The following is a 122,377-nucleotide window of genomic DNA, read 5'->3' on the forward strand; positions in this document are numbered from 1 at the left end:
TAATACGAATAAATAGTACCATAGTATAAAGTATCTGAATCGTCATGCCTTACATAAGATTTTATGTTTAATAATTTATTTAAAATTATAAAATTTGAATCATCGGATATACCAATATTGAAATAAAACAAATATTGATAAATTAAAATAATCAAGTCTTAATTAATTTGACCTACCTCTACGACCAGATTATCGGACTTATATCTTGATTCGAGGTCCTACTTTCGTTGACAATATCTCTATAAATTTTTAGACTATTTGCGATTTATCAATGGTGATAGAACTTAAAACTATTCTTATTACACTGAGTAAAATTTAAAAAATAAAAAAAAGTGAATCTCGAACATTTGCCATCGGCTCTTTACGGATAGTCAAGAATATTACGTTCTTAGGAGGATTTTCCTATCTAAAGCTCTTGACTTTTCGATGTACGAATAATCAATAAGCAAGAAAAAAATATTTAAAATGTTTAGAATATGTTATTGATTCGAGATCCGCAGCCAAAGCTTAGGTCATTCTTATTATTTCCGTATTGGTTCAACGTTCAAAGCAAGCTTGCTTGGTGCTGAGCTGCGCCCAACGAGATAATTCGATAACGAAGGTATTCGGACATCCGTTAGAAAGTAACTCGATTCGTACAAAAGACTGTCATATTATGCTATATCACATTGAAAAATTCTTCTAACTTAATGAATCGTAGAAACGGGATGTTAAGATTAGTTTAGGTGCCAACAACGAAAACGAAGCTTAAGGCAATTAAGCTTAACGATAATTTGTGATGTTATTTTTGTTTCACTATTACCAAAACTTCAAGTCGTATGTATTATAAAAATGAAATACGGTTAGAATACCGGAAGTTGTATCAGCTGGTCAAGTATTTTCAAACATAAAGCAGAAAAGTAAAGATAGTCTGGTCAAGCGGTAAAAGCTAAGCAGATAAAAAAATATGCAAGCGAGTGCAGGGAGAAGGAAGGCAAGGCTCGCGCGAACGTTGACTCCGTTAGTGGCGGCGGAGCGCGAATGCGCGATCAACAAGTAGTCGCGGCACTGTCTGCGCGTGCTTGCGATGGTGGGGACTGGGCTGCAGGGCCGGCTATAAGTACGGCATGTGCCCAGTCTTGGGTCTCTGTCACAGGACAGCTTTGTAGGATCGACCTGACGTACAGCGAGGTTGCATTGTACAAATGTGATAACGGAGTCGAGAAGCGCAACGCTCTCTCGCCGCAATTGCCGGAAGAAGAAAACAAGCTTCGGTCGGCCAATCCGATTTATCCTGGAATGCCCCCGATTCGATGTGTCCCAGATAGGTCAACCGGAAAAGCAGCGAGCGAGCAATTTCAAAGGGCGCTCCGTGCTCGCTGCAGCCAAGCAGCTAGGTGGAGGGGAACGACGTAGCGCGTTGACGGTGCTGGCGTTCCCACTTTCTCTTCGCGGCGCGTCGGCAGAGAGAGATATATATATATATATATATATATATATATATAGAGAGAGAGAGAGAGAGAGAGAGAGAGAGAGAGAGAGAGAGCGCGCGCGAGCGAGGCACCCGTTATCGCGGCGGCTGTCTGCTAGTTGGCCGAGGGGAGCTCGACCGCGAGCAGCACGAGTATCGGCAGCGAAGTCGACGATCGTGGCGTTGCCGGCCGTGTTGTCGAGCTTGCGGCTACGGCCTCGTCGCGGTTACCTTCCGCGATCGAGCCGAGGATGAAGCGGCTAACGCGCGACGACTCGTCGCGACAGAGCCGAGGCATCGGGACGACGACGACGACTGTTGCCGCCGCCGCCGCAGGCGATATCGTCGAGGGTGCTTGAAAGTGGACGAGTCGGTCTGGCGCGAGGGACGCGCGAACCGGTCGCTGTCTGCGGTGCCGAGTTTCCGAATCTATAGCGTAGGAAGATGGAAATAGAAGGCATGGCGGTGACGCAGAAACCCCGCTGCTTAATGGGCCGCAGGCATCGCTCGGCCCGGTCTACGCGCCGCTGCTGGCCAAGACTCTTCAAGAGCGTGGTCGCCGCGGCATTGTTACTTCCAGCGATTGCGCTCGCGACAGCTGTCGGTGAGCAGTCGATATTGCATTATTCTCCTCGTTCTTAGCTTCTTAGTAGGTAATGTTGTGAACTTCAGTTCTCGGACCTCTTTTGTCTACTTGGAGCTAGATCCTATGCCGCTTGTGCTCGTACGCTAACCGAGTTGCGCGTGAAAGCTTACGCGTAAGATAGCTGCAGTGATGTTAGAGAGAGAGAGAGAGAGAGAGAGCTGTTGAGCTTTTGAACTTCAAAACTAATTTGCATTGTTGAATTTGTAGACTTGTACTATTTGTATCGAGCCTTTGAAAATTGAGTCGAATCGGCTACTTACACCTGTTTTACCCGTTGCGTTAATATTTCGATTTACCCATAGAATCGCACAATATATAAAAAGCTCACCAAGCTTCACAGCATGTCTATTGCGAACGAGATATAATTAACTGTTGGAACATTTGGCGTAGCCTGGTAACTGTTAACGAACTCGCTGTAAACAATGCCAGAGCTCGATGCGAAAAAGTTTCAATTGGGAGCGTGACTGAAAAAACTGAAAACTTGTCAGCCGTAAATTTTCCAGAGGAGACTGAGTATAGGGACGAGCACATGCGTGTATAGATATCCCCTACAGATCGACCGTGCAGATAGGAAGTTGATTGAACTATGTCACCGGGGCTACACAGTGCACATGACTGTGCGCATAGTTCATTCAATAAAGTCAATTTATCATTTATTGATCTTTTCTATTATATCAGCCAATAAAGTCAATTTATCATTTATTGATCTTTTTTATTATATAGAATATATCGCGGTAAAACTGTATGGAGTTGGTATGAGTTAGTTATGAGTTATAAGCTCATAAATAAATGTTTAATGTGTTTATGTACGAAGTAGAGAATAAGTGACACAAATAATGTTGCTGGTTATATTAAATAATTAATCAGAAATTAGATTCTTTTCTCTTCTTTTCTCTCTTTCTCTCTCTCTCTCTCTCTCTCTCTCTCCTCGTAATCGCAGATATCATCAACCATAAGCATTACCTTGGTAACTCGGAATCGGCTATTCCAGTAGACTCAAGGCACAAAAATCGTCCGGGCTCGCGTCGCCGCCGCTGCTCCGTTCATTCTCCCTCCCGTGCAGTCGTTAACGAGATCACACGCTCTCGCTCTTTTCTGGCCGAAAAAGAAAAGCGGCAGGCGCAGCAATTTGCGCACCGAGGCTTTGTTCGCTGCGGAAGCAACATTAGCTGCTATAAAGAAAAAAAAAATGAACGACAAAAAGAAAGACGCTCACCCTGCCCTCGCAAAGATTGTAGCAGCGCGCATCATGGCCAGTCGCAGTCCTCGTTGGCTCCTTGCGCCTCGTTCAAATCCAGCGCTCGTCGCGCACGCGACGCAACAGCCGCATTCGGCCTGCAGCGTTGCAAAATAAGCAGCGCGCCAGCGAAGAGATCGGCCACTTGTTGTGCGTCCGTGCAAGCGGCTACTTTGGCACGCGCAAGCTCGACCTCTTCGCGTGTACACGTACATACGCCTGCACCTGTCCCACGCCTATTACGTTGCGAACTCTGGCAAAGAGGCGCTCGGAGAGGAGCCACAGCTGCAACATTCCCGGATGTGCCATGCCAATTGCACTTTTCCGGGCCAAGTTTCTCGTCGCGGCCTAATGGACGCGTGAAAATTTGAAGAGCTACTGGTACTGGCTCACGGACGCGGCGAAGGCCTCGTAAAAACTGGCATGAGTTACTTAGTCGGAGCGATTTGGCAGGAATCGGGTCGTAGCGTGGTTTTGGAATAGCTGCACCCGACGTAATATACACTCTCGCGAAGCGAGACGCTTGGAAAAAAGCCCTGCTCCCGTGACGATATTCAACGTTTCCGTTGCCTCGATCTAATAACGATTCGATTTAATCTCGCACGCATTCGAAGTTCACGAGATGTTTTTAATTTTGAAACGAGCTGACGCTAGTCGGTTGTGAGCGCGCGATGTTATCTTTATGGCGAGAGAATGCTCGAATCAGTAAGGAGCGCCTGCAGTTTACAAATATCCGAAACACGAAAGCGTGATACGGCGTGCGAGTGCCCGTAGTAGTGGTTCTGCAGTTTCGGTCAGACATTCTGTGCTGCAGCAACAAGCTTACTTGCGTATATCTTTAGTTACAAAAGATATAGCGTTATTGTGAGTGTCGACTTGAGAAACCGTAAAACTAACTAGATCCAACGTTATACTTCTCTTTTATTCAATTTCTTTTCGTGTATCTTGTTTGTTTATGATATTTTTTATTATTGCCGATTAACAATGGCAAATTGCACTTTTGATAGCGGCATTTATTTTTAATGAAGATTGTGAAAAAAACATTCCATTTGTTCGTACTACTCGATCGATGACTCATGTCAGTTTGAAAATTAAATAAATTCAATTTTGTAAAATAATTTATCATACCGTCTCGGTTAGATTTTATCTTATTAGAATAAGGACGTGGTTCGATATTCGATCGAAATACAGGAATTTCTGCTACTTGGTAAAATCTATGAGCCGACGCGCAACAGCAAGTGCACTTAGCATACTTGACTTCGTTACCTTGCGCCAGCTAATCAACGCCATTGCTCACTATATTATACAAAGCTCCGCAGACGGTTCAACGATTGTGCCGAAAGAACATATTTTTTTAATGCTGCTAAATTAATTTGGTTATATTTTAAACAGTGACAAATATTACATCTCCGTCATTTCAATCCGTCAATCAGCGTTCACGGGATAAAATCATCTCGAGCAACTTAATTATCAGTGTCTATGCTTAAAACGTAAAGCTCTAGCCGTTGTTCCTTTGCTTCAACGCGAAGAAAAAAAAACTCTTTACTTCCCTCCCTCCCTTGAAATTAACATCTCATTCGTATTTTAGACTTGATAGGAAATTGTGATATGGGAAAGGTGTCAAATTAAAGAAACACTTAGGAGCCAAATGATATATAATTTTGGCTCCAAGGAAGAAAGCCTGTTGCCAGGCAAAACTCCCTCGATCGGAAACTAAATTGAAATTACAAATAATAATGTGCGATGTTGTGGTGTATGTGTGTGTGTAAGTCGTTGGTTGCCCGTCTGATTGAGTAGGCTGCGAAGCAGCGGTTGATCAATTGATTGTGATTGTATAAGCTGCGAAGCAGCGGTTGAGTAATTGAATTTTTTGTTGTATGAACTGCGAAGCAGCGGTTGAATGCGTGATGTTACGAGTGCACGTCACGTCAGAACATCGAAAATAGAATTAATTGGAATGTGGGGAATGATGATAAGGAAAGAATTGAAAAAGAAGAGCAAGATTTGTGAGATGAAAGGATGCGTGTCGCGACCGCGCACACGAAGGACTCGCGAACAGGAACTCTTTGTGCGATAATATTGAACCACTATTGATTGAAATTCTAATTCTCTCGCGAGCGATTAGTACGTCCGGCAACATTCGATGCTGAATCTGAACTAACACCTTTTTTGTTCCTTCGACACGCGACCTCTTGTGAGAAAAGCAGAGAAAGCAGAGAGCGAGAAGGAAAGAGAGAGAGAGTCATAGGAGAGATTAAAGATCAGATAAGAGCTTGGTTTGAAATGACGTGGCGCGCTAGCTCATAATACTGATTGGCATGATAGTGTTATTAAGGAATAACGATACGTTTGAAAATGAGTTGAAATTTAGTCGGTTTCGACTAAACAATCAGTAATTGAATTGCGAATCGTCGGTCGACTCAGCCGGCGCGCACCGTTAACACGTTTCTATTGTCGACGCGTCAACATGCAGAACGCTATAGCGCGAAGACGCCCCTTTAGCGTTACGTAACGTGAGAATGTCGTCGTGGATGTAAAAGCCATCTTTTGCGCTACTCTTTGTACGCCAGCTGTGTGTTCCCTCGTACGTGCGCGGATGTGCATCAGTCGGTCTTATCGTAGGTTTGGCTCGACTCTGAGAGCGCACACGAGTTGCCGGCTTCCGTGCCACTTTTCTAGCTCTCGACGATTCGACGATTTGCCCTCGAGAAAGTGAACCGCGGCGGTCGCTGCTCGCGATAAACGTACATAGGAACCACCTAAGGAGAAGCCCTCGCAAGTCGAGTCCGAATAAGTATGCCCCGAGATTACAGACTACAAAAGCGAGCGGCCGAGCCAAATGTCAGGCTGCGGTTCCAAAATGCCATACTCCATTCCTGCACAATTCCATTTATAAATCCGACGATTCTCTGTGCGTTTCGGGCAATGCGTGGTACTTGCCGAGCCCCTCGGCAACGAAAGCGAGAGCGGGGAGGTCAGAGCGATGGTCGATCTGCGCACACACAGACACCCGCAGTTCTGCGCGACACGCAAGCAAGAACTTGGAAGGTAACAAACCTATATCGCGTCCGCGACGCACCTCCTCTGTGAGCGTGCAAGCTCGGTCTTCTCAATAGCTCCGATTCCAACGCAGAGTTTGTTTCGTTCTTCCATACGCCATCAGGCCAAAGCACACGGGCTGTTATTAGCTTGTTTCGCGGCTCCGCCAGCACGCGCTCACGCATCCATATATCGAATATATTAATAGTAATATCAATACCATGTCAGTTTCCGATTTATTTCAGCTCGTTTCGATTCACTATTATTAGCGTTTAATTAGCCAACAAAATCCCTATCATGTTACTCATACCCAACTCCAAATCATACTAGTTCGCAGATCGACTAAATATAAAAGATATTTTGCGGCTTCGTTCGTTTTAGATTTTGAAAGTACACCTTGTGACCTACAAAGAGAACAAAATGAGAAAGGCTCAGCTATTTTTGGTATCGATTGTATTTATACTAGACACCACTGAATTCAATTTAATTAAATACATTTCTTTCGCTTTGGCGGAAGAGGATACTAGCCGTGACTTGGCATTTGTAACTGATAGACCGGAGGAGCTTTCTTGCAAGCTGCGTGTATCGGGCTAGCGTGCAAGATAAAAAGTGAATCATTGAAAAAGCGTGAAAATCGGTTTAATTAAATTGCCGACTTGATCGCCGCGCGGCGTTCGTTATTTCGAGTTCGCACGAGAATGCCGCGCAAAATTGGCATCGACCGAAGAACAAAGGAGAAAAAAGAACCGACAGCGCTTCGAGAATAAAGCGAGGCGAAAGCGAGGAAAAGAGTGGAAAATAAAGTTTGGCGATTAATAGGTGGAACTGCAACGTCGTCACGATAAGCGACGCAGTCGAGGCACTATCGTCGCATACGTGGAAAGGGGAGCGGCGGGCCAGCTATCCTCGCGGGCGTGGATGTGTAACGGGAGGGAAAGGAGCGCGTGCACGCGCGTTCACGTGCAAATGCCGACTCAAAGGTCGCGCGAGCTGCTTTCTCGTGGCAAAGAGGGCAGCATGCAAATTGCACGCAGCGACGGCACGGCTAATGAGGCTTCTCTTTAATGCTGTCCGACGCGGCGCCCTTTCAGGTGATTACATCATGGTCTGCCCGAGCGCCCGTCCGGCCGAGTTTTTCAAAGGGCAAATCGTCGCGAGTTAGTTGTCACGGCACATCTCTCCCGGCCTGGCGTTGCACCTTCTCCTCTTGTTATTCCGGAGTCGCTCGGAGTATTGACTTCGCCGTAGCTCTCTTTCGACGAGTCAAACGCGGCGGTACGTGGCGTGAGCTCCTGGTGGTAAAGCCGAATGACAAAAACGAGAAGCGTAACGTTAACGATTCGCGTGGATACGAAGCGAACGAGCTAACCATCGGAGTGTCGAGCGTTTATTTGGCTGTTGCCCGCTTGCGATCTTTATCGGAATTTACCGCCGGTGAGAGCAACGCATGGTTGACCTGCGGACACCACCCATCGACAAAGAGAGAGAGAGAGAGAGAGAGAGAGAGAGAGAGAGAGCGAGTGGGGAGGGGAACCTTTTTTTTGCCAGCCGCTCTGAGAGCGATATTATTTTACGGCTTCGGGAATTCGAAACGTTAACGAAATATCGAATTGTATTTTCATGAGCATCCCGTTAATAATTCAGCAGCCGCATGAACAATGAGTAAATCGAGAATTAGCGAGAGCAAAACAATACGTCACTTTCAGGCTTCTCATAAATGATGCCCACTGCTGTCGAGCTCGCGCATCAGGCGTTTGTAGCCGAGTGCCCAAGTTCGGCGCGCACAGTAATTTCATAATTTACATATAAATAGAGAGCCGCGCTGCATTGACGCGCTGTTATTTTATATTGATATATGATATCGAGGGAGGAAGCGCGTGGAAATGAGGGACCGAACGGAAAAGCACGGCAGAACTCTGGCGGAAGAGAGATTGAACGTGGATAAGAGTGGAGGCTGGCCAGCATTCCTTTCTCAGGCGCTGAGCGCAGCGGAGGAAGAAGCGAGACTCGAGGCAGCCGCGCCAGTAGTACAAGCGCGCGCGCGTCAGACAGCAACGCTTGCGGGCTATATAATAACAGAGCCACATAAATATCCGGCGCACGCGACATTGGATCCGAGTAATACGTTTTGCCAGCGTTTTCGTGCAGCTTTATCTCGCTTGCGCTGCAGGTTATATATAGCTGCAGGCCACGTGTACACACACACACACATACACATATAGTAGCGCGCGCGTATTTCCAGCGTTATTCCTTATTTTTTTAGACGTCTTCGAAGCTCTTTCGTTCTATATCTGCTTCCCCTCAATGTGTTAATTATTGCCGGTGAGAAGAGTAAGATATTTCTCTCTTTTCATTCATTAGTGACCTGGCTAATAAAAATAAAAACTATATGTCTCGAAATTAATAACTTTTCCTATAACCGATGAAGAAACAATCGTCTGCCTATCAAATTAGTTATAGAAGATGATTATTAGGGATCAAAGCTTTTTTTCTCGTGCGAACCCATAGTTTTTTTTTTTTAGTTAATTTAGGTTGATAATACGAAGCTTTTTCAGCTAGCGCGAACTATGCAACTGTGCAAGTGATATGTTTGTGTTCTGCATTTAAGCTTCGTTCTTTGACGAGGATGGAAAGAAAAAAATGGACGTAAAGCATGCAACAGAGATAAATGGAGAGAGAGAGAGAGAGAGAGAGATTAGATTAAACCATTTTTTTTATTTAGCCATGGGGTATAACCCCGTAGGCTTCAAGAAAAATAAAGTGCAATTACAGTAATAAAACAATAAGACAGTAAAATAACAATAATAATAAGCAATAACAAACATTAATAGACCGAAAATACGCAATAATAATAAAACAATAAAACACGTTAGATAACATACGCTATACATTGGCATTATAACGAGACACATAACAGGATAAAACGCAATAAGAAAGGCAATAAGAAATGACGGAGTGTGAGACAATAATATCACACTGATAAAATAATATAAATAACAATACAAAACTGGAGATACACAGGTCGCTGAGTACAGAGAAAGAAAATAAGTCGCATAAAAGAAAGAGGGAAGAGAGTCGTGTGAGCAAAAAGAATAGGTGGGCCTCAAAAAAGAAATGACCTCAAGGAGGCAGATAAATCTAGTTGGTAACAACAATTAATGCGAGTCATGTGACAACTACGTTGGAAGGATAGAGGGAGGAGAAGAGGGATAAGAAGAAATAAGATCTAGACAGAAGACGGAGGAAGATTCAATACTCCAGGATTTATGAGTTAAAGGGAGGGAAATTATAGGAGAGATAGGAACCAGGTGTCTGCAGGTAATTTGGACTGTCAGTGAAGGCTGAGACGTTGAAAGGAAGGGATACTGTGGGTAATTTTCGAAGGGATGAGAGATTTGTTAAAGATTCGGACGTGACCCTCTGGATGAAGTGCTGATGTTCCAGGACCGTAAAGAGGGAGAACAGCCATGACTTAAGCTCCTTATATCTGGAAATGTCAAAGTCAGTTATGGATAATTGATTTAGCAGGTACATGGAACGAACTGTAAAAGAGAGGTTCCAAGTCGAAGTACGTGGAGCCGGATATGAGAAAGCTGAAGGTGGATTACGAGAGGAACGTTTTATATAAAGACAGTTTGGAGATTGGAAATAGGTAGTAAGGTATGAGGGATGAGAAAGACAAACTGTTTTGTATGCAAGAAGGATTAGTGAAATATTTCTGTGAGATTCAAGGGAGAGCTATCCAAGACGTAATCTATGAAAGGTGACGTGGGATTCAATGTCGGAAGATGGGATGAAAGGGATGTAACCAGTAGCAAAACGGACGCAAGCATTGTGAGCAACTTGTAGAGCAAGCCGCCTGGTTTTATCCAGGTTGTGGAAAGCAATAGAAGCATAAGTGAAGTGAGGGAAGATGAGGGATTTGATTAGATAGGATCGGGTGGAAATCGAAAGGGACTTCCTGTAAAACTTAAGTGAATTTAGATTCCTGTAGATCTTTTTGAGCGTATTGTTGATGTGAGTTTTCCACTGTAATGATAAGGAGATCGTGAGTCCAAGGCTTTTTACGGATGAGGAAAATGGAATGATGATATTATTGATGGAGATTTGGGGGAGGGAGTCAAGATGTAAGGAGGATAAGTAAAGCTCACTGCCGATAACAATGACACGGGTCTTGGAAACATTTAGTTGGAGACCATTTGAGGTAGCCCAGTCCGCGACTGCCTGGGCGTCAAGTTGAACTTTGGTGAGGGCTGGAGTAATTTCAGAGGAAGAGCAATGGTGATAAATTTGGGTGTCGTCAGCATATATCATATGCTGACAGAAATGCAGTACCTTGGGAAGATCATTAATAAAAATGGAAAATAGAAGGGGTCCAAGAACGCTGCCCTGGGGCACTCCTGAGCAGACACGCAGCCAGTCAGACAATGAGCCCGCCCGATCAACCACAGCCTGGGAACGACCCGACAGATAGCTGAAAAATCAGCGAAGAGCTGAGTCAGCCAGGTTACAGGCCCGCAGCTTCCGGACAAGCAGGTCATGAGGAATACTGTCAAACGCTTTGGAGAAATCAAACAAGACAAGGATCGTGAGCTGACGCATCTCAACAGCACGTCTGACATCCTCCAACAGACCAATCAGAGCGGTCTCAGTTGAGTGCCCCCTGCGAAATCCAGCCTGTCTTGTGTCAAAGAAATTGCTGGCCTCCAGATAATTCAAGAGTTGCTTGTGAAGTAAGCGCTCCAGGACCTTAGAGGACTCGCAAAGCTGAGCTATCGGCCGTGTATCAGAGGGAGACTGGGGTGATTTAGTTTTTGAGAGAGGGCAGATGATAGTGCGTTTCCAGGCTGAGGGAAAGACTGAAGTGAGGATGGATTGGTTTATTATAAGTGTGAGGAAGGGAGCTAGAGAACCAAGACCAAGTTTTAGCATTCGGGAGGAGAGGCCATCGTTTCCTTTGCCTTTGGAGCGAAGGGCAAGGACCTCAAACTCAACTTCACGCTGGGAGACAGTAGAGAAGGTGAAGGATTGTGGAAAATGAGCGGGAATCGGTTCGAATATAGGAGCATTAATTATGTCATCGAAAGCTTGTTTAGTTAAAGCAGGGTGACGAGAGGCAACTGAAACGTAGTAAACGTTTAGAATGTCAGGGGAAAAGAGGAGTAGTGGGGAAGGAAGAGGATTGGAAGCTACCCCCATGTCCCGGAGGGCTCCCCATTTGTGTGTGATAGACTTTGCATTGTGGATAGTGTCATGAATGAAGGAATTCTTTGCAGTGTCTAGGGAATTTGAGATTTGGTTACGAAGTAACCGGTATTGGGAAAGTACTTCAATAGAACCTGTCTTTTTGTAGCGAAGGAAAAGATGATCACGTGTGCGCATCCTGGATCGTAGCTCCCCAGAGACCCAGGGCTTTTTCATGGATGGGATAGTGATCTTGCGAGGTGGGGCAAGCTGATCAAAAGCAGCAAGTACATTAAGAGTAAAGACAGATTCAAGCTGATCAAGTGAGTGTGAGAGGTCCGGTGAAGGTCCGGAGAAGAAAACTGAGAGATTAGTGTCAATTATCAAATTAAGGGCTGAGGGATCAATGTGTTGGAGAGGACGGAAGGAAAAAGTTTTCATGGTATTTTTTATGTATGTAGCTGAGATTGAGACAGCGATTAAGTCATGATAAGGAACAAAGGGTGAATTAGATTGAGCAAACTGTAAGATGTTAGTTGAGTAGTTGGTGATAAATAAATCAAGGGTTGTGTGTGTGATTTCCCCAGTGGTTGAGATAGGATGATGTGTAGGTGCAGTAGAAACAACCCTTAAGGCAAGAGAGTCCAGGTGATCACGAAAAGCACGAACATGTGGAAGATCAGAGGTGAGATCACAGTTGAAATCACCTGTGATTAGGATATCGTTGTAATAAGGAAGAAAAGTAGAGATGGAGTCAAAGAAGAAAGTGGGGATGGAGGCTGAGGGACGACGATAAACTACGGCAAAAAGTAACCTGTTACGTCGATTCTGTTGAATGTCGGCAATTATAAATTCGGGAGTATTATCGTAAACGGGATCTGACTCGGCTAGTATTTTGACCATCAATGGGTTCCGCGCATAAAAACCAACACCTCCACCCTCCTTGCCCACACGATCATGTCGTACAAAATTGTAATCCGGAAGAGCAAGGTGAGCATCTGATACAAATTCGCTGAGTTTGGTTTCGGAAATAGCTATTAAGTCATAAGGGACAGTCTGGACTTCAGCCTCAAGGAGAGAGAAATGAGAGGGTACATTTAATCCGTTAATATTGACGTGTGCAGCAGTGAAAGATAAGTTTGACTCATCTAAGTTGTTGGATTTCAGTGTATGTCAGATTTGGTTGGTATTGATTTGATGGGGCGAAGAGGGTAAGGGGGACAATCGTCTGTGAGTATGAGGATGCTGCGTGGGTGGCCTCACGGCAGACGGTGTCACGCGTTGGAGCGGCACAAGCCCGCGTAAGTCAGCCTCAGTTATAATGGGGATCAGCTCGGAGCGCTGAGTCTGCCTGCAGAACACTCTCAGATTACGGACCACTGGCCAGGCATAACCAAGCTCAGCACTAACCTTTCTCGCCTTTGTGAGAAGTTCGAAAACCGGCTTCGGCCATATTGGACGAACGTAGACTCTCGTCGGTCCACCGGTACCAAAGATGGACTGGGCGGTGTGCTCATTTAACTTCGGCGAGAAACGCAGAATCCTGTCCCTGATTGATGGAGAGTCCACAAGAAAAGCGAATGAGCGAGTAGACCGACGAGCAGCGCCGGGAAGTGATAAAGAGCTTTGGGAAGTGGCAGAAGAATGGCTCCAATCACGCGTATGTATGATTTGCGGCAAATTGTGCATCCCGCCAAAACCGAGCGCAACAAGCAGTGAAGTTGCTGCTTGGAAGAGTGTGCCTTTATAGTCAGAGGGCAGACCGTGGACGAGAAGTTCCGGCTCATCTGTTACTGCAAAGTGAGCGTCCCTGACCTGGTGCTCCATGCGCAATTGAGACCACAAATCACGCATCTCTTGGTGTCTGCTGGCATTTAGTTGGGCCTCTTGTTTGAACCACTCAGGTGCATCCGCCATGGTAGTGGAGCGATCTACGCCTAGATGTGAGATTGAGTGCGACGACGATTGAAGATGGTACTGATTCGCAGCGAAAACGTTGGTTGCAGGAACGGAGGACTCAGGTGACGAATGAAGAGGCGCAGTACAGAGGTGTTTTGTTACCGACGACAATAACGGCTGAGTAGGCGAGGCTAGGCGTTTCTTGGCCCGGACGAGTATCGATGGAGAGTGTCCGGTAGGCGTGGCGAATAACGCAGCTGTATTGGCGATCGGTAATTGGTTGGAAGGTGACGAGTCAGCACAACATATAAATTCAGTAGTTTTAGATATCGGCCTAGAGTTTGGGGATATACAGTTAAGGTGGTAAAGTGAATTGCAGGAGCCGCACAAAAGAGATCTGTCGAGTCATCGTAATGGAAGATAACACTTAGCGCAGTCTCTAATTGACATTAAGAAAACGTAAGGGATTACAGGCTTAAGGATTAGAGGATTAAGAGGGAGTCGAACTACGTTAAACTCAACAAGTAAATAAACTGGAGAGGAAAGAGCGAATTAACGTAGTCGAAATGGTCAAGATAGTATTAATGTGATACATAGAAAATTTGGCGCGAACAAGAATAAACGAGTTTCGCAACTCCTACCCGCAGTTACATGAAATGCAAGATATTTTGAATTTCGCGGGAAAATTGGAAAATTTAGCGGGAATATTAATTAGCGGAGGAACTGAACATAAAAGGCGCTCGGAATTATGAGTACTTAAAATAGGTCGCTTAACAATAAATTGGCAGATGGCTAACAGAAACAAACAAATCACTCAATCGAAGAGGCAACGATGACGGATACAGGAGAAATTGATGAAGGGCACAGCCGGATAACGGAGCGATAATTATTAAATTAAATTTTTGATGTTTCTCTCTCACTAAAGCGGTGCGTAGGCGATGACAATGTGTTCTTTAGTAGCCGATGTTGCAGGAATCCGAGGTGCAGGAATAATCTATGTGGTGCGAAATGATGCCAGATGATACCAGTGGCTGCTGAAGTCTCACGTACATTCAGATTGAGATGGAACAGGTTATGTGACGACTGTAGATTGAGGTAATGTGTAATTCCAGGGCAAATTATGCACTAACTATCTCAAGCCTAGCTGCCCCTTGGACTACACATCACCAGAGAGAGAGAGAGAGAGAGAGAGAGAGAGAGAGAGAGAGAGAGAGAGAGAGAAAGCAAAGCGATTCTGCAGGCGCAAAAGAAAGTTCAGTTAGCCAAGTGTCGCACAGCGACTGTCTACAGTCACGCGCGTGGTTTTCTCCTCACACAGTCTGCGCCCAACGAGCATGCATGTACGCGTGGTGCGACTTGCACGATTGTAGCTCCCAGTTGACTTCCTTTGCATAGGCTTGCACTGCTCTCCACCCCTTCCGCCACCGTATGCTAGCTAGGTGTTCGGCACCGTTGTCGAAAACGTACGGCACAGAATATAAGCGGCACGTGCGCTGCCTGGGCGCAGCAGCCAAATTGTTCGTTCGATCGGGCCACTCGCCGTACATTGATACTTACGTGTAGCTGCCTCAGCACTACTGCACATACGTGTTTGATTAACATTGCTGCGTTCCCTTCCCTTTCGCTCTTGCTCTCACGCACGGGGACGCACAATCGAATTAGCCCCTCCCCGTTCGCATTGTTAGATACGTTCCCGCGGCCCTCTTGTGATCTTTCAATCGGGCCCGTGAATTATTGATTGCGTGGCTCTTTCTCTCTCGTGGGGTATATCTGTGTGAAAGGAACACACCTGGCAACATACAGCTGTCGGCCAGTCAATTATTAAACGCGCGGTTATTATTGATGCATCTTTTGCTGCTACTTGAATATGGATAGCTGGAATGACAGGGAAACTTATCCGGCGCTCCTCAACTCTTGAATTATATAAATGTTCGCTGTATCACGGGACTGACCGCTGGGATACGAGTCACGACGATGTTTTCTTTTCTTTTTTTTTCAACCGTATGTAAATTGTATTGGCCCATTTTTTGCTAGTTTCCTTCCAGTGTGCAGGCGCACGACGAGAGCTAGCCCAATTAACACTGGTTGGCGCATTTGAGAGGCTCTTTTTCCTCTCTCCTTCGCACAGATCAACTCGACAAAGGACAAGGCCAGCGGCTCTGTAATTATCCAGCCCACGGCGCGCGAGCGAAGGCCTGTCATCGGGCGTTCATACTGCTAGTAAGAGAGGGAGAGAGGAGGGGGAGGGGTAAAGACAGACAACTCTTCGTCGTCGCGGTTAATCGGAACAGAGAGCAAATGAGGCTTAATGTTTTTCTCAAATACATGCAGAGGACCAAAGCCGAGTCTAATTACAAACGCGAGTTTGCTCTAAACGCGGCTGGCTGCATCGGAAATGCAGGCTTTCTTTTTACATCGGATTCGGAATGGCCGCGAGGTTAGATTTGTCGATAGGAGCAGACACCGGCGCGACAATCAGCGCAGCGTCAAGGGTGTCGAATCGCACGGAGGATAAAGCGTTGATTACGCGCCGGTTTACCGGACGTTGATTGTTTCGACGGTCCAGCGCGGCTATCGACGAGCTGCAGCTCCGCGAACGGTATCGCCATATCGAGTGCCACTGCGGCTGACAAGTCGATCGCCGATTTCAGATGAATCTTTCTCTCGGCCTCGATCGAAAACACTCATAAATCCAGTTCTATTTACGCTAATCCAGCATTGCTGCCGATCACGTAACGGCGGCGCTATAAGTGAATAAATACACGAGTTGGTAGCTATTTAGGCCGAGTCGACAAATTAGCGCCACTTTGATAATACTTGTTAGGAAATTGCTCGATACGGCCTGCGACGGCGAGGACGACATGAATCTGTGGACGGTGGATAGTCGCATCGCAGTTGGTCGTAATTACGATTGTTGCAGAGGCTTCGTTCAAGAGAGGACCGATTACGTGACTTGTTCGCGTTATTATCTCTGCGTATACTTTTTTATGGATCGAATGCCTTTAAACGGATTAAATTTCCAGCGCAAATGGAACTTTTTAATCGCAATTCACTGTCATTGATTGGCTTCTTGTTATGGCAAGTTAATCCAGTTTGAGGCTGATCCCGTAGTGTAATGGAGGCAAAAACAAGCTGATAACCGCGATCTAGATCGATGCGAGTCACACCGCCGTGGTCGCGGTTTCAGAGGGGAAACGCGTTATCGAGTTATCTTTGCCGGGTGCAAAATAACGTGATTTTTTCGTTGCAGCCGACGTACCGAAAGTGCGACACTCGAGGCATTTGGACTCAAAGACGTCGTCACGGACGGACCTGGAAGTGCTGGTAAGCGAGCTATCCCACAAACAATTAACGACGACGGTTCCCGCGCTTGGGTAGTCGCAGGCCATCAAAACGTAGCTAGTTTCTCTTGAATCCTCAATACGCCGAGTGAGCATTCTCATTTTGCGCTGCTCACACATTTTTTTCGTCCGCGCGAGGCAGCAGCTAACCGCATTATAGAGCTCGAGAGAGGCAAATTGTAGCGGCGAGTCGTAGACGAACTGAAAGAAGAAGCAAATCATCCGTCGTGCGCTTCATTTTTACCGTCTATTTGCAGAAGCTTCTGCAGCAGCGGAACAGCGATAATCATAATCACAAGCCGGTCTTTGCCAAGTGCTCGGACTACGCGCCCATTGTGAAAGAAGAGGAGTTGCCTGGCACGCCGGTTATTCAAGTGCAAGCCGAGGACCGGGATCCCCTCGAGGAGGGAGGTAAAGTATATGCGCAGCTTCCTCACTTATCGGATTTTTTTCCTTTTTTACCTTTCAATTTTCCTCGCATTGTTAATAAAATTTACTTGGAGACTCGATCCCTTCGTCAAATTGTTCTGGACGATCGCAATTTCGCAACATCCAAGTTTTACTGCACCAATAAATGTGTAAAGCTGTTCAAATATTTTAAGAATTTAATCGGTTATTTGGTTTACCTTCGCAAACGGAAAGAACCAAAGAAAGGCAGACGGATGCGGTTGATGTAAGAACTTTATTGATTGTGAGGTTGGCGGAATACACTTGTAGATGACAGAGAAAAGATATATGTATTTACATATATATATATATATATATATATATATATATATATATATATATATACAGACCACTCTTTGTACTCAATCGTGGAGAGAACCGGCAATGCTCCGACCAACACGAGATCATAGGCTCGACTCGCCCCTAGCATACATGCCGTATCCAAAAGAACACATATAATGGTGGCGCTGCTGTCGCTCTCCCTGATTGCCAACTTATACATTAGACAAATGTACTTATAATCTTTTTTTTTTTTTCTTAACTCCTAAATATATGTTTCCCTTTTACCTCTGTGATAGTCATGCATACAGACTGTTTTAATAAAATATATCAGTGAATGATTTGATCCAGCGATATTATTGATTAGTATAAGTTCGATTAAATACATAAGTGAATTACGATGGCGCAACGATATTATTGATTGAGTGAAATTTTGATTTTGAGATGTTCACTCTATTCTTTACTAAATCTAGTTTTTTATTGATTAAAATTCAATGGATTATTAAAATTTTTGTGAAGTAAAATTATAAATAGTACTTTTAACATTTTATTTCTAAAGTGGATTCATACGGAAGATGAAAAGAAGGAATAAAAAATTAGATAGATGCAACTATAGAAATACAAGTAATAAAGGCGATCTAGATAAGCTGGCGTTGTGCGTTGATTGTAGGAATGATCACATATAGCTTCGTGACAGCTAACGGAAAGAAACTCAAGTTCGACATTGACAATCAGACGGGACTAATAAGGACGACTCACGCTCACGACCGCGACGAACCTGCTCGCGAGAAGGAGGTTTACTTGACGGTTCTTGCCACCGACAATGGTCGACCACAATTCGACGACGTCTGCACCTTCAAGGTCACCATCGAGGACATCAACGACAATGCGCCCGTCTTCGACAAAGTCGTGAGTGCGCTGTATATTTACTTTTGTACGCCTCTCAAGCGTACAATTTCGTTCAACTGTTCTGCTAACTTATCAGCGTTTTTCCTCGCTCACGTGTGCATCTATCGTTCTTTCAAGCCAACTTTATAATCGATGGAAAATCTAAAAATGGACAACAAGTTGACTTCTAAGCTTTATTTTCTTTTTCTTCTCGAGTCATTTGGATCAGAGATTTGAGTGCACGATAGCCGGCGAGTGAGAGAAAGGTGGAGCACCGAGGTCGCAATACTAACATGTCTGTCTTTTTTCGATTTTGCTTGGATTGTTTGCCTTCTCCGTATAGGACTTCTGGGGACCAGGGCCGAAGGTTGGTCTGCCGAATTTCTCGGTGTCCATGCACGCGAACACGCACTAATGCAAATGTACGCACGAGCACGCACTCACACATCTGTCATGTCTTGCGAATACTAAGACGACGCGCGTCGCGTGCCTCGACATCCGCACGAACGATACGCGTGACTTTCCGTATGCTCCACTTTGACATTACTTTCTTGCATACGCTGCTGCTCGCAAATCTGTGTCTCCTTGTTTTCTTTATACCCTCATCCAACCTCGATACTTGCGCCGCTTTACATATACCAACCAATATACTCGAACATACTATTGTATATGTATGCTACACGCGCACACCTCGCGAATAAACTCACGAATAAACGTACCCGACGCGAGCGCTCGTCTCGTTATTTATCTATATTTCGTTTGTACCTTCGCCAGCCTCCGCGTAAAGCGACCACCTCCGCGGCTACGGATTGCACTTCCGCGAAACGACCCGTAAATTGCCTCGATTACATTACATCGCTGCGCGACATCGATCTTCTCATTTTGCCGGCAACATTTTTCTTTTTCAAGTCGTAACTATCCTTTCTCGCAAGAGGACCCGAATGAACGCGATGCGAATCAGAGCAATCACATCTCGATGGATATTGTCCGAGTGTGACGCACGAAGTTGCGGGGTCGTCGAACTTTTGCTGATTTTCCAAAACAGTAACTAAGTTTTTCATTTCAATTTTAAAGCACTCTTCCACACGGCTGTCTCCACTAAAAATGCAAAAAACTTATTGATTGAATCTCCAGCGATTACCAGTTGTGGGGGCTAGCTTTGCAAAATATATCCTCAAAATTTTCAATTGTAATCGAGAAAAATCATTGAACGAATTCGATTGATCAAATTGACAAAACGAACGTCGAGTTGACGTGGTTGATCGGCCGAGTTGATCAGTTCAGTGAGTTACGCGTGGACATCGGATATAGTTCAAATATGCATGCATATATGTAGATTAGAATCCGGCGCGTGGTGTACAATAAGGAAATCGATGGCACGGTATACGGTGTCAGCGTGGCGCATTTAACACCACACGGCATTACGCATGATTGTTTCGGCAATAAATCGCAGCCATTATTTTCAGCTCGGACAGTTGAAATGTTTTTGTAGATGCGCTAGATGCTGAATGATGATGTCGATCAATCCCGAAATATTAAAGGCTAAATAGCCGTGCGCCGGCGCCGGACTGCAGTTTCTCATGATTGACGTTGTCCGATGTTTGATGTTCGAATAATGTAGTTGGGGTTATAAAGCTGTAATGCGCTTGGTACTCGCTCCCATGGCGTGCATGCAATCAGAGCGCCCTTTTACATTAATTTACGTCGGCGATGAGCCCTCCCTCCGGCACCATATCTACTTACATCTTGTATATGTATTTACACATATACACGAATACAACAATAGCTAACTGCGTGTACGATAGGCAGTGGCTAAGCGGCAACAGGTGTTTATTATTGTACGAGGAATAACTTAGATTTATGCAAGGAACAAAAATTTGATCGATTGCAGCCGTGAATATAAGTCCAAGTAAAGCTGCGAGCTGCCGATAAGATCAATCATGAATAATACGTGGGTGTTAAATTCACAATCGATCGCCTCATAAACAGCTTGTCGCATCTAGTATATAGTCCATATTTGATCGGCGCGTTTTGCCACGATTGCTTCGCAGTTCTACAAGGAGTCGGTGCCGCAGGATCTGTCGGTCGACAGGGAGGTGATGAGGGTCTCTGCCACAGACATAGACAACGGGCCGAACTCCAAGGTCCAATACAGCATTTTGCCCAAGCGCCCCGAGGACAGCGTCTACTTCAGGGTCGACGTCAACACCGGCGTTATCTTTTTGAATCATAGCATAGACGTAAGTTAGCCCTGACGAGCGCGACGCGCGATAGAGCGAACGAGCTTGCGAGCTCGCGGATGGTTCAGTCGTTGACGGACAAGCTTGCGCAGAAAACTCCGGGCTACTGGTTCAGCATGACGGCGACAGCGAGGGACCAGGGCGACGAGCCCAATCAGAGCGTCATAAACATTGAGATTCGCGTGGTGGAGTCGCACAAGAGGGCTCCCACCTTGACCTACAGCCCCGACGACGTGATCAGGCTGCCCGAGAACTTCAGCAACTACGAGGCGGGCATCGTGCGACTAGAGGCCGTCTCTAACGTCGACGACAGTCTCGATTACTTCCTCTTCGAGCTCGTCACTGGCAGGACCGAGCAAACCAACAAGGACAACACCTTCAGGCTAGTGTCCAACAGGAACACCGCCGAGATCAAGCTCGCCAAGTCGCTCGACTACGAGAGCAACAACGAGTACTCGCTGATCGTACGCGTGCAGAATAAGTACCAGCTGGCAGCTGAGACGATGATTTACGTCGAGGTGCTCGACGTCAACGACAATATCCCCGGCTTTCGCGAAATGAAGAAGGGCAGCGTGCTGGAGAACGAGCCGCCCGGTACACCGGTTATGCAGGTTCGAGCGATCGACGCCGACGGCACTTCCGCTCACAACCAGGTGAGCTTTCGATCCGATTAGTATTGAATTATTTCAGTTTGATGGCAAACTCCAACCGTGGATGCCCCATTTAGAGAATGACTTTTCTGGCTTAAGAACGAGCCTTTTTTCATGAAAGAAATTTTATACCGGAGAAAATCAGCTGAAATTCACGCGTTGTGTTCGCAGGTAACTTATGCGCTTGGCAACTACGACAAGTTGTTCGCGATCGACCGTTACACGGGCAACATCACCACTCTGGTGAAATTCGATCGCGAGTCCGACAACACGTATACCATCAAAGTGATCGCGACGGACAATTCGCCGAGTGCCCTTTACAAGACGGGCGAGCATAATAGAGGCGAGCAGAATTTCCGCATCGAGATCGCCGATAAGAACGACAATCCGCCGCACTTCAGTCAGCGCGAGTACACGGCCAACGCCGTACCCGAGGACGCCAACGTCAACGCCCTCGTGACGGAAGTAAAGGCGCTGGATGCCGACACGGCCAGTTCCATCATCTACAGCATTCTCTTTGGCAACGACGACGATAGTTTCATGATTGAGAATACCACCGGCAGGATTCGCGTCAATCAGCGTCTCGACTACGAAAAGATTACTCAGTACAAGTTGACCGTCAGAGCCTTCGACGGGGTTTTCGACGACACGACCACTGTGCGCATTTTCATTGAGAATGTCAACGATAATCAGCCTGTTTTTGAAATCTATGACAGAAATCCGATCATCGAAGAGGAGAAGTCCTACAAAGGTAAATCCTTAGTACATTAAATTTGCCAACATTTAATTCAAACCCAAGTTTTTTTTTACTGTCTTTGTCACTGTACTTCAACAGGTTGCCTTACTACAATCACCGCTTACGACGCGGATATCAAGGATAGACAAGCCGATTAGCACATTGTCTATTCGATATTGAGGCCGGAACATAAGTCGCTAATTCACATCGACAAAGATGGCTGTATGATATTAAAGAAACCTTTAGATCATGACTCACTACACGGTTATCCAGTTTGGTCGGTAAGAATTTAAAAACAAATTTTAAATAAATAAAATTACAAATTGTTTCAATATACGCATTGGCTATAAAATAAAAGTATTCAATATAACTTTAGCGCTGCATTATTTTTTAAAACGTAAAAACAATAATTGTTAAATATATAAACTTTCGATAATTTTGAAATATGTAGCTTTTTTTAATTATGAGTTTTCTTTGATTCGCTATTTCTGCAGATATCTGTAATCGCGCAGGATGAAGATGGCGGACCCAACTCTCTTCGTAATGCGGATTCGATAAATATTACTCTGACGGATATCAACGACAATGCGCCTTTCCTTGACATGCCAAATGTAGTTTGGCGCGAAAATCAACGCCCGGGTAACATAACTCAGCTTCGTGCGCGAGATTATGATTCCGATGAAAACGGTCCACCTTTTACATACAGAATCGACGTCTCGGCCGATTATGAGATTCTCAGAAGCTTTGAAATTCTCGGCAATGATTTGTGGGCAAAAGTAGAATTCGACCGAGAAGAACGTAAGAGCTACAATATACCGGTGGCTATAATTGATCATGGCACGCCGAGCCTTACTGGCATTTCATTACTAACAGTAATTATTGGCGATGAGAATGATAATCCAATGCAGAATGGCTCTAGCTCTATTTTTGTTTACAATTATAATGGGGAGTCGCCGGTGGTCGATATCGGTAGGGTCTACGTCAACGATCCCGATGACTGGGATTTCGAAGACAAAACTTTTTCGTGGCGCGACAATCGTCCTGAGGACGGCTTTTTGCTGGAATCGGCCACGGGACTAATTACTTTACTTCCTGATATTAAACGCGGAACCTTTTTACTCAAATTCACCGTTACCGAAGAAAGTAAGTAGCTCTAAAAATAGATCTACCACGTGGGCTTTAAGTACTCGTGACAACGAACTAACATCTAAAATGAAATTCCAGGTTTTAAGATAAGAAGACACCAAGTTGAAGCAACGGTTAAGGTAATCGTTAAAGAAATCCCTAAGGAAGCAGTGGTCAAGTCGGGTTCTATTCGTTTTCTTGAAATCACTGCCGAAGATCTGGTTGCACCGTCCAGCCTAGGAATTAGTAAAAAGGACCTACTTCAGAAGCAGCTTTCGACCATATTCAATACGTCTGTAGAAAATGTCGACGTTTTCACGATCCTACACTCGCCTTACCAAAACGATTCCGTCCTCGATGTGCGCTTTGCCGTTCACGGCAGTACTTACTACGCTGCCGAGAAGCTCAATACAATTGTTTCCGATCATACCCAAGAGATTGCCGATCGCGTGGGTGCTCAAGTTTTGCTGATCAATATTGACGAGTGTCTATTCGAGAAGGTACGTGTCGTTTCAAAGCTCTCTACGAAGGCTCCTTCTTCTTGGCGGGCGGAGAGAAACTTGGGCTCATACATAAACGTCAACTCGAATGACTACAGGTCCACTGCAATAGCTCGTGCAGAAGTTACTTGAACATAAGTTCGACGCCGTACGTTGTTCACACGAATACAAGCTCGTTCGTGGGCGTGGAAGCCGTAGTGGATCCGCAATGCATCTGCCACGTGGACGAGCCAATCGACAGACTGAACGGCAGCACGTCCCTCGACACGAGATGCGAGTACCCACCGGGATTTGAGGGGCCGAGATGCGAATTATCGATCGAGTTTCAGGGGGACGGTTGGGCCATCATGCCTCCACCGGGACAAGCCTGCAACGAGTCCTACTTGAGTGGGTTATTTTGTATCCGGTTTTCTATTTGTTCTGCTCGTTAGCTCGTTCGGCAAATGTCACGAGCTGTTATTTAATTTTTCCTTCATTTGATTTCCAGGCCTTGAAATAACATCGTATGCCAAAGATGGCTTAATCTTCTATTTCGGCCCGATGATCTATTCTCAAAAGTTAGGTGTTCAAGATTTTATGTCGTTAGAATTACAAAATGGAAATCCTGTGCTGTACATGAATTATGGCCAAGGTACCGTGATGCTTGATAGATCCAAGTCTAGCGGCGAGAATAACGAAGTTAGCGGTAACCAAGTATTCATCGCTGATGGGAAACCTCATAAAATAGACATTTGGTGGTCTAAAACTGTAAGTCGTTAAAATGATAGATGATCGTTGAGTTCGATAATTCTTATTCGAATTATATCTTGAAAACTCGCTAAATATTTAAGAATATTGAAATGAAAATTGACGGCTACGTGCAATCGAGCTGTACGAGATCGGAGGCACCCCTCGGCACGCTGGAAATTCTCAATGTGAATAGTCCAGTACAAGTAGGAGGCGCTCAGAAAAATTTGTTTGATTTAGGACAAAAATTCAGATGGCAACATGTACCAACTATGAAAGGATTTGTTGGATGTATTCGAAACATGACAATCAACGGAAATGTATGTTTCAATGATGTAATTATAACCACAGTGCTGTTCTGCAATAAAGCTAATCGTTCTGAATGATTTCTTGTACAGACCTATAATCTTGGTATGACAGCGCTGTCGCACAACGCGAATCCAGGATGTAGTATCGGCATGGCGAAAGATGTTCTGTTTGGAATAAACTTGAATTTATGGGTGGCTATTTTCGTTTGCCTCGCTATATTGCTGATTTTATTGTTGGCGGTTGTCGTTCATAGACGTAAGACGGGCGATTTGTACAAAGATATAGACGACATTAGGGAGAACATTATCAATTACGAAGATGAAGGTGGTGGCGAGGTCGATACTAGCTATGATCTCAACGTACTTCGAACAATGTATGATCGACCGAACGATATAAAGGTCGATCGGGCCTTTCTCCGAGAAAGAGGTAACTTTTCAGTCGCACAATTTTTTTATTATTCCTGAAATTTATTTAATATGACAATGAAATTTATGTTTGCAGAAACGGACCAAGTGCCAGGCACATGTGGATTTCTCGATAACAAAAACGAGTATTACAATAAAAATTCGAGTAGATATCCTTTCGACGACGTCAGATATTATGCTTACGAGGGCGAAGGCCATTCTGAGGGTTCGCTTTCCTCTCTAGCTTCTTGTACAGACGATGGTGATCTCAAATTTAATTACTTGTTTAATTTTGGTTCGAGATTCCGTAAGCTCGCTGATATGTATGCTGACGTAGCTACAGATAAAGAAAACGAAAGTACTGTCGACCGTGAAATAGAAAGTTGGCGTTGAATTATTATACAACAACTAGTGAAACTGTAGTACTTTATTTTTTAATTTTGTTTTTTGTAGTTGTTAATATGCGGGTTCGTTAAATTTGTCTTTTACTTTACATTGAATATTAAACGAAGATTTTCGTCTTAATAATGTTCAATCATATTATTTACTTAAAAAGAAAAATATTGTGACGGAATTGCACTTATAGTTTGTTGTTGCTAGACAATACGATAAATTAGATACATTTAATGAATAATATGGAAATTGTGATGAACAGTATATTGATAACAGGGTGAATTTATGTAACTACTAGCGCAATTAACTAATAACTAGTCATCCCGTTCGTATTATAAAAGCAGTATTATATTCAGCACGTAGTAATTATGTACGTTATGCGCATTCTCAATGAGGAGAAGCTCGAAGCTGCGAATCGCGATAAACTTCATCAAGTTCACGGATGTATTTACTTTTTGACAGTGTCATGACGATTGGCAACGTGCGTAAAATCTTGATCGACATCTCTCTGTTTGAGAGAAATATACGAGAATGAAAGTTTGGAGGACGTAGCCTGGTGCTAATTATCCTAAATCTTAAGCCAACTATATTGTAAATATTCTAACCGGTATAAATAAGAAACTGTTGATTAAGAAAATGATAACCATACTTTTTTCGAATAAACATCAATCATAACAAAATTAAAAAGAAATAGAGATATCAGTAAGAAATGTTACAGTGTGAAATGGCCAAAATAAAACATTTCTTGCGCAAACTGAATTTGATGAAATTTGTCTTCTTTACCTGTAAAAAATGTTTTGAAATTAAATGTTACGTATTCAATGATTTCGCTAGAATGATTTAGATTGTCACCGGGAATAATAAATAATAATAGCTTTTGTATGGTGTTTATAAGAATTTGTAATTATATTTAAATTATGTTTTGCACAAAGATTTATAATTTTTTTGTATGAATTAAAAGCGTGAAGATTTATACATAATTATGTAGAGTCGATAGCTTGACTAGATTAGTTTTTTGTATTCAAAGATCAACATACACATATTTTTCAGTTGGCAAAGAATACATGTTATTTAATTTTAAAGTTATTGAAATAATATAGACGAAAAGATTTTCCTTATTACTCGTTTCTAAGAAAACGATTCGCCGAAGGCAGTGTTTTTATAATGAAACTTTTATAAAATGTTATTTATCGTGCATATCTCATAAATATGTTTTTTAAACGTTTCAATTTTATTGAATATTTTATGCATCATATTTATAAATCAATATGTGCAAAAAAAGTAGTGAATTTTATTCAAAAAAATATATATTTAAATAAACAAAAATCGACTGCTACAGCATGGTTTCATTCTTAATTTTGTTATTATCAAGAATGACGATAAAAAATGCATTATGATTGAAAAGTATAGCATTATTCTCAAAATAAATTCGAGCTAATATTTCTGTTTTGAAGGTCCTTAAATGTAATGTAATTAATTTATTAACGAAGATACTTTCCAATTGATACTAGTAATCATAATGCGTTTGATAAGTATTTTTTACTTAATCTGATTAAAGTTATAAGTATCGTTTATTAAGTATTTTGCGTTTATACATTTTAATTTGAAGATCTTTGTATTATAAATTCTTGATCTCCAGAATAGAATTCCAAAATTACTAACCACTTACTGTACACATATTATATATAACGAATCTTTATAGATATATGTGAAAAACATTATATTCAATGTAAAGTTAAAATGTAATAACAGGTAGTTTTATAAACGAGGATTGTAAGAGTAAAACGTACCAAAGTTGATCCTGTAACATTTTTATCGAGCATGAGAGATTGCAATACGACAAAAATAATATTCAATTTAAGATTAAAAGTTAAAACAATGAAATTTTATTCTACAATGGTATCCTAAAAATAATTTTATCACTGTAGCGTGATGAATTTCGAAAACTACCGTTTTATTTTCTTTTCTACAAGAGCGGGAATCATTGCACAAAATTATTTTTGATCAGCGAATCAATTAAAGATCATTGTTCAAGCCTAAGCCATAAGATTTCATCGATTTACGATTGTAATCATTGCTTGATCATTTTAGTTTGAAAACTCGTTGAAAAATAAAGTAAATGAATAAGTAGGAAGCGTAAACTATGAAACACAAGAAATGAAACACAATTTTTGTAAGCCGAGGAGACGTGTAATGGAGTTAAATAAAATGATTCAGATATAGTAAAACTAAGGGAATAAATGTGAAAGTGGATGACAATTTGTTTGTTTCAATGTACATGTATAGGAATATTCCATAATTATATAAATGGCATAAGCCAACGAATACGTGATAATTGAATGATATAATATAAGTCCGATCGTTCGTACCACGAACACCCATTCCCATCATCGATCCACTATTAATTTATGTTAAGCTCCATGTATTTTGACTTTTTTACCATTATTAGAAATATAGGAAAAATTTCTATCTATTCTAGATGGTTAAGGTTCATAAATTATTAATCCTTTTCCTGCTCCTCGACGTTATTATTATAGAAGTTGGAACAGCCACAATGGGTATTTCGATCATTTAATAAACGTTCCAGGTTTCTCTCGTGAAGTTCTTGCATACATTAATTTTCAATAAAGTTAACATTTACTACAGCAGTGTATGTATATGTCACGCGGCGGTGAAAATATTTACGCGGGTGCGGGCACAACGAGTGAGTCCACGCGAAGTCGGACTGTTGACGAGGATGCGACGACTTACGTGACTAAATCGACGCGCATCGCAAACAAAAAGCCATTTGCTGAAAAGCTTCTCGAGTCGGTGACTACGGCGCGGCACAAGTCTCGTCTCATGTGCAAATAGCTTTGATTAGTTGTCCTCCGTGGCTTCTTCGCCTAATAGAAAAAAAAAACTCAACAGCAAGAAAAGAAAATCAAACGTTCGAAAGGAGCTCTTTTCCTCGTCTCCTTTTGAGAAAATGAAAAAGAAGCCCCGACGCCGACGTCCGGTCTCGTTTTCCGTCTTCCCTAGCTGGCATTAATGACTTGTGAAACGTCGCCCGGCGACTCGTGGCGCAAGCTTGGTGAATAAACTTCCCCCGTGACGGTTCAGTTGGCCCGCACGTCCATTCGTCACTGGCGACGCTCTTCTCCGACGCTTGCGACTTGCTTTGAATTTCTCGGATTGCTTTACCAGCAGCCTAATTCCAAGTAGACAGACCGTGTAATATTTCGTCGAGAATTCATTTGCACGCTGATTAAATGACCCGACTGTATGCCGATTGAGTTAAATTCGATGTGCGGCTTTTTAACTTTGCGCCGAAAATTCGAGGAAATCGAATTTACATAGATATTGCGTGACTGTGTACTTTTTAATCAAAGTAAAAATGCAAAAAAAGTCGAAAAAGAGATGTAAAATATCGTAGCTGAAATGAATAAAACGCATTTGTTTCTTCGAACGGCATAGATTTTGAAAGCTGGCCTCACGCGATTATAGACAATGTTGATTTTTCTTGTATGCAGTCAAGCCGATAGAATGTTTTCGGCTTTGAAAAAGAGAGCGTACTAGCGAACGCATCATTCCATAAAAAAGGCATTCGGTGCAATATTAATGAAAATTTAATTCAATTATTAACGAATTCATTTAGTATTATTAATATTAATGAATTAAAACTGTTGGATATTATGTGAAATTGGGCATGATGGTGATAGATCCATTTGAAAATTGAAATTGCAGTTTTAAAGTATTAATAGCTTGGGTATTTCGGTTATCAAAGCGCTTATCCACGCAAGAAATGCCAACTAAACTAGATTAAAATTCGTAATTAAGAGAGCCGAAAATTATTTACGAATCCAATACGTAAATGGGATATCTATCGGATGCTCAAATACGTATAAGGCGGAATCAAGCGAAACGTTCGTCGATCGCGTCAATGAAGTTTCCTTCGCAATTAGCATGCTATTGAATTGGTTGCGCTGTACAATCGCAGGAAAACGTTTGATGAGCGCGCGTCGTAATTGCTGATCGACATTTATTTTTGTTATTTTTATTCTCGCTCGCTGAAAGGGATGCTGCCAAGAGACAGCGATATACGGAGCCGGTGAAACCCCTTCGGGCGATTTGCGTCAACACAGTGCACCCGCACATGCGTGCCAAGTGAACGTCCACAAGCGCACGGGGGTTGAAAGTCATCGGCGGTGGGGCGTCGACAACCGATATAAAACTCGGAGTTGCCAGCGGTCGTCCTCGACAAATCATCGTGGAAGCTCAATTCGTCGAAAGCTCGGTGGGAAGGACAGCTCGCTCTCGTTCGACTCTCGACTGCAGGCTCACTGACTTTGCTTTAGCAGAGCCACTTTCACTCGTAGTTCTGCAGCGCATAGGCATCGCCTTTGTCTGCAGATCGCAGCTTTGCATTTGACTTGATTCGAGTGAAAGTTTGTGCCGACAGTGTGTCATAGCGATTTGAGAAGAAGAGCCGCAGACAGTGCGACAAACATGTGAGTTGGTCGGGAGCTTGGCATTTGGGCAACTGCATGAAAAATTCGATGTGCGAAATGATCGGTCGGTTGTAAGGATTGTCGATGTATTTCACTGCCTCGTTCAGGCACCGACTGCAGTGACGAGTATGCCTCGGACACTACTGGGTTTAGTTTGAATGAGCTTGTGTGTCGTAGGCAGCTGCGACTGAGCGTCCTGGCGTTGAGCCTCTGCTTGTGCTTGGCCTTGATGGTGCAAACCGAGGCTCAGCTCAACTTTTCTACCGGTTGGGGCAAGAGGAACCGAGCGCCGCAAGTCGCCAATCAAGAAACCGTCGTCGAATCTCAAGATCGTCACCCCTTCAGGCTTCAGCAGCCTGACCTCGATCTCCTCCTGCGCTACTACCGCAAACTCAAGCAGGTCAGTTTCGACTCAACCGTCTCACCTTCACGTCGATTCGATTTCTATCCAAATACTTCCTCGCCCTTTTTTCCAACTTGCCAGCTATACGAACTGCACTTGGCTCTCAAAATATATAATTAAGCTTAATTCTTCTCTACGGGTGTATGGAACATACTGTTAGCTGAGAAGCTAAAGTGGGAGGCTATTTTACAATTACTTTCCAAGTACTGATTCGACGAATTTTTGACATTCCATCGATCCACACAATTATTATAAATGTGTAATCAAACACACCGCTCAACTGCCGTTGTATGCATTACTGCTGTTCATCAGGTTGATCAACTTTTCCTAAACTTTTCCACAGTTAAAGTTAGTTTTTACGAGAAACTGGTTTTATCTTTAATGAATAGTTGAATTAAATACCGGCTCAGGATATATCATCAGGAAATTGCAAATAATTCGGGAATAGCGACTGGAATTGTATCGCGCGGATAGTGCGATATGAATAACGCTAGCTGCTACATTTTGCGGTTTATTTAAAACGTAATTAATCAATTAACTTATTTGTTTGCTATTGATATTGTACTAGACGAGGCAAATTCAATTAAACATTCGTACACCAGAGTACATTTTGTTATACAATAGTTTTATTGATTTAATGTTTATATTTCCATAGACTTACTCTAATAATTACGAACTTTCTATTTTTTAGATTGAAGCCCAGCGACGTGCAAACTCTGCATAGCTATTGGTTGCGAAGAGAGAAGGATCCATTTTAGTTCGAAAAAAGAAACATTATTATTTATAATCTATATTTCAACAAATTAATTTTAATAAAGTTGTAACTTTGTTCTCAATGGTAAAATCTATACAAACATCCCTACAATATCCTACAGCTTATATCGTACAGATTGTATCGTATGTATACTCAGTTTAGACGGCATTTAGGGCTCCACAATACATTTCTGTAGGTATAGAAAATTTGTCGTGATTTTGCTTCAATTACTTCAAGTTAACTATATACAGTGGATATTTGAAACAATTACTGTAAATATTCACATCTCGGTCATGACTAATCAATTTTGAATTTTCTGAGCAGCCGGTTCTTTCAAAAAAATAAAAAAACCTAGAGAATTTCTTAATTGTTACTTTCGTATTATGAGCATACCTATATTTTAATTTATATAAAAAATAAGCATTACTGACAAATGAAAATTATTATTGGTTGTTTTTTTAATTTAAAAAAATCTGCTATACAAAATACAACCCTTCAAGATTGATTACTCGTAAACTATAGGCCATTTATCGATAAAGAATTGTTTGAAGTATCAATTGTTTAATGTTTAGACGAATCAAAGGACCTGCTAAAAATTTTTTCAAGTGGCTGTATGTCTATGAAAATGTACAAGGAGACTTTGATTAAAAATTTACTTGTCTTAAGTAATCACGATTAAATATGATTGCAACTTTATATTTAATGCATTATAAATGCAGTTTACAATTACTTCCGAAATGTAATTTTTCGATTTTTATAACTAGTTTTATCATTGGTTTAAATTTTCGTAAGATTTTGCAACTTTAATCAATTAAAAACATTTTCATAACTTTAAATGTATTTTTTCATTACGCGAATATTCTGTCAAAAATTCCGTAAATGATCATTTTGCTACTGAAAGATTTCATATTTCAAAGAACACATTTTTACATCGATTTATATATATATATATTATATAATATTAAAAAAGATGTGATTTATACGATGTGTCCTAAAAAAACGACATCTGTTCTTTAGTAATGGTACTTTCTCTATAGTAACATGTATAGATGTATGTAACTGTGCATATGCATGTACGACCTTGTGTGTGAGCAAGTTTATAGGAAGACATTGATAGTTTTCACGCATGTAGCCAATGTGAGGTTCAAAATCGCACTTTTTTTACAAAAGAAAATGAAAAAAAATTAATTTATTTGAAAATCTGTGACAATATTAAAAGTATTAGTTTTTCTAATAAATTAGCGCTATTGTCAATTTGTTCTGATGATTGAATAACCAATACTAAATCTTAACCTAAAAATCATAATTAAGATCATTTGAACTAATTTTTTATAAGTATTTATTTTAGTGTTTGCAAAGACTGCATGTTCAAGCTGAATTTATTTATTACTATCAAATATTTAGAACGACGTAACATTGGCATTCTCCTTAATTACATGAGTTATGTATTTCGCGCCCAATTGAAAAGAAAAGTCTTTTGAAAAATTCAAAATGTATTCACGTTATGTATCAGGAATTTTATTAAAACGTTATAATGCGAATATAAATTGTGAATTTTTGAAAAATCTGAATTTTTTCTCTCCATACTATAAATTGCATGGTAGGTTTAAATACTGTGGTCAAAAAATGAGTGTATGGTTGAGGGAGCAAAGTATTCAAGTTGTTAAAGCTTGTACAAAACAATTTGAGTTTATAGCAGCTCAAAGAATCAGAAGAAGTATACAAATATTTCATCTTTACACAAGAATTTGGGACGAAGTAGCTTTACGAGAATTCATCAGACAATGGAGACGCAGAGCTTCAAAGAATACCAAAGACTTTTTGATTGGTGCTATTGGTGTTACAATGTTCAATTGGGAAACAGAAAAAATACCTGATCAAGAAATGTACAGGTAAAGATAAAAATAAAATTTTACTTGCATAAAATTAAATGAAGTTGCTTTATTTTTACTACTTTTTCATTGAATTTATTAATATTAAGTTACAGTAGAGAAATAGAAAGTATACACAAACTCCGTAATTTAACAGTACTCTGTCCAAAATGTAATTTAAGATTAGTTGTTGACATTAATCAACCAAGTATTCAATATTGTCAATGTACTAAACCACAACGTGCCATTGAGAGAGCTCAACAAGAAGGTAAATTTGCGTGTATTATTTTAAAATTCAATAATTGACAAATATCTCATGATGTTGTTGCCTCATATTTTTTCAGGTATAGAATGGGAACCTTTCTTAGAACGTAATGATATGTTAATGTGGCGAAGGATGGAAAAAGACAATGGAGGATTATATGCTTATAAAATACATGCAACTTATGATGATGTTTCTGCTGAAGATTTTTTGCAAGTCCAAATAGATATTGATTATCGTAAAAAATGGGATGATACTGCTAAACAACTAGAAATCATAGATACAGAACCATCAACCAATGAACCTATCGAAGGTTGCAGTGATATAATTTACTGGGAAATGATTTGGCCAGTATGTTTTTTTTTAATTTAATAGTGTATAATATTTTGTCACATCCTAACACAAACATTGTCTAATTATATTCTAGAGAATGTTTGCAAATAGAGACTATGTGTATCAACGAAGGTGGATGTATGATAAAAATACTGGCATGATCATAATTGTTAGCAAAGGCATGGATCATCCAAATGCTCCAAATAGACCAGATACATATAGGTATTTATAGGTCATGAAATTTACTTTCCACTAAACTTTAAATTACATTCGATACATTCATATCAACTTTCAGGGTGAAAAAGTATTGGTCTTACATGGTTATAAAACCTCTTAAAAGTTTCCATGAACCAGGCATTGAATTTGGATTAACATATTTTGATGACCCAGGTGTTAATATGCCATCAGCCTTGACATCCTGGGTTGCAATGTCAGGTAATAAATTAGTGAAAAAAGCAAATATAGATTTTAATCAAGAACAGAATTTATGAACATATACTAATGTTTCATTTTTGTCAATCAAGGTTTACCAGATTATTTATGTAAAATGAGGCAAGCTTCAAAAGATTATAAAAGTTATAAAACATTGATACAAGAATCTGAAAAATCAGTGTCAACACCATTTATAATTATAAGTAAAGAATTTAGTTCAAATGAAAATGCTGATAGTATTGATGAAAATAAAAGCAAAGAAAGACAGATAGAGAACAATGAAAAAGTTTCAAGTTCTACAGGGATAACAAATACAAAAGACTCTGAAGATGACCCCTCAGAAAAAATTGTTATTCAAGTAGATGAGCTAGCAGATGATAGTGTAGAAGAAAAGAAAGAAGACAGTAATGAGGGTGATCCTCTTCAAGACGTAGAGTCAGGATTTTTAGATTACATTTATTTAGCTAAGTTATTTGCATAACAGAAATTCCGATAAAAAATATCTAAAAAGGATAAAAAAAGAGGTTCAAATAATGTGCAATAACAATTCATAGCAAATTTTATTTTAACAAACAGTAATCTATCGTCGGTGGTGCATAAATTATCATTATAAAAAAGTTAATATACTCTGTGATATTGACTGTGTACAGATTTTGCTGCATAACTTTTAAATTAATTTTATGTATATATTAAACTTTGATTTTTTTTGCAAAAAGCAGATATAATTAATTGCCGCATCTACCCGAAACTGATAGCATTTTTAATATTTTTAATTCTTTGCCAATTGTATTTAAAGTTCAATCAAGTGAAAAGGTCTTGATAGGTGTATATATTCTTGTATAATAGAAAATGCTTTGTTTAATAAAATGCACTCATTGGAATAAAACGTCTTATATTTATAAAATTTATAAATATTTTGACCAATTTGATTTTAAAGTAAATAAAATCTATTAATAAAATTATTCAGTCTATTTCAATGTGTAACTGAATTACATAATAATCACTCACGTAGTTTATATATGAACAAAAAACTCTTGAAATTAAAGAAATATATTGCTGATTTTAAAGCAATTTTTGAGGAAAAATTAATCTTCCCTAACAATTTATAGTTGATAAAACGGAATCTGCTGTATCTGAAAAATGAAATGTTACCTCAACTGGTAAAGCTTTAGGAGTAGAAACAAATCCACGGCAGTCTTCATCATGGCATTTTTGATACATAATTTTATTGATAAGGTCAACAATATAATATATATTGTTACTTTTATGCCATCTACCAATGTTGTCACAATATCTGCAGGAAATTTATTGATTTAATTTTGGCGGATGAAAAATATTTTTGCATATATCGCATCTTACCTATTTCCTATAATTTCAAAAATTATCAGCTGTCTTGTTTCCATATATTTTGTATCTCGAATTTTCCCTGGTTGAACAAATTCAGCAATATATTTATTCAGAGCTGGGTACGGTGATTTTGGATATTCTTTACACATGAAGGACTGCTTTAATCTTGCTTCTGCATTTTGGGAATAAGACTGGATTTGTGCTTTTTTATTCTCATCAAATGTTAATAACATTAACTTCTTTTTCTTTGGTAAATATGAAATTAAGGAATTGATAAATATGTTCATATCTTTATTTTTGACTGTATTATTCCAAACATATTCGCAATCAGAAGCATGAAGTAAGTGAGAATTTTTTCCCCATTTTGTTGCCTTGTAGATTCTAAAATGTCTATTTTTTGTATAGACGTTAATATCTATAAATAATTTCTTTCCCTTATTTGTTTCAACAAATAATTCTGTTAAATTGGATTTGTCAAATTTACTCAGAATATCATGTTCTGTACTTTCACAAGATACAAAATTTATTATATCTGTGCAAATGGATTTTACTAAGTAGCCTACTTGAAAATTATTTTCAAACGCTACTTCTTTAGTATGGAAAATTAAATGCTTACTAAATTTTCCGACTCTTGAAGAATCTAAGTTGATTACTTCATTCCTACTACAAGGATATTTCCAATACTTTTTTATATATTCACACGTCAAGTCTATAACTGTTTGAGTCATCCTAATTCCATTATTATCTTTGTTCATTTCAGTGTTAAATTCGAGATCATAATAGAGAAAACATGGAGAATTTTCTGGGATCACCTGTTTTAATAGAAAATTTTATAATGAATTTTTTATATTATGAAGCATTTTAGATTCATATAAACTAGTTAATTATTTATTATGTAATTAAATTTAAATACCTCATAAAAAACTCTTCTCTCTGGGGGGCAATGTTCAAGATCATTCCAAAAATCTTCGGGATATGTAACAATGAAACGTCTTCTCTCATTCTCATCTTGAAAGACAAAGCAACAAAGAATATCTGGTCCTTGTGAATATTCAGCTGCATCAGCAAGTGCATCAGATTGTTTCCAAAATTCTTTCTTGTAAGGAAGTGGTTCAAAAATTGTTCTATGTCTGTCTTCGTATTCAACAGGTCTTCTATGTTTTGCTTTTTCAATTTTCTTTTCAATACCATTATAAACATTAATTAGAGAATTGCCGTAAAACTTGGTAGACGTTATTGGATCGTTCATTTTTTATTAACCTTAAAATAATAACAAGTGGTTATAAAAAAAATAACTAATACTCTTGCGAATAGCGGATGTATCTTATAATGTCATGTCAGAGTATTAAAATTGAAATAAATCAGTTTCACACATTGTACTAACTATATTAGCAAACTATGTAGTAAGTGAAAGAAAAGTATTAGAGTGACAATCGCAACTATATTATAGAGACTGTGTTTAACTGTCTCTGGTGCTTATACTTTGATGTTTAGTATACCCGCCTAAACCTCTACCTAAAAACTTGTCTCGACACGAATTGAAAGCGCGTTAGCCATGCATGTGCTGCCGGTAGATTGTTATCTATTATCTTCATTATCTCGAAGGAAACGAAGCAAAGGGTCGCTATTTATATTTTGAGCCTTGATAAACCTAGTGTTGTTAGGTATCATTTGACCTTACCATTTGAAAATTTGACCTTTTTAACTAAAATATTCTTTAGAAAGTTTTATGGTTGGAGTATAACTTGTGTTGCTTACATTGACTTGAAAATTTTGTCTCAGCGAAAAATGGAATTATCTCGTGAATCTTTTCGTGCGATGATTTTTTACGACTTTTGACGTGAATTATCAAGACAGAAGTACATCGATCAACTTACTTCGATCTACCTTACTTCGATCTACTTTTGGCGATGAAGCTCTATCCTTTGTCTCTGTGAAACACTGGTAAAACGAGTTTCATCGTCGCCACTGTTCTTTCAACGACGGAAATCGTGCGAACTTCTAAAATCCGTTGTATGTACCTGAAAATATTAATGTGCGCGAACTGATTGCAAGATCGTGATGTGACTTATTGTGAGTTGAGGCATCCTTGGTCATTAGTATGGCGGGCATTAATAAGATATTGTATGAACATTTTGCTGTAAAAAAAGGTTTGTTTGCGTTGGATCCCGCATAATTTGACAAAATCTCAAAAAGATGTTCGTGTCAATTGATGCAAAGAAATTCTTAAGAAATACAATCGCGGTGCATCAAAGGCTATGTATAACGTCTACACAGGTATCGAATCTTGGATTTATGCGTATGAACCTGAAACAAAATAGCAATCCACTGTATGGATTTTCCAAGACAAGGAAAATCCGATAAAAGTGGTTCATACGCGAAGCACTTCGAAGCAAATGATCGCCTGTTCCTTTGGAATAACTTGACGTGTGGCAATTATGTCATTAGAGCATTGTAAAACGGTGAATTCTAAATGATATACAATCATTTGTTTGCCAGAATGTTATATGAAATACGAAAATATAGGCGCCAACGACGTATCATTCTTTACTATGACAATGCAAGCTCTCACATTTCGGCTCAAACAAATGCCTATTTGACCGATCAAAATGTCGAGGTGAATTAATGGGTTATCCTTCGTACAGTCCTGATTTAGCACCAAATGACTTCGTTTTATTTTTAAAGTCATGCATTTGTTGATACATTTAAAAATTATGTTTTGGAGGTACCTCTAATGACATAATCAAAGTGAAAAAGTGTTACGAAAGTTGGTTCAAGCGCATTCGAAAGAGTATTTACCATCATAGAGAATACTTCGAAAAACAATAAAGCTAGTTTCGACGATAAATTACTGTTTTCATTATTAGGCTCAAAATATAAATAGCAACCCTCGTACAGCTAATATAAGAGCCTTGTCTTCTCTATAAGGTTCTTTATAAGACATAACCGTAGACTAGAGGATGAAGCATCTGATGACCGTCGCTATATACTCATGGTGATAGTGTCTGGTATGTTATCGACTTGACAAAAGTAAGGCGCTAAATTACAAACGATATTTATCGATTATATAAAATATTGCATAAAATGTAAACTTGTTTAAATGTATAAATCATCCAAAATTTGTTTTCCAGCCGAAAATTCAAAATTTGTTGATAGGAAAACTTGTTTATGGATGAGCTCGACAGTTAGGGGCTCGATATTTGAAAGAATATAAATAAGTGTTGTTTTACATGACTTTAAAAATATAATATATAACTTCAAAAATATAAGTTATACATGACTAAAAATATAACGATAAACATAAAATGCCACAAATTGACAGCGTTCACTTAATATTACACAGAAAACATAGGGTCTAGCATATAAAAATAATAACAATCTCGTAGAATTTCAAGGTCAGAAAGAATATCTTGGGATTCGTGAGTAAGGATGTGCAGTGGATTGATCTGCGCGCGTAGTCTTATCCGTGTAGTTCTTTTCTTTTGAAGGCGCGCCGCTTACACTGGCTATTTTCGAAGAGTTTATTTGGCTGGAGGCTGCCTGCGTCTGTAAGCGTAACATCGTGGGAGTAGCTCGTGCGATCGCGCGCCTCTACGTCACTATACGGACGAGCGTTGCTTCTCTCTCAAAAGTCAGTCGCAGCGGCATCAACCGAAGTACGATGGCTCACGTGTGCGAAGTACTTGTGTGGCGAAAGCTCCTCTGGGTTCACCGTAGCTACTTGCAGCAAAGCTGGAGCTCGTCGATACTCGCAGCAACGCACGACACGCGCAGAGCGTCGAGTTTATACACTTCCAAAAGGAGTGGCGCGTCGCAAGGGCTGCCAAACGTGCGCGCTGTATGGTCACTTACTTGTTGCGCGTGTCGCGCGTTTGTCGCAGGCGCGCGTAATCCTCCCGCGAGTTTCGATCCGGATCAGCCAACGCTTTCGCCTGACGACGACTGAACAGCTTGGTCGTATCTGCGAGGCAGGTTACCCAGCCAAGATCGCGTAACGCAACTGCTCATGAACTTCATTGAGTTTACGACGCTTCCAGCCGTCGATGGTCACCTGGCTATCCATACACTCACGCGACGGAGTGAAGTTCGGAACGAAAAGTGACAATGGTCGAGCAACAGGTTGCGGAGGCACCGCGTCGTTGGTGTTGCATGCGGCTGTGCAACTCGACGTAACATGCTGTGCTATGTGTGCGAGCCTCAAGAAGACAACGAGCAATGCTATCTGCACGCGTAATAGCGCATCGATTGCCCGTAAATGGAGAAAGATCGTGAGATAGAGAGAGAAAGCGAAAGAACAGCCGTCGAAAAATACGAGGCAAACAGACTCGTGCAACGAGAGTTCGTCGCGTGGAAGTCACCTTTAACGATCCTTCGATTTTTCAGTGCCTCGGCAAATTAACTAGCAACAGCGCTTCGTGCTTTGCTCAACAATGTCGTCAAGTGGCCATAATAATAACTGACTATCGAGGACTTGCGCTTTTATCAGTAGTGTTTTTTGTCATTGAAATGCGCGCATAATGTACCGTTAATCCGCCTGTGGGCCGCATTTGTCAAGACGTTCCGCCGACCAAGGAGGAGAATTCGAGGATCAGCCGCGCGCTTCCAGGGAATCGCCGCGGTTTGCGCTCACTGTTGGCTCCCGAGACAACTGACTTGTCCAAATTCAGGCCTGCGTAGGTCCGACCGTAGCCAAGCGAGCTGTCGGTCGTGTCGTCGAGTCGATACTGCGGAAGAGCCTTGGGCCTAGCAGTGGCGCACGAAGTCGCGACGAACAAATCGAGCGAGCACGGTCTGGCTTTATCAAGTTGCCAGCGAGTCGAGCAATCTGGCTAGTTGCAGATAAGCGAGTACCGAACAGCCGCGGAATTAATCAGCTGCGAGCCAGGAGTGAGGCGCGAGAGCGAGGGGAGGGAACTCGAGAGAGGACGGGCGCGGAGCGGCAGGACGACGAGGAAGACGCCCGAGTGAATTGGCGCTGGATGAAAGGGCTCGGCGGCGGCGGCGGCGGCGGCGGCGGCGGCGGTGGCGGCAGTGGCGGCGGCGAAGACGCGCGGCTCGACGACAGATCGATGAGCGGCCAGCAGTCGGGATGGTGCGGATGCTCGAGTGCCAGCCGCTGCTGCTCGTGCTCGCGCTGCTGCTACTGGCCGCGGGCTCGGCCTGGACCTGCAGGAAGGCCCAGCTGCCCCGCGACTGCGAGGCCCTGTGCAGCCTCGACCGCGCCGGCCGGATCACCTCCTGCGAGCTGCGGGCCGCCGTGCTGCTGCCCGGCGACGCCGCGTACGAGATTTCGCTGCTCAAGGTGCTGCCTGTCCTCCGTAAGTGAGCCCGCCGCGAAGGCCGACCGCGCGCTCGACCGCGACGTCTAACTCGCGCCCCCGGGGCCGCGTGGTCCTTTGCAGATCTGGCGGAGCGTCGGGCGAGGTCGATGGGCCTGCTGCCGAGCTGGCTGAAGCTGCGCTTCCTGCCGCAGGACGACGGCTGCGACGCTACCTACGCCCAGCTCGGCGCCATCGACAGCTACTCCCGCTGCGTGCACGTCTTCTTCGGGCCCGCCTGCGACTACTGCGTGGGTAAGCACTGCGCGGAGCCCTCGATCTGTCGATTTCGCCTGACCGTTCGGACGCTTTCGCGCTCCAAGCGAGCGTCGGCAGGATCGCCAAGTTCCTCAACGCCCCGCTCATCACCACCGGCGGCTTCACCTTCGACTTCACCGAGAAGAAGAGAGTCTGCGAGGACGAGTACTACATGACCGTCCGCATCGGCACTTTGGCCTTTCGTGACATCTCTCTGTTTTTCATCGACTTGATGAGTCGGTAAGTGCCCGCTGTGCAATTACTCGATTGAATCGCCATTCGATAGTTCGCCGATAACCCGATATATGTAGGTGCATGCTCGTCAGCGATAAACTGGAAAATAACGTACCTCGCGCGAACTAAAAATATATATGCGTGCACGTCGATGCCACTGATAAAGCACCGCGATAGCATCGCTTCTTTTTTTAGATATTGCCGCGATGCCCACGCGTCAGCTGATTTATTTACAATTATTATCGTTGACGCGACGAAAGCCTCTTCCTTCGCGCGAACGCATCTGCATCTCCTCCTTGCACGTGTCGCATTTTCAGCCACCGCTGGAGGAAGGTCGACTTGCTGTACGACATGAACGGACAGACACAAGTCGCCGGCCGACATTCCTGTCAACTGATGATGAAAACAATGGTAGAATATCTAAAGAGGAACGAAGAATTAAGCTTTGGTAATTTTGACGTGAGCGTCTCTAAGGTCGAGGATTACGCTGACGTTCTCAGAGAACGCGTGGGGAACGCGTATAGTGGTGAGTAAAAGATCTCGTTGTGCTTATCGTAAAATCCATTTCAAATTGATCTATTGAAATAGCGGTGTTCAGCGAAATGTAATGTACGATAGTTGCTCACGCTGCAGTGAAACTGTTATCGAACGAAACGGATAAGATAGCCCACGCGTCGTTCTTTGCCTTGTCACCCGCGTGCTATTTTTAATGCATCGATGATCGGATCGGCCTAGTGTCTCCTTATTTATTCTTGCCGCTGGCAAACAAGTGAAATGATTATAAGGTACGCATCCACAAAGTGAAAGTCAGGCGGCGTTTCGTAAACGGAGTTGCAGGAGTAGCGCGGTCAGCCGGCAGAAAGCCGCCCATAGATGAAATCTCCGCAGTGGCGCGGCCGCGTTGGAGCTACGTATATACGTCTGATGCGAGGGCAAACACTCGAAGCAGCGACGACCACCCCATTATTGTGGCGCGACCTCAAGCTATAGCCGCGGGCACATGTTGTACGCATACACCTTTCGAGAGAGAGAGAGAGTGTTCGAAAAGGGAGAAAGACAGATTGCGCGCTTTAATTATCGCGCGCAAGCTCGGCCTCTCTATTTCCGCTTGACTATCTCCACAGGCAAACATTAACTTCAGCCAGCTTATGTTTACGGTCTTCGCGCTGTCTCGGCCATCGTTCGCGGTTCTATTGAGCTCGAAACTGAGAGAGAGAGGATTGCTGGCCTCGTTCCCTCTATCCCGTTCTGCAAATTTGATTTACTAACACGCTGATGAGCTTGTGTTTATTGATTCTTCGGATGCTGAGCCAATTAATGGGATTTAGAGCTTGCCATGCTTGAACGAATATGTCGCTGATTTTTCATGTAGCGTATACCGCGTACACGAGCGTGCGTGTCCAAGGTCATTTTGGCCTTTTATCGCGCTTCGATGTCGCTTTTACGTTGAAATTTGCATGTTATGCGCACACGGTACGCGTTGCCCTGTGATTCATGCAACGCTTTTGTGGCCCTCATTTTGATATCTACTACAGATTGAGGGCTTCATTTATTATTTACAGCCCTATACAATTTAAAGGTATTCAAGGTTATATATTCAAAAAAAAGTGAGTGTATCTGAGCTTGCCCGACTAATAAATGTGCGATTGTCCGACCAGATTTGACTATTACTACTTAATATTTGGGTGATTGATTATTCTAGCAGAATAATCCATTTCTAAGACATAGATAGTATTAAAATAAATTTATTTCGACCTTTAATTTATTATTATCACATAAAACTAAGTTTTTTTGCACACTTACAGTCACTCACAATTTTTCGAAAAATAACTGTTTTAAAAATCAACAATATGTAATAAGTGTACGTATAGCTGTTAGACAATTTTAAATGCTCATATTGATATAATACATCTTAGCTTGGTATCCTTACATTTCAGAAGAAAAGCGCTGCCATAAGAGGAAATTTCGTTATAACGACAAAATTTCCCGTGACGTTCGATAGGTTTTTGTGAGAGATCAACTTTACGAACCTTCGTAATGTTTGTCGTAACGATATACCATGCAGCACGACTGTGGAAAGCATGCGCGTACCTACATTATCGACTGGAAGTTTTATATCCCTGATTCGAAAATACCTCGGTGCTTTACCATCCTTCGAGTTGGTCGAAAGCTGCTGTCGATAAAAGCTTTTATAAGCTCAAACCTATCAGATAAGAACTTGACATCAAGTGCGCTCTTCAAAGCATTTTTCAATGGCCTGAAAGTCTGTGTACTATTTTAGTATCGTAGTTGGTCCTCGAAGTTTTTCCATAACTATCAAGCTTAAACTAAAAGCCAATTTTTTCATCGTTTCGACGAATTCGTTACAAAAAAATTTACAAATAACAACACAAGTATTTCAATCGTTTTCAGCTTGCAGTTCTATTATCAAGCCAATTGAAGTCGATCTAAATTAGCTGTGAACTTTTCTGGATCGCGGAAAGAAAAATTAAAGCTGTAAGAGAAAAATAAACTCGAGAAAGTTTTTGTACTGTCTGCAGAATAACAGTTTTGGTGGCTAGTAAGCTTTTGCAAAACTTTCTGTTAAGAGCTTTTCTTTTGCTCGTCTTTAAAGAAACTTTTCTTTACAACTGCTCCCCCCCCCCGGTATTTGGACAAGCGTTCGATATTTAATACTAGCCGAATGTTACGAGTAACAATGGAAATAAAAAAATGTATTCTTTTGCCCGCATCTAGCTCGATATAAATCGACTGCGAACAATGCAAAACTCACAACAAGAGTGAAACGTCCCTAGCGCCGCGCAACAAAATACGATAAATTAAACAAGGCCGGGAAAATAAAATTTATTGGGGCTTTTTATTATATTTTTCGCGCGTATTTCGAGCGCGGGACGTTTGTTCGTGGACGATATTGCAACGGGCCGACGCAGAAGTTGGTGCGAGATTCACGGGCAGCCGAGGTTCGAAGCGAAGGATCGACATTCGTCAAGATTGATTATAAAGTTGCGCCGAGGGGCGCGCGTCGTACGTGATTGTTGTTTGCGGTTCACGGCAAGCTCAGCCAAGTGTTGACCAACTTTGCGCGCACGCACACGCGCATGTACGGCTGTGTCGCGCTAGTCTCGCGCGCACCGCACAAGGAGGAGCGGAACATGCCGCGCCGCGGCGACGACGCCCACGATTTACGATTTCGAGTTAATTTCGTTTGACCGTTGTCACGTGTGCGCACGTCGCGCTTTGATTTGCCCTCTCGTACTCCCCGCTGTTACGCGTCACTTTGACGCGTAGCGAGCGTATAACCATATTACTCCGGAAATTTGATCCCTTTGACGACTGATGTGACTGATGTGACTACGCGAACAATTATCCGAAGGACTTTACGAGCCGTGAAATTCAAAAGTAAGTTCCTGAATTGAAGGCTGTAACGGGTAAATTAAATATGTTCAGGCTCCGCGTTAACTAGTTATTTAAGGCTGAACTCGGAATGCACGAATGCACTCTAGCCTTGAAGAAGCCGTTGGGCTATGGAATGATATGCGAGAGCTGAAGGCAGCAAGAAATAAACTACAATCGATATTCAAGAAAACAATACATACAAATTCGACACTTTATTTGGTGTTTGAAATAACAAACGAATATCATCCGGGGGAAAATCAAACTTAACGGATAATAGACGCGCACCATGTACACCTTTCGGTACGAGTGATCTGCAACTATCGATTTTGAGGCGGCCAAAGAACCCCCGTGAGCACTGTTGCAGGCTAACCGGCACACTCGTGACGACACCCACGCGCACATTATATGAGTGGAAGAGAAAGAGAGAGAACACACGCGACATCGTCGCTCGTTGTTCTACTGCTGTTGATCGGAAGGATCAAGTTTTCGCCGAAGACGACCAGGGTGCTGACGCATAAGCCTAGCGCCGGCGCGTTGTACCGATCGCAGCGTGGTCGGTACTCGCGGACCGTCATGGAGGTGGGCTCGCTTGCCGTCGCACTGATGATGTGCTCCGCCTTGGCGAGCTGTCTCCGGTGATAATTCCTAGAAAATCGCGGCGGCAGTGGCTTGTTACTGGCACACACTTCGTCGCCGGGATCAGCGAAGTAACTCTGTTACACGCGTGCTATTCGGCCTCTTGCCCGCCGATCACTGCTCTCTCCGCACTGTTGCTCGAGCAACCTCCTCGCGCGCCCTCTCTTCTTTCTTCGGTCCATCTCTCGGTTCGCTCTTCAGCTCTCACTCTCTCTCTCTCTCCCTCCCCCCCTCTCTCTCGACCCGACTGTGGCACGAAACAACGGTTTTAGAGCGGCTTGAACAAAGCCAATTCTCCGTTACAAACTCTAATATAGAGCTGCGGTGGTCCTTTTTTTCTGTTGCCTAGCGGAAGGTTCCGACCTGTGTACTGATCATAAAGGTAATCTCGCTCGGTTTCAACACGTACGTTCTAAAGCTTCTTCCCTCTGCACATGGTGACGATCTTATTTGAGGCATATATAAAAGCTCAAAGTAACTTGCCGGCCGTGTTCCTTTATTTTCAGCGATGATGCTGTTTGCCTTGAGTACTAGTTTTCACACGCATATTAACGGACTTTGGTCGTTAAACATTTTACAGCTTTTACAGTCGAAACCTAATGAGCATTCAGCTATTTTCTGGATGTCTAATAAATTGGTCGCCGAGCGACATATAGCTGGAGTATCATTCGACGAAGCAGCAGTTTTCGGTTTTGTTGAAAATTGCATGAAAATGAAAGCGAATTTCGTTTTCTCGATATCTCGACAGCTAATTAGTAGCCTCAGTATAAATATTAATTCACTGTAGTTGAGATTGACGCAACAGGCAAGACTCTGCTTGGAACGAGCTTGCCCCGTCAATAATCAAGATCATACCGAGAAAATCTCTTGCTTTCACCTGTCTCTTAGCTTCCGGTTGACATCGCGAGCAAGCTGCTGTAATTGTACAAAAGGTACCCCACTTCCGCGTCGCGAAGCGAGTTTGCCAGTGTTCTCCCCTTCCCTCCCTCGACTCGCGTACACGCACCTATATACAAATCCTGCTTTGAGGATCGTCTATCTTTACGCCATATAGACGAGAGCAGCGAGACGAACGCCGCAAGCTGGCGTAACGAAGCTAGGAGCAATGACCCGGCGATCACGCGTTGTTGTCATCCACGTAAATCGCGACGATCTTTCGTACGCTTCCATGTTTTTGCCTTTACTTCGCGAAGATCTCGCCGAGCTTGGCTTTGTCCGCGTCGTTGTCGCGCGATACGACGGCTCCGAGCACAGCACATTTACGTATACCGAAATTTGGAGCTCATTAGCCCGCTCCCGTAGCCGCTTTCTCCTTACGATTGCGCCGAGTTGCCGTGGTGCTCGGCGAGCCGCGAACGAACTGCGGGGGCCTTCAATCGGCAAGGCGGCGCGCCGAGATAGGTGCGCGCGAAAGGGAAAGCGATAAATAAACCGAGATAGCGCGTTCGGAATTGGGGAACCGACGTGGAGCACGAGCGCGAGGAGGGCGGGCGTCAGGGAGGGGGCACGAGAGGAGGGAGAGGTGATCGCGTGTGCGTCCGACTTCGAGGGGCGCTGCTGCTGGCTCTGAGACTTTGGCGGCGGCGCGCAACTCTGTCAGTTTCAATCGCGTTCTCAGCTCGAGCACCGGCTCTCCTCCACTCTCGGCCGCCTCGCTCTCGCCGCCGCGTGACCGTGCGACGCGACCACAGCCGCTCGCCAGTGCATGTGACGTGCTTTTATTCTATCCGCTCGGCGTGCCTCCGCGGGTTTGCGCTCACGTGGCCGCGAGCACGGCCGTAGATACCTCAAGATGGACGACGTGCAGCTCGCCGGCGCGGATAGATGAGCTTTCGACAGGTGGTTGCTCTCGACAGCGGCAGATAGTGATTGATCGGAAGCGCCTGAAACTTCATCCCTCGCCTACTGTGTTCTTTTTAATAAATTTTCTCTCTCTCTCTCTCTCTCTCTCTTTCTTTCTCTCGCTACCGCGTCGCTACAGATAGATAAAAAACAGAGCTTCGTGCCTCAGGGGCGACGCCGATAAAAGAAAGGCAGAGAAGAAGGTAGAGTCATGCTCGAGGACTCGAGTTCGTGCGTGCGATGTGTTTTGCGGCGCGTTAGTTTGGGGGGGAGTGATACCGTTTTCGCGCGAGCTGCTCCCGCGATAAGAATAAGAATCTCTGTTGCTACTGTATTCTTTTTCTCCCCCCCCCCCCCCCTTTCTCTCTCGCTTCTTTTCCTTTTTCCATGGCGAACGGCACCGAGCACGAGTTCGAGTATAACCTTATCTATTGTGTGGATACTTGCAGTTACGAATTTCCAATGAAAGGCGTCGCATAATTTAATCGATCGCGACTGATTGAACAAGGCAATTAGGGCTTGTTCATTGTGTCATAGAGTGTAAAGTACAATACCATGTGTTTCAGTTGCGAATATTAAAGTGCACTAAATGAGCAATTTTGAATGTTCATTTAAAAATAGTCGGAGAATGAGACATAAGCAATAAATTTTATGAAGATAGAGTAATTAAGAATAACTGTCAAGGAGTTAGCTTCTATCTCGATGTACGCTGGGAAAATAAAACAGCTAAATAGGTTCATTATACGATTCAGCTTGAAACAATAAAAAAACGCTTACCCTTATTTATACGTTGGAAAATAAATTCTTCTCCCTGCGGCCGGCAGTCGGGAGCTCGAAGAAGACAGCGAGCGAGAAGACGGGGCAGGAAAAAACGGCACGTCGAACGTCCGCGGAAGTTATTTCCTGGTTGGTACGTGCGTGCGTGCGTGCTCTCGCGGGGGAGCAACGAAAGCGCTACGATTTCCCATCTGACGGTTCGCGAGCGCGCTACGCGGTCGTCCTCTCGAATCTTTATTTTTCACTGGCGCGGCGCTCTCGCATTGGCGCGATTGCCGTTCTTGCCTCGGGGGCTCGTGCCGCGGCGCGAGAAAGGAAAGCCCGATGCATTCCGTACGCACAGTCGCAAGTTGGATGCCTTTCACACGTTCGATAGGTGTCGCAAACAGAGACAAGCTCGTTTCCTTTATATACGTCTCGCTCACTCAATTTGTCGCGGAGTTCGCGTTTGCGGCGCGCGCGAGTAGAGGATGTCTCTTTGTTTTTTTGTATGTTTTTTTCTTTTACGGTAGCGGTCACGTAGAGTGCGCGTGAATTCCAAAATAGAAAAGTCACGTTCGCAATCTCATCGCCGTATGTAAATTACTCAACTGTCAATTCGTTTGATTGAGCAGCGAACGCTCGGTAAACTTCGCTCTGCGTAAATGGCCTGGACAAATGCGGGCGTGAGGAGACGGAGGATAAAATAAAAAAAAAAACTGCTTCCGACAGCGCCTCTCTTTGTTACGCCAGCTCGTTTTTCGACTGTCGGGCTGGCCTGTTCAACGCCGTTTCGCCTGTCTTTTCGCCTTGTCATGGTCTTTGTTCGGTGCGCGATGTACTTGCACGCGTGGCTTGCAGCTAACGGATAATGTTTCGTTTCAGTGGACCTGCCAAGAAAAAAAAAAAAAAAAAATACCGACCAAGGCGCAAGACCAGCGTTCGCATTGCGTTAAATCTTGGAGTTCCAATTTCCACAACGTTCGTCGCGCGATACTCTGAAAGCTCTCTCGATTTTTCGTAGCACGCCCACTGTCTTGTAATCATCTGCGTCGGTCGGGTTCAAGGCACGCGCAATGAGCCACGAGCAGTCTGTTCCATCTGTTTACAGCGCTGACAGCCAGTTGGAAGTTCGAAGGGCAGGTAACGCGGTTTCGTAGATTTAATTTCTCATATCGTAGATGTAGGCTCTTGCCGGAATGAGACCTGTTTCTCTACGGGATTCTCGAGCAAACAAAAGCTATCACGCTATGTCCATTCAACATTAATTATCTTGGTTCGCTTCTCTCTCTCGCTCTCGACGAAAGGCCGCTCGCGGAGCTTCTTTTCTCCGCTCGGTCCGGCTTATTCCTGGCCAGGCGTGTATACACAGCGTTCTAAAATAGCGCTGCACGTAGCGAGTGACCGCAATCTGATTATTCAAATGCGACACTCATCTCTGCATTCATGAGACGCGCGATTGCAAAATTTCGAATGTTCAGCAATTCGCGCCAAAGTTATAGTCGGATTACTCGTCGGTGCACACAGATTACATGGAATTGCCGGGGGTTCCGCCACGTTAAATTTCAGCCCGGCACTCGTCGTCAACGAGTATCACCCAAGTTCTCGAGCGGCTCCGCGATGAGTGGGATTTCGCGGCGGCGGGCGCACGCTGAAAGTGCGCGTAGCGTGGCGAACATCGCGCGAGCCAGCGCCGTAACAATGCAGCAACGCGTCTCTAATTGCTCGCAGCTGCGGAAGAGCGACAGAGACCAGCCGCTCGCAGCCGGCACGTGTTTGGGACGGGTGGGAGGCGCGGAGAGGTGTCGCGACACGGTAGCGGCTACGAGTTATTCGCTTTCATCGCGGATCCCGCGCTGTCGCGTCCTTGTTCTTTGGCCGTGCTTTCGCGTTGCGTGTAATTGTCCGTCGGACGCGCGCGACATCCACGGCGATCGATGCTCGGACAGCGAGCTCGCGACGGTCCAGCGAGGAGGCACGTCGAGCTGCAACGAGAACTCGATCTTCGCCTATTGACTACGCGCTAATTAGCTTGAACTTGCGAGCTCAACTGCAAAGCGAATTCCGTCCCCTGGATAATTTCGTCAGAGGTGCGACGATCGAATTTCCGAGAGCTGTCTGGCTTCTGCACTCCGCGGATTGCATAGCTTCTTGGATTTTCTCGTTCTGCTTTGCGCTCGTAAATTCATAACAGTACATTTCGGTGTTTGCTAAGCTGGCAGGATTCGCAGGTTGATACTGACACGCGCCAGCCAATTTCAGTCCGAAAGATTAAGCTCGTTATATTTCATGCGACTTTCTTCCAGCCGCACACGCGCGCGCGTACACTAAGAGGGCACAGGACAACACCCGGATAAGTTTTCTCGGCGAGAGCCCGTTTATCATTCATCGTCCCGGCGTCAAACAAATAAATTCGACGATCCGGCGCGCTTTTGCGTGCTGACGGTCATTGGCGCGCCAGGCAAAAGAAGCAATTAACCGCACTGCCAGGCAAAGAAAACGCATTGAAAGAGCGAAAAAGCCGTTTTCACGGGGCGTAAAAATAGGGGAACTTGAATCGTGGCTGCGGCTGTTATTCGTGGACGAACGGCCGTTGCGCGCGGAGCATTTTTTGACTGCTGCATCGGGATTCGTCAGTGTTGTAGGCGTTAATTGCTTTCTCGCAGGTAGCATTCCTCGGGCACCGCTGATGATGCTCGGATAGGAGCGCGCGAATCATCTGACTTTTATTTACGCCTCGCTCGATTAGCCCCCCCCCCTCCCTCGCTCCGTCGAATTTTCGTGGCCTCGTTGCTCGCTGAAAGGTTGCCGCGTGATAGTGCACTATTAGCCGCGCTGCATCGGCATTCCGACGCGAGCCGCGAGAAAGCGAGGAACGAGGAAGAGCAATCATACGCTCCTCGACAATTGGACGCAGCGCGAGTGCACTTTGTCGCTCGGGCTTAATTGCTCGAGCCAGCAGTGGAGCCCAGCTCGGCTGCCCATGCACGTTCGACGCCACTTCAATTATCGCCAGTGGGCTTATCTAATAAACAGCATTTGAGACTCCAGTCGGCGGCGTTTCAGTGGCCGGTCGCGCCGACAACTTCAATGACGCTTGGCGCCTTTCGCCACGGTGCCGCGTCCGAACGAGCGCGCGTATTCCGTGTGTTTTCTCCCGGCTGCCCGTTCGGCGCGTCAAAACAACGTCGAGGCATTTATTGGGAATATTTATGCGCTGGCCAAGCAGCCGAAACGCGGCGTATTGTTCGATCGTTTGGTGCGGTTGCGCGCGTCGCGCGCTGGATAACCTGTCGCGTCCCTCCCATTTATTCGCAAAACAGCGAAACGAGGGAGAAAAAAAAACTGGCCGGGCGCGTGCGAGTTTGATCGATAGCAGGCGCTCTCGGGCAGTATAGAAGAGACAAGCGCAGCGGTGAAACGACGCGGCCGGGCGTCGATTGCGGGCGCGCCAAAGGTGTCCTCTCGACGTAACGCGCCACGAGAGACAGGAGAGAGAGAGAGAGAGAGAGAGAGAGAGAGAGAGAGAGAGAGAGAGAGAGAGAGAGAGAGAGAGAGAGCTTGCGAACAAATCCTACGGTTTTATTATTCTAGCGAACTTTGCTCCCATTTTTTTTTCGCATATCCAGTCTTTATTACAGCCTTTATCGCAGCGCATCGCAGCGAATGAGAAAAATAAAAGGCCTTCGGTCAGTCACGTATCTGCTCGGCTTTTCTTCTTCCTCCGACTCTTGTCGAACGAACCTTCGCGTGTCCTTATCCGCAGGGAAAGAGAAAAAAAACATCTGTCTAGCACCCTTCCCGTCCCTGCCCACCGTCGCGCTTTCGATTGCGTTGTCGAAATTTGTCACCTGGAACGGCGTTCGCGCGGGCGCGTCCAAGCTCGAGACGCGTTCTCGTCAGGCGTCACCGTAGCGGCGCTCGCTCGCTCGCTCGCCCGCCCGTACCTCGATCGCCGACTTTTCGAGAATTGGCGCGCATCCGCTTGTTCCGTTGCTTCTGGCCCGCCCGAGAATGTCGGGCCGCGACGCAGGGATTCGATATCGTCGGTAGGCGACGCACGTCTCGTTTCGATTCCGATCGAACTATCCGCGAGTGCGCCAGCTAACGGATACGACGCGTCTCATATTTCAGCCGTCGTTTTCAATGGAATTCATTTCGGCAAGACGTCGGGCTCCGTGCGACTCTGCAGGCAGCTCTAGCGACGCCGGGCGTTCTCTCTTTTCTCACCGCCGCGAGGCACACGAGCGATGCCGGCACATTAATAAGCCATTGTCGTCAGGGGAGGTGAAGGAAATAAACATCAGGGCCGAATGTGGCTGGAAAATTGCTCGAAGACGAATACAGAATGCGCGATCAAAGTCCCGGCGAGGAGCTACCGCGTCATTGGCACATCATCGCTTACCCGCGCTAGCGACGCTGCAATCTCCGACGACGATGTCGAAGCTCGATGTCCATCTGCTCGCGTCGATCCCAAGATCGCTCGTGAATTTCTCGCGGTCGAGTCGATGAGAACGGTCGAACTTGCCCTGTGGTAGTGTGCGTGCTGACTGGCACTTTGCGCACTGCGTGCTCGCCAACGCCCGCTCCCGCAATTAAACCCGCCGCGCAGTCCGCGCGATCCTCTCCCGTTTCTTCGATAATCCATTGTCCCGCCGTTCGTGCAGTCTCCAACTCGATTTTTTATTTCTTTCCGGTCGTCGCAGTGCTTTGTCGCGCGCGCGGTCTTACACACAGCGCTACGCCAGGCGCGCATTGCATTTGCTTATTAATATTTGTCATTGGGAGTGGTTATTTTTCCTCTTTCATTTGCGCTCGCCGCGTTCTTTTAAAGTCTCTATGAAATAGTTGCTCGTCAACTAGCCCGAATTGCGTTCTACGCGTCTCGGTGACCTGATTTCATTGAGAAATATACTCACGCCTGTCAGAGATTTTATTCCATAAATCTTAATTCCACGAACTTGCCATCGTTCCAAAATCAATAAAGCAAACGGTGCAGAGCTGTTTAAGCTCATGGTGGCGCGCGCAAATAGAAGAGCGTCTAGTCGAACGTAATTCTGCAAAGCGGGTATTGAATCGGTGATTTTTACGCTGGAAAAATTCTCTTGCACATGGGACCGTTGCGGCAAAGCTTGGCCGCGAGAGAGAATAAAAAAAAGAAAAAAACGCGGGGCTAGGGCGGCGCGCGAGGGGAAAAGCGTCGGCGGAGCGGAAACACGAGCGACGGTAAAGCCGTTGATATTCTCTTTAGTAATCGAAGCCGTGCATCGGGAATCGGGCGAAAGCAGTGCCGGGAGTGCCGGCCAGGGAACGGATTCGATCTCAGGGACAAACGAGCAAGCAAGTAAGCGAGAGTGCCGGGGTGAATGGAAGCGGCGACGGCAGCAGTAGCAGCAGTAGCAGCAGCAGCAGCAGTTCGATGATCGAGGATGTGGCGGCCCAGCAGCAGCCGGAGCGCGCGCTGGCTCCGGCGCTCAGCACCGCGACGACGTAGGAAGCGGATATACGCTCGAGGTCGCTCCTCGTAAAACTCCGACGACGAGCCGACTATGAGAGACCAGGTGTGCGATTGTACATTATGCAATGCCTGCCGCCTGCCAGCCCATGTGTACGTCTGATTGGTCTGCCTACGTTCTCTCGCTGCTTCGGATTTTCTCTCGCTCGCTCGTTGTCTCCGATCTCGCTATATATATATTTTTAGAAACTTTAACTAGTCCTTAAGGAATCAGTCAAAGTCCCGTTGGCTTTGGTGCGTTGCTTGCTTTCGAATTTGAGCTGAGATTTTGTAAGAGCACGCCCGAGTAGACTCAAATAATTAGTGTGTTTTTGGCAGCGCACGTTAGATTTGTTTGACGAGAAATAAAACGTCTCCGATAAAAGTTGGTTTGGCCGCCGAAAGTTCGCTAAGAGGGTAGGGGGGGGGGGCTGTTGATCGATCCTCGATGCGCCGTTAAAGTAAAATAAAAGTCGAACCAGTTTGAAAGGTCGCATCGTTGACGTAACGCAAATGGCTCGTAATTCAATTGGCGGGCCAAGTTTAGTTGGGCGATCGGGTCGCTTTGGTGAAGTTACTTCCGGCATGGAAAAGCGAGGGAACACCGATAGCTCCAATCAAAAGAGCGAAATTCACGAGGAGAGCGGGAGACAGACGTACACATGCGGCGCACAGTCGTGTCGAGCCCGTAAAAAACCACAAAGACGCAGCACTAACAAGACTCTCTTCCTCGTGTGCCTTCGGCGCCAAAGGCCCTATCAGCAGCAGCAGCAGCAGCAGGGCCGATGCCGCGGCTTTGTCCGTTACTGGTAGTTTTGCTGCTGATTGCGCCGCAGACCAGCTGGAGCTTGAGCGGCGCTTACTTGAGTTCGCGCGGCTCGCTGGGCATTGGCCAAAAGCGCGGAGTGGTGAAGTTGGCGGTGATCGCGCCGGCTGATCCGCACCACGAGCAGAGTCTGCCGCGAGTGCTGCCCGCCGTGCTCATGGCCGTCAAGACCGTGAGCTCCGCCAAGGGGTCGCTCCCGGGATGGAGCATCAAGGTCGACCACAGGGACTCGCAGTGCTCCAGTACCCATGGACCCCTCGCCGCTTTCGACTTTTACAACAACAGGACTGCAGGTTGTCTCGTTTCCGTACTTCACTCCTTCCGCGTTCGTCGAGTCGAGCAGAAATCGATATCGGAAAATCTAGCTGTCTACCTTGACTGACGCTCGCGTGTCATTTCGGTCTGTGCGCCATGCCGTATGAGCAATGATTCAAATTAAAATAGCCTGGTCAGTATTGTTTCCGATACGCGTAGTTGTCCGTTTCGGCCGACAATTGTCGCTGTCTCGATTTCTGCTCGGATTTGCTAGCCAGCTTCCCCCTCCCTCTCGAACCTTCCGTATGACATAACTGGACAGCCGCGCCTCGGGATTAAGCTTCTCGGCAAATCTTCCAGATAAAGATGAAGACCCCTCGACAAAGTCCGCTCGCCGCACTGGAAAAACTAGCAATTAAGTTTTGCTCGAGCGCGTAAAAATTGTCGGACTATCAATTACCATTGCGATCAATTCTCGCCAGAAATATTAAAAATCAATGTGTTACGTAACTTACGTTCAGCACCGTTGCTCGGGCCGGCATTTATAATAGATGTACACCCGAAGATAAATATTACGGGGGGGGGGGGGGTCGAGGGAAAGCACGCGTCGTATATAGCCAAGAGCCAAAGCTTCTCATAAACGGCGTCTTGTCCAGTCGGCACGGGGCGACGACGGGGCCGCGCAAGCTTCCTTTGCCATGCGACTTGCGTATATGCGGTGGATGATATATCGAGTATCTCTCTAACTTCTCTCTCCTCTCAATGCACTGCTTACGTTAACGACCATACGATCGCCATATTAATTTCTTTGTCTGGAGAGGGATCGGAACGCGTAGCAAGGAGACAAGAGGGGAGCTCTAGTCTTGAATAGATAACGCGTATCCGAAGGATTTTGTCTAGCTTGATCGTGACAGTTTTTCGAAAGAGACCGAGCGCCGCAGAAGAGCACGTCGTGCTTTACTAGAATATTATTACGAGACACGCTGCACGTAGTTTACGATGCCCGTGGAGAATTACGACATCGTAGCACAAGAGGATAAGAAAGTTGCAAGCAACTTTTTAATAAAGCGATCGCGGGGACTACCACAGTACGATTTTCATACTTGAATTAATGATTACATAAGCCGAAAGGAGGAGGCCAGTCGTCCGTACGAATGGCGTAGTTTAACGGAAGAGTCTACTGCATAGTCGACGCGGGGTTCTTGCTCGTGGCCGTCAAAAAGACACATTTCATTGGCGTAAATTCTTGATGGAGTGCGAGCGTTTAATGGGGCTGTAGCGCATTTAATCAAGCGCCAATCTTCGCCGGGAATAAAGTGAAAATTGTCGCTTTAGGTCGCGCGCGGCCGCGACCTTCTGAAAAACAAAAAAGAAATCGATATCGCTCTGATGGATTTCACGCGACGGCGTCTCGCAGGATTCAATAGCAGCGGCAATTTGCTTCGCCTCTCGCCGGAGAGGATCGATTTTCGCTCTGTTATCGAGCGCAGCGCGACGAACGACGATGAGGGGGAAGGGATACCGAGCGATCGCGCGAGCAAAGACGAGCTGCGGACGCTGTGCGTTAAGAATAATTACAGGCGCATAGCCCGTCAATCAATTGGCAACGAGCTGGCCGAATAACTGCGCTCGCTGGCGTCTCGTTTGCCCGTGGCAGATAAGCGCCGCCAGCCGAGAGGAATGTGTTGACACGCGGGTAATGGGCAAGATGAGGGTATGTAATAGCAATTGCTGGCCGACTGCCGTGCGTTCGCGGGCGTGTGGATCGCGACCCGTACCGTTCCACGCAAAGGCCTCGAAAACTCGCTCGTACACGTTGAATTCCCTTGCCTTCGTTACGCACCGAGTTCGCTGTCCCGCAGTCAACTGATTCTACATCGGCTCTTCCGTTCGCGTCGGCGGCATCGCGTGCGCTCACTAACGCGCCGCGCTGACTTTGTTATTTCGAGCGAGAGATATGTATAGCGGGGTCGATGCGTTGAACGGAAAAAAAAAAGAAAAAGGAAAGAGACGGCCAGAAGAAGTCGTACTTATCGTACCCCGAGAAAACTGTCTCTATTTTTACAGCGCTGATGTCAGCGCGTGCAGCAACAGCTGCTGCGGCGCGACTTTTGCTTTTTGCCCCGTCAAATATGAGCATTTCACTCGGTCAGCTCAATTATTGCCCGGGGCTGTTTTCACGCTCGCCAGTCACGGCAGCTCGAGCGTATTTTCCTTGCGCGCGAACTAATAACTCGAGCACCTTGGTCAGTAAGAAAGCCAGAAAGGACGTGATATATCGAAGGTAAACAAGTGCTTCCGATGTCAAGTGGTTGGCTTTGCGATTGCCGCTGTCGTCGTCAGTGGCATTCGCGTGCTCATCTCTCTGCTTTTGTCCTGAGTATGCTATTGAACCGAAAGTAAACGGTGCCAAGGCTATGAGGTTCTCGGAGCTAATAGACTTTCTTTTGTACATAAGCATTTGTACACTCAAACTTATATACGTTATTAGACTTGTTCGGAATGACGTGCATAATGATTGTGCGTCACTGGCGACAAGAGTTGCAATAAAGAAGCGTCCTTTTCGTTTTCAAGCAGTTCATTAATGCGCTGAAACTGCGCCATGGTTTAGCTCATTTTATTTCGAGCAACGGGCCGCGAAAGAAAAGAAAAGAAGAAAAGAAAAGAGGAAAAAGAAACGTCTGTCCCGTTCGTCGAGAGAACCAGCAGGAGCGCGAAAGTTTTTTGCCGTGCCAAGTTCGCGTATTTGTCGAGCAATATGCGGTACAACGTCACGAATACTCTAGAGATTCTTCGTGATTTCGCCAAGTTTTTCCTTTACCTCTTAACCACGGGGCGATGATTGACTTTCCCGATCGTTCACCGTCATTGTTTTTCAATTGACCGAGATCGTTTGTTGACGCTCCGCTCGAGACTTATCACCAGGCAATAGTCGACGAGCGACAATTGCGCAAGTTGAGAGGGAATCTGCTTGGCGGAAAGGATGAGGGCATATTAGGAGGCACCGAAATAAAATCGACGCCCGCCGCGTGCAGTTGATTGCGAGCCGTGGAAATATATTGCGAGCCATAAGCATGCAGGCGCACGTACGCGTACGACAGGCGCGAGAACGAGCGGCCGGCGATTTAAATTATATAACATCTGGCGCCCGAATACGACGTCGCGCGCGCTTTTACTCGTTAGCGCGGTTTTACGATCATTACAGGTTTGTTCTCGTTGCGCTACCTCGTTTGACCGTCGAATTGCGCTTTCGTTTCGCCCTTGCCGGCGACATTCATACCGCCGTAATCGCCCTGCCGCGTAATCGCATTTTATTTCAACGAGAGCCCGATAAAAATGTAAACTTCGGTCACTTGCTCGAATTCAACACCTTCTATCGGCATTGGAGTCCGATACGATCCGGTGATCTGTAAATGGAAATTTGGCACGACGTAAGGAATCAAGTATAAAGTAATAACTCGTTATATTATTGGACAATAAGTATCCATGTACAAAGGCAAGATGATGGTGCTCTTTGAATTGGATGTAGTTTCGATCTAAAGGCTCGCACTCGTACGGCTTCATATGACGCCATATGGCTTCGGTACGACGGTAGTGGCATCCAGTCGAGTAATTGCCACGGAGATTGCAAGCTTCGAGATTCACTCGAGTAACGGCCGGCGTAAGCAAATTGATAGTTTTCCGAAGCACGACGGGCTAATAGCGATTGAAGGTGACCAGCGGATAAGATTCATCGGGGTCTGGCTATTAACGAGTCAACGAATGTTACCTCTTATCGAAAAGTCTATCCATAAGTATGATGTATTTCTCAGGAGTACCGTTATTTTTCACGAGAAAATAAAAAAAATAAAGAAACACGATAAGTAAGCGAACGAAAAGTTGAATCACGCCAATGGTGCTTTTTCCCTCGAACGCACCATCTCTCTCCTTCGTTCTATTCAACGTGACAGCTCTATCGCGAGCTTCAATCGCAATAATAGCCTAAATAACATCGCTAATCGGGAACCCATCGCCGAGCACACCTGCGTCAAGAGCTCGCGCTTCGCACTGACAGATTCAATCCGACTTCAACGTCTGCTCCCCATTCTCTCTCTTTCTTGCTACCTTTATTTTACGTTTACTTTCCGGACTCTTCGCCACTTGCAATTGATACTCTCTTGTTTTTAAGCAGCGTCGGCTCTCGCAAGCGCCAGCGGAATTTCTCATTTGTAGGTAAAGTTGTTTTACCGCTGAAACGAAAAAATAAATAAATAAATGAATAAAGAGGAGAAGGAGAGCGGCAATTGGATTGAACGTCAACTGAAAGCGAAAAAATCGCGGTGGCGCGAAGAGCGGACGAGGGGGCAACGAGTTTAGAGCCAGGAAGAAACTCGATAACGAGCGCGTCTTCTTGTCGCGGGGCGTGGCGTGGCGCGAGTCGCTGTTCCGTTATAGTCGATGGGCGCAGCGAAGGATGGCCCTTGTTCTCGCAGCTAGCGGCCGATCCATCGGCGGGCATGTCGCGCGCAGCGACGCGCTCTCGAACGCCAACGACGGCGCGACGTTATTCGCGAAAGGCGACGATTTACCGGTGGCCCTAGATGAGATCTCGACGCCCGAGTGCCGTGTGCGACGAAAGACGGATAGCCTTGAGAGACGGGCAATTTCTCTGGCTGAGTATCAATTTCGCCGATTTCATGGGGACTTGTAATTAGATCGGATTACCGTAGGCCCTTTTCAAAAGACAGCTCGTTTAACTTCCGAGCTCGGGGGCTTGAACCTCTCGCCTCGCATGACGAGCAGCCGCAGGGAGGGGCTGCCGATTATTTGCCTCGAAAGCGTTTATAAAATTTCATTGGTTTGAAAGAGTGGCTCGAGCTCGTAGATTCGCGCTAAAGTATATCGTCGCTAAAGCGGTTTCGGGTTGCGGCAAACGAAGAACAATAACTGCAAATCGTCCGATGATTGTTTTATGTCGATGCTCGTGTCGTTGGATACAAGCGAGGCCCGCGCTGATCGACAGCGAGAGATAGCGATGAGTAGATCGATCATCGACGGTGGACGAGAGCGAGGCAGTGAGTGCTTTGCCGCGGACTGCCGCGAGCATTCGAGGAAGAAACGTTCGCATCCGCATCGCCCAGACAGCTGGTCGGCCTCTCGTGTACGAGCGCCGGGGAATCCGTGAGGCTCCGAGCTGCTTATATTCCTCGCGCACGTCTTGTGGCTTGTTTATTGCGTTTCTGGTCCCATCCTCTCTGCGCACTCTCCTACGAGATGCGTCCACCTGCACAAAATTCACGCGTTAATTTCGATCGTTTGGCTGCGACAACGCTTCGCTGTATTGTTTTTCTCTTCTTATCTCGACGTATGAATGCCAGCGACGGCATGGAAATAGGCGGCCACGCTATTTCACGCTGTGCCAACTGCAAAGGCTACCGCAACTAACCTCGCCTCGCATATTTCTCCGAAGTATGTCCGTCGAAGAGTCTACGCGTAGAGACACAAAACGATAAGGCAGACAAAAGCAACTCTTGCGTATCGATCGAATGCATGCTCCCAGCATTAATCAAATAGACACGACGAAATGGAGTCTTGACTGATGTGTCGATCCCTGCACGTGACGTAGTATAGGGTAATAAACGACTGGAATGCGGCTTCATTTCCGGCTACATTTCTTCGCAAGGACTCTTGAGGCGAGAAAGACAAATTTGACAGTGCGACAACGAGCGGAGAACCAAGAGATGTCGGACGTAATCAGGCTCCGCGCTGATTTTTCGACAAAAGCCGCATCTTTTGGAAATCTCGACTGTTTCCTTGGGCAGAAATGACGACGAGTATTGCCCATATCTCAGCCATCGTGCCGTAACTTTCCCCTAGTGTCGGTCGCCGTCGTTCGGCAAATTTATGAAATACACAAGCACGTTAACGCTGTATCACTGGCTATTCGTATTCTTTAAGTAATTGTAGCAATAGTCGTCGGAGATATGTCGAGTTGGCATTCGGGCAGCTGAGCAATCTCGCGGATGTATACGCGAGTACCATCCGCATGTAGATCAGCCAGCGAAAGATTGTTTGCGCGCGTAAGTGTATTGTCTGGAGAGGAGGGTATGGGACGTAGTTTATCGGAGCGAGGAAAGGTCATAAAATGCGGCCGTAGCCAAGACATTCGTATGCTAATCGGCGAACGGGCGTCGCGATGCAGCGGACGAGGCAGGCTGCAGGTCCCATGGGTATCGTGGCGGCGAGGCGAGCTCGCGCGCCACGGTGTGGCCGGAGAAAAAGGCGCACGGCCGACACGACTCCCTGATTGACGCCACGCGCGCCCATTATCTCTGCTGTCTGATTCAGTCGGCGCGCGACCGCTTCACCGTGATTTGTAATTAGGATCGGAGGCGCGCGCGCGCGCTCAAGTTTCCGTTCTCGAGCCAAGTTTCTCCTTGTTCGTCCCGCCTTGCGCTTGCGGAGTTGCGCGCGCGGCTTAGTTTCGCAGTCTGACGTGCCATTGAACACCGAAACAAACCGAATTTCCGGGAGCTGGCTCCCTCGCCTTTGACCAAGTTTACGCTTTCTTTCTCCGTCGACGGCCAAATTGGTTTTCGTTGTTCTGAAAGTGCCGAGGAGGAGTGCACGAAAGAGTAAGCGTGAGGAGCGAGAGCTCGCGCAACGGCCAGGCGATCAGGTGCGCGCGGAGGAAAAGTGGTTCTCGAGCTGGGGAAGCGCTAAGATTGCCGGCGGCGAGTCCTTCTGAAAAAAATTTGCGAAGCAGCGGGCGGCGAGGCAACCCGAGGCGACCTCGTTGCTCGGGACAATCGATCGCGCTCCTAAATCCTGTGGGCAGCATTGACGACGGGCAGGCAGATCACGCTACGCCCATTAAGCGACCCTCGTTCCTCAGTCCATCGACAGCTCGACGTCGCCAGTGTCTTCTTCCCTCGTTACAGGAGAGCTGAAAAATCGACCTCTTGCCAGCCAAAATTTCTATTTTTATATATAGATACATAGATAGCCAGCTTATTTAGGGGCGCGCCAGAGACAAAGAGGCTTCTCTCCGATACGCGTCGGGATGGGGATCAAGGGAACCGGTTGTATCGCCAAAATGGACATATCTTCCCTATCTACTTTCGCCCTGCTCGCAGCCGGCCGCGCTCAACTCGACGCTGCTCGATGAAATTCCTCCTTTGGGCTTGCGCCCGCCCGAGCGATTCTGACCGAGGGCTTCTTCCATTGGTCCACGCAATTTTTTTTCCTTCCACGCGGAAGCTCTCCCGTCGGATATCGCCGATGTACGACTTGCCGAATAATCTCCCCGGAAAAGACATTTGGCAGCTATGCAAAATATCTCTTCCGCTTGCGCTTCGATGTTTGCTAGTGTTCGAGACGAACATTCCCCTGTTTCCTATCAACATTTCTCGCCAAGATACATCCGATTTGGTTATAAAGACCTCGAGCCGTCACGTCCTCAAGATAAGAAAAGAAAGAATTTAGAGATCACCTTGTCATTTTCGATTTTTTGCGTCACTCGGAAGGGAATAGTATCTCTCTCGTGCAAGAAATCCATTTCACAGATTTCAAAGAAAGAGACGTGCCAAAGAACAAAGGGAATATCCATTTGCTAAATCAAATTACTTACTTCATCGAAAGACTCTCTAAATTAAAAGGAAGAAAGACGTTTGATGGTCATCCGTAAAAGTATCTTCGATCTGACAGTGACTTTATTATTCAAAATCGGAGTTTTCTGTGCGATAAGCCAGATCGCGCGACTGATTGCGCCGAAGGCAATCACGGAAACATCGAGCATTATTGAGGAGGAGGTGATTTATCCGGATGCCTGCGAATAGAGAGACATGCGCGTAAATACATGTTGCATCGGCAAGTGCTGAATGTCACAGTAGGAAGATAAAGCGTGCGAATACGAACAGCGTATCGTTGATCTACGCATCAATAATGCTCTTATCGTGCTCTATGGAAGTCGACAGTGGTGATCGATTGTGCAGCTGCGCCCGCTTGGAATACTTCGACGTTGCCCAGCTCGAATTGCGCAGCGATAAGCTTTGCTGCCGAGTGAAATTCCAACAGTTCGCTAAATTATTTGATTCAATTCAAATTTCAACATTCAAATCCTCGCGGCCGATCAGATCGACATCGGCCGCCGCTGCCGGTCAGTAGCCTCATCGGCAGGAAATTGAATTGGCAATGGCCCCCTGGCAAAGTTGACGAACTGCTCTGGCCGAATCGTCGCCGTTCGTTGCGCGCGCTCCAGTTGACTCGACCCGCCGATTCGTAATTCAAATTGCAGCCTAATCGACCCCTAGGAAGCGCCACATTATGGCCGCGGTGCATCAGTGCGAGGAATCGCAGTGGCAGGTATGTCTGGCGCTTGCACTAGCGACGCGGCTGTGATGTCGCGCCACCGTAATGTGCAACACACTTGTTGCTCTCGGCGGCGGCGGCGGCGGCGGCGGCGGCGGCGGCGCGCGCGTAAAACTGCATAGCGCTGCTCGCTCGTTCCACACCAGGAATGCGCTCGTGAGCAGCGACTTCCTTTGTGCTTTATTTTTATCGCTTTTCCTCGCGGCGAAATATCATTTTCCTGACGGAACATGAAACGTAAGCCAATATCGTCGTTTGCGCGTGCGGAAAGTGGTAAATTCGAAAAGAGCATCCGGCAGACTCGTGGGTAAATGACGCGAGCCTGGGGGTGTCGGCTCGGGATGCGTCAATGTGGTCCTGGATGGGAGAGAGAGAGAGAGAGAGAGAGAGAGAGAGAGAGAGAGTGCGCGAGGCGACGAGTGAGTATACAGCGGCTGGATCAATCGTGCCGTTCAGTCTGCTTAATGAGCCCGAAGTGCTAAATTGAGCGGCGGCCAAACAACGACTCAGCCGGGCCGGCGCTTTCCTTCCGTCGTCCTCGAATCGTCGCTCGACCGTCGCGAGTACGAAGAGTGCGCTTCGCGTCTAAAACTAGAGCCGCGAGCGATGCCAACCAATGGCCGGGACTCGAAGCTCGGAATGATATGTACGTATGACTCCGATGAGCGGCAAAACGCCCGCGGCGGGGCGTCGGCAGCCGAGCTTCGCGATCTGCATTGCTAATGCCATCCGCTCGAAATCTGCCCCTCCAGTTGGCTCGCGTTCGCGCCGCCCGCCGCGCTGCAGTACTACTTAGGGCAGCTGCTAATTAACCGGCTCTCGGCTGCGCCGCGCGGCTATTTCGGACGCGCCGCTAGCAACTGAAATATCCGCGCACACCTACACATCGTGCTCGTGCTCTCGCGGCCGTACGCACGGATAATTAGATGGCGTAAGCGCGTTCTCCTCTTGCCGCTGCGCCCTATAGGTCATGTCGACGATTAATGGCCTGGCTTAGCCTCCTCTCTCTCCCTCTCACGCTCTCTTTCGTACTCTTCCAAGCTTGCATTAATTTACGACGCGAGAGCTCGCCGCAAGCAGCTGCTTTCATCGCCCTGTTAAACACTAATCGCATCCTCTCCCCGACACCATCTCTCTTAAATTGAAAATAATACGCCGTCTCTCATCCTCGCGCTAACGCGTTCACTGCTACGCAGCTCGCGCAAGGTTAACCGATGGCCGCTAATGTCTTCGCGATTGCATCCGCGCGAGTAAGACGGCTTGCGATTTCTCCTCGACGTTTCATCGGGGAGGCCGTCTGTTGCTCGAGACCAATTTCTTACCGCCTGTCGTTACTCGATCCTACGAATACGTGCGATTTCTCGTCGATGCTTACAGCCAAGTGGTCCTTGATCTGCGCGAACTCGCGCAGGAAGGTAGATACGTCAATGTTGGACAATTTTTCAATTTCTCTTTTGAACGTGTCGAGGAGCAATCGAGGAGTAATCAATTTTTCTCATTTATTTTTTGGGACGAGGAAGGGGGTGGCGATAAAATGGGATTCAAAAGCGCGCGCAGCGCATTCAAGCCGTGATATTGCAGTATTAATTTAAACTTTGAGCTGACGTTCAAAAAGCGAGGATCACGAGAACAATAAGAATTTTCGGTTCTTTTTTGGGATATTGATACTTTTTCACGTAAACTTTAACAGAATAATATCAAGTCTAATAATTTTGCGAAAGAGAGCTTGTTTGTTGCGACGTCGACGATCACGTTTGACAATGAGTACTCGTCCAATTGGAAAATATGCGTCGTGTGAAAATTCCTGAGAACGGGCAACGTATCCTCAATAGTTTTGCCAGCGCACTAATTTCATTAGCATGGCTTTAATGAAAAATGCGGCTGTGGCGGTTGTAGTGTGGTCAGAGCTAATTTCCTTCCAGTTTCTAATTAAAAACGATAAAATGAGGTAGCAGTTTAGCCACGCATAAATTCAAACGTGCATTGCTGGGCGGCCAACGAAGCTTATTTCATTTCAATACTCGCGAAAACTTTGTGCGCGATGAGCGCACGAGCTTTTGTGAGCAGCCAGTGTTTGCGCGCCAGTATCGAGGCGGAAGATAAATGAAATGCTCGCGATATTGCGAAATATCATTTGGAAAATGCGTTCCGCGAAAGGAAAGCGGATGAAATGCCCGGCGAAGCGATTTTATTGAGCTTTCAATGAATTTGGGTCGAATTTCGCGCCAACGATATGCCCGCGCGCCAAGTCAGTTTCGAGATGCTCGAGAGGAAAAGTCCTTGTAATCTGCACGCGATCCCCGATCCGTTACAGCGGCTCGGTTGCCAGTGCCTTGAGTTGCGAGAGAAGTTCGGTCGCGGGAGTAGTCAGAAGAAAGCCAACTAACGATGGACCATTCGACGGGGCGAAGACGCGTTTCTGGGTCCAGTGTGCGAGTACGTGCTGGCGCCGGTGGCGAGATACGCAGGCGTCTGGGGCATTCCCGTGCTGACGGCGGGTGGCCAGGCCGACGCCTTCCGCCACAAGGACGATAATTACCCGACGCTCACGCGAATGATGGGCTCGCATCGGCTGGTCGGCGAGGCGCTTCAGCACATCCTCCAAGGCTTCGGCTGGAAGGTCGCGGCCTTGCTCTTCCACAACCACGCGCCCGACAGCAGCCGCGGCAACTCTAAGTGTCATTTCACCCTCGGCGCCGTGTACTTCGCTTTAAATCAGACCTCCCTGCACAAGAGCTTTAACCAGGAAGCGACCAGCAGCGAGGACTACAAGGAGCTGCTCACCTTCGTCTCCAAGTCCGCCAGAAGTAAGTTCAGACTCTACGACTAACTTTCGACAATTTCCTTCTTTCCCTCCGCGCCCCCGAGCACACTTATTACACGTCGCAACTCGAGCGAGGGCAGCGAACAGTTCGTCTCGGGGCGATCGCTATTGACGCTTGATAGATGACTCTTTGCCTGCGAGATGTAGTCGCTTGGCCTAATTTTCACGTTAAAAATTAGAGCCCTCTATATATCTCTGTCGGGACTCTGCCGACTCAACTTTGTCAATGTGCCTGTGAATCGGATGGGCTTATGACGGCGGCTCGCAGGCGTGCAGTGAGCGATTGAATTTCAGCGGTCCATCCCGTCTTGCGACCTCCCGCGTACAAAAGAAAGCAAGGTAAAGCAGAGGCGATGAGTATCTTTATAGAAAAGAAAAGAATGGATGTAGGATAGTCGCGGCCGAACAATGGTCCGCAGAGCGGTCAATCGACGCACGGATCCCTTGCGGGATACGGCGATTACGATTCCGCAGACAGCCTTTCGATATCGGCCCGCTGCCCCTCTGAATAATTCAGACGCGCGCGAGCTTTCGTCGAGCGTGATTGGCCGCGCGTATAGGCGTGCATTTCCGCAGCGTCATCGCGGCGGCCCCTTCGTTTGCTCGCCACCAGAGTCACTGGCGGCGCGACACGATGTGAACGCGATTACTAGATTAGGACGTGCTTTTGCGGCAGTGGCCTTGAGATCGATTTTAAAAGGAGCGCATCACTCGAACAGCCGCCTGCTCACATAGTACACTTCTATTTTTTTCGTTTTTCACCTTCGTTATTACCTATATAACCTAGCTATGTCGAATGATCTACTCGTAATTATCTATTGTTGCGAGTGATCCGAGGAGACTATAACATGAATACATTTTAGCTATTGCCAGCTAGTGGTAAAACTCTTTAAATTTCAGGCTTATGGTCATTTTCGAGGATTTAGCGTACGTCACTAAGAGCAAAGTGCCGTTAAAAGCCACGTAATGTCTCGATGTTGCGCGCCGCGCTTTTGAGAGGCAAGTACAATCCCGAAATTTCACAGCTCGCGGCAACATTTCGCACTTCTCCGTAGGTCCAACAGCGGGATAGCCTTCTTCGCGCGCGACGCATACGTATACTGTATGTAAACGCAAAGATTCGGACGGTCGGCCAGACAAAGAGAAAATAAAACGAAGAGAAATAAAACTAGGCGTAGAGCCGACGACAGTTTCAGCAGCGAACAGGAGAAAGCTCGGGTCTCGTCCTAGGCCACCGCCGACTCTCGTATTCGAGGATCCATCATTCGAGAAGTGATAATCCTACCCTTGTTATATTCCGCGCGCCCTCCTTCGCCATTCGCTCGTGGGGCTTCTCGCCTGCGAGTCGATATAGATGTATATATCTCAGCGGAATGTCGAAAGTTATAAGCTGCCCGATCCGAAACTTTTATTTTGGATGTTTGTTCGACTCGCACGCTCTCCCTCTCTCACGGTATCGGAATGAGATCGCGCGTACGTTGCTCACAATTAAAACGCGCTCGACATGTGACGCTCGTTAAACACCGAGGTTATGCCGATCCGGATAAATATTTACCGTTTGCTGGCTCGCGTAGGTAGCAATTATTACGACGAGGCTGTCGTTTCGCTCTCGCGCTGCACACCCGCGCTTTATCAGACTCCGCGAGCCTCGTATTCGACACGCGCTTTCGCTGGTTCGTTTTATCGCGCCACACTCGTCCGACGGGAACGTTGTTTTCGCCTCCTCGAATCATCCTACCCTCGATCGTACGAGCCCCCGCCGCACCTGTCCGTAATCTCATCACTCTCCTCTCCGTATTCTTACGGTAATGTCTTTTTTCTGCACGGAAACTCGAATTTTTTTTTTCTTCGAAACGCACCACCGCCGAATACAAATACGGTTCGCTCGAAACTTTTACCCGTCAATCGCTGCTCGCGAGGCTTTTCTTTCTTTTTTCGATTACGCCGACTTGTCGAATCATCGTTAAATGTATTATTTCGTAAAGTTGCAGTTTGTCTTTCGAACGATAAACAAAGATAATAGGTACCTCGGAAAACGTTCATGTCCACCGGTGACTCGTAAATATTTCAAAAGCTCGTACATCCAGAGAAATCTAAATAACCAAGGTTTGGAATGCATTGCTGCATAAATCTCTGGTTGAAATATTGGAAAAGGCTCAGCAGGAAACTTGAAAAAAAAAGAAAAAGGGGAAAAAAGCATAGTCGACTCAAAGTAACCTTATGAATTTATTCGAGTAATCTATCAAAGGCACATCTTCGTATGTCCTTTTACAATAAAGGATGTAGTAAAAAAAAGAACGCGGGCATGAAGGACTGCACCGCTGCAAGAAATTCACTTGGTGAGAGCATTGAAAATTCCTAGACGGAGAAAAACAAGGGAAAGCAAAAATGGAAAGAGTTCAGTGTCGTAACAATAAGCTCTAAGCACACATGCACTCGCCGAGAAATTCAATTCAGCGACAGCTGGCAAGATAAAATTTTTAAGCAACGGTTGTACTTGGCGCAGGGGAGGAAAGAAGCGTTAATCGCACTCGCGAGACATCGAGTCATCGGAGAATTTCATCGGCGAGATAGACCCAAGTATTCCCCAGTGTTGCAGACACTTACGACTGCCAGACATTTTGTGCTCAAGCAAACGACCAGCTTCCAAGTTTGACGAACCTGACAAAATTATGGATTTTATCGCTCGCCGTCGTCATCGTTTTTACGCGCGATGAAATGGCGTCCAGCCGGATATATAACGTTGCGACACGATGCGTTAGCTTATTTATAAAATCATGTTAATTCGTAGGTGCGCTCGCTAGCTCTGGACGTTTATTCAGGTATGGCGTGCTTCGATCATATTACGCAATTTTATGCCGAACCGTGCGTGAATTATGCGCGTGCCGTAAGTAAATGCTACTCACTTCGCTCGAGCTTATATAAAACTCTCGTTTGTATACGCTCCAATCGTGATTCTCTTTACGATATCGCGATACAAATGGCTAAATCACGTAGCTTTCACGTGCTTTAGCTAACTTCAACTTTTTTCTGAAGCTTTCATCGCTCGTGTAATATAATATTTTTCGCAACTGGTGATTTAGTATCCTACATAACGGTATATATAAGGAGAGAGAGGGAGTAAGAGAGAGAGAGAGAGAGAGAGATAAAGAACACGTCAAAAAGCCGAAAGGGTCGGCTGAGAGATAAATCCGCCTTTGGTGCGAGGAAAGCGGGAAAAAGTTGGAATGGAAAAGTCATCGTTCGTAGGATATAAAATTAGAAGTCCGAAGTTAAACTCCCAAAGTGGCTAAGGGAATGACGATCTGTCCGAATCGAAAAGCCGCTGCAGTTACTCTCTCTCCGTCTCCCTCAAGCTCACTCGTAAAGCTGCGGCGAAAGTTAAATCAACTCAACCACGACTTTCTGTTGCGCGTACTTGCAGAAGAGCGAGACAGGTGCCCGCGCACGCACACACAGAGAGAGGAAATAAGATTGGTGAAATTGGCGAATCCCCCTCTGTCTGGCAAATAGAGAGCCAGTCGCATTCGTCGGCAGGCTAGGTACGCGCAAACACGGAAGCCCACGCGGACGTATTCTCGGATACTGCGCTCGAATTGCGAATTAAGCCGCGTCTCGTTTGCTCTGCTTGCGGGACTCGCCGGCCGAAATTGCCGTGCGCGCCGTCGCCGCGAGCTTTCCAAGCGGGATTATACCTCTGCTGTGATATATGTCTCGCCGTGAGGCCCGCGCTATTTACTTCGCTCGACCGATGATTAATGAATTTCCGCGGCCGCGACCATTCACTTAGAGTACCTCTTCGCACGTTCACCCAACACTATAGTTTTGTCTAATTGCTTTCTCTTTAGTTATTACCAGATCCCGCGTTTCGATTAACCTTGCCTATCATTGTGTCACGGCTACCCAGCGCTGATGCATTTATCAGAGCGCTGAAAACTTTTCAAGCCACGTACGATAATTGGGCGCGGAACGCAGCAGCCTGTGCTTCAACTTGCAGACCTGGCATTTTTCTTATCTTTGCTTGGAACATTATGTTATCGAATCGGATATGCGATTCACTGGGGATCATGCCATTATCTTGTAGCACTACACCAACTTTTCAATAGATCAATTTGAAGTTTCGAGATGTTCCCTTTTGTAGCGTGTAGACGGAGTAGCCGTCGTCCAAACGAGATATACTTTCTCGCGAGCAAATTGACCATTGGACAAAGAAAGCGTGTAGTGTATACTTTTGAAAGTTTTATTAAACTTTGCAGAGCACAAGCGTACACACAAAGTATTTGCGTGCCTTGTTTTTTCAAGTAAAAATCGTAAATGTTCTGGCTGCTAAAGCAAAGCGAGAGCGCGCCAGTTAAAAAGGCCGAATATGGCGTCGAAAAAGCAAAAAATAATAAAAATAAAAAAAAAAATCGCGATAGTATGTAAAATGAAACTTTTTCTCATAGCCCCCGCACAACCGCTGCATGGACTTGTTCAAGTTCTCAGTTGCGCAGTCGAGATTTTCGACAAACAAAAGTTTGATGCTTTTTTCTTTTTTATTTGAAGCACGAACACGCGTGGTAAAGGCGCTTACCGCGGTAGCGTATCCGTATATCAGTGTTGTCTGTTTCAGTCGTAGTGATGTGCGCCAACGCGACGACGATAAGAGAGATACTGCTGGCCGCGGAGGAGCTGGGCATGGTGGATTCGGGCGAATACGTCTTTTTCTCAATCGAACTGACAAGCAGGTAAGAGCACTACCACGAGCTTCCTTTCTTTACTTTTATTCTTTTGTCCTGCCCCTCTCTCTCTCTCTCTCTCTCTCTCTCTCTCTCTTTCTCTCTGCCTCCCACTGTCGCCTTTGTCAAACTGGATCAAGTCCTCTCCTTCGCGCACCCGCGAGGGACGTGGCGCCATTTGCAGGTTTAGCCGCTTGAATTATTATTTACTCACTCCCTAGACGAATAAATTCACCGATAGATTCGATGACGACTGGCTACGGTTTTCGAAGTAATCACAGAGAAAGCGTTATCGAAGCAAAAATTTGGCGAGCGAACGATATTAGCAGATTAATGCGGAGGAAATAACAATAATTCGCCGGCCAAACTATCGTTATTTATAAGGCTAATAACGGGGCGCCGCGGCTAAATTAATGCCTCGGATCGATCGGCCGTGGCGTCGGCGGCAACTGGTGATTAACCCTGCAGATCGGCTTGATATTGGTCTGGCCCACGACAACCCTGCGGACAATTGCACTTGCCCCTTAAATTGGAAACCTCAGATCGATGTTGTTGGTTGCGGCTACTGCTGCGAACTATCGGCTACCGCCTTTTCGCTTCCAGTTCTTTTTTTCCGTGGGTTGTCTTAGATTGAATTACCTGACTTCTAAGCTTCGCCACTCTGGTAATTTACGGTCTACTGCTGACGATGCCAATCGATCGCTCGACTCCTGACCAGTAATTTTGCGCAGTACCTACTTCGATTAATAGAACAAGTGCGCATTCAGCTAGGATATTATGTATCGGGTCGATTCAGCAAGTTTGGCATTTGCCAAGTAGCAGCCGTATACTTTCTCATTTTTAATTCCCTCGTGTGCCTGGCAAACTATCTAAGGACGGAATTCTCACTATTCTAAATTCTTCGAGAAGTTTTGAGAAGGGAATTGAGATTCCGCCACTTTTTTTTCGCATTCATTTTGCACCCGCTAAATTATTATTTGCATATAGGTGCACCGTTTAATGGATAAAGTTTGAGATTGGAAGATTATTTTACGGAGTTGCGATTCCATTTCGAATTGGCGCGCATTGATAATTTCTACTTAGGAGCGGATTACAATTAGCCAAGGCTATTAGTCGAGCACTTTGGTTATTTTTGTTTGACTTGCAAGACGGAAAGAGGGTAGTTATAGCCAATAATTAACGAGATTCCGAAGTAGCGAACACGAAGAGGCGAAAAGTGGAGCGCGGGGGCGTGTTCCTTAGCGTATGGATTCTTCCAGAAAGTTAACTAATTCAGCTTCGGTAAAACCGAACGTGAGAGAGCGAACGCGCGAAACATCGACTGTTTCCTCAGTCGAGAAATAAAAGGTTCCCCTTTCCGTAGCAGCTATTTGCCTTTTCATTGGCAAACGAATCCTCGACTGCCTTAAGAGATCATGTTTAATTTATGAAAGCCAAGCGGTCGTTTCTTTGTGCTTGAAAGGCGCTGCTCTGCGGAAGTCTTCATCTTGGGCAATTATTTAATATTCCAACAAGTCATTAGCTCCTCCATCGATCGATTTATTTTTTGCTTCCACAGACGTATCTTTGTGAGTGGCAGTTTGTCTGCGCGAGCCGAGGATGATAATGAGAGCACAGTTGCACGGCCGAGTCTGGAAGCTTTTACTCGGAGAAGCAATTTTTCTCGGTGGCATTATGCAAACGGCCGCGGTGAATACAAGTTCTGTTCACGCGATGCTCGTGGATAGTCCATTAGGGCTCGAATAAAGAAGAAGAAAGCTTTTATTCAAAGTCGTTTGCTGAATTAACAAACGGTGAATCTTCACTAACGTAATTTAACCGGGCGCGCGGTGCAATTAATCCGCGTGAGATGTGCTTGTGAAAGCGGCATCTCCAGTGCAGTGCGAATGTATGAACAACTGCCATCTGTCTGTCTGTCTGTCTGTCTGTCTGCCTGTCTGTCTCTCCACGTTTGCCTGCGTGTAAGCCGACAGCAGCAGCGGCGGCGGCAGCAACGAACGCGTGGGCAATTGGCCGTGTAGACATTCCGGCTCGCGTGCATGCATTGCGATGCGTTTTCATTCTGTCATCCGTTTATTGTGACGAGTGCGGGCTTCGCAAGCTTGCCCATTTGCTCCTGCTCGAATATTCGCATGCGGGGGAATTTAGAATGCGCGCGGGCGAAAATAAAACGAAAGTGGTGGGCGGCTGCGGAATGGCGAGGCGTCATTGCCTATAGGAGCGGCGCGAGCCTGGCGCACCGCATCCTTCGCACGCGCGCGCCCGATCTGCTTCCCACGCAAATATTGGATTTTTATGAAATATTCATGACGGCATCTCAACGTTTTTCGATCGCGGCGTCTTCCCCGACCTTGACTCGTACCACTTGCCGCGCCAAGCCATAAATCATCGCGCGTTGCGTTGCCTCTCGCTTTTCCTGTCGCAGCGACAACAACACGAAGGAGCCATGGCACGTGGAGGGCGACAGCGAGGAGCGCAACCAGAAGGCGCGCAAAGCCTACCAGGCGTTGCTGACCGTCACCACTCGCACGCCCGACAACGTCGAGTACCTCAATTTCTCGCGCGAGGTCAAATCACTGGCGCAGAGCCGCTACAATTTCACTTTCGGCAACAGCTCGGTGTCCACCTTCGTCACGGCCTTCTACGACGCCGTCCTCCTCTACGCACTGGCTCTCAAGGAGAGTCTACCCGACAAGCCGGGCGAGGTCAATCTCGACGGCGGCAATCTCACTCGGCGGATGTGGGGCCGAAGTTTCAAGGGTGCGTATACAGAGCGCGGCGACGCCAACGTCGTTTCTCAACTCCATCGTCGAGTTGTGTTTACAGGCATCACGGGCGATGTGAACATAGACGAGAACGGCGATCGCATAGCCGATTACTCGCTTCTTGACATGAATCCCGAAACTTCCAAGTTTGAGGTAGGTGTGCATTACCCTCTCCTCTTCATTTTCCCGTGTGCGATCGATATTTTGCCAACGCAACGGATTATTTATATATTGGTAAAGAGCTCTCGAATTGGGGTCGCTTGCACATGTCATGGAAAATAAATGTCGACCGAAAACACAACAATTTTATCTGTTCTTGTTTCGATGAATTTTTCAGAATACGATGTTTTCTTTTCGTTATCTCGCAGTTGATTTTACCTTGACTGGAGCTTTTCGAGGGCTTATTGAAAACGATTACTCGACTTTTGCGACCTGTTAATTAAATTGCTTTCGACGTGAATAGATTTAAAAATATACACCTACTGGTCGATTTGTCAGCTCGCCATTACCATCGGTTCGGGTTGATTGGAATCGTGATCGCCCCTTTATGTCTGACACATAAATTGAACGGATTGATAAGTTTGTTGATAAGAGCACTGAGCAAAGTATAGAAGATAGTTTAATGCAAAATCGATTGGAGTAAAAGTTCTTGTTGAAAGGTTCGACAGTAGCTTGAACCGACGAGAAAGATTGGCTAATAATCATTGATGGGATTTGATGAAAAAGTCAGAGTGGTGAAAGTTTTGAAAAGTTCATTAAGGGTTGTCGAACGTTGATGGAAACGCGAATCTTTTGAGGATATTTCGCTACTAATAAAATAAGTTAGGATCGCATTATCAAATCAAAGTAGCAGATTTGAGGACGAGGAAGGGTACGATTCGATTGACTCGGTACATCTCGTGAAACAAAAGCTTGTCAGTGAAGCTCATCGTGCTATCAGCTCTCGGTGGAAAGAGTAGGCAGTGAATCTTAGGACGCAGCGCACTTTTTGCCGTTAAACGACTTGTTACAGATAGTGGCAAACTATTATGGAGCGAATAAAACGCTGGAGTATATACCGGGCAAGAGGATACACTGGTCGGGCGACCGGCTGGAGCCGCCACCGGATACGCCTACCTGCGGCTTTGACGGATCACTCTGCCCGGATAAATGTGAGACATCGCCTTTGTATTGCAGCACTACGCGGACGCGAGCTTTCTTATAATTTTCAGGCCAGCTTGCGGCGTATCGCGTCCGCGTTCACGAATGTGTCGAGATATATTTTGGCCCATCGCACGGGCCCAATCGGCCATGATCCGTACACTCGCGCTGTGACCGTTATGCGCGCGCTGCATCTAATGGCCTGGAAATTTCGAGTTGGCTGGCCGGGGAGCGCTGCTGTGGCCAAAGGTTAATTGAAGCTATGGCCGCGGTTCGTTGCTCTAATGACGTGCGAAGCCCCGGTCATTGTTGCACTTATCGCCCGATAACTCGTGTTTCAGCGCTGCCGGGCTACGCCATTCTCTCAATTGTGCTCAGCTCCATCGTTGTTGTGCTCGTCGTTGCCTCGGTTTTCATTTACAGGTGAGTACTCTCTCTCTCTCCCTCTCTCTCTCTCTCTCTCTCTCTCTCTCTCTCTCTCTATCTCTATCTCTTTGACACTTGATCCTCTGTTGATTATCTCGCAGCCCACGCCTTTAGATATTCCTATAGTCGATAATTAAAACCTCATGGCCACATAATCAAACCTACCACCCGACTGCCCCTCCTTTTATTAAAACTCGTTAGAGAAATTTTAAACAGCTGGTAATGTACGCGAGTTTAACAGCTTTAATTTGTACGGCAGAACAGCGTCGAAAGGATCAATTTAATCTCCGTCGAAAAACTAACTTGCCTCGGTGCAGCGAAGCGCAAGCGTTTCTTACGTCGTTACGCACAGCCAAGAAGAAGTTTAGAAATTTTTTCTCATCAGTGTCCCGTGGACGCTATGTAGCAAAGCCTGGAAATCATCGTGAGCGCGCGCGCTAACACGACTCGCGTGGTATGGCATCTGTAATCAGCTAAAACAGCTTTGAACGCAGAACGAGCAGTCCGAGCTCTCATCCGATAAACGATGAGTTGGTTATAAAGAGGCATTTTTCTCTTCTCGTCTTCGGGAAATCGTATCATCGATACAATTCAAAGAATATATTGACCGAGCTGCCAGCAGAAAATCCTATGATAATCGGCGATCAATGTAATTTCATTTCAGGGAGTGACCAGCCAGCGAGATTATTCTCCGACTTTCAGAACTTAACGCGGTAAATCGATATCACTGAAAACAGCGCAGTCGAGCGAATCTATGAAGAAAATTATCGGGATAATTTAAGAGTTCCATCGACGGTCGCTGGCAAGGCTAGTGGCCCGAGTGGAACCTCGTGTTCGTTCCCACACGGCTCTGCGGCGTCTCGTCCGCACTTTTACTGCGCGTCGCGTTACACGTACGAGTAAGATACGGGGAAGTCGATGCCTCTCGATCACCGTCGTCGATGCTACACGGCGCGGCTTCGTTGTCTGCGCGTATGATTGCTCCGTAATTCTTCAAAACTTTACGATGTATGCGCGCGTGCACGTGTGGACCGTTGCGCATACGCTGAATAAACTGGCCGGATAAACGTTATTCCACGCGTCAACGCAGTTTTTTTGGGCGTCCACTTCGACTCAACTTATTAATTTAAATTGCGAATTATTCATCAGCCGGTATTTATAAATTTAAGCTGAAAATGTGTGTTTGCGCGTGTCAGCGCGCTCGCAAGAGAGAGAGAGAGACGATGGGTACGCGAGCGCCACGGACTAGACGCGAAGAGGTGTGATATCGGACATACAGTTGGGATATAACGGTGGTTCGCGTGTGCTTACCTAACGGGCTTTTTGCGACTCGCGATTTACGGGCCGGCTTGCGCAATGCCGCAGCGAGACGTGCGTAACAAGACGTTATCTCGTTAGTCGTCGCTGAGCCGTTTCTCTACTCTCTCTCCCTCTCTCATTCTCACTCGCGCGCGCTATCGCTTTTCATAACACACTCGCCCGCGTCGTTGTAATATTGCCGGGCATCGCTCAAAGTCGCAGCTTTACGAGTTGAGAGGACAAGTTTACGGGCTACCACGAGCGCGAGAGTCGAGTAAATCGCGAGTTCTTTTTTGCTCACGCGGTTTTTCTTTTACTTATTCAGTTTCGCTTCAGTCGCAGCAATGTAAACACGCCAAGTGCAGCCGTAGATTGGACGCGCTCTCTCTGTTATTCCGCGAAAAAGCTCCGATAGTACATTTGCCGCTAGAAACTTTACCGAAGAATGCTACGCGACACGGTCTCTCTGCCGTTTACGATCGGAATCCAGTGGCGCGATAACGCTCTCGCCGACGGCAACGTACGTTCTGTCGCGGATACGATTTCCATTATATACACCCGTGACTTTGTACCTCGATTTTACTGCATCCTATTATTCAAACTTATTCTCGCAGCATACATGTATGGTTTATCACGTGCTCCGGGGACATACGAGGCGCGAGAAGCTCCATCTATTGCAATCTTTCATCGTAAAACGCGGAAAAACATTTCGATACAAATTTAATCAAATCAACGTTGAACGTAAACCATAAGACAATGGATACCGAATGATAGCCTGGAACGATTAACACGAAGGCAATCTTCGCTCCAAACTAATCTGCTGTCAATAACGGAAAACTCGCAGTAGCAGAAAAAAAAGGAAGAAAAAACCGATGAGCGTTGCCGTTACAGCATAGGGCAATCGGTTTCTGTGCTCGACCCCCGGCGCAAGAAAAACGAGGGGAATGAGTTAATTAAACATCATCGATTGCAACCTTTGCTATTTCTCTCGATCTAGCTTCTCCTCTTTTTTCACTCGCGTTATTTCCCATCGACATCACACGCGCGTAGCCGAGGCTGGATGATGGTGGATGACATCCGAAAAATAGTTTGGAGAGCAGTCAAGGAATTGAGATTGTTCGGTGTTCGACAATCGGAGTACGACTGATTGCTAGAGTCGTGGGAGCTTGAAGAACTGGCGACAATGCAGACGGAGAGCCAGGCGAAACTTGTTAACGAGTTGTCGGCTAGTGGCGTGTGCGTCGCTCTTGGGCACTTATGTTGCTGATGCAATTTCTTCGTGACAACACGCGCGACCTATCGTGAAACGAGAGGTGGTGGGAGTGGCTAGTCTCCCCTTCGGAGCTCTCTCGGCATGGGCAGCACACGCAACAGCGCGATCCATCGTCGTGCCTACCCCGATGTCATAGCCAGCGCAATTAGAGGTTTGCGAGCTCGCGCGACAATGTACTTGATATATAGCAACAGGGGCGCGCGCAACAATGTTTCTCTGCCCACAGTTATTTTGGCTGTCAAGCAAGCTCTTGGCAAACCCGAGTAATGGCATTATCATTTGTTCGCACTTTACAGCTCTTACTCGTATTCACTCGGCTCAAAACCGACACTCACCGCTGAGAGATTTCCCCGCGCAGTCACGATAAATATGCAAGTTCCGTATTTCTCTCGAATATATGTACAGCCATATAAATAGAGGACGACTTTAATTACAGCCACTACAAAGCGCCATTCCCAAATTAATCGGTTTACTTAAACAAAGCTACTGGGCCTTTTGTTCGACTTTTCAAGACCATCCGAGCAGTCGAAAGCTTATTATTCAACTAGTTAGCGAAATTTCCGTCCTGGCCAACTTTTCATTCCTCAACTGCATGCTTTGAAATCTCCTGATGAAATCTTCAATTTCGCGAGCTTTGAATGTTAATTGCCAATCAGTATTCGACAAAAACTTGGTATCCGACAGACTCCATCTTGGTGATTTGTTTGCCTTTGACTTTGAACTGTTGTCAAAAATAAAATGAAAATGGCTGGCTTATTTGCCATAACTAATTGTCAGATTTTAAGTAAAAGAAAGTTTTGTGCAGCTTCAGTCAGATTACGTAGATTAAAAAGTCTAACTCGCGATAATACGTTTAACCTAGTTAATGGTCTTAAGTCCGACTGGCTAATTTGGTATTCGAAACATTCGGGAAACTCGACAAAACTGTTCGACTCTGCACTGCGCAAAAATAGTATGCGAGAGAATAACTCAAATTGCAGGACTGGCAATTCCATTGAAACGGCAATCCGCGGTCGTTTTAGGGTCTAATTGTTGGAGCGGAGATATTTGAATAATAACCATTGTTGCTCGAAAATGTGTATTTAATCTTCAAACAACATTCGCACACGCAGCGATCTTTTGAATGCCATTATAAGCATTCTTCTGAAATAGGTCAATCCCGCGTATCCAATTAACCTCGATTCATTCCACGTATAAATTTCGCGAATAACCGATAATTGACACGCTATCATCGTAGATTCGACCAATTACTCGTGGGTTTGCATTCGATCGAAGGAAAAATCCATTTGAAATCATCCGTTTAGACGATTAGAGTGCGACGGATTGCGCGCTCTGGATTGTCAGGAGGTGTAGCTTCGCAGTTTTCACTCGAGGCGAGCGCGCGCCGTGTCACTTAAATTTTTGCAAAAGAAAAAAAAAATATAAATAAACAAAGTCTATTTGCGCGCGAAAAAACAGAGCGAAGAATGGAAGGCGTTCGAGGCGAGAGTCGGCTACGCGTACGACTGCGAATCCCCGACGTATTTCGCCGGGGCGACGAGTCCGCGAGGGTAAAGCGAGCAAACACGCACACTGGCGCGAGGCTCGCTAACGATTCCCGGCCGCGTCTACGAACTTTCGCGGGCTCGTTTAGCGCGCGGTGCACTCGGCGAGTGTCCAATGAATCCAGCGTCCGAGTAAATTTGCATGTCGCCGTGGCCGCCAGCTTATCGCACGTCCCGATCAGGCTGAGGCGCACGGAATTTCTCAATCCCACTAAAGCTCGCTCTATCAGCATCGAGGGGGTACGAAGCACCACTGGAGGGCTTGCAGCGGACCGCGAATCACGCGTCGGGATTATGTAAATTCATGCAAATGGCTGTATAATGAGCGCTTTTTTTCGTTCCTTCTGCTTCTCGGCCGCTGTCATCGTCGCCGCCGCTACTCGATGCGGGGTCGCTCGAGGAACACCCTGCGCGTCGTAGCAGCTCCACCTTTTAAGGGGCCGTAAGGTATCGCAGCCAGAAGACAAGGCTGCTGCTGCCTTCGTTGGTCAACATTTTTACGTAGCTCCGCCGAGCTTCGTTGCGCTTCGCGAGATGACTTTGTCCATTATTCCAGGCTTCCGGTCGCTCGCGGTGATGCCTCGCCGCACCCTCCGATGACGATTGAAGAACATTTCGGGCGACATGATACGCCCGCCTATTATTGATGACGAATCATGCGAGTGATATATAACGAGTGGTAGTGTGGTTTTGGATGGAGATCAATGATGTGAATGACGAATGCAGCACGCTAAGATTGATAAAATTACGAAGCCACTTTTCCTGCGTTATTTACGAGCGTTCGGTATATTCTTTCGACAGTGCTTTGTAAAGCCGAAGAGGAATGAACAGCAGCGGCAACTTTTCTTCCTCGTCTCTTTCGATTTTTCAAACTCACTCCCGAGATCGGCCGGCGCTGGCGGCCGACTAATTGTATTCAAATCAGCGCTTTTGCATGGGATTAAGCAAGTTCATCGTCGAAAGTGATTATCCAGCGTTCACCCTATCCTCACCTCTCACGTCCACTTCTTCTTTTTCTTTCCAGACACTTCAAACTCGAAGCGGAAATTGCCTCGATGACGTGGAAAGTGCACTGGGAGGACGTCATTGTTATGCCAAGCGAAAAGTTCAAAGCCGGATCCATGTACTCACTCGCGCCCAACAAGCAGCGTGGAAGTCAGTTGGTAAATTTAAGCACTTTTACGGAACATTCTTACGTTCGTCGGCTTCATTAATGTTTCTATTAAGTTCAATTCCATCTGCGACGTTTTTACGAAATTCGCTTGTTTCTAAATAGCTGACGAGGTACAGGAGCAACCAGCTTATGCTCAGAGAAAACCTCGCTCAATGGAGAAAGAAATAGCGTTTCGAGAAAGATAATTAGAACAATAATTTTAATAAATCTAATAGAGAGAATTGCGGTCATAGGACGCTGCGTGATGCACTTTTCGTTACAGGCAAACCACGAGTAATTAAAACTCAAGGGGAAACGAGCATCTATGTTTCGCTATGCAATTTACGAGCTTTCTCAATGAACACCGTAGATTTATTGCCTAAACTTATGAATTAATTTTCTTGGTATTTGTATAAAGTTGATATCACCGAAACGGCTTATTGACGGAGAAAACTTGATTTCATAATCATGGCAGTGTTTCTATTCGAGACACATTTTTTATTTAAAGTTCAGCAATTTATTTCTCTAACAAAAGCGTCAAAGTTGAGCCGAATAATGAAACAAATGAAGCAGCAGCAGACTTGAAACTCTGCCCGTTCTATATTCAGCAACTGTAACTGTCCGCAAAACGAATTCGAGACGAAAAAATTGAATGAATTTACAAATTAAAAATTCGGTTAGCAGGAGCTGGCAAGATTACCTTGCAAGTTTTGCGTTCGCCCACGGCTTATTTGAAAAGTTTTTACTATTCAGCGGAAAAGCGTAAGTAAGGCAGTTGAATGAATTTCCAAGTTGCAAAAGCAAAAGCTCGGGGGAAAAAAAGAAACGGCGGCGAATTGCGGAAAAATAGCGTCGGTGAACGAGAGGACGAATGACCGACGGAAATAGAAAGCAGCAGATCGGCTCATAGCTTTCGACAGTGATAATTCGTCTGAATGAGGCTGATTGAATTGTTGTCTATGGCGTATGAGAGCTTTGATCCATCGAAAGTAGACGCTCAACTTTTCGGCACCAGATATCACGTTCTATTTTTATGCTGCTTTCGCCTCCATTTATTTCTTTTCCTCCAGGTATTCCATATTAATCTGCTTCGCGGAAGGGTAAGGGACGGGTGGTGGCTGTCCGTTGGAAAAGGCTGCTGCCGCTTGCGAGCGCGTACGTAAGCTCCCTCGGTTATCTTCTCCCCGGTTTTCTGACATCCGGGCGGCGAGGAGGTCCGGACAAGAAGGGAAAGTAGCAGCAGTAACTCGTAAAGTAGACTTAATGTCTGCGAGCTGGTAGCTCCGGACGCGAATATAACAGTCATCGAGAATTAAAGAAGCTGTAAGCTTTCGCCTCTCCTCTCTCCTCGGCCGGTGTTCGCGCGTTGCTTCGGGAGCCTCCTCCTCCTATATTAGTTGCTTGCGTCGAAGCATCTGGTCTACATCTTACAGGCTGTTCGTAAAAATGTCATCGATGCATCGATTTTGCATCGTTTGTTCGCAGAGCATATATTCTATGGACAACGCGAGTCTGCCCGGCGGAGTGGACAGGCGCTCCTTCGTCCCCACGGGAATTTACAAGGTAAATACATTACCCTTTGCGACTTACTCGCGCCCTACTTACTTTCGCCTTTTCTTATTGACAGCTTTATTTTTATTCTCTTTCTCCTTAACGGATAGTTTTAGCAAACAGTATACTTGCTTCTTCTCTCTCTTTCTCTCTTCCCATTCCTATTTTTCACTTTTATATTCGCTGCTGCCTTCTTATGTCCAACATTACGCACGTCTATTTCAGAACTCCAAAGTCGCAATCAAGGCTATACCGAGGAGCAAAGTCGAGATGTCGCGTCCGTTGCTGCTGGAGCTCAAGAGGGTGAGGATAACTCGACTTTATTTTGCACGTTTTCGCAGACGCACAATAGCCCGTATTCCACGTATTCCTTTCTTATGCAGCTTTCATCAGATTTTCCGGGAAATAATTTTCTTTTCATTACCTCCTTTCGCGCATTTCTCTTGGAGTTGAAGGCCGAGAGCTTGCTGTGCGCTCTCTCTATCGTACAACCTTGTTAACGATAAGTGATTCGCGTAAAAGCGCCTTTGGCGAATATATTTCGACCAAGTAATTGTTGTTGCAGTTATTTCTTTTCTATATTGACTTTCTCTATATATCTGTGTTTTCTATATCAGAATAATCTGTTTGAGTGAAATCGAATGGCAGAAGTTTATATCGCAGGCTCAGCCGCAGAGCATAATTTTGTGCGTCTGACTAAATCAGCATACTACTACTTGTTCAATATGTCTTCTTCGCGCATTGCAAATATAACTCTGGAAAGTTTTTACGAGCGTGATTAAAGTATTTTCGTGTCGAATCGACACAGATATTTTATTTTCTTCGTTGATTACTTATATGAATGCGTCGAGTTTTTGAAAATTCGCGAATAGTTTAGTTATGATACTTACCGGATAGCTGAAGAGCGTTCGATTTTTACAGATGAAGGATCTGCAGCATGATCATCTGGTAAGGTTTTATGGAGCCTGCGTCGAGCCGCCGCACTGCTGTCTGCTCACCGAGTATTGTCCCAGGGGATCTCTACAGGTCTGCTCTCGTTGTTTTTCCAATATTTTCTCCTCATTCACTGCTCGCGTCCAATCGTGTATGTAAATCCGTAGTTCCGCGATAAATAAACAAAAAAAAAAGAAAAAAAGAAAAAAAGAAAAAAAGATGAAGAACAGTTGTTTTTTCTGACTGAACCGAAGGAGGCTGATTTTCAATGAAGCAAAATAAGCATCGAAAGGGTATTTTCGTGCAATTTAACGACTCAGTGTCGAAGAAGAGTGATCCGCGATAAGCCAGGGAGAAGATAACAGATCGAAGCGGTCGGCTTAACTCTAGAAGAAAAGAGAGAGAGAGAGGAGTAAAGAAAGAAAGTGAAGGTGGACCGAAGCTGAGGAAAGCGGGGGCCTCGACCAAGTCAATTTAAAAAGTTGGAAAAGAAAGACCGAGGTAGTGGATTTTATACTTACGGGAGATTGACTTGTACGCTCCACGCAAGAGGCTCACCGGTCAGGGGAAATTTCTCTCTTGCTCGGTATGGTATTCTTTCCAATTAGGATATGAGTCGCTATCGCGATATCGAGCGAATTCGATTGACGATAAACGCTTCTTCGGAGATAGCACTTGAGAAGTGTCGCGACTCGTAGAGTGAAGTAAGCTGAACCGAAGACACGCCGGCTAAAGTTTTGATCTTTTGGTTAGACTTGTCGTCTCGTGAAGTGACTTAGTTGTCCGGCTGTCTCGGGACATCGCGTGCATTCGGGGTATTGTATGCAGTGCAGGGTCGTTCCCTGGACCGAGTCAATCTGACGGTGTGGCTGATTGCATGCGCAGGACATCCTGGAGAACGAGCAAATGAAGCTGGACCGCGTGTTCAGCGGCTCGCTCATCCACGACATCGTGCGAGCCATGACTTACCTGCACGCCTCGGAAATCCGGAGCCACGGCAATCTCAAGTCGACCAACTGCCTGGTGGACTCGAGGTTCGTGCTGAAAATCGCAGACTTCGGACTGCACGAGCTGAGGAGAGCGCGTCCACTGGACGCCAACGAGGACACCAACAGCTACGCCTACTGGCGCAGTGAGTTAATAATGCAGACGCGGTTAGGCGAATCGAGCACTCTTCGGGGACGTCATTATCTTTAAATATTCAGCCGCGAAACGCGATCGGAGGGGCTTTTCCATGATTAATATCTTTCCAAACTGGCTCACAACTGATGATTTCCAAACGATGTTAGCCTCTCAATTATTCAGCCCGCGTGCCTTCCCATTGTTCGCCTTATCCCTCGAGCTGCTAGTAACGGTCTCATGCATTCGACAACGACTGCCGTTGTGTGCCCGAGGCTAAATTTCTGCGGCGGTGCGAGCGGCGTTTCATGCGAATTGCCGTCGAGCGAGCGAGCGAACGCGTGGTCCTCTCGGAGACATTCGTGGCGCGTGCTCCTAAACTGAAACGTTCCGATTGCAGATCAAGTGTGGACGGCGCCCGAGCTGCTGCGAATGGAGCGAAGACCGCCTGAGGGTACGCAGAAGGGTGACGTCTATAGTTTCGCCATAATCGTTCATGAGATCGAGGTGCGCCAGGGCCCATTCTACCTTGGTCCAAACACCAATCTCTCTCCGAAAGGTGAGTTTTTCGTATCTTTCTTGCATCGTTCCATTTTTTTTGTTTTTTTATTGTTCAAGTGCGTATGTGTGTGTGTGAGTGTGAGAGAGAAATAGTTTCGTCACTTTTTTGCCCAAGGGACTTTGCTAAGGCTTTCGTTTGTTAGCATCTGTGTACTCGGAGATTTCTTATACTTTACTTATCTTTATTTTATTTGTTCTCTTCTCTTAGCCAGCTTACAGTTAGCTGTAGGGAAAAACTTTTAATTTTTGCTAAAACATGCTTGATATAGGATCAATTTGGAAAGTAGCATAGAGCGCGGAAAACGAGTAGCAGGGTTGTGCGATGCTTATTTTGTTAATAAGGTGTGCAACATTGAGAAAGAGCAGCGGTGGCAGAGCGGCTATGAAACTTAAAATCTTTAAGCCGTCGAGCTCGAACACGTTTTACGCTAGATTGACCAAACAAATTGTTCGGAAGCTCAGCTTCAATTTGGTGCGCTGGTGTGTGCAGAGCCGCTCCCGGTGGGCAAGACATTCTCGTATCGGAGCACTTACAGCGTGAGCAGCTGCCCGAGGTAACGGACCAAATATATATAGAGAGAGAGAGAGAGAGAGAGAGAGAGAGAGAGAGTCGACAGCTGGACACTAATTAATCGGAGCATCATCTTAGAGTGGTTTTGTCATGGAGATAAATATGCTGAACTGGCTTCGGTGTAGTTTTTCCGTGAGACATAATTCACAGTACAGCGTCGACTGCGGCTTCTTTGGCGTACGCAAAAAATTCACGCGATACATAAGCGGTCGGCGTTCTGATGAAAAAATTCCAGCGCTCCACCTAGTAGACAGTGAGAAAGAGAGAGAGAGAGAGAGAGAGGGAGAGAGGGCAGGAGCGAGATGGAACGTGTCTATATGTGTCCCTCAGCCGATGTCTAATGATCCCATGCGTTGCTCTTTCGTTCACCCGTCGGCGCTCGGAAGCTTCTTTTTTCTTGCTCCCGTGCCATTCAAATTTTTTCCCCGGGACTACTGAAAAAAACTCTTAGCCCCGGCGAATTTTTCCAAAATTCAATTTTTTAATTAGGCTGGCAGCTCTCAAAGCTGAAAGCACTTTTTATCGCTTGTTTATTATCCCCCCTCCCCTCCATCACCGACAAAGGTAATTCTGATGTAGTTTTCATTGCTCGATTGTTTCGCTACAATGATGACGATTATATCGAAAACATAGATATATAATTTGAAAATTTGGAAATTATATCGATGCCATGCAAAAATATCAATTTCGCAATTGTTATTGTCGAATATATAGCGTTATTGGAAAGCTGTTAAATCGGTCAGGCATGATGGGATATCACTGTTGAATACGTTCTATAAAGTTTACGATTGTCAACACAAGTGGTTGCGTGATATGGATAATGCATTGTGACTGACAGGCTTATGAAAAACTACGGCTTCTTGATGAAACGTACGCTTGCACTATTATTGTCCGAACTTTTGCGAAAATTTGGTGTCGATAAAGCCCTAAAAATCGTTACGCGTTTGTCGTTCATGAATATTCGATTGTCAGGATGGTCCCTTCGGTGTACGCACGAAATTATTAATAATAGCTCATCACGATATATTACGCAAGTTTACGTATCGCATTAATACTCAAACGTTGCCTAGTCGGGTGCCAGCCGCCAGAAAATACGTTCAACGCTAATACGTAATAAATGGGAGGCTGTCACTGTGCATCGTGAATAAGTAACGCATAGCGCTTGCCACACGCGGGATATCCAGTCCAAATGCAGTGGCGGCGATGGCAAAAAAGTTAACCAACCGAAGCGTTACGAGTGTTAGCGCAGTGCTGCTTGAAAAGCGAAACGAAGCTCCAGCTAATTGCTAGATTCTCGATGCTGTTGCGGCATGTAACGCTATAGAGGTATTCTCGGTTGTTATACGCGTATAACTTATAACGTTTCTGTCGAGTAGCCCCCGACGTATATTTTTCTACAGACATATGTCGCTTGGTAAAAGAAATATATAGCCGTGTCAAGTACGAAGCCTATAAAAATTGTAGAATGTTCGGTTTTCGTCGGTACGCGACACCCTTCGAATCCAGGCTGCTATATTTACGTAGATAAATGTGCGTCAAGATACGATCTTACGCGTGCGTCTCGCTATATGCTCGGCATCCATTCACTCGCTGGTGCACTCGCAATCCCTCAATCTTGTTTTTAAGAGCGCTCAGCCATCCAGCCCACGTTGCAGAATCCGCAAGTGTATTTCACGAGCTCGGAGACGAACAATTCGTAAAGCACTACGTAAGAACGATTGCCTTTATGCGCTACTCGCTTGTCGAATAGCTGCCACGGGATTTTCCGAGCTTCTCGCCTTAATCACTTTTATCATTTGCGAGAGCGCAAAAGTGAGAGGGAAAGAGAGAGAGAGAGAGAGAGAGAGAGAGAGAGAGAGGTAAATTTTTCCTGTAGCACCTCGAGAAAGACGCGCTTGAAAGCCTGCTCTCCGAGGTTGTCAAAGAAATGTCCCCCCTGCCTCTGTCTTCGCTTTTTTTGCTCGTTCCTTTAATTGAAATTCACGAGTACCCAAGCGCACGCGCGAACTGCCGTCGATAAAAACTATCGCGCGTGGGTTTTTGGGTTTTATCGGTTAGGCGGGCGGAGCTATAGACTCTCTGCTCTTAAATAGGATATTAAATTTTGCGGCTACTGCTTCTCTAATGAGCTACTCGTAGCGACACGGTTCTTCCTCGTGTTCCTGTGAGAGTAAATTACGCTTCGATATTGGCACCAATCACGAAGCAAGCTTGGAAACGTTTTGGCTGTTTTTCAAATGTTTCACACGACAAGAAGAAAGGAAGCAATTGGCGTAGTCACTTTGATGTCGGCCGTATCCCACAGAATTCCAATTATATGGACCATGAAAGAGAATAATTGCGAGCGCTTTCTCTACCATTACGAATCGGTCTACGGCGAATGAAATTCCAAAGAGCGCTGGGTATTCAAGAAACGACACCGTCAATTCTGGATGTTCTTGGGCCGGGCTGTCGTTCGAACGGTCAAGTGGAGGCGCGTCGTTTGAGTAGCTTGAAATCCGCGGGTGAGAGAGCGAGCACGAGCGGCGCGAATTATCGGCACGAGATAAGCTTACCAGCGAAGCATCGATCCGTCTCCGGAGATAGCTGCTGCCACGTCGATAAATCGACCACCGCGACTAAGCGTGCTCCCGCTGTTGCCTTCTCGCGAGCGACTACCCTCCGCGAAGTCTCACCCTCCTGCATTATCGACGCGGCCGCTCGTGGGGTTGGCAGTCTGCCTCCAGCGAGCTCTCGCCGGCCACTCGCCGATCGGGAAAGCTCAGTTGAGAGTAACGCGCGCAGAGGAACGCACACGCCAGCAGTGTGGCGCGTCCGCAATTACCCGACTTGCTGTCCCTCTTGCCACCCCTCGCGACGCGCTCCAACAAGTCCGCACGATCGCGCTTTCCACCCCTCATAGGTAAAACGGTTGATCTCTAGGTTTCGCCTGCTGGCTCGGCAGCTTTTATTGGAATTGGAGGGATCACGTGTCGCCTGCGACCAGCCGCGTGTGTTTGTTTTCGTCTGACGCGAGATCATGAGGAACGACGCTGACGACTGACGGATGTGTGTCGGCGACCGATAGTGTGCGTATACGTGTGCGTGCGTGACATTTAGATATGAATATTTATAGATCTTTCGCTGCGACTTTATATACGTAGTGTTCTCGTAATACGCCCAGGCATTATTTTGCATTGCGTCAACGCTGCTCCGATTATAAACGTAGCCGTGACGACAGAATAAACACCAGTAGTTCTATAGCAAGGAGAGAACAGTGAAACATAAATAGCCGCTCGAGAGACAAAGTCAGCCGTGGCTTCCATAGTATAGAGTTGCGCGACGGTTTATTCTCTAGATAGCACGTCGCTCGCGATTGCTCCTACACTTGCGATGTAAGTAAGACGTAGCGTGGCTATCACGGCAGTGGTCACGGGTCAACGAACCATCAACGCACTTTCACGGAAGGCGAAGACTCACCACCATTGCGAGAAAAACTCTTACCGTGTTCGATCCTTTCCCGTCTCTCTTTGCCCTTTGTTTGCGAGCAACTCTCTCGGCAATTCGCCCTCGCATTTGTTCCCGAAATATTTTCTCTACTGAGTTTACGAAAAGTGTGCGTAGGCTAATATTTGCAAGCTGTTTATTTTACGGTTCGTTGGATCGAGTCGCATGCTTCCAGCTTACGTCTCATCTTGTTTTCTCGGGAAATGAATTCTCGGGAGAGTGCTGGCATACGCTATTTAGCTTTTCTCGGTCGGCACGAACAAAAAGCTCCGCGACCTAACCGCATCGTATATTTCAATTTGTGTTTATGCGGAAGCTCGAAACCGTATTAACACGAGAGACTTTGAGCGTGAGACGCGTGTCATAACTTGCGAAGCTTCTTAGCAAAAGACTTGCGTTGAGTAAGTAGCCTTGCGAGAATCGCAAAAGAATACGTGTGTATGTATGTGCGTGCGTACCTGTGTATTTCGGGTCTAAATATCGATTCGGTCGCACACATTTTTCTCGCTTACGCAATGTGGGTCGCGTGACAAAGGGGCTGCTGCTATACGCTGGCAGAAAGAGGCAGTCAAAGGAAAACCGAAATTCCGTGCCCACGCGCGCGCGCAAAGGGCAAGAGAATGTGCGAACCTACCGGTGCATCGAATGAACTTTCGCCGTGGCTGTGCAATGGTGTTCGGATTAGACTGAATCCCATTCGAACGAATGCTGTGCCCCATTGCTCGTTCTTTCGGGAATTTCAAGTTCTTGTCGCGAAAATACACAGATGGCTTTTCAGCGTGTTGTTCAATATTTGAAATCAGCTTTCGATTGAAAAGAAAAAAGAGCGTCACAGCTCGTGACCTAAGCAACGTGAAATAATTTTCAAGCGAAAAATGTCAGCAAGATTTATGGCTTTACTTTTCTGATTAATTGCATAAATGCTCCGAAAAGATTATCCAGTAGTTCGCGTAGCTCAGAATCAAGTTAAATTTTTTCGGTAAAATTAAAGCAAATTAAAGGAAATTAATTAAAGGAAACAAAGAGAAAAAGTCTTAGATGCGTCGTGACGTCAATAAGCGGTATTGTCTTTGTGCGACATTAATCAGGTAATACATTTGAAGGAAATAGGCCGGCCAGTGAAATTATTCAAGTCTTAGCGAAAGCGCGCGTGAAAAATCTGAAAGCAAGGTAAAAGCAAGAGAAAACAGTGGAAGGCGAGAAAGAAAGAGATAAATTAGGGATTTGCGGAGTGCGAGTAGCCGGAAAGATCTCCATTTCGTCCTTGAGAGACAGTAACTTGGATAGGCGTACGCGTCAGCAAGCAGCCTCATTTAGAAACAATCGTGATGAGCGACTGCCGTTCTCTGGCTGAACACCCCCCAACGGCTCTTCAAGGATGGATTGACTGCCCGTCAAGTCATGCCACGGAGCTTTTTGTATCGACAGGCCTTAAATCTTGCATCGTTAGCGTTATTCATAGTCTCGGCCGGTAATGAAATATTGGCCGATGGGCTCTGCCACTCCAGAGGCACAGGCCGACGTTGTTGCGCAGGGAGTTGACTATTTCGGGATGCATATCGTGACACCCGCTTGTTTACTTTTCTAATACTCCCTCGCTTTTTGTGGATTGGTAGATATCTTTCATAGCATCGATATTTTCTTCCCAAAGCTGCTTGCATTCGAGATGGCAGCTGTTCGACTTCACGGCTAGTTGCAAGCTCGAGCGGCCGTATATAATCGATATCTTGAAAATCGTAGCCGCTACCTTTGCTCTTTGTTTGAGTCGATATCGCCCAAGTACCTCTGTAATCCTGCCGAACATTTCGCTTACATCGATACTGCTCCGCATTTACATTTCAGTCGCAACAAAAGTTTCTGACGCGTAACGCAGCACAGATGCCCTAATACCCGCTCAACTCACAAAATTCATTCGACGAATATAGTGTGCGTCCGAATTAGAGCCGTTAATTACAGGCGTTAGTATCCCTACGCAAAATCTGCACCATCCATTTCCAAATTGAATCAATTTGCGTACTCGCGGTCAAACATTATTCGTGTCGTACTGATGGAAGACAGGCGGGCAGTCGTAAAGTTTAAAGCGACGGCGTATCGAATGGTGACTGATGTTTTCGAACCACGCAAAAGCAAATACATTAAACATTTCGTTAGAGCCGCTAATTAAAAGCGAAAACCGCGCGGAGAATAGAATGCAGCATAAGCACGCTCGCGAGCGTGAGTCAGTAAACTCATAATCCAGCGTTGCGGAAAAGCTCGCGCAATCAGTGTGCACAAGTGTGCATTCGTGTAAGGGGGAGGGGGGGGGGGTCGTTGGCGTACAAATATCTCTTTTACGTTCTTTCCAATTCCAATAAAACGGTCGACTTGGCTGCCCGAGCAGTCGAAAATAAAGAGAAAAACAACGACGACGACAGGTCGACGTAGAAGGTGAAGTGGTGTCAGGAGAAGACAAAGAAGTGATGATGGGTGAGAGAAGCAACGCCTCGAGCACGAGCAGCCTAGCACTACCATCGATTCCTGGAGCCAGTCCCGAAGGCGGAGCCAGTCCCCGTAGAGCGGTCAGCCCGCTGCTCGAGGTGCGCAGGCCGCACTGCACTCTCAACTGCGATCACTGCAGCGGATATCTCGAGGACCTTTACAAACACAGTACGTTTCACGCGGCGCTGCACACAATCCATCAAACTCATTATGATTACGAGGCGCGCTATGCCATTGACATTTCATCGGGACTGCATTGTGAATGTAACTACATACCGAGTGCTTACCACGGGCTCTAATTAACGGTGATTACGTCGCAATGGGGTGGGATCGATACAATCAAGGACGCAAAGTCGGCAATATAATTGATAAAATAATATTCAGCTAAAGCTTCGTACCGCATTCGATTGGCCAATAAAAAAATCAGATTTCGTTCGTTACAACTCCATTAAAGCATGCACAGCACGGCGATAAAAACGATTATGGGTTGCTAATTAAATGAAGAAAACCAGCAGAAATGGTTTTAAAAGATTTTTTTTTGTAATACCTTCAAAGCTGTCAGCAATAAAGATCTCCTTTATTGTGAAAGCCTAGCCCTTTTATGGTCGTAAAAGCCCATTTCAACCGTTAAAACTAGCAGCTCAGCTTACAATAATAAAAGCACATTGCTCCGAATGACTTTTCTTGTACATTTTTTATCGCTATTATAACGCAACTTGCCCGTGTTCAATTCAATTCTTAGCAACATTATTGTTAATATTCGGGTTATGTTTTTTGATTAATACATCAACAGGTGTAGTATCTTGCATCCGTGATCATTAAAAATTTGTCTACTAGCTCAAACAACGAGTAAAGTGAAGCATATATGCTAGGCGCGTCACTGGAATATTTCAGTAGTATTATCGCGAGATGGTCAGACGTGGCGTCCGGTGCAGTCGAGACTCTCGTACCTACCGCCTGCTAGGATTTTTACTGCACGATAGTTAATCCGACTAGACTGAGAAACAAACTTTCTTCGTTTGTATGATTTTCTTGGCAAAAAAAATTAATAAATAAAAAAGAAAAAAAAGACAAAAAACGAAAAAAAGAAGGAAGTTCAAGCTGAATTTGCGAAATATAGTTGACAATAGCATAAGTGCGGACGCGCACAAGTCAGCAAAGGAGAAAGATGTATAAATAAATGTTTAATTAAGCCATCAGTAGTAATAAAAGCTGACCCATGCGGGCAGACACTCGACCAGCAGTGATGAGCCGGAAAACGAGGCATTCGCGAAAGTGGAGAGAGGCGTGTCCATGTCAGCAGCGTCGAAAGCAATTTTCTGACATATCAGTAATAAGCTAAAAATCTGAACGGATAGGATAGCCTCAAAAGTGACGAAGTGACCGCTCTCGATCTCTTAAAACGGTCCGAGTGTCGATGTCGACGAACAATGCGTGTCAATGCAGGACTGAAGAGCTATCGAATACTGTCTGACGATATATGCAACGCGATTACACTGCGAACGCTTCCGGCTAAAATCATGCGCGAGACGTCCGGGTGCGCGTAATGTCGAGCTATGCTAGTTTAATGAAGTTGTCGAGTCAATGGTTCGAGGGCTTCGGAGTGATGCCTGGTAAATCTTGAGTGACTTATTTTTTATTTGAGTCTTATCAGCCATTTAATCCGGTTAGTTTTTCATGATTCAATTAACGTCAATCTCTGGATTTAGTTTAAATACGATCGTTGAATTTTTCGCCTCGGTAAAACATTGATCTCTTTTCCTTTTTATCGATGATTGCCACAATCTATTCATTCTCGTGAAGATAAAGAGCGGCATTGTCTCTCCTGCGAAAAACAATTTTAATTGGAAAAGAACGGTACAATGAATGCGTTCATCGGGTCGCATTCATGCATTTCAGTCAAGATAACAATGATAAGAATCTTGGGACGTTAAGAGCGGGCTCCAAGTTTTTATTTTACACACACTCAATGCACCCTGGAGCCTCGTAATTTTGCACGATCAATCAATACGCCCGCGACGCTATTCGCGTCTGCAATATAACCTCCTCCCCCTTAACTTGCCTCACGCCGAGACCATTCCCATTCACTGGAATGGATTTCTCACGAGGGAGCAATGCTCTGCAGTCGCGGAATTCGAATTATTTCGGCATTTTACGAACGTTCTTCTTTCTTTCCATTGTTTTTCTAGCTTCACGCGCCGGCGGCTATTTTGTTTGTAGCCACGCAAATGATTTCACGCTCAAGTTATTCAAGAGTTGCAAGTACAGAGGAAAAGCAAGAGAACTTGTTTTCTGCGTACTCGACACGGCGATGGAAAGTAATTTACGATAAAGCACTCGCGCGAGAAAAAGAAAGAGCTAGTGGATTACAATGTATGTCTGAACGAAATTGATGTATGTTTTCTGGTGCGAGCAAACTTTTTTCATCGCTTACAAAATACGGGATTAGCGTGGCTAAAGAAGCGGACGCGGAGAAATCAAACACGAGTTCGATTATTGTTTTCGAAGTGGTGCGAACGTAGGGGAGTAGGTCAACAAATTGGTAAAGCAGGTGTCAAAGCAAACGGCGACAGAAGTAAACAGGCAGCCGTCGCGAGCAAAAAGCAAAACTGATCTCGCACGCGAGTGCAACGACGGACTAGCCGGTGCTTGAAAGATAGCACGACTGGCCACCGCTGCCGAGCCATCGGTGTCCGGTCAGCGAGAAAAACACAGTACACTCTACGTTTTTGCGCTACTGTTGGAATTGCGCACCCGTTCTTTTTTCGTGATCAAGAGAACAATGATAGTTGATTAGAGAAATCGAAAAGCTGAACGACGCCTCTAATCAACCGGCTTTATTCAGATGTTATAATTAGCGAGGATGATGTAAACGGGCTTGTGTAAGCATCTTCCTCTCTCACTTTGGCTGTTTTCATCAAAATCGTGCGAGCGCCTAAGTGAAGTACGATGCCGCTCGGCAATTTTGTTTTAATTCAAGAAAAGACTTTCACCTAAATTACCTTTGGCGCCGTCGTAATTCATTCCCTTCTTTTCGATAAACGACACGCCTGCTTTGTTTCTTTTTTTTTTCTCGCTTCCTCTGGCTTCTGCTTGTACCCCCCGCGGGTTTCATTTTCTTCTCTCTCTCTCTCTCTCTCTCTCTCTCTCTCTCTCTCTCTCTCTCTTTCTCTCAGGCATGTAACTGGAGAACGAAGGGTCGAAAACAATTTTATTTTCTTTCAATTTACTCTAAAGAGAGGAAAAAACGTATCCAAGTTATATGCATGAAAAAGCTTGGGCAGAACTCAAATATACATCATGCTTAGAATACTGAATATGAATGTACGTTAAATTTTGCTAAGCTGCCAGGACTATACTACACCGCGGCTATATCTTTATTCGCTCATGGGAAAACAGACGAAGTCTTGAAATTTTGAGCAGAGTGGATAGGTAATGTCTTGGCTTACAGTGTGGCTTTTGTATCTTATTGCCGAGAGCTAAGAGGGTAAAAGATCCTTTTTCGGTCGAGTGGTATCATATTTTTACTTTTTTAGCATTACACGATCCTTCCTAGGAATCGAGGATTTCGAAGTCAAATTATAATTAATAAATTTCTCGACATCTACATAAATTTACTGAAGTATATAAACTTGAGCTTTTGTATTTAGTTTGAATAGCGGATAATTATAGTGTACAGAAAGTCCAATTGTAAATATAGAGAAGGATTCAATATGAGGATCAACAGCGTTGGCTTCGTGAGATTAATTGCAACTGTTTTTCATTGTGTTACAGAGATAATTGAAGGAGTTCGAAGGGGCGGTGGATCTCCGTTGAGGCCTTTCCTGGATGAAACTTCTGTCGATGAAGAGGTAAGCTTTACAACTTGAAAATGAGCTACTTTGTAAGTCAGACTTTTATCGTTAACCGTGAATTGATATCATTCTTCTTTTTATGAAGCACATCCTTTATCAAAACTTTTAGAAAGCGGAATGTAATTGGTTGTTAATATATAGGTTGCATCATTGATGGATCGATGTTGGGCCGAAGATCCTGCCGGTCGACCAGATTTTGCTGGGTTGAAAGAAATCGTTCGAAAAATTAATAAGTAAGTGTGTTAGATAATAATACTTTGACATGTGCAATTTTTGTTAGCCACTCTATATATATACTAAAAATACCATAAGGTATTTTTGGTAGATATTTATAGTTCGCATCATGAATAATCATAAAAAACGCGCAATCGACAATTTGATTTTATCGGTTGCGTATTCGTTCGAGATGTGTATCATCCACAAATTCATAAAATTGGCACTCGAATGTGCTCGAAGAATTGAATTCGAGCTGCAAAGCAGGACGTAAGAAAATGAAGAATTGGAACTAACTACTTGCTGTCTCCAATGTCTATAACTCAATAACTCAAGCGTGTGGACGATGCAAAAATAGGGGAAAAACAAATGAGAGGAGAAAAGGTACGGTCTCGCAGAAAAATTCCCCGAGCATGCTACGTGGTCGAGTGGCTCTGCGTGACCGGGAGCCTCGTGTTCATTTATGCGCCTCTCTGGTCAGCCACCTCTGATATTGGCATACTTCCCGACTTTTCCATCGATCCATTCTCTCTCTCTCTCTCTCTCTCTCTCACTCCTCCTGATTCTCCTCCCTCGTCTAAGTCTCCTTCTTGGCGCAGCGATTGCATGCACGAGAGCAGCAGCAGCGCTGGATGAAGTGCCGGATCAAGCCCGAGATGACATGCCCCGAATGCTAAATTTCACGATAGCGCCTGATGGATTGAAATTTTATACCGCCGTTATAATCTCTGAATTAAACATTTTCTTCCTCCACGTCAAATAGATATGACGATAAAACACTACTTTCGGCGAGAGCTAATGCACGCATGAGCTTTCGCCGGGGAAAGAGAATTCGTTTGGCCCTTTATATTTTTACGAAGCTACTGGAGGAAACTCGCGCTCGTGAGAAATATCCGCCGATTGGCGATCAAGCTCCGTTTGTTTGGCAAAGCTAAGCGAGCAGCTGCCCTCGCGTTAATCTCGTATTTTACGACTCGACCCCAACATTCGCCTTTTATGGCCCGTAATGCATAATCGATGGAGGTCAGCCGAAACGCGGTTCTTTAGACATCTTTGATCATGCCCCACTAACGGACCTTTCACTTGAACGTACGTGGGCATGTAAATCTTCTATCCCCCTTTCCAGGCTCTTAACTCCTTGTGATTCTGCAGAGATGTACAAAAAAGGCAGTAAAGGGCAAAGGTTTGTCCCGAAGTGCGAGGGGGCCATGTCGATATTCAATATGCAATAGGTACATTGCAGGCGAGAGAACTCGAGGGAAAAGCTTGCTCGGCGTATATTCATCGTGTGAAATACGCTCGCCAGCCACTCTTTTCCTCTGCCTCTTTCTCTGCCTCGGATGAATTTTTCATCTTTGTGCTCTTGACTCGCGTTGACCTACCGCGATGTAATACATTTTATGGATATTGCAGTTTTAACGAACTCCTATTACGTCTCTTCGGCTGATCCAGTTTAGTTCCAATACTCGGCATTTGCTCGCGATATTGAAACAAATGCGCCATAAGGAATCAACAATGTTGTCCATTATTGAGCAAGAGATGCTCTTGAAACAGTTTGATCCTGGTCCTCTGCCGTAAGCATCGTTATATTAACCGAGATAAACTAACATTTGCTCAAGAAAGCAGACTTATTTTGTCGTTGAGATTCACTATGGAAAAAATTTTATTAAAAAAATCCCCTAATTTTATATTTTAAGTAGATACAAATCCTCTCGCATATAAAAAAAAATTTGAAAAGATAAGTCTTAATTTTAAACTGTTGAAATGATTAAAATGATGTATTGTTAAAATGATGAATGAGCTAAAAGAAAGTGTTCCAGTCCTCCAAGTTTGCTCCATTTAATGTTCTAGCTACCTCGAGATTATCCATCTCTGACACGTAGCTCCAGCTAACGGAAAAAATCTCAACAGTCCACCTAAATATTGCATATAATACATATTTTTTAAGTGATTCACACTGTTAATATAAATGTTTTGAAAATTTCTGCATAGATAATCTATGATAAACGCATAAGCGATGATCGTAGAACTTATATATTTGTCGTGTTTATGAATAAATTAGCAGCGGCAGTGTCGCATGTTCGAGTGCTTTTCACGCAGGAACAGAGTGCATAAAATAAAGGCATTCGTGACTTTGACGCGCTGATGGTAGATAAGAGGCGCAATCTTGTCCTCAATCGAGCGCACTCGCGAAGCTTACTTATACGAAGCTGTAAGATGTTCACGAGCTAGCGGCAACTTTGAAATATTAAAAAACGGAAGAGCGAGGCATTCTCATTTCTCTCGGGAGACCTCATTCCGTATTATCTGTCTTAAACACGCGCCGATATTTCTTCCCCTCGGCAAACTTCCTCTTGCTCTCTACTTTTTCGAAGGAACGAGATTGCGCGCCGAGCGCGCGGCTACTCTTGCTCAAAATAATACTTGCTTGAAAATTTCAATTCCTCCGCCCACCCACCCCCGCCCCATCAGCCGTACTCGTGCAATAATCAAGATTTGTACGGGTATTCAGTCGGCGAATCCATTTGAACGTTGGTAGAGAGCAGAGGGGCATGGCGACGCCATTGGCGTCTCGCCGCAATTTTAGCTCCAGGGCTCGTGCGAGTGACTCTGGCTCCGTGAGCTCTGTCTACCTTTGCTCCACTTACGTTAACCTCATTTCTCTCTCTCTCTCTCTCTCTCTCTCTCTCTCTCCCCGTTCTCCAAGAGGTCATATCATCACGCTCGTACATACATATATCGGTCAGTAAGCACAAACCTGCATTACTTTTTATCATTGTGCATTATCGCCCGCTTAATTTTCTATCAACCGTACAAGCAGAGCCGAAACAGCATCTGAATTTCAATAAAAGAACTTCAGATGCAAAGTCACTGTATGTTGTTTGTATTAGCGTGTCACAGATGCATGGCATTTGTTCCACTGGTATTCTCTTTCATCAGTGGCTAGGGGATCAAGTTCCGCGTTGTGCACTAACAGTAAAAACTCGAAACCCAGTACAACAGCTGCGCTGTCCTGACGTTCATCTGCAGACTTTTTCTAGAAATGACCGAGCTTTGAATTAGTAAATGAACAGACCGAGCAAATAGCAGAGATAGCGAGAGTAAATCAATAACCTGCTCTTCCCGTGCGCTTATTCGCGAAACGCACATACAATGGCATGTCGGTTTTATACGCCAGAACATTAACAACAACGATTCACGACAGCTAAATGGCGAATGCTGGATTGTACGCATTTCAAATTTCTCATCATTGAATTCGCGAGTTTGCTTGGCGAGTGCACGCATATTATAGTCGCCCGTTCGACGTCGTCGCCCTCGGCCTGCTCATACGTATATATCGATTCAAATCAAGCGCTCCGCTATATACCCTAGCAGCCTCTCCCCTCTGTATGCTACGCCTATATATACAGATGCGCGCGCGCGTAGCAGACAGATATTATGACGTAGTCAACGGCCTCTCCAATTTCGTTGGATCGGGATTCACGAGCGTGCACAGCCAGCATCTAGCGCTCAAGTGATTTAAGCTAAGCTTTGATCTCCGTGCAACCTACGCATGATTTCAATAACAGTACAGGTCAATACTGTCGATACCTCGAGCATACTGTTCAATAATTGTTTTTGCGTAATCCGGCTGAGGCAGATATTCAATATAATCAATGCGAGATATTTCAGCGCTAATGAGAAAAAGTTAGCTAACAAACGAGTATTTTCCTGAAATGCACCAAGATTCATTAATAAAGCGTTGATGCCTAATGCACGCGTGCGATTTGCGCGTATCTTCTCATCAATCAACCAGCGCAAAATTGACTCTGTTGCCGAGTCATAACTTCTGGCGAAATTCCTCTGGAACGAGCCTGTCATGGATGCTACAGAGATGCGCATGGCAATAGACCGCGCAATTTCGTGGTCTTGAAACACTCGACTAATAATGAGCTGTGCCAGTCGTCAGTCATTCAATGATTCAAAGTAGAGCAGTACTGTAAGCAAGAATCTGTCAGCTGGCGAATGATTGTTTTTCGACCAATCTCGCTGTAGGTCAGCCTTCATTATTCTTATCTCTTGTTTACGATATAGTGCATGACTTGTAGTACTAACTAAGCTCTAGTTTCCATGTTTAATCGCGGAATACGTATAGAGCTGCTATGTCTGATTGTTCATTTCTTGTGGCTCCAAATCCGAGTAAAAGATAACTGCACAGTCTATGCGTTGATAACGAGGGTCGGTAACATCGACATCAGTTAGAAAGGGAGGTGCCCATTACTCGTAATATGTTAGACTTAACGATGCGCGCAATAAAAGTCGTTCAATCCGCGTGGCACTCGCTAATTGGAAGTTTACTGACACTGTACTAGTTGGCTGCTTCTTTTACAACGTACTTATTCGCGGTCTATTTCCCCGGCATTGTTATTTCTTTGCTTAGACAAGCGCGATACTGCAAATAGTCCCGGGGATCTGTCACAACTAATTCGCGAACAAACTTACTCTGCCACATGCTGCTGCTTTGTCCGTGCATTGTAATATCCGAAACTCTCTTACTTTACCGGAGCCTCATTTATTTTTCAATATCTACTCAACATACGCCCCCCCCCCCCCGCAGCGCAGCCCCGTGCACAACTTGATCGAAACGTTGCAGCTCATTCAAAGTTTTAATGCGTGAGGAGTCGTTAAGCAAAAGAGGAAATAAGTAGTAAAACTTGTTTACGTCGGACAGCACACAGTACTCGCACTCCAATTTGCAATCTCCTAGTGGCGTACCCACCGTAATAACAGCCTCTCTCCCTCGAGTTGCTTTCGATTGAAAAACTCGCTCTGTGAAATGTGATTACCGCGCGCGCGCGCGCGCGCGAAATGCCTCTTTCACTTTTGTAAATCAAAATTTCATTTGCCGCCCGTATTTCTTTTCGCCCGGCTATAAATTGAATAACAAGCTTTGCGCTCGGCTTTTTTTCTGTTTTGCAGGGACAGCCGAATCAATAATCTACTGGACAATCTGCTCTCGCGTATGGAGCACTACGCGGACAACTTGGAGAACCTTGTGGCTGAGCGCACGGCTGACTATCTCGAGGAGAAACGAAAATGCGAGGAGTTGCTCTATCAGTTGTTGCCCAAGTGAGTGGACGCTTTCTCTTCGCACGCTCTTGCTTGCCTTTTTGCGCTCTCTCCTCCGCTGTCCCCCAAGGAAATCTTCGTCGCGCTACCTTGCTCCCAAGCCCAGCGGAATCGACGTGGCTTTCGTCGCGCGACGGCGAAAAACTAATTTTGCAACTGTCCAGACTCGTTTAGCCTTTGCCCTCGCTTTGTTGTTTAACTAGTTTTTGCGGCCATTAACTTTTAACGGCTCGCTCACTCGCGCGTGTGCTCGTTTGTTTGCACACTCGGTCGCGCGCGCGCCATTTAATTGTGACTTTTAATTAACGTGGATTAGTCGGTTTGCCAGGAAAGCCGCGAGCTTTATCGACTCGAATCGCATCAGCGAAACTTTGCTGGAGCTTTAAATCCAACTTCTCCGTAAAGTGATGGAAAGAGAGCGGAGAGTTTTGAATCTTTGAACCCAATTAGAGCCTATTGAAAATTAAGCGCTGGATTTTTCCGTGAACAAGGCAAGCCACAATCATCCCATCGGTCTAACGACCAATCCAAAGCCGAGGCGCGCTCAACATCATCACCTTCACGACTGAAATACAGTGGAAGCTTTCTCGTTTCTGTTCTTCAAGCTCGAGCTCGTGTTACACGCCTAATTGTCTCCGATTTGGCCTCGTTCCTCTTTTTTCTGCGCGCGCACATCGACGACTTTTCTCGAAAAAGGATTGTAGCAATAGACGCCCGTGGCTCTCGCTAAATCTTGATTGATTGTCAGCACGAGGATCCATCGTACACGAATACGCTGAGCAATTCACGAGCCGACGAGGGAATCTGTACGTGGAATTGAACAAATCAGTAGTAAGGGTCAGCCTTGTGTCAGACGCCGCGATTGCTTCTTTTGATGTTCAAGTCACTACATCGGGTTTCATAATGCAGCATTGATGCAATCTATGTGAACGTCTTTGAAGTGATGAGCAGCTCTTTCACGTATAATTGCCGACGCTCCGGCCGGGGATTTACTGCCGACACTCGAAAGTATTTTTCAAAAGAAATAACTCGACGCGGATGAAAAGTCCAGCGCGTTTGATTAAAATGCTCCTGCTTCGACGCTTCTCCGGCTTTTTCATTCGAGACTTTTCCGTAAGCTCCATTATCCGCACGGTCTTTCGAATGATCTTTTTCTTTTCAGTTTCTCACTTTTCCGAGATGATACGCGAGCATTGTATTCTCGTATAAAGCGAGAAAGTGGCTATAACGAAGCTTTCTTTCCATAGCTACAATAATTCTCGTGAATTATAGCAAGGCTTGTTGTGTTTTTCTGGCTATTTTTTTTTCATACTACTCTTGCTTCCTTGGCCCCGTAGGAATTTTTCACGCACTGACGCTAGCTAATGAACATGCTACCGCGCTTTTCGCTTTTGTTCCCAGTGCCGTCAGGTAATTAAAAAAGTTTTAACTAACTGTCGTGTAGGTCGGTGGCGTCGCAGCTGATTCTAGGAAAAAGCGTGATCGCCGAGATGTACGATTCGGTAACCATCTACTTCAGCGACATCGTCGGCTTCACCAGCCTCTCCGCAGAGAGTACACCGCTGCAGGTCGTCGATTTCCTCAACGACCTCTACACGTGTTTCGACTCCATCCTCGAGAATTTTGACGCTTACAAGGTAAACCAGACAAATTGATCAATATCTAACTTTTTGTTTTACTCTTTTATCCGCAAGTTAGGAATGTACGTATAAAAAAGAAACTTGTTTTGATTTATCGACGTGTTCTGCTCGAACAATTTATACGTACGGCTAGCCGGAAGAAGAGAAATAAGAAACAAGCGGAAAAAAAAGAAAAATACCAGAGATAGGTCCGACTAAGAAAGCTTTGATGATTTTGTTACATCGAAGGGGAGAACGATGCAATTTTCTTTTCTTCTTCGTTTCGTCGTTCGTTTGCTACAGTTTCTCGCAGATCACTAAAATTCCATATCTATGGCCAGCTGACAAACAACGGCTTTCAATGAATAAATATGGGTGGGCACGATAAAGCAAAAATTGCGCAATCGTAGTTTCGCACTGAATGAAAATTCGACCAGCCACGTATGTATTTAATCGAATCGTTCTTCGCAGCAATTAATCTGAGCTAAGGATTTAGCTCACTACTGCCTCTGATGTCCGTATTATAGACATTAATGGTTACTAATTTTTCCAACGGGTTTAATTGCGATGGTACATAATAGAAATCTTATGATACGTTCAACGATCATTCCAAGAGCTTTTATTTTCTAAGTCAATTTGGATAAATAATAATATATGTAAAAGTTTTATTTCGATGAAGATTTTCATTTGAAGTAACCGCATAAATAAGAAGCAACCGATAACTTCCAAGAAATAAAATTGAATTTCTGTCATGATCGATTGAATGATTAATCGACATGGAACGTATGGAATATTTTATTGGAATATATTAACATAAATGAATGTCATTATGTATTCAATACAGCTTCTCGCTAAGCTGTTAAAATATCTCTTCTAAGTTCCAAGCAAATTAAGAAAATAGACAGATTCGATTAGGCATTTGAGGCTTAGCACGAGTCATTCGATTTCCATTGCAAAGCGAACAAGACTTTCGGCAGTAAAGTAGATTTCGAACAAACGTAAACTTGGCAGTAACGCCAGTTTGTCGGAAAGTTGCTCCTCGCCCACGTCTAATTCCAGCTTGCCGGCTAATCCGGTGGTTGTAAAGTCAGCGGCCATTCAAAGTTACATTACACCCATGCGCCTCAACGTCCCTATCGACAATCCATTAGAGCGATACATTGCTATGTACACCAATTGGATTCCGTGCCGCTGCTCCCGTCTCTATGGCTGCATTTGCCGTGGCTTTGATTATGTTGAGAAGCTAAGCGGGATATATGTGCCTGAGCCGGAAATTACTTGTATCGAAGGGTTTTGCAATCAAAGGTTGTTATACGTTTGTCGGGCACGTCGGCGTCATTGTCATTAAGATTAAATCAGGTCAACATTGTCGGACGGGATACGCGCGCTTACTTGACGTCAGACGGGAAGATGCAGACACTTTCGGCACGAACAAAATATTCGATCTCTGCTCCGGAAAAAATTGCCGGTCTGTGCACTTCTTAGCTAAACATTGCCTCGGAAAATGACTATGGAGCTATGTAACGAATTTACGGAGCGTCAACAGTGGTTTCTATTCGCTTCTATGCGTGACGGACAATAAATAAGTCGATGACAATACATGTTCGATTACATCTCGACAATGCGATCAAAATGAGAGGGAAGTAATGTTGGGGGAACAAATAAGAAGCACGTTTGACCGATTCAAAAGGACCTGTGTGCAATTGATAGTGTACAAGCAGTCGAACTGCTTGCTTTAGTTCGCCAGCCACTCGGCGTGAAAGGACCTATATAATGGATGAGCTTCGGAAAAATCAAACTGCGCTCAGCTTCTGATGCTTGGTATCCAAAGCTCTCAGGGTATGAACTTGATTTTTTTCAAGCTATGTTTACCGGATGAATTTTTTATGTCTCATCGGCTATGAACGCTTTCATCGACATTCCATCATTGACATTATCTCTGACCTATACTTATGACTCTCGATAATAAAAGCAGCCTCGTAACCTCAAGGAGATTCCGCTATGGATATATACTGAAAAAAGTATCTGCGATGAACATAGGATCGAGTATTTGTCTACGCAGATGATATGAAAATGACTGTTCGTGTGTTCGCAGGTGGAAACTATTGGCGATGCTTACATGGTGGTGTCAGGACTACCAGTGAGAAATGGAATGAACCACGCGAGGGAAATAGCCAGGATGAGTTTGGCCCTAAGGGACACGGTCATGACGTTCCGCATTCGTCACAGGCCTAACGAGCAGCTGAAGTTACGAATCGGCTTGCACACTGGTGAGACATACTCCTAGCGTCACGTATCGCCCGTTGATAAGGTGGCGCAGCGCACGTACAATCGCCTATAACGTCATCGCTAAGTCTACGCCCCATCAGTCGCTCGCGTAATAGCAATTCTGCACGACGAGCAAGATGTTCCTTGTGTTTTTTTTGTTGTTTTGGTACTTGTATTATCGAGAAACAATTGTTTGTCAGCATCCGATTCGATCGAGCGCATCTGGCGCGTAGGATAGTTTTTATTAATGGCGCTCCTTAAAAGGTCGAAAAGGCTATTTGCCGCGCGACAATGTTATCGTCGATATATCACGCTCGTAAATGTAGAAAATCCGGCGTGCATTGGTGTAACTATACTCGTAAGAGAGCGAAAATGGAGCGAATGAAGGGATGATAATACGCGTACTTGATAGCAAATAGACAGTTAACGTTCACGTGATTTATATTCAACATTCGAGATTCGTCCTGTAATAACAGTGCAAGGAGCTCACAGTCTTTGGGTTCGGATATAACCTTGAAGCAAAATTCAGTTTGCTCCCTCGACAGATCAGCGTAGCCGGATTCTCGCATTTGCCTCGCCCCTCTTCTTTCTTCCTTATTTTCTCTCTCTCTCTCTCTCTCTCTCCAATCGTCTACTGTCCGGCAGGCGCGCAGTTGTCTTCTGGCAGTTTGAAATATCACAAAGTCGGCAGTTTGTTGCGTGACACTGCTGCACTCGATTGACCACATCCATCAAGTCGGCCAGCTCGTATTTCTTTCTCGCACGCTTCGATTCTTCTCTTTACCCTCCTCCTCTGCTATCTCACGCTCATTCTGCCTCCCTTTTCTTCTTTCTTTAGGGGGAAGATTAGAATCGTCAGCTCTCAAGATACTTTTGTTTTCACGAAAGTTTCTTTATCGAGCACGCACGCGCTTTTGCAGCGTGAGAATGCAGTGCTTCGTTTGGCGACTGTTAGCCCCGTGTGAAAATTCATTAGTTCATGCAGTCGGACAAAATTGCTTTTTTGTCACAATGAAAGAAATTTTTCTGGGATCTGCTCAAACGTATCTTTTCTTATAGTTGTTGTTCTTGTTGCTGTTTTATGCTTTTGTATAATTACTGCGAGGGAAGTTATCACGAGTCGGTTTATAAAACGGTCAACGGTGCCAAGTTTTCGGAAGTACGTCGTAGAAAGTGATGCTGAACAATTCGTTTGGTTGAGAGCGTTTCGAAGCAATGTAAGCTAATCACTCGAAGGGATCTCCGCTTGAGTGGAGAACTTTTCCCTACCACCCAAGGGAATCTTTCATCAGAGTTCCATCCCGACAGAAGTGTCTTGGGCCTCGTGGAAAATTCATTTCAAAACGTCTATCCGAATAATTTATTTAGCTCGAAAGCAAATAGCAATTGCGAGGCGATAAGAGGAAATAAGGCGAGAAGTAAATGTTTTTATCGGTCTCGCTGTCGCAGGCGGAAAAGAAAACGCGGATACGAAGGGTGCGAGCAAAGTAAATTACTCGCTACACCCTTTGGCAGTGAGCTTGTGAGATCGAATTAATTAATGAAGAAAGTATGAGAACGAAAATACTCAAAGAATTTGCTTATCGAGCTAGTTGCAACTCAGCCAAGTTTTGAGAAGCCCATAAACAAGCGCGCTCGGACTCGTAGTCATCCACGTACATCAAACGGACGTTAATATTTGTCATGTATAATGGGGGCTTGTTGCAGGACCCGTAGTCGCGGGCGTCGTCGGTCTCAGGATGCCAAGGTACTGCCTGTTCGGCGACACAGTCAATACGGCCTCGAGGATGGAAAGCACCGGCGAAGGTAAGCGAGCCATCTCACTGCCTTGTACATGCGACCCTGAGATTTTCATTCGCAATGGACGATACGTGCATGCAGGTGTCTCATGGGGGGTTTACGTGAGAAACAATAACAAAAAAAAATAAAAAACAGATTTGCGAGCGAGCGAGCTCCGCAGGGATATCTGCATATACCAGCGCGCATCGGCACATAACTGAAAACTGGTCGATTTTTATCGCTAACCCGAATTTTTCACTCGAGCGCTTTTGAGCCTCTGGGACGCCGCGGAAATACTCTATCCGACTTTTCGCTTGCCCGACGCGCTGCGCACTGCTCCTACTTTTCTCCTTGAGTTTCGTTTGATCGAAACACAACGAGCAAATCGCAAATACGTTTACGAGTTGCGCGCGAGTGACCGGTGCTGACAATTGAAAGAGCAGGATCAAGTATATTCAGAAGTATAATCGAACGGTACAAGGAGTGTCGTGTGTTTGCCTGGCGCTCAAATGGCGCGTATTTGTTGGTTTTATCGCATTCAACAGTCTCGTTTGATAATTTCATTGAATTGCACGGGCGGAGAGTGTGCAGCGTGGTCATTTTCGTAGTTCAGCAAAACGCCGGATTCGTTTTCAGGAACGGAGAAGCAAGTTGATTCGATCGAGGCACGTCGGCTGACGACGAACGTACGAAGTTACGGGCCAAAAGCAAGACGAATGCGGGAATGAAAAACAAGTAATTGGCATACTTGCCGAGCGTTGCGGTTGATAGATCTGTAGGGCGGAGGAGGAGGAGGTGGAGCTACTAAAGAGCTTAAAAGCCACCACTGAATCGTCAGGATTGCCGGATACAGCGCTGTAGTAGGATACTTTCGGTCTCGCCTGGCCCTTTCTCGCTCTGTCTCGCGCCACTTCTGCCGACTCGCAGTCATTCCGAAGTAGGTCGAGTCACGTACGAAAGCCGACGGCTCGCTCCACTCTAAGCGTGCATGCATTTTATCCGCCCTCCTTCTTCGCGCGCGCTGCACGACTGTTGTTCTAACTACTTTTTTCATCGGGTTTTCTTTATTTTTATTGTTATTTTCTTCTTTTTTTTTATTTTAATTTGTCGAGAAGAGCTCTGAGTGATTTCGCTCCCCCCTTGCTATGCGTTCGCTCGTGCAAAAATTAATAAAATGTAAAAGCGAGCGTCCCAGTTTCTGCACTAGATGAATGCCGCGCCAGCGTTCAGTTTTTGTTCAACAGTGCAAACATGCAGGATAATGAAGGAACCACATGGGAAAAAAGTTTCGGTCGTCCGCGGGCGAAATAATCCGGAAATTAAACGAAAAGTCGCGCGATAGCAGTTGCAATAGTTTCACAGCGAGCCACAGGTTCCTTCTATACGGCATTGTGCATGAGCGTCAGATATTGCCCGTGACGTTATTGTTGACTCGCCAGCCAGTTTGACCTCCGTCGATTGAGTCGCGCAGGTGCCCGTTAAACTTGTCAAAGGGTCGCGGGGACAAAACTTTTAGCCAGTGTTGAAAGGACCACGAGGCGTTCTTGAATCATGCAATTGATTATGGAAAAGCCAGGAGACGCGAATGAACTAATGATTCAGTAGCATCTGCTTGTAGATTGGATGAACAAAGTAGCGATAATTTGTCGCGCGGAGCGAAAAAAAATGTTAGAATAATAGGGCGGCACGTTGAAATAAATAGTTATCGGCAAGAGCGTTGAGCGAATCTCACCACCGTCACCGTGAGAATCTCTTCTCAGCCGTTAGGGGAAAAAACAATCACGGCTTACATAATGTGCGTACGTCGCGTGCTGAAATGAAGAGAAAGCGCGACGTTGTTTGAGAAGGCTGGCACTGCGGGTGCGTGGACGATACTGGCGGCTGTTGCTACTGCATGGGCGCGATCGATTCCGAGACCTTTTCCGAGAGAGTCTGCAAGTTGAGACGTCCCTGAGACATGAGCAAAAATGCCGGCTGGAAAGTTAAATCAAGTTTAGGGTGGCGGTACTAAAAACAAATTTGGCGGGAGACTTTCAGGACGCCCTGCCAAATTATTCAACGAGAAGTTCGCACAAGTATATTATCAGCTGCTGTCCCTTGACTCCTCCGGGCGAAGTTTGCTCAACTGAGCTTTTCGTGGAAATCGATTTGCTCTGAAATGTCCTTGATTGTGTTCGAGGAGATCCCTCTTCTTCTTGTCGGTCGAACAATACACGGCGCTCGTGTTTCTACGGACTAATCATTGCTCTGAAAAACTTCGTTTGATGACTCGCGTGCGTAAATATGCTTTCTTTTGCAGAACTAAAAATACACGTTAGCACAGATACCAAGGAACTGCTCGATACCTTCGGGACCTTTGATCTTGTGCTCCGTGGGGAGGTTGAGCTTAAGGTAAGATCAATGGTATTTTTCCACTATTTTCGAAGAACATCCAGATAAAATAAAATTCTTTGAACAAATACACGAGCATTGCATTGACCAATCGATTCAAGGCCTCTGAGAGACCAGTAAATTCCACGACAGTGAATTAATTTGTACATCCTGATCAAACAAACCAATCGACGTATTTATTTACATTCGTCAGTACAGCACGGATTTCCCGAGAGGATTTCGCCGAAGCTTCGTAAACTAGGATGAGCATGATATGTTGTGCACAAATGGCTACTATGCTACTCTTAATGAAGCTCCGCTACCGCGTCGTATATAGCGTATCGCAAATTGAATCCTACATTACGATTATCTTGTCGAATGCTGGATTCTTGTTTGGCTTATTTATTAGTTAAATCGGATTTGCCAAAGATTATTTCACAAAGTGAAAAGCAAAGTCGGTGACTCGTTTGCGAAGCGTTCAAACTGTATTATTTGAAAGCTGAATAATGTATTTGAGCGAGTACACGCTCGGTGAAGTTTAGGAGCAACGTTCTTACGATGCAATTGGGCAAGCAGAGCTTTCGAAAAGCTCCGTGTGAATGTGGCAAAAGTCGTCGGTTCGGGAAGAAAATTCGAAAAGTTTGTTTGTTGACGCAGGGCAAAGGCAAGAAGACGACGTACTGGCTGAGAGGTGAAAAGTCGATGCCTCCGTCTGAGAACAACAACGTCCATCAGCAGCACCCGCAGCAGATCCAGCAGGTGTGCACGAGTCTCAACCAAATCCCATCGATCTCGACGCCGCGACACTCGTTTTACGGCAGCTCGCAGCAATCTCAGACGTCGCTGGTGGGCAACGGCGCGCCGCCAGCTCTGTCGCCGTCGCACGTCCGGCCTCAGCCAGTCGCGCAGTCCAACAGCGAGAGTCTGCCGAATCACAACGCCGAGAGCGGGGCGAGCACCCCTCTGCTGCTGCCTGTCGGCTCGGTACCTTGAGTCGCCGAGGCCCAACGATAGACTGGCTGTGCTCGATGTACGATGATCATCTACTCTATCCAACCTTTCTGTCTCTCTTTCTGACCTACGCGCGACGTCCTCTTTCGTCGTCGGTCTGTCTGTCTATCTGTTTGCCTGTCCGTAGTCACTCCGGTGGCTGTTACCGTTTCGATAATTCTGTCGTTCTTGAGAGAATCAAACGAGAGAGAGAGGTGCATGTACTTTTTTTCCAGGCTTGGAGCTCATCGAACCCACATACGTACGACAGTACAAAAACACGTGAAAGTCGCTATACGTCGATGACGGTGAGCGTCGCATCGGGCGATAAGAGAGACGCGCTAGCGTACATTCAATTCTACGCTCTCAAGATTACTTTTTACGGCCGCCTCTCGCTTTCTCGTCCTTTTTCACCGACGCGTCGTTCTCTCGCGCGATCGCGACTCGCGCCGCCTGCAAACGCAAACGCGACGACCGTGACTTTCTTTTTCGAGGATTTGCATTACGAAAATCCGCACAAAGACGCGCATTCTGTTCCTTAATTCGCGTGTTCGCGATAGCCGATGACGGTGCTTTCGTTTTTTCCGCTCGACTTGCTTTCCGTGGGCGCGAGCGGATGGCGCTTTCGTTCTGGCTTTCACGCATATAAGCACGCATTCGCCGCCGGGGTCTTCTCGTTTCGGCGTGCATTATACTCGCCCGCATTTCAGCGAGCAATTACAATGGCTTTTTCTCTCGCGACGAGATTGCCAATCACCTACTTTTTCCTACTTGGTGCTTTCGCGGAATCGTAAAAAATTGATTTGCATCACACAAAGAATGACTTTGAACGACGTCGTCGCTGCTGATGGGTTTTTTCAATTTGAAATCCCATTGGTAGTCGGTAATCGTGCAAAAATGAGCTGTATTGTCGGTCCCGCGTCCGCGCGCATGCGGGTATAACAGACCTAAGAGAGATTTTCCCCTCATCCTTAACGAAGTCATATACAACGCAAAATATACACGAAAATATATATGGCATGTTGAGCAATGCAAAGAGACACGGACAATGAATCGATGTGAGTATTGTATAATATAACTGGAACTGGAAAGTTACGTATATTGCATGTTTTCAAACAAATATAAAATATTTAAAATCGATTACAAGAGATTTTCAAGTGAGAGCGAGAGAGCGGACAGATGAAAGAGAAAAAAATTTATATATAGAATCGATGTATAGACTATATGATATAAATATATATTATGTTATAATACCATATGTAACAAGCCGCGAAGGCTGGGCCTTCGATGTGAATGTTATACATACACGATAAGATCATTTCTTCTCTAAACGTTCTCTTCGTTTTTTATTTTTTCGAGAGATACCAATACAAATGATGAATTTACCAGTACTGCTAATGCTCGAACGTGAGTGCAAGTGATAATGTCGTAACAATGCGAGAATTTTAGCGAGCGCGTGAATGATAATCGAGTGCTACGCAGATGTGTCGGATGTGTCAATCGAGAACGCGCGATATGTAATGTTAATTATTATATATTTTAATGAAATTCAGCCATGAGATACGAACAGCTCTTTCAGAAGTTAGCCAATGACAAGGGGAAATAAAGCTATAGGTAAAATATGGTCTACATGTAGTTATTGTATACGTGATGCGTGTGCGATGCACCCGGACAATTCTGTCGAAAGAATGGAGAGAAAGATGAGATTGTAAGCCTATCCATATTATCAGAATAAAGTTTCATCGTTTTTGGAAAAAAAGAATGACACGAACAATTGAATTTTTAATTTTCCATCCAGCCTGATTGTAAGAATCAATGAAACACGCGAGTGTGAATGAATGCAAACATTTATTGAAGGTCCACATTGTGCTTTCTCTGTCGATCATTCTCCACCGCAAATCTGATCAGTCGAGACAAGTTGAATTGCAGCTTAGAAGATGGTATTGGTAAAGATCCAGTCGAGGTAAGCATTGACCTTTGTGTAGATGCCTGGTTGGTCGGGATTGCCACAACCGATACCCCACGAGACGATTCCAATGTTCACCCAGCGGCCATTGTTCAGTTGGATCATCAGCGGTCCACCTGAGTCACCCTATGCGGTCGCGGAATAACGCTATCAAAATAAGGTTCGAACGGTAGATCGCGACTCTGCAGGGCGCACTTACCTGACAGGAATCGCCGTTTCCCTCGTAAGCGCCAGCGCAAAGATGCTTCGTTGTGATCTCCTGCACGTATTTGACGGCGCATTTTTCGTAAGGCCAAACCGGAACGGTAACTTCCATCAAGACGTAAGAGCCTGCGCCAGCGAACTCCGTCATGCCCCAACCTCGAATGATGCAAGGTCGAATGATCAGGTTAACACGACTAAGTAAGTATCGAGTCGGGGCAGTTCTCGAAATTACCAACGACGGTAGCCTGCTTGTTTTCAAAGATGGCCCCTACAGGTGGCAAGCATATGGGCCAGATGTAGGTATTGAAAATAGTCGGACGATGGATCTTGAGGATGGCAATGTCGTTGTCGAGGGTGCTTGGCGAGTAATCGGGATGGATACGGAAATCCACCACGCGGAAATCCAAAGCACGTGTCTCGTTAGGGAAGCGAAGGTCGTACTCTCCAAGTCGAACTCTAAAATCTTTGGACTTGTACCTGCGAAAGCATAAAAGCCGAGGTCTCAGAGCGAGCGGTAGCCTTGGGCGAGCAGCTCGCTCGGTTTAGGGTCTTATCGACCTCCAGATGCAATGGGCAGCTGTCAGCACGTGTCTGTCAGTGATGAGTACTCCGCCGCATTTCGTGTCACCGTCCCTTATCAGGGCGGCCACCCAAGGCCATCCGCGCGTTCTCGTGGGTTTGCCACCGATCACGCGGTTCTGATCTTGCGCGCTGATGCCACATCCCCGCGAGCGTCTGACCATCCGGTCGTCGGTGTCCTGACCCGTCATCGTTATCACATCCGGTCCCTCGGCTGCGCGCGTTACAAAAGCAACAGATAAATGGACCAACAGTTAGCGAGGTTGGAGTTTTCGGCAAAACCCGTCGGAGATAATCATTGTTATTTTTGTATATTTCACGTACTCGCAACGGCGGGAAGTGAGCCAGCTAAACCCCCGGCAGGAGGCACGTCAACCAGAGTATTGTCGGGTGCGTCGTCGGCACAGCAGACTCCGACGAATCTGCAAAATGACGGACGATTGTTTTTACAAGTTGGAACAGGGTAGCAAGGCCGTAGTGGTTGAGCGAGTCGCACGACACCTACTGCTGGTCGATCACGCATACGTAGTCCAGCATACGAGGAAAGTTCTGGCGATACGTCTCGTCTCCGCAGCTGGACAGGTGCTTGCAATGGCCCGGTTTGTTGCCTGGGGCTATGCACGCTTGGAACTTTTGCGAACTCTATCCAAGAAAAAAGAAACAAGCAGTTTGCACGCTAGAACTACTGAGAATGTCGGCTAGACGCACGACGTGATGATTATATATTTGCGATCAATTTTGTTTCTCAAATATTATTTCTCGAATTCATGAAATTTTGCTATCATTGATATTCAATTACCGCTTGACCCACTTGGGCTGGCACTGCTCGTTTATCACGGAGAAGGTCTGGAATAGAAATTGATAAAGGTTTGATGAGAAAATAGTTAATATTTTTTGAAACTTTAATTAGCGATGGAAGTAAGAATAGATAAGGCTTATCGAAGACAGTAGGAAGCACGTTTTCCCTTCTGCGGCAAATTCAATGAACCGGACGCGCGCAATGTGGTTTTCAAAACAATATCTTATTTTCAACTTGCACAGCAACATAACTAATATTAGTGATTTCATAGCGGAATGCTAGACTTATTCGCTCAAATATAAAGCATACGGGTTTTTTCGAAATAACGATTGACATACCTTTGGAGACATTTCTAGTCTTAGTCTATTTCAATTTCAAGCAAATTATCTAGTTATACAATACGATATGCTTCTGTCAATAAGATACGTTTCTTCTATGAAATTTTCGCTAAATGTAACTTGGCGAGCAATAGCTTGGATTTAATTGAACAGCGAACACGAGTAGTTGTGAAGTCTTCGTAGTATAATCATTTAAGGAGAGTATATTTGTCAATTACTCAAGTTCTTTGTGCACTTACCTAGCTGTCCATCCGATTTCGACGAGGAATCGACGATTTTAGCGAAAACGCAAGTAGCCAAGGCGGTGATGATTAGAACGAGGAATCCTCGTCGTCCTGTCATGATGAGCAGTCAGTCGAAGACTAGCAAGAGGAAGATGGAGGCACGCGTCAAACTGATTCAAATGGCTGTGCCAGTACTGACGCTTCTCTCACGAAATCGAAGGATGTCCCTCCAGAGTAACGGTGCCCCGCTCCTTTTATTCCTTCTATCGCTCTTTCTCTCTTATCGCAACTCGCCTGGCGCTCGGCGCTCGGCGCTCGCAGGCTGGCACATCCGGTTGCCGCCGCTGCAGGCGCTCGCATTTGTATGCCTCGGGATTCGCGTGCCACATTGTATCTGCTCGTTGCATTATTCATGCGAATGCATGCATCTTCCAGCGATGCACACGGACCTGCCTACGCTACTGTAGCTTTCATTCCTCCAGCTGCACGCTGGACTTCTTTTCTCTTCTAATGTCTTCTTTTGCCTTTGCCTCCGTTAGCATTCGTAGCTTCTGCTATCTAATTGTTTTTTTAATTGTATCGAGTGTATATATGTATGGAGCAGTGCGCTCTTTAGGTGAATCAGCCGGCTATCAGCGAGGATGTATTTTTCGAGAGAACGACGAGGGGGGAAAAAGAGAAAATCCAAGAGCGCGTAGATTAGCCCTGAGAAAGTAATTTCTAGGTCCTCGATCGGCACCGATAAAAGTAATCTTCAGAGCGCGCGCGCGGTCTCTACAAAACAATTAGACACGTCAGAAGCCGCCGAGAGCGAGCCTCGATGGGTACGTTAATGAGACACTGGCGCCAGTGGCAGCGAGAGCTCACCTACCTGACTGCGATCTCCAATCGTCATCTCTCGTCGGGACTGCCACTTCGCTTCAAATTGAACCCACCGAGGCCCACATTAGCAGCTCAGCCCCTTCCCTAAGATTAGACGCTACTCTAATTTTCCCGTGGCAGACAAAACAAACACGGATTTTCGAATTATCAGCTAGTGATGCTGCTCGTCTTTAGCTCCACTATGAGATTTTTTTCCTGTTAGCGTCACGCTCAAACCCAGACGTATTTGAATCGTTGTTCTCCGATGAATTTAAATTAATAACATAAAACGTGTATTCCGATTACACGTAGTGCATTAAAACATTTGGAAGGGCGCGAAAGACAGACGGAGTGGAGAGAGCGTCCGCTATAAAAAAAAAAAGCAATCAACTTTTTCGTCGTACGCTCGTCAGGGAAAGAGAGAGAGAGAGAGAGAGAATATGCCGTTATAAGGTTTCTCAGTGAAGGTCGCGCACGTTAATTTCGTTTCCTTAATTACACGCATAATAAGGCTTAAAGGAGCGCGGCTAAGTAAAGCGCAATGCAGTTTTCAATGTAAAAGGCATGCCGTCGCGCGAAGAGCCTGTCACAGATGAGAGAGAAGTTAATTCAACGCGGCTTGCACGCGATGCTCGCGCACACGAGGACCACGGTTCGCGCGAGTTTTAATAAGCGCGCGCGAGGCAGAAATTAAGAAATTTATCCTTATCTGATACACGCGCACTGAGCTCGAGGGGCGCGAAGTATATCGAAGAAAAATTAAAAAAACAGAAAAAAATGAAAAAAAAAAAAAAAAAAAAAAACAAGTAGAAGAACCGTTGATCTTTACGGGATGGGTTGACGCGTCCGCACGAGTGTATATAGCGTTACGCGAGTGCCACATGGAATATTACGTTGGCGATGGCGGACGCTCACACATACACACACACACACATCGGTGAAAAAAAATGAAATTGGGCCAGCTGCACATTTTTCGGTCGAAGACGCGCGTGTATCATTTTACGCGCAAAACAGAGAAGAAAAAATGACGACAAAGAGCGAGAGAAAAGAAACGGCGACGAGTCAACACTCGCCAACCGCAATAAACCCTCTCGGTTTGCAGAAGCACTCTACTTTCGCAATGTACACGTGTCTTTATCGTATTATTGCTGCGGCGAGAAGAGAGAGAGTGAGATTTGAGTGCACGACGTTATCTGCCGCTTTAACGGGGTTCCTTGAACCTTCGAGCGGGAAGATGTCTCGTTCGCGCGAATACCGAAAGCGAGTTATTCTCGCTTTGAGATCTTGTGTGACAGCGAGACCTACCAGAGACTCTCGTTCGAAGTCCTCGCAACGAATCGATAGAGTAATTCTGTACGTTGACCCAGGCCCCGACCTGCGCTTTTCTCTCGCCAATTCTTTTGGAATCAGCTCTTCGCGCTCCTTTCGTCCAAATGAATCTCGCTACTTTTTTCGCGATTCATTCGCCTGCATTCGCTATTAATGTAAGTTATTAGAGGATCAAGGGACAAAAATATCAATTATGTCTAGATATCACATTTACTTATTGATAACAGTACCCAATATTAGATATCTACACATGAACATTATAATACATATGTGAAAGTGTAGGCCTATTACTCAATATAAACTTGGCGGTGACTTTATTAGCCTCAATACAGCAATGTGTTAGCCCTGATTGACATTCTTGAAATATCGAGAGAACGACAACCCTTCGAAGTTAAGCTTACTCGGGACAACAATGTCAAGCTGGTGTGTTCGTCCCAAAGCGCAACGGTGGCAAGTTTTAAAGCAGGGGGTTTGCGGTGACGTCGGAGTAGACGGGTTTGGCATTGGGGTCGCTCAAATTGAGAGTGTAGCGATGCTCCTCGAGTTTCTTCGTGGTGTAGTTGTAGACGCGGTCGGTGTGGTAGAGGATGCCGCCCACCACCAGATTCTCGCTCTCGACGTAGTACGGATTGCCGTTGACGTCGGTGCCCGACTGGACCTTGCGCGAGCTGCCACCGCTGTTGGTCACGATCACCGAGCTATCGCCGGCGCTTACGTACGTGCCATCTGTGCGGGAAGACGAGAGGGCGCGATCAATGTCGATGAGCGAGCGAAAGGCAAACGATCGACGCGCACAGCCTGTGCGCCAACTCCGCCAAGTGTAGCGTACTATGGTTTCCGAGACCGAGGAGCTCGGGGAAACTCGCGCGCGCTTGCAGTTCGCGAGACTTGGCGGAGCTGTGGCGGCCTAAAGCGTCGCGCTGCTAAAGCGCTCGGCTCGCGCGCGCGAAGATACCCAAAGAAAATGGCATTACTTAGTTTATCGACGTTCTTCAGTGCTTCGGCGACCTGCTGATTGGCTCTTGACACCTGCTCGTTGACGTTGTGCTGTATTTGCTGTGTCATGCGGTGCACGTTGCTCTGTATGCCCTCGGTCCAGCGATTGATATTGCCAAACAGATCGCCAAACCAATTCTGATGCTGTGCCAACGCAGTCGGGCCTTGGTAGGCGCTAAGCAAGAGAGACGATTTGATTCGCCGGAAAAGAAAAGCTACTTTTTCACGCCAACGATTGTCAGTCGTAGCCGTGATTGTTCGCAAGGTCACTAGACCGTACTGTCTGCTTTTATTTTCCTTCGACGTTACGCCAAAACATTGTCCTATTAACAATCGCACGCCTCTTTGCCGTTTCGAACAATGGCAGTCTAGATTTTCCAAGCGAGCCAAGCGAGCGTTTCATCTGTCCGTAGCGAAAGCATCAGGTGTAGCCGACAAATCAATTTGTAGTAGTATGATGCTCGAGGCGCGCGTTAAACGTCTCGTAAGACGGCAACAATGCATTTTCCACGAGAAAACAACGCCGTCATTATATGGCTGCGTAAACATGCGGGCTGACTCTTCGAAAAAAGTTTCGCCGAATTTACGATGTTGTGCAACTCCCGTGTTGCACAAGCGCGAGCATATTCTTATCTGTTTACGAGACGTGTATTTGTTCAAAGAAAGAAACTAATAATAATCAGTCGCCTTGTCAGGCCTGGGCGTATTTTCTCTTTTCAGAGGCTCCTTTCAAGCTTAAATAAGTGACTTTCGACAATGAATAATAACAGTCGTTAAGCGATAACGTTGAGACATTTTGTCACACATGAGTCACCTGCAAGCGTAATCAAGTAAAGTCGTTCAACAGCGGATAAACTTGGAAAATTACCGTTTAATTTTCTCTCCGACGCTCACCTTTCAACGCCTTTTATTTGCACTGATTCATCGGAGCACTTTCCAACCGTTAAACAATTTTTTACCCTTGCACAAATGAATACATCGCTTTTCCAACAGCCGCGCAAGCTTCGCGTTACAGCGACGTACATCAACGGTAACAACGGAATATTCAACGCGATAAAAAGCTGATTCGCAAACTCAATCAAATATCGCACTGCGAAGCTATTCTATGATTTGCAGTTGAAGTAAAAATATATGTTACGGAAAAGAAAGAAAGCCACGTAGCGGTTTCGCAATCAATAACGACGTTGCAACAGATAAAATATTAAAAAGTAAAAGATTAAAAAGAAAGGCTAATGAAAGCCCGAATGAAGTCAGCTTACGCGAGTAAAAGTCCGCAGAATAGCAGTAGGACGGCTCTCATCTCTGTAGTTGCGTAGTGCACGTGGAAAGCAAAACGAGCGGCCAGGGAAACGAAAAAGTGAGAGAAAGAGAGAGTGCGAAAAAAGAAACTACGTAAAAGTCCAGCTCGACGCGCGAACTCTCGTTAACCAAGTGAAACTAAGCCGCGCCGCGAGTATACTGGCGCGCGCGCGTATCGGCACGACGACGATGCACGGACACGTATAGATATTTGTATTGCGCTGCCTTCGGCTGAATCGGATAATTGCGCCTGCGCTGCCGTTCGCCAAGCGTTGCCCGCGGAGGAGAATTATCTTACCGCGGATAATGTCGTCTGAGATCATTCTTGGGATTCGATTACATCGCGGCGCGCGGCACTCCAGTGCTGCGGATTCTGCCGGATTGTGCCACGGGATCGTGGAAACAAAATCTGTGCGAATCCAATCGTTGCGATTATCGTGGATAACGATACAGTTTAGTGAAAATTGATTCGAGCACCTGCAGTTTTAGCCAGCGATGTGGAAAGATTCTCTCTCTTCGGGCGAAAATTCGAAAATATTATATTATTTGAAAGCTTTCTTTTGACATCCGCCAAAGCAAATGTACAAACGACAATAAATTGGCTTGATAGTTGAGCATAAGTGTCACTTGATATATATCCCCGGGGAGCATATACATCGTCTTTCTTCCCATGGCCCGACGACGATTTAGCTGCTCACGCGCGCGACCGACCGAGCAGCTTTATCCTCGATGCGCAAATGGATCGAGCTGATGCCAGGAGAACGCTCGATCGTCCTGAAACGTGACTCCTGAGATATTAATATATTCATCGTGACAACTGCTATATAGCAGTGAGAAGTCTTGGAGTGTGAGAGACCGATGTACGCGGACTCGCGCAATCGATCACTCGCCAGATTGTTTCTTAGAAAAGTACCGTCTCGTTAGTCAAGTTTTATTTATATTTTACAGGGCTTTTATTGGTACGTTGTTGTACGTGTATTTACTTGAAATTCGTCGAGATATTTCGTGGCCACAATTATTATGCCAAAGGAGATTGCAAATTCATGACAATTTCATTAATTCATGTTCGAGTAATGTAAGTTCGAGTACTTTTTCCCTTAATCCCTCTGTATATTTCTCGCGTAACATTCGAGTTCATCTGTGCAATGTAACACTACAGTCACTCAATACAGTTGCGTTATAATCTTGCGCACCGATCGATTACTTATTTTTTCGAGTCAGTTTATTTTTCATGCATTGTGGGGAGATTTTATCACAGTCGGCACTTACGTACATGGGCCCTTCGACAGAACCTACTTGACTCATGACGCAACTATGGGTGAGCATAGAGTATAAAGCAGTTTATTTCGGGGATCGGGGTTTCTACAGTTTGAAGATCGTAACTATGCTTCGAGAATCTCGGCATGTGCGTAGTACATATTGAGCCGTATCGTTCTAATCTTTGCAGTAAAATGAAAAAAATGATATTGTAAAATATTTCAAATAATTTCTTTTAACGTTCTAACAATAATCGGAAGATTTCAATTAATTTTTTGTCCTAATACCAAACATATTTATGTAAATTTAATGTGGTAACTTTTTCAAATTAATTGGACTAGTCGATCTAGAATGATAGAGAATTAAAACGCAAACGAATGAGGTGGGTGGACAACTTGAGGGTTTATTACGGTAGAATAACGTATTAAATTTGCCATAAAATTTATTGAAAGCCAATACTGTTTTATCTATATTCTATTATTATTATTATTATTATATGCGTAGATTTCATTTTTTTTTAATTGTTCATCGCACTGTCGTGTCGGTTAGCTCTATTTAATTTTCTTATTCGAGTGACGTTGCGCTAATTTTCCTCACATGAGGTTTATTTCTGCCACAGTTACCTCGACGTGTAATATTTTGCTAGGCGCACAAACTGACAAGATAAGGTCATTGCATTGACTATTAAGCTTGATTAATGACTCGAGACATTCGTCCACACGTCGCAAAGGTGCAAAAATTGGTCAATTATGAGGGGACTTGAGCACATTCTTATTGGTCGTCGAAACCTCAGCTATGTCAGCTATTCTTTATGGACACGCGTTCTCGACTTTGGCAAGGCCACTGCAGAACTAGTTCCTCGGCTCTCTCTCTCTTTCTCTCTTCCTCTTATCTCCACAACATCATCGTCCGATTCTCTTCGTTTGGACATTTTTTGCTTGGCGTTTTATTATGTGTTTGAATAGCATTTGCCTTGTTCCGCGAAAAGTCGCGGGTATAAAGAGAGGCTTTGCCGATTTAGCGCTGACAGAGCGTCTGTTTATAAGGCTGTAGGCCATGCCACATTTGGTTTTCACAGATGATCATCAAACAAAAACTCACTGGTTCACAACTGGACTTTTTTTATATCAAATGAACGATCTTTCATTAGTAATCCGTGAAATAGTAGGTAATAAGATTGTTTTGCTGTAACAATGAATATTTCAATGACTTACAATGAGGTGCACGTCGTGTATTATAAATCAAACATTGCCGCCACGTCTTTGTGAGGCGCATGAAATGCGCCGAGCAATGCTATTAAATAATCGTAAGTAACGTGTATACGAAACGTGACGCGATAAAAACATCTCTGTCATCCCTACGTCAAATCGACATAATTGACTCTAGTTTTTCGCCGAAGGAACAACGATCATACACCTTCTTATTGTCGTGTCGGTGCGGCGGCAGCTCGCTACGAAAACTGGTTTCGCCCGCTTCTTCCTTTCTTTCCTCTCCTTTTTCGTCCTTTTAATTCCCGCTGCTTCTTTTTTGCTCCTTTTTCTTATCCTTTCTCTCTCTCTTTCTCTCTCGCTCTCTCCTTATAACTCATATCAGTGTCTCAGTGTCGATTCTCTTCTTCGTTCGCTAGTACCTAGAAAGATATCTTTAAAAATATACGTTGTATAAGAGTTATAAATTTTATTACTGTCAGGTTGAGTAACAGAAAATAATCAGCTCTAATTCTATGAAAATGCTATAGCTACTCTGAAAAAAGAAATGGTGCTCTGAATATCTCGAGAGCGATGAATATCAGCAGTTGCTCCAGTTGCAGTTAGCGTTCGATACGCAAGCAACATTTGCTGCTCTGGTAGGAACAATTGGCTCGTATTATCTACGAATGCTATATAATTAAATTGGAAATCCTACAGCTTAACCATTGATTCGCGCAACGTGCATCCTCGTCTTTGGCCTTTCATCGCAAGAGACATACCTGTGTAGCGCGTGAAGCTCGCCGATCCGCAATTCAAAATGAGGGCGAAACGATTGGCATCGCGGCGTATTCGGGAAGGATCCATAGGAAAACAGGTTCGCTGCGACCTTGGCCCGCGACGCCGAATGACCTCGCGAGCAAGCGCTGCGCCCTAGGCGTAGAGGCGCAGGTAGCCGCGCGAATCTCAGCCGAATAATTGGCACGTTTGCTATCTCCCTCTCTCGCGTTATTTATACTGTCCCTGCCGTGCGTAGCTCTCGATTCGGGCCCCGCGGCTGCAGCTGATTGATGCTCTGCTCAACGGTTCTGCTTGATTAACACCCGGCTGAGCCCCGACTATTAGAGCTGCTCTAATTGTCTTTAGATATCGCGGGTGTTCCAGCGACGAAAATATACGCGCGCGAGTCTGTTCTATCTCATTTCCTTTCTTTTTTCTCTACAGCGCACGTCGCGTGTGATCGATGCGATGGTTCGAACTATAGCCGCTGCTTTCGTGCGTAACGACCATATATATGCGGCTTGGGCTTTGTTGAGTGTGTGTATGTGTTTTTTTTATGTTAATAGACTATCAAAGTGAAAGTTTTGACGTTGACGATAGGGAATGATACAGAATTAAACGCTGGAAAATTGCTTGCGTAATTTCGAAATATGCACGAGGTACGCGAGGTGTATTTCGCGGCTCGTTAATCTTTAACCCTCTACTTACCGCGATGCGCTTCTTCATGTCTGTAACTGCAATTACTCGCTCTTGGAAATTGAACATTTTATAAATACACGATTGCAGCAATTCTTCGGGCAAGAGAGAAACTTTATGACTTTCGCAGGACATTAGGTATACGACGATGTATAATTTTTCACAGTCGAACATTGTGCATACTCGACCAGACTGCATTTTCTCTTCGTTGCTCCGTATTATTTTGTTAATTTTATAAATGTCAGCCTGCACAATGTCATTAAGCCAACTATTTTCATTTAGTAAAACGTACTGGACGTTTTAATTGGCGCTAGTCAATCGCCATGTATTTATATATCTGCGCGTGGACGGTAAAACATTTGTTATCCGTTGGGCTGACAGCCCATCGACAGATACACATTGGTTTGTATAAAAGTGAGCGTCGAACTCTCGAAGGTAGATTCAATTATTTTTATCGCGAAGGTCCAGATCTCAATTCGACTACACGCTGTATTTGTAGTAAAATTCTTCCGATATATTCACGTCGCGCAGACAGGCAGCGTATTGAATTAAAATTGAGAGAGGCGTAAAAATAACGAATGGAATTGGTTGCCGGTGCAGAAAGGGAGAGAGAGAGAGAGAGAAAAGATGATCATTGAAATGGCGAGACAGAGATCAGTGAGACTCAGCGAAACGAAGCGCATAACGTCACGCTATGGAACCCCTGTATGCGCGTTATTACGCGCGCACGCGCATACACGGCAGAGTAGAACAAATTTACGTTCTCTCTGTTATGGCGTAAGCGGAGGTCAATTGGCAATTTATTCGTTGAAATATCGGACGCGCGAGGTAGTATAAATTCGGGAGCTTCCGCGCCACGGATTCGCGTTGTTAATTCCCTCGAGCTACGCCTCTGCGTAGGCGGCGCGCGTACGTGACGTTGGATTTCATTGGACATTGTCCACGCGCGTTCCCCGTCGACGATTAACGAAACATTTGCAGTGCTAATTGTGACCTAATAATCGTTAAGAAACCGCCGCACAGGCGCTGGCGCGACGGCAAGCCGCGTGATATAAGGGCGTATTGTCGCC

At 45.3% G+C, this 122,377-nt stretch overlaps 7 protein-coding genes across 13 annotated transcripts; 4 read left to right on the top strand and 3 right to left on the bottom strand.

The window, feature by feature from the left end:
* Positions 1–16,316: 16,316 nt before the first annotated feature.
* Positions 16,317–27,772, top strand: LOC131667964 (DE-cadherin-like). The gene is given in 16 exon segments (XM_058941750.1): positions 16,317–16,356; positions 16,706–16,779; positions 17,066–17,207; positions 18,193–18,431; positions 18,754–18,777; positions 20,462–20,650; positions 20,743–21,303; positions 21,472–22,051; positions 22,136–22,317; positions 22,531–23,179; positions 23,261–23,661; positions 23,760–24,048; positions 24,149–24,408; positions 24,492–24,707; positions 24,786–25,122; positions 25,198–27,772. Coding segments are annotated over 16 exon segments (4,479 nt in total). The 3' UTR covers positions 25,494–27,772.
* A 1,935-nt stretch (positions 27,773–29,707) lies between these two features.
* On the top strand, positions 29,708–31,240 carry LOC131667989 (uncharacterized). Its single transcript, XM_058941779.1, has 3 exons — positions 29,708–29,983; positions 30,161–30,383; positions 31,078–31,240. Coding segments are annotated over exons 1-3 (258 nt in total). The 5' UTR covers positions 29,708–29,981; the 3' UTR covers positions 31,111–31,240.
* Positions 31,241–32,243: 1,003 nt separating this feature from the next.
* On the top strand, positions 32,244–34,534 carry LOC131667988 (stAR-related lipid transfer protein 7, mitochondrial-like). Its single transcript, XM_058941778.1, has 7 exons — positions 32,244–32,277; positions 32,837–33,032; positions 33,122–33,279; positions 33,356–33,624; positions 33,701–33,828; positions 33,902–34,041; positions 34,131–34,534. Exons 2-7 carry the CDS (start codon positions 32,986–32,988, stop codon positions 34,517–34,519), a joined length of 1,131 nt encoding a protein of 376 aa, XP_058797761.1. The 5' UTR covers positions 32,244–32,277; positions 32,837–32,985; the 3' UTR covers positions 34,520–34,534.
* Positions 34,535–35,107: 573 nt separating this feature from the next.
* On the bottom strand, positions 35,108–37,350 carry LOC131667987 (DNA-directed primase/polymerase protein-like). Of its 3 annotated transcripts, none has more exons than XM_058941777.1 (4): positions 37,263–37,350; positions 36,299–36,645; positions 35,398–36,197; positions 35,108–35,332 (listed from the first exon to the last, which is right to left on the bottom strand). In XM_058941777.1, the coding sequence occupies exons 2-4, from the start codon at positions 36,632–36,634 to the stop codon at positions 35,134–35,136; spliced, it is 1,335 nt and encodes a 444-aa protein (XP_058797760.1). In that variant the 5' UTR covers positions 36,635–36,645; positions 37,263–37,350; the 3' UTR covers positions 35,108–35,133. The 3 variants fall into 3 exon arrangements, with proteins under 3 accessions (XP_058797760.1, XP_058797759.1, XP_058797758.1); XM_058941776.1 differs by having other exon boundaries at positions 37,144–37,280; XM_058941775.1 differs by lacking the exon at positions 37,263–37,350 and adding an exon at positions 36,770–36,889.
* A 3,077-nt stretch (positions 37,351–40,427) lies between these two features.
* LOC131668035 (atrial natriuretic peptide receptor 1) lies at positions 40,428–110,539 on the top strand. 5 transcript variants are annotated; one of them, XM_058941853.1, is made up of 24 exons: positions 46,854–47,066; positions 47,209–47,272; positions 53,077–53,386; positions 54,072–54,438; positions 65,161–65,556; positions 70,186–70,300; positions 72,717–73,051; positions 73,118–73,209; positions 74,069–74,207; positions 74,538–74,619; positions 79,763–79,901; positions 81,377–81,454; positions 81,668–81,745; positions 82,364–82,468; positions 83,261–83,507; positions 83,895–84,053; positions 94,365–94,441; positions 94,586–94,677; positions 99,617–99,766; positions 101,211–101,403; positions 103,481–103,655; positions 105,361–105,459; positions 107,732–107,823; positions 108,460–110,537. In XM_058941853.1, the coding sequence occupies exons 3-24, from the start codon at positions 53,375–53,377 to the stop codon at positions 108,793–108,795; spliced, it is 3,558 nt and encodes a 1,185-aa protein (XP_058797836.1). In that variant the 5' UTR covers positions 46,854–47,066; positions 47,209–47,272; positions 53,077–53,374; the 3' UTR covers positions 108,796–110,537. The 5 variants fall into 5 exon arrangements, with proteins under 5 accessions (XP_058797834.1, XP_058797836.1, XP_058797837.1 ...); XM_058941854.1 differs by lacking the exon at positions 47,209–47,272 and adding an exon at positions 51,467–51,514; XM_058941851.1 differs by lacking the exons at positions 46,854–47,066; positions 47,209–47,272; positions 53,077–53,386; positions 54,072–54,438; positions 65,161–65,556 and adding exons at positions 40,428–40,703; positions 40,788–40,958; positions 41,027–41,201; positions 41,513–41,721 and having other exon boundaries at positions 108,460–110,539.
* A 183-nt stretch (positions 110,540–110,722) lies between these two features.
* On the bottom strand, positions 110,723–113,431 carry LOC131668036 (venom protease-like). The gene is made up of 8 exons (XM_058941856.1): positions 112,918–113,431; positions 112,341–112,387; positions 112,047–112,183; positions 111,866–111,963; positions 111,521–111,755; positions 111,195–111,439; positions 110,958–111,118; positions 110,723–110,884 (listed from the first exon to the last, which is right to left on the bottom strand). Exons 1-8 carry the CDS (start codon positions 113,018–113,020, stop codon positions 110,723–110,725), a joined length of 1,188 nt encoding a protein of 395 aa, XP_058797839.1. The 5' UTR covers positions 113,021–113,431.
* Positions 113,432–115,289: 1,858 nt separating this feature from the next.
* On the bottom strand, positions 115,290–117,549 carry LOC131668037 (uncharacterized). The gene is made up of 3 exons (XM_058941857.1): positions 117,348–117,549; positions 116,067–116,263; positions 115,290–115,818 (listed from the first exon to the last, which is right to left on the bottom strand). Exons 1-3 carry the CDS (start codon positions 117,386–117,388, stop codon positions 115,550–115,552), a joined length of 507 nt encoding a protein of 168 aa, XP_058797840.1. The 5' UTR covers positions 117,389–117,549; the 3' UTR covers positions 115,290–115,549.
* Positions 117,550–122,377: the final 4,828 nt, after the last annotated feature.

The sequence above is a fragment of the Phymastichus coffea genome, unplaced genomic scaffold (assembly GCF_024137745.1).
Source record: "Phymastichus coffea isolate CEN01 unplaced genomic scaffold, Cenicafe_Pcof_1.1 PCOF00072, whole genome shotgun sequence".
Classification (NCBI taxonomy): Eukaryota; Metazoa; Arthropoda; class Insecta; order Hymenoptera; family Eulophidae; genus Phymastichus; species Phymastichus coffea.

Coding starts and splice junctions, on each gene's coding strand:
- LOC131667989 (XM_058941779.1), top strand. Junction 30,384..31,077: donor ACTACCGCAAACTCAAGCAG/GTCAGTTTCGAC, acceptor TCTATTTTTTAG/ATTGAAGCCCAGCGACGTGC.
- LOC131667988 (XM_058941778.1), top strand. CDS start 32,986: ATGTTCAATTGGGAAACAGAAAAAATACCTGATCAAGAAATGTACAG. Junction 33,625..33,700: donor ACTGGGAAATGATTTGGCCA/GTATGTTTTTTT, acceptor ATTATATTCTAG/AGAATGTTTGCAAATAGAGA. Junction 33,829..33,901: donor AATAGACCAGATACATATAG/GTATTTATAGGT, acceptor ATCAACTTTCAG/GGTGAAAAAGTATTGGTCTT.
- LOC131667987 (XM_058941777.1), bottom strand. CDS start 36,634: ATGAACGATCCAATAACGTCTACCAAGTTTTACGGCAATTCTCTAATT. Junction 36,198..36,298: donor AGAGAAGAGTTTTTTATGAG/GTATTTAAATTT, acceptor CTATTAAAACAG/GTGATCCCAGAAAATTCTCC. Junction 35,333..35,397: donor TTTGAAATTATAGGAAATAG/GTAAGATGCGAT, acceptor AATTTCCTGCAG/ATATTGTGACAACATTGGTA.
- LOC131668035 (XM_058941851.1), top strand. CDS start 40,475: ATGGTGCGGATGCTCGAGTGCCAGCCGCTGCTGCTCGTGCTCGCGCTG. Junction 81,455..81,667: donor TCCCCACGGGAATTTACAAG/GTAAATACATTA, acceptor CGTCTATTTCAG/AACTCCAAAGTCGCAATCAA. Junction 84,054..94,364: donor CACCAATCTCTCTCCGAAAG/GTGAGTTTTTCG, acceptor ATTGTGTTACAG/AGATAATTGAAGGAGTTCGA.
- LOC131668036 (XM_058941856.1), bottom strand. CDS start 113,020: ATGACAGGACGACGAGGATTCCTCGTTCTAATCATCACCGCCTTGGCT. Junction 112,388..112,917: donor GAAATCGGATGGACAGCTAG/GTAAGTGCACAA, acceptor TTTCTATTCCAG/ACCTTCTCCGTGATAAACGA. Junction 111,119..111,194: donor CAAGCAGGCTACCGTCGTTG/GTAATTTCGAGA, acceptor GCATCATTCGAG/GTTGGGGCATGACGGAGTTC.
- LOC131668037 (XM_058941857.1), bottom strand. CDS start 117,388: ATGAGAGCCGTCCTACTGCTATTCTGCGGACTTTTACTCGC. Junction 116,264..117,347: donor TTCTGCGGACTTTTACTCGC/GTAAGCTGACTT, acceptor TCTCTTGCTTAG/CGCCTACCAAGGCCCGACTG. Junction 115,819..116,066: donor GAAGAACGTCGATAAACTAA/GTAATGCCATTT, acceptor CTTCCCGCACAG/ATGGCACGTACGTAAGCGCC.